Below are 135,446 nucleotides of genomic sequence, written 5' to 3' on the forward strand. Positions count from 1 at the left end.
ACTCCAGGCAAACAATCACAAACTGGGGGCACCAATCCTGCCACTGGTAGCTTACACTCTAGCAGGGGACACGGACAATATCGACAAGCGGGCTGAGGACCAGGGAAACAGCTCAGCAGGTAAAGTCACCTGTCGCCAGGCCTGATGATCAGGAACCCACATAGTAGACGAAGAGAGCTGACTCCCACAAGTTCTCCTCTGACTTATATGCGTGCACCATGTCATTCTCCCCCCTAAAAAATTTTTTTAAAATTGGCTGATAAAGAATCCAGTCTGTATGAAGATCCTAAGTGGAGAGAAGAGAGAGGGCAAACGGGACAGGAAATGTTTGGGACTGGGGTCTCATAGGTCAGGAGACTGGGCTAATGGCAATATTGAGCAGAATAGTCCTCCTGGCTCCCTGGGAGAGGTAACATTGAGCAGACATGGGAAGGAAGTGTAGGAACTGCCCAAACTCAAGTAACAGAAGGCACAAGGGAGGCGCTGGTTCAGAGGCTGTAATTGAAGCTGTCCATGTGCCCTAGAAACAGGAGGAGGTGGCGGCAAGGCCGGTGAGAACAGGCCTGGCTCCGGCTCACTTCAGATGCACTTTTAAAGAATTGAAATCTCAACAGAGCAGAGCGCAGGCACTTAGAGGATCAGAGTCATCATCAGCCGAGAGGATGGAGACCAAAGGCACATCCAACGTCAGGGCAAGAGGAGTTAGGTTCTGAAATTAAAGGGTTAGCCCTGTGGCTTTTAAGTGAAGATGTTGTGTAAGCAGCTGGCACACAGACCTGCAGATTGAGGAGAGAAGCCTAGGGCCTGAGTTGAAAACGCATGTTCAGGAGTTCCCAGTGTACAGACTGTAATAGATGTTTGCTGGCTGAGCGAGTGTGGGGGACACACAGAGACTGAGCCCTGTTGTGGTCTGACATGAATAGAGGTTGCGGAAAAGGAAAGATCAGAGAAGAGGGGAGAACAAAACAGTGAGCCGTGTAGAAGGAAGACTAAAAGAGACCAGCGTCTTGGAAAGCCACTGAGGTGAGCACATGGAAGACAGGCATGATGGGACTAACATGCAACTGTTTAATTTCTTGCAGGAGGTTGTCTCATTTGTCAATGTATCTGTGTTGAGAGGTAGAAAGCATGGAGTCACTTAAACATGTATTTTTCTCATGCAAAGAACCTGCGGGTGTGTGGATCGGGCCCACTGTACCTGTACAAGAATGACTTCAAGGATCCGCCTCGGTCTCTGGAACCACCGCTGTCAACATAAGGGCTTTAACTTTAGAGTCAAGAGATGAGCGCTTGGGCTGTAGGCATTGTGTTTTAGCTTTCAGGCAAGAAGACACGAGAAGGGCAAAGTGAAGAAGGAGAAGGTTTGCTCTGTAATGCATGCACTCGGGAACTCGAGCCCAGAAATTACACGGACGCTTTACTGAACAGAATTCAATTGTTTCTGCTTGGGAATTTTAATTTCTGCTCAAAACATTTTAGGGGGAGGTGGGGAGCCATGAAAATGATATTTAGAAAATATAAGTGAGGCTGGAGAGGTGGCTCAGTGGTTAAGAGCGATTTTATCAGAGTTGGGATCCCAGTACCCACACACATCAGGTAGCTCATAAACATGCCTGTAACTTCAGTTCCAAGGGCTCCAATGCACTCTTTCTGATCTTCATGGATGCTTGCATGCTCTCGCACACACACACACACACACACACACACACACACTACACACACAAAATAAAATAGGTTTTTTTTTTTGAAACAGTGAGCCACTCTGCTCACATATCACGGTGTGTGTGAGTGAGAGACTCAGAGAGAAAGAGAAAGGGGGGGAGCGCTTTGTTACTCAGGGTGAAAAATTTCGTAGCAATAAGGCTCTCAGGGATGATGTGGACTGGAGAATCCTAGGTAAGAGCTCTCTGATAAAGTACCCTGTACCCGTAGAAGACCGATAACCGGTTCACTATCCTACGTCAACCCCATTCTGCCTGTGCTCTGATCAATACCGTAGGGTTCCACAGAGGAGCGTGCCTCCTGAGGCTCCATGCCAAAACAGCACGACTCTCTTTGGAGTGGGAAAAGCAATAAGATGATGTCAGAAGTCCAACAGCGTCTCATCCTCACTTGGGTGAGGCAATAGCCTTTGGTTCCCAGCAGTGACAGGTGCCACCCCTGTCTTTACAGGAAATGCTGACCTGTGAGCTCTCCCAGTTAAACCCACTCATACGCGTCATAGGGGAAGGACAACCAATGAATGCTGGCGTAGCTGTTCTTTCTGTTTCTTCTCTGCCTTCAACACCCAGTTCTAAAGCTTTTCTTCCATTTCTCCCAGCCTATTGGAAAGCCACTGTTTTTCTTTATACTGTGATAATACTGTGAATTATTTATCGCACTATATTTAACCAAGATCTTTAAGATGTTGCTAAAATAATGCTTTAGAGGGAAATCTGTACATCTTAGTCCCTATATTAGAAGGAATTATCGTCTCAAATAAATGAAGCTCTACCTTAAGAAGCTGGAAGACAAAAAAAAGCCAACTAGGCTGAAGTGGGCAGAAGAAATGATAAAGAATAAAAGTCAGTTAGATAGAAATGGGGCAGATAACCCGGGTAGGGAAACAGTGAAACCCAAAGCTGAAATTATCCATAAAATTGATCAACCTCAAGTCACAGCCACCAATTAAAAACTGAGACAGCAAGTCAGGGATAGTGTGTGCCTTCACACTTGCAATTAGTGAGGGGCTGAGGCAGGAGGATTGCCATAAGTTTAAGGCTATGCTGGGCTACTATCAAGTAGTAATCAAGTAATCAAGTCTGTTGGGATTAAAGATTAAAGAAAGAGAATGCGGTGTGTGCAAGCAACGGAACTGTTATCAGCCGTGAAAACAAGAGCATGGCTTTTGGGTTGAAGTGGGTGCAACCGGACATCGCTATGTTATGTGAAATGAACCAGGTCCAGGAAAGCAAATGCCAGGTTTTTTTTTTTTTCTTTTTTCTTTTTTTCGGAGCTGGGGACTGAACCCAGGGCCTTGCGCTTGCTAGGCAAGCGCTCTACCACTGAGCTAAATCCCCAACCCCCAAAATGCCAGGTTTTAATCTATATGCAGAATGGAGATTTTACAGGACTTGCACGTGGAGTTCAAGGTATCCGAATGTAAGGTCAATTACATTTCTATACAGTAATAACAAATAGAAATTAAAAACACATTCAGATGCCATTAGCCCAATGTGACTGTACAGCTGTGATCACGGCACTTGGGAGTCTGAGACACTTAGTGGGTTCCAGGTCAACTCTGGCAACGTAGTGAGACCCTGGCTCAAACGCACACGCACACACGCACACGCACACGCACCACCACCACCACCTCACCCCCCACCACCAGTCTCTTCAGCACTGGTTGAGCATGGCTCCTCTTGCTCTGGCTAAGTTGTGTTGCACTAAACATGCACAGACTTCTGTGTTGTTATCATTCTCTAAAGATAATGTCCAACCACTATTTACGTAGGGCTTACATTGCAATGGGTACGGAACATACACTAGCTATGACCTAAAGTGTACAGGAAATCATGCCTCGCTTATGTGCAGATATTGCACTACCTTACATGAGGCACTGGACAGCCTTACATTTGTATGGGAGAGCTGATCTCCAAGTCTACTGAGGGATAACCGCATTAAGAAATCCAAGCCCAGCATGGTGGTACACACCTTTAATCTCAGCACTGGGGAGACAGAAGCAGACAGGTGTCTGTGAGTTTGAGACCAGCCTGGTCTACAGATCAATGTTCAGGATAGCCAAAGCTACACAGAGTAAACTCTTAGAAAAAAACAAAAAAAACAAAAACAAACAAAAAAGAAATCAAGGTGTGATGACTTCCTGGTTGTCAATTTGAATGAACTACAATCCAGAAACGGAGGATATATCTCAAGGCTGGAAGACAGGGACTATTGACCCAGATCTGGACATGGAGATCTTGAAGTATAGTAGCCATGAAAAGGTTAGACCCAGGTAACTACATGCCTTTAGTCCCAGGAGACTGAGGCAAGCAGATCTCTGAGTTCAAAGCCAGCCTGGGACAAAGCAAGTTTCAAATCCAGGTGTGGTGAAACACACCTTTAATCTGGGCCACACCTTCTGCCAGAAGCCTATATTCGGACTCACTCTTCTTCGCCTTGCACTTACTTGCTAACACATCTGTTGGAACCTACTTCTTCAGGATTCCAGCTTCTACAGAAAACCAGCTAAAACACCCAGCCTCTAGGGACTGAGGCTACTAGATTCTTGGACTTCCCATTCATAGCTGTCCATTGTTGGGTTAGTTGGACTACAGACTGTAGGAGGTCATTGCAATAAATTCCCTTAATATATAGACATTCTGAAAGTTCTGTAACTCCAGAGAACCCTGACTAATACAACAGGTCTTAGGCTAAAGAGATTGCTCATTAGTTAAGACTGTATTCTGCTCTTGCAGAGGACCCAAGTTCAATTCCCCACATACTTGAGTGGTTCAAGATGACCTCTAACTTCAGCTCCAGGCACACTGGGCAGCTCAAAATAGCTTCTAACCTTAGCTTTAGTGGATCCAAGACTTCTGACCTCTGCAGGTACCTATACTCACATACACATACCTACACATACACACACACATCATACACACACACACCTATACTCCACACACCATATACCCCACACATATACCATACACACACACATACACACCACACACACATACATCATAGACACACACACCTACACTCCACACACCACACACACTCCAATACACCATACCACACACACCACATCAGACACAGACACAGACACAGACACAGACACACACACAGACACACACACACACACACACACACACACACACACCTATACTCCACACACCATATACCCCACACATATACCATACACACACACATACACACCACACACACATACATCATAGACACACACACCTACACTCCACACACCACACACACTCCAATACACCATACCACACACACCACATCAGACACAGACACAGACACAGACACAGACACACACACACACACACACACACACACACACACACACACACACTAAAGTAAAAGTCACTCTTTTTTTAATTCCAGACTTACAATGAGCTGCAAGCAAACCTGTCAGCCTCTGCCCCAGAGGGAGACACTGTCTTTGTACCTCAAACAGTGCCGTCCTGTGCTGTGGGGAAGCACTATCAACACCAAGCAGCAGTTTTACCATCTGTAATAAATGCTGAATCCCAGGGCCCAAACCAATGCCCAGCTCAGTACAGTTGAAACCTGGAAGGTTGAGTTTGGAAAGAGACCTGCAGGTGCCATGGAAGTGCCCAGAACTCCAGCCAAGACAGGATCTGAAATAGACAAAACTGCCCTTGGCATATGGCCTGTCTGCATCCCCTCGTGCAGAAAAGCTCCAGCCTCATCAGGAGCATTCAGTGAGCAGCGCTCTGGGTTCTACCTCACGATGTCATTACTCTGAGCAAGGCCCGTGGTCTCTAGCCACAATGTTCTGTCCTGCTCTTCTCTGTGACATAGTGGTCCCCTCGGATCCTGAGCTGGTTGGAATAAAGTCTGCCAGCTTCCTCATTTAGGCTTGCACATTTTAGAGATGAACCACACAGAGAGGAGTCTGCTCTTTAATAAATAGTCTTGGAGGGAATTAATTTTAAAAATGGCTTCCTGTGGCTGGCCGATTGCATCATGCTCTCATGCAAGTTCTCCACTTGGGAAAACCAAGCCCAGCCTTCTGAGGGAGGAAGAAAAGATGTGTAATCATCCCAGACTCATGAAGGATGCATTCACTCTGGAAATGGCTTTGTATACACCTGATTCAACCGGGAGTCCTTTGGGAGAGCCAGCTAAACAAAACTCAAGCACAGACCCACAAAGGCCTCCCTTTGTTTCAGTTTCCTCCTGATCAGGCCTCTAACTTCCGTAGACCAACCAATCTTCAGCCCAAGCTCCGCAGAGAAAAGCCTGGTTCTGATTCTGTTTGGAGCCGTCGGCGTGAAATGTGATGAAATTCAAAATAGGCAGGATACACGGGCTCCAGAGGGAAGTCATTAATACCCATGAACAATGATAAAGCAAAATGCCATCTGCCGGGCTAATGTGGCAAAGCTTTTAAAAATTCCAATTAGCCTGGAAACCAGAATTGGGGCAGGGGGAGCAACTGTGTCCCTGCCGTGTGAGACTATCCATCCTCCACATCTCCCCTCCTCTTTGAATGTAAACTAAAGTATGAACGATGGACCATTGCTGGCATATGCGTTTATTTGGGAGGTTACATCCATCATGCTTTAGGACATGGGTGCTATTTATGTCTCCAGGTGGGGCAGAATGATACAGACTGCTAATTAAGAGCACACATATAGTTTTACACACACTGAGTATGGACTGAAACAATTGTCTCTGTTATAAAAACGGCTACCATTATACACCGTTGGACTTAGCCTTTCTTCGTATTTGGAGTTGAAGATAATGAAACATCTCCGTGGCTGTTATGCCTTTAGCTCATGATGGACTCTGATGTAGTAGGCCACTTTCCTGAGTTGCTTTTCATGAAGCACACCACCATTAAAAATCACAATGGCCATTATTAGAACTGGTGGATTTCAGCCTGAAAAGAAAGGCCCTGATTACAAACACGTAGACTAGCTCTCCAGGCTGAACTTATCCATCACTTGTCTTTGAAAATATCAAAGGATCCAGGCAAGCTACTTCTACATGCCGATATTCTCAGTCAGTGTCTCTTGCTTTCTTCTCAGCTCATCATGCAAACAATAGCGGGATTTATATATTTGAAATTGCTAATCCCAGTGCTATCGTCACATTAGTCTTGAGGTCCTTGGTTTCTGCACCTATGAGATGTCTTCCCTACCTCTGTAGGAATTTTTTAAAGCTTACTGCAAGACTCAGAAGAAGTGTAAAAGATACATTTAGAAGTTTTTAACCCCCTAATTAAAAAAAAAAAAGAAAAAGAAAACACTAGGCCAGGTAAATGAGGCAGGATTGTCTGTTAAGGATGGCTACTCTTTAGACAGAAGGGTTATTATTCCCAGGAATCTGTGTCCTTCCTGGGCTGAACCAAGGTGGAGCCAATACTCAATGAACAGCCTTGTGCTGACGGACACAGGCCTGTCTGACTCTGAGTCTGAAACTGGGAGTTATTCTGAAATGGGGGGACCTGGTTTCCAATTATTAATTGTACTAATTTATATGATGAGATACCAGGAAGCTGACAAATGTGGGGCACACGAATGTGCACAGAACAGAAGATGCTCAAGCACAGTACAGGTAGTGGCGCACGGAGGCAGCTCACCACTGCGGCAAACACTGAACGTTCTGATAGGTTTCCATAGCGACGGAAAGGCCACTCGCGTGTGATGCCAATATATGGGAGACCTCCAGCTTCCACTCAACTGCCCTTACTAACTAGTGAGTTTATTCAGAAAAGGGGGAGGGGAAGGGGAGAAGGGGGAGGGGAGGGGGAGGGGAAGGAGGAAGAGGAAGAGGGAGAGGAGGAGGAGGAGGAAGAGGAGGAGGAGGCAGGTCATTGTGCTAGATGGCTATGATACCAGCACTCTGGAGGCTGAGGCAGGAGGATCACAAAGCTCAATGCCAACCCAAGCTATACAACAAGATCTTGCCTCAAACAACAGGCTGAGTTGTAGGAAGGGGGTTGAATGGGATTCTGACCAAACTAAAACCAAAAAGAAAAGAAGTGGCAGACCTTCATAACTTTAAAATCATATATCATAAATCATTTATTGAAATATAAAGATCTCCATTTACACTTCTTTTTTTTTTAAACAAAACATGAACACGGGTATCTGGAAGCCATCTTGGATTGGAAGACCCTCTCTATGGAGTTGCTCTCACACATTTACCACACCACCATGTTGGGAACATGTAAGTATTTTTCTCTTTATTCCTTCTAAAATATAAATTTTGGACATTCAAAAGTGCAACAGTTAACGTGCCTGTGGGGAATATCACAGTTAAAAAAATATAAACAAAGGCAGTGATACAGCTTGTCATACACGTTTTGGCAGTATTCTCCAAGTCTACATAGCAACAGATATATACATATCGATGTATAACATCATTTTATCTCACGTCCCTCTTCAAAAATATAGGACCATTTTGTACAGGTTGGCAGACCACATTTTAAGGACATCACTGATTATTTAAAAAAAAAAAGTCACAAATTGTGTTCTTCGGGCCAGCTTTGATTGTCATCATAAAAATAAGAATAGAAAGCAGAGAAAATTGGTAAATTTCCTTCCAGGGACTCTGCAGGAGGCCAAAAAGAAACCAGGATACAGTCAAAACACTGTTTGAAAATAAAAATGTATCCCTGCTGAGTGTGGTGGTACACACCAGCAATCCCAGCCCTGGGGGGACAGAGACAATGGATCTCTGGGAGTTCAAGGCCAGCCTGGTTTACACAGTGAGTTCCAGGGCAGCCAGGGCTACATAGAGAGGCCCTGTCTCAGAAAACAAAACGAATGCAATCCCATTTAATCTCAGAGGCAAGTACTGGTAGGGATGGGAAAACTGTCGGTCTGAGAAGCTTCCTCCAACCTCAAATTGTCATGCAAGGTCCCAAGTGACAGACATTAGAGTAAAAGGAAGCAACAAAACCAAGGCTGTGCAAACGCGTGGTAAACAGACCACTTGAGCTGCGAGTCTAGAAACATGGGCGTATTTCAAGTCTAATTGGCTCAAAAGAATCTAGTCAGGTTTTTGCTTCTCAATTGGCCAATCTGGCTCAGTCCTCACACTGACTGTGAGAGGGGGAAAGTTGGGGTTTGCATTGAGATTATGCCAGTAGGTAGTCAAGTACCTTGTTATTGCTTCTGCGCCTTCCAAAGCATCACCTGCTGGAAGTGCATACAGTGATTGCAGTTAATCATACCCCATGTTTCATTCATACAGAGTCAGCAATTAGACACATTGCAGAGAATGCCAATGAACCCACACTAACCAGTTTGGCAGTTTGGATGCTTGTGATAGCCTCCCACCTAAAGCCCCCAAATCCAGAAACCTTTTTATCTTCCCCACCGGTTCCGGAGCTGGTTAGACACAGACCTGGCACACGGGCTTGCACCATTTGTGGGCCCTCTTTGAGGTGAGCGAGCTCAGGTCCTCCATCCGGTGGGAAGTGGTACCCACGCTGACTAGAACTGGAAGATGTGCCCAAGCCAAGATCTTGTTTTCTCAGCCTCGGCTAAGCCTGGAAGGTTAAATCAAGGGCAGGAATTGCTGGATACGTGGCATTGACATGAAGCCAAGGACTTAAAAATAGTAGCCTTCCTGCGTGGTCGACTTCTAGCTCAGTTCCAATTTTCAAGGCTGCCCTGCCCCACCCGCAGCAAACCCCTGTAACCCAAGCCAGCGTTTCTGAACACTGACTCCTCAAGAGCGCCAAGGAGTTAATTAAAACATAATATAGCTTCTTGCTCCCGTCAGACCTCGTAATTCCAGATCTCTGGGGCGGAGGTCTGAAACCACTGAGGCTTGTGACCCTAGTTGCAAACGGTGGGAATGAAGGAGCCAGTTCACGCCCACATAGCCTTGCAATCAACAGCACCATTGTGGTTTCAGGGTTCCCAGCTCTTTCTCTTTGAGACAAGAGAGGAAAAGTGAGGCGCTGATGTTGACGCATCCTTAAGAGGTCATAGATTTAAAAGGTAAGTATGGGTGGGATCCATCCAAGTCATCACTGGCCACAAAAGATACTTCTGCCCACCGGAGTCCTTTTTGTGGACGGTTCTTTTCCACAAGGTCACACACAGCATGAGAAGTCACACTGGGCTCAGACTTAAGCCTTTCTACTAAGAACATTTAGGACACCCGGGGGTTCTGTTTTGCTTATTTCTAATCCCAGTAACTCAGAGGCGATTAACTGTTCTTAGGGCCTTGGATTAGGGAAACAGCTTAGAACACTACAACAAAAGGTTGGCCTTTCTGGACAACACTACTTACACTCTGCTCTCTAGGGCTTGCTAACTTTAAACCACTAAACCTATTATATTTTATTGAGAAACATGTTACTTAATATAAATGTTAAAAAAAAAACTGCCAAACTCGTCATCTACTTAGTAAGGGTTTTGTTCTAATTAATTGTGCTTTCTCTGTAAAGAAATCAGGTTAGGGATTACATCTTTAGCATTCTTGTTAACAGTAGTGGTGTTATATGTATAGATTACAAGATACAGAGGCGTTCGTTCTTGGGCTCCTAAGAGACCCAAATCTACTACTCAAGGTTGGTTAGTCTTTTATCTTTTGCCTCTTTAACACTAATAAGACAGTAAAACACAACAGTTCCAGTACCTTCCAAAGTTCAAAGTGGTTTTGCATGTACTTCAGGAGAAAATTCAACAGCAGCTGGTACCGGATTCCAAGAGGGAAGGAAGCACACGGATGTACTGAGTGGTCTCTTCAGAGGTCCAGAGAGGAGGGTTAACACAGATCTAACACGTCCTCGGCTAGGGTTATTTACATAATTACAATGCTGGAGTTGTCTGCAGTACAAGTTGCGCGTGTGGGAATCTCACCAATGCCCCGGAAACACAAAGCCCGTCTTCTGTGGCCAGTCACTCCCTTGTCCGTCCATTTCCAAACCTCACACGCCGCTGAGATGCTACTGACGGATTGCAAGGGGCAGCATGGACAACGTTCGATCCGAGTATCCCAGTCATTCACAGAGGCTTCCCAAGACCCTTGGCCGGGAACTTCTGTCTCCACATCACCCAAGTCTCAACCTTTGCATTGCAATGAAGTGGTTTTCTTAAGGGGATCCCGAGGAGGCTCCCAGAGAAGATGATAGACACTCCGAGCCTGCCAGTTACAGGAAGCTGTCCTCCACCAGGTCTGAGGAATCTATGCCAATATCATCCATCATGTCGATGTCCTCAATGGTCTCGTCCTCTCTCTTGATGAAAGTGGAACTACTGGAACCCGTCTCGATGGCGCTCTCTTCCGAAGTCTGCGAGCTGATGGGATTGAAAGACAAACGTCATGAACAGACTCACTTCCAGGGCTGCATTTCAAGGGTGGCTGCCTGAAGCAACAGGCGGGACTCTTTGTCCAAGGTCCTTTCCTGTTGAAGTATGTGCGGCCAAGCATGGCCAGTCTGCCACGGACCCAGCCAGTCAGTCACTCCATGGCCATTGCTGCACAGAGCCAACACAAAACCAAGACACAGCCATCGGCGCAACTCTGCTCGCTGTCCTTCCTACCACACGTTTTTTTGGGGGCGTTATTAACAAGACACAACAGATTCTATTTTTCCTGCTCATCCTATCAGGGGAGAGGATAAGCAACAGCCAATCAAAAGATACTGAGAAAGTTAAACAAGGGAAGCAGGAGGATGGGGTCCCACACTTTCACTCACTTCCTGCCACGCCCCTCCTCCTTGTTCTCCCCGCCCCTCTGGGTCTAAAGGCTCGGGTAAAGGCGGAAGGAAAAAGCTCTTGTTTTCCCACCTATGCAAGGACATACCCGAAGCCTCGCCAACAAGACCTGCACCAGAATGCCACCAATAGTCACGTTAATGTGTAAGCAAGGAGCTCAGGCAGCCTCTCCTCTAGACCAAGAGCTACAGATAATGAGAGAAGTTGAGAACCAGAGAAAGGGTCTTCCCCAGGGAAGAACACATCAAATTGGCTATCCAGTACCAAATGGTCAGCCCTGAAAATGGACACATACATGTAGGTAGCATCACACAGACCGAGCAGGTTACATTCACACACTTAGGTGCACATATCTGTACACACACACACACACACACACACACACACACACAAATATAATCTCAAAATTAAAGTGTATATAATAAAAAATCAAAAATAAAATATAAATAAAAATATAATAAAAAGTAAAGTTAAAGAAGACCTCCGTGGAATATAAAACTAAACGATGCTAAAAATGGCATGACAGCAATATCTAACAATATACCTGCAGAGATAATTAACTATGATAATAATCTGATAACTATAAACATATAAAGAGCTCAATAAATTAGCAGTTATGATTCAAACTGGTATGTGGATTTGGACAAAGTCTGGGTATGAAAAGAGATCTGAGAGCAGCTGTTGGTTCCCTTCTCTTCTTTTCTTTCTTATTTCAGTACCGGGAATTGAACTTACGGCATCAGATATGGCCAACACGAATTCTGTATCTCCAACTCTAACTTTCTTCCATGGTGTCATGACAGACATCACATGAATGTTCTTGTTCTTAGGAAGTGTATGGCAGAATGCTAGGGGTGAATTACCTTGGCGTTTCCTACTTAACTCTGAGCCATTGAGTGAGAAGTGTGTGTGTGTGTGTGTGTGTGTGTGTGTGTGTGTGTGTGTGTGCTATGATGATGATGGTGGTGGTAATGGTGATGATGATGATATATGTGACACCAAGCTGGATAAGGAGAATGAGGTAAATGTCAACTCCTATACCCTCTGATTGACAGGTGTACTCTCACACTATTCCTGTGTACTAAACATTTTTTTTCTTTTTTTCGGAGCTGGGGACCGAACCCAGGGCCTTGAGATTGGTAGGCAAGCGCTCTACCACTGAGCTAAATCCCCAACCCCTGTACTAAACATTTTTAAAACAAAAGTTTTAGGTGTACTATCCCTGAAGTCACTAGCCTGCCAGAACTCTCCCCTGTCCCCCTCCCTTCTCTAGATTCTTGCTGTCTTTTTCATATTCTGCCTTGCGTTACCATCTGCCTTGTCCGTGTGTGTCTTTTTTACTCGAAATTCACAATCATCTGCGGGTGGGTAGAACCCCGACCTCTTCCCTTTGGTGAGGTGGCTTCCTTCTGCCTCACACAAACAGGAGAAAATAGCCCACCAGAGGAAGGAGGGACAAACAGACAGACAGACAGACAGGATGAGGCCTGTGAATCAGAAGTTTGAAAGTCCTTCCCAGGGGCTGTAGAGATGGCTCAGTGGTTAAGGGTACTGACTGCTCTTCCAGAGGTCCTGAGTTCAATTCCCAGCACCCACATGGTGACTCACAACCATCTATAATGGGATCAGATGCCCTCTTCTGGTGTGTCTGAAGACAGCTACAGAACTCGTATACATAAAGTAAATAATTAAATCTTTAAAAAAAGAAAGAAAAGAAAGGAAGGAAGGAAAAGAAAAGAAAAGAAAAGAAAAGAAAAGAAAAGAAAAAGTCCTCCCCAGATCATTATGAATTGCATGCGGGGCTAAGGGCTGTTGGTGGAGCATCTCACATCCCAACCCCACCTCGCTCAATGTTTTCCTCAGCTCCATGAACGTTTAAGAGCTCAGAGTGGGGGGTTGGGGATTTAGCTCAGTGGTAGAGCACTTGCCTAGGAAGCGCAAGGCCCTGGGTTCGGTCCCCAGCTCCGAAAAAAAAGAACCAAAAAAAAAAAAAAAAGAGCTCAGAGTGGAGCTTTTTATCACCAGGCACCACAGCTTTGGCCCCCAAATGACCTAAGGACAAGGATCAGAGATCGTTCACCAGAGAAGCGCTCACTCAAGAGTGAGAGGACACCTCTGAGTCACATGGGAGGACGTCATGGGAAGGCAGGTGAAACCTTGACCTACCCTGGAACTATGCCCCTGTTGTCCACACAGTTTACATCCCTGGTGGCCCTAGTCTCCCTTGCAGGCTAGCACCAGGAAGGTGGCCATAGTTACCTGTGTCTGTTCCTCTTGCCCAGGTCTTCCTCCTCTGGAACAGGGTCAATGTCTGGCAGGGGAATGATGTAGCCACTATCTGCGCTCAATCTCTGTTCATCCAGGCCACCTTCCCATTCCTTCAGCTTGTCCTCTTCATTTTTGTAAGTGACACCGATGTACGCGTTGTCAGAGTCCACACGCATGCGTGCCACAGCCGGATGGTCACTCTTTAGGAAGTCCAGGTGAATCTTTTCATAACTCTGAAAGTATACGTTTAACACATTTAATCCAGTGTTACTGACAAACTATAACGTGAATGTAGACATTGAAGTGTGTGGTTTACATGTGTGTTTCCCTGAGGAGAGCTAAGGGAGAGTCCTGCGCTAACCATCACCAGGAAGAGAAACAGGTCAAGAAACAGGGACAACATAGGACTCCTGGTGAGACGTCAGACACAGCAAGCCTTTCCCTAGGTTTGTAACTGCAATGAGGTGCCTACTACTCTCACACAGGACCAACATGGGGACTGAGGGACCCTCATTGAGTCATTGAGTCCCTCAAGGGCCCATACAGGACCTGTAGAATGAGCAGAGGGTTTATACTGGAGGCACCATTCCAAGCATCCTCCTGAGCCCTCAGTGTTGGGGAAATCTGACTTCTGATGTGAAAAATCCTACTTTCCTCTGTGCGTGTGTGTGTGTGTGTGTGTGTGTGTGTGTGTGTGTGTGTGTTGTATGTGTGTGTGTTCTGTGTGTGTGTGTTGTGTGTGTTGTGTGTGTGTTATATGTGTGTGTCTTGTGTCTTGTGTGTGTTGTGTGTGTGTGTTGTATGTGTGTGTGTGTGTTGATTTGTTCAGTTTACACATCTGTCATTGTGCTTTGATCTCATCATTCTCCCCTCCCCCATTACCCTTGCTTACGCTCCCTGTTTCCCTCTGGCTGATTCCCCTCCTCCCCCGAGATAGGTCTGTCTGCTTTTTTACCACATACATCTCATGACTCTCTCCACCCCAACCTTTAAGATCTCTTCCTTCCTTCTCATGGTCCCCTCTCTTGTTCGTGTGTTCGCATGTGCAGGTATACGTGTACATATACGGCTCGGTATTTAGGAGCATTTGTTGCTCTTGCAAAGGACACAAGTTCAGTTCCCAGCACCCACACTAGGTGGCTCACAGCCTCCTATAATTCCAGTTCTAAAAATTTCCACACCCACTTCTGACCTCCACAGACACCCACACACGTGGTATGTATATAGACAAACAGGCATATGTACATACACACATAAGTAAAAATTAAAAAATAAAATCAATATTTAGATAAATAAGTACACACATGTGTGTATATGTATACACACATAATTTTAAATTAGTTTCTGCATGTAGAAGAAACATGGTACTTGCCTTTCTGAGCCTGGCTTCAACACAATCCCCGACAAATTTCAACATTTTTTTTTCAGAACTAGAAAAGCAATTCTAAAACTCATACAGAAAAACCCAAAAGATCTCAAATAGCTAGAGCAATGCTGGAAATATCATAATTCTGAGACTCATAATACCTGACCTCAAACTGTATGACAGAGCCATAGTTTTATGTGTATATTAAATATGTGTATTACACATATATAACTATAAGTAAATAAATCAACAGAGCAGGATAGAGGGTCCAGAAATAAGCACACAGACATAGCCACCTATGTGACGTAGGGAGGCCAAGTTGACACTAGAGAAAAGACGGCCTATCTAACAACTTGGAGAACTAGAAGAAGATGGAGATAGATCTGTCTCGCTCCCCACAGAGCTCAGTTCCAAATGAATCAAGACCTAAATGTAAGACGTAACACTCTGAGACAGCTGGAAGAAAGCATTCCAAGATGTAGACATAGACTAGAACTGTCTGAGTCAGACTCCAGGAGCAAGGGAAATGATCAAGAATTAACAAGTGGGTCTGGGCAAGTGGTGTCTGCCATTAATCCCAACGCTCAAAGACAGGAGGATCTTTGTGAGTTCAAGGCCAGCCTGATCTACCTAGCAAGTTCCAGGTCAGCCAGAGATACAAAGTGAGACACTGTCTCTCACACACATAAAAAATGAAATGTGAAAACTTCTGGGTAAGGCTGGGTGTGGTGATCCTCGCCTTTAATCCAGGAAGCAGAGGCATGCGGATCCTTGCTGAGGACAGCTAGGTCTACTTAGAGAGTTCCAGGCCAGCCATAGCTACATGGTGAGACCCTGTCTAAAACAATAAATAAACATCCAGATGTGGTGGATCCCAATACTAGGAAGAGGAAGGAGGATCTCTGCGAGGTCTACCTAGCAAGTTCCAGGTCAGCCAGAGATACAAAGTGAGGCCCCGTCTCAAAAAAGAAACTAAAAAACAAAACAAAACAGTAATAAAGGAGGAAGAAATAATAAAGCTTTTGTGCTTTGTTTTTTGAGTTTTATGTTGTAGTTTTGTTTGCAAAGGAAACAGTCACAAAAGTAAAAAGAAAATGTAAAGAATTGGGGTGGGGGGAAGCTCTGCCAAATATATAAATATACATCAGACAATGGATGAGTAGGCAGGCTATATAAAGACCAGCAAACATAGGCGTGTGAGCGTGCGTGCGTGCGTGCGTGCGCGTGCGTGCGTGCGTGCGTGCGCGTGCGTGCGTGCGTGTGTGTGTGTGTGTGTGTGTGTGTGTGTCACACACACAAAAATATTCAATGAATTGGCTAATAAACTGAATATTTAGCTTTCAAAAGATTAAAAATAAGTATCTGATAAATCCTTGGAAAAAGATTCAACATCCTTAGCCAGTGGAGAAAAAGAAAGGCCACTCAATCCAAAATGGCTATCAGCAAGAAAGCAACAAAGGAAGGAAGGAAGGAAGGAAGGAAGGAAGGAAGGAAGGAAGGAAGGAAGGAAGGAAGGAAGGATAAGGTTGTGTTGAGGTGGGGGCTGTACATCCAAACTGGAAGTCTGTATGGAGGCTAGATTCCTTTAAAAAAAAAAAAGCCTGAAAGTAAATTGGGCATCATAAACATCTTTCCTCACAGCACTCTGGAAGCAGAGGCAGGCAGATCTCTATGAGTTAGAGCCCAGCCTGGTCTTCAAAGCGAGTTAATCCTGTCTCTAAAAACCAAAACAAAACAAAAAACTAAAAGTAAATTACCATACGACCTGGCTATGTCCCTCTGACGCACACACCTTTAGTCAACACACCACACAGACTCTCGCTATCTGTGTATAGCACGGCACCAGCCACAACAGACAGAAATGGAAGACCCCTAGTTCCAGCAGTAGCCTCTTCCTCTTCCCGCCAACAGAGAATCTTCCACAGACCTAGGTAAATGATTCCTACGCACTCCCAGCACCACGTATGAGAAGTGAAATCAGTGCTATCAAAACTGACATACTGAACTTTCAGCTCAAACTGATGAGGCTCTGGGACAAACTACTGATGTCGCCTCTCTCGAAGGAAGAGAAATGGGTCGGTCTGCCGTGCCTAGTCTGGGATGAGATTCATCACGCACGAGTGTGTGGCTTCCCTTCTCAAGGCCTCAGCAGAAAATTGCCCCATTCATTTACGGCTCCCGCGCAGGTCCGTGGAATTACATTTGTTCCTTTGAACAATGCTTTCTGTGCCACAGAAAACCAGCTGGAGTCACAGATAACAGCTGGGATCGTCCCCTGCAGTCAGCTGGTAAAAGCCAGTTTCAAATGGATTTAAGTGCATTCAAATGGGCGATTTAATGGCTTCAGATGTCCTGAGAGTTCTAACTGCACTGTACCCTCAGACACTCAAATGACTGGACTAGGAAGTGCCTACAGGTGTCTCACAGGTAAGATAAAAAACAGCCCTGTGGGAAGGGGAGGGCTCTCATTCATCAGTGCTACTGGGGTCCTATAGAACACTCCCCGAAGCCATGGTCACAAGATCACACAGTCTGTGTCCTCCTTTGAAAGTGCTCTGCTTGTTGGCATAACTGCTAGCTAGTCTCCCCTCCTTGTCCTCATCCTCCCGCCCACAGTCGCAGGCTCAAACCAACCTTTTTGTACTGTCCAGGCAGCAGATTCTCCACTATCTCGCTGAGGTGGTAGAAGGAGGGTCTCTTTTCGGGTTCACTGTTCCAGCACTGCACCATAATCTCATAGCTGCAGAAGCAGAGCTCAGAGTGAGTGTGGGCGTGCCTGTGGCTGTCAGCCACCCCGCAGACCCCCGGAGCATTGACGGGAGCCCACGGGTGGGGAGGAAGCTTACACTTCACTGGTGGCATGGTCGGGTTTGGCCATCCTGTATCCGCTCTTGATCTTATTGTAGAAAGTAGAATCAACCATCATGCCAGGGTAGGGTGTGCCACCTACGAGATAACCGGATGACAGAGGGTTTTTACTTGTACCATATACCTTTGACCTCAAAGTCCTGATGGCCTGATTCTTTCAAAGAATCTGCAGGATTGCCATAGCAGTCTCGGCTGATCAAATCCAGACATCTTGGGCAACGTTAGAACAAAATTCACTAACGCACTTAATAGTGTTTCTAACAAGCACATCTAAACTCAAACACACGAACAAGGCGGAAAGGTGTTCTAGGCCACTAAAGAATATCATCTTCCTCAGAAGTGTTCACGTAATTACAGCCCGAGTCAAAGCTAGGATCTGGAATGTCCACAGTCTGCTGTTTTAAGGGCATAGAAGACCTCAGAAGAAGCAGAGCTGGAGGGATAGCAGCGGGTGGAGCAGCCAAGGCAAGGCCAAGTCAAGTTCAATTCCCTCTCTGAAGCTTCCAAAACCACTCCAAGGTTGTTCTGTCCTTCCTCTGGATCCACATTACAGCTTACAGGGTTTACCTATAAGTGTGTAATCTGTGTATCCCCAGAGTTTGGTCAAACCTCACCACTCCCTTATACGACCCTCCCTTGGCAGCCGGCACCTTAGGCCCTAATGACAAGTGACCAAATGTTACGTATTTTTCTTGTTGAGATGTGGAGTTACCCGCCCTGTGGGTTCCCTGCCACATCACCTTTCACCTGGGCATCATTCATCATCAAGTAAGAGAGAGGACACTGTTGGTGAACTCTCTAATCAAGTCCAAAATGAAAAAGCAGATATCGTCGGAAACACTTCCCATGGGAGCAAACGACTCTGGCACAACCAGAGTGATGGTGGCCAGGGGCAAGGAAGCAGCCCCCGGAGACCCCTTATGGATCTACTCAGCCTCCATCAGACACGGTAGGGGTAAGCCTGTGGGGTGGGACTGCACGAGTCACCTGGATCTGGGGCAGACCCATGTCCCTTCTAGTGCTATGCAGAATAAGCCACACTAGCTAGCCGCCGAGCTCTTACCAAGGGAGAATATTTCCCAGAGCAGAACGCCATAAGACCAGACGTCACTCAGCGTGGTGTAGAGGTTGTCAAAAATGCTCTCAGGTGCCATCCACTTCACAGGCAGGAAAGTCTGTGGAGAAGGAGAGAGGAGATGAACCCACAGGGTATAGAAACAGAAAGGGTCTCTCCCTGGGCTGAGAATAATGCATTAAAGATCTTGCCTGCATTCTGTCTCTTATGTATTTACTGTTCACCAGCAACTACATAGATTGTGTATCCATGTATATTTGTGTGTGTGTGTGTGTGTGTGTGTGTGTGTGTGTGTGTGTGTGTTCAGGTGTATGCAAGTGCTTGTTGCAGGTATGCGTGCATGTGGAGACCAAAGGCCTCCGCTGTTTTCCTCAGGATACTGTCCACCTATAGGTTGTTTTTTTTCTCTGAGAAAGCTCTCTCCTGGCCTGGGATTCACCAATTCAGCTAAGTGGCGAGGAGCTGCAGGAGTCTGTCTCTGCCTCCCCATCTCAGGGGTTACAAGCACTGGCCACTGTGTCAGGCTTTGCACATGAGTTCTGGAGATCAAACACAGGTACCCGTGCTTACACAGCAAATACTTCACTCACGGAGCTCTCCTTCTAGCCCCACTGTGTAGATTTTTTTTTTAAAGATTTATTTATTTATTTCATGTAGGTGAGTACACTGTCACTGTCTTCAGACACACCAGAAGAGGTCATCAGATCCCCATTACAGATGGTTGTGGGTCACCATGAGGCTGCTGGGAATTGAACTCAGGACCTCTGGAAGAGCAGTCAGTGCTCTTAACCACTGAGCTATCTCTCCAGCCCACGTAGATTCTTAATAATAATGGACAAAGAATGGTCAATGTCACTTCTCATATCTTCTAAAGGAATCATATACTAAAAACATTTAACCTTCAATTTACCAATAAAGCGTGACCTTTGACCAGACCAGTCCCCCAACCGTTTTTAGGTGACCCTAGGAACAAAACTAAGAATAGATACAGCATCCTGGAAACCAGTATTAGTTTCCAAGCTGTAAGAAATAAGTGGTGATTTTCCACCACCAAAAGACAAGACATTCGAATGCGTCTCTTTTGCAGAGCTGGTCCAAACTTCAGGTGAAATACTAAGTCTGGGCAGCTGTACAGTACAGCACCCTCCCCACACACACCCCTCTGTCCAGACTACGAAGAAACAGTAGATCTTCATAACCTTAGGTAAGAAATCACTTCCGAGACCCCATATGTACAACAATGCCAAGCAACCAGAGCTTCCAGGGACTAAGCCACTACCTAAAGACTATACATGGACTGACCCTGGACTCTGCCCTCATAGGTAGCAATGAATATCCTAGTAAGAGCACCAGTGGAAGGGGAAGCCCTGGGTCCTCCTAAGACTGAACCCCCAGTGAACGTGATTGTTGGGGGGAGGGCGGCAAGGGGGGAGGATGGGGAGGGGAACACCCATAGAGAAGGGGAGAGGGAGGGGGGTGCTTGCCCGGAAACCTGGAAAGGGAATAACACTCGAAATGTATATAAGAAATACTCAAGTTAATAAAAAAAAAAGAAAAGAAAAGATGCCAAAAAAAAAAAAAAAAAAAAGAAATCACTTCCACCAAAGTTTAGCAGCTCGTTCAAGGTGTCTGGGAAGAGCTGTGGCTACAGTCATTGAGCACGAGACTGGGGCACAGAGCACGGACAGAGATCACTGTCCCTCTCAAAGCAGAGGCTGCAGCCCTGTAAGCTGCCTTACACCAGTGAAGCAGAGTGACATATAACTGTACCAATAGGTGATAGATGTGCCCTGAACTATTCATGTGCTTACAGGCTGAAGGGAAGAAGAGGGCGGGTCAAGTAGACAAACTATCACCAGAGAAGGGGTGCCATTCTATTTATTCAAGCAGTCTCCCTGTTCTCGAGGTTAAACTTGCCTGTTGGAAATCTGGTAAGAGCTTAAAACTTAGAGATCTCCCTGGAAGCGAATGCTTGTATATTCATGTACATACTTGATTGATTGGGAATTAACACTTACTGGGTGTGTCTAATTGCTTTTTCCTAATGTTGCATGTATGGGTGTTTTGCCCCCAATGTCTGTACGCCAAATGGATTGGAAGCCAAAAGATGGCATCAGATCCCTAGACCTGTGGTTAGAGGCAGCTGTGAGCTATCATGTTCGGGCTGGAAATTGTATCCAGAGCCTCTGGAAGAGAGGCCAGTGCTCTTCTTAACCAACCAGCCATCTCTCCAGCCCCTGACAGGTGCTTCTATATACCACACACTGTCTACAGCACTTTATGAGAATTACCTAAATCATCCCCTGTGTAGCAATTTATAAATGGGTGAAGCTACAGAGAAACCAAGACATGAAATAGACGAGGAACTTGAGTAAACACAGGCTGTCTGACTGTTAAACCTAAGCTTTCTACTGAGACCCTGGAGCCAGCTGATGACTGGCTCCTGAACTGAGACCTAGCAGCACTTCAGAGGGTGGGGGAAGGATAGAGGACGGAGGGAACGTACGCTGCCCTTTGACACGTAGTTAGAATCGTGCATGATGTCTCTGGCCAGCCCGAAGTCACAGATCTTCACGATTTTCCCCTGCGCCAGAAGGACGTTGCGGGCAGCCAGGTCCCGGTGGACACACTACATGGGAAGGAAAGAAACCACTTCAGAATGGCTCCAGCTGAGGCCAGGTGGCAGCACTCCTGCAAGACCGGCCAGTCTGTGGGGTCACTTAAAAGGTGTCCCAGAGAAAGGCAGACACCCAGTGACGTCACTCTCAGCCTATCTGGGGAAGCAACAGAGGTAGGGTTGAACTGAGAAGCCACTGTTACTCTGGCTCGAAGATCTTCCTCCCAGCCCTTCTTTCCGTGCCCCTCCCTCTGAAGCTACGGCTGGGTCTGAAGAGGTCTCTGTGCCTCGAACTTACATTTTTCGAAGCCAAAAATTCCATCCCTCGGGCCACTTGGTAGGTGAAGCTTAGTAGGTCCAGCAAAGTCAGACCCTCGGAGTCATCATCCGAAAGGAGGTTTTTAGCTTCTGAGTCTGTGGAAAGGAGTCAAGTGTGTTGGTGTTGGGTGAAAGCGGGGGGCCTCCCAGTATGCAGACATTCCCTCATCTAGCAAGTTGCAGAAGCTTGTCCAAAGATCTCTCCCGAAAGCATTCTGTCAGAACTTTTAGACTTTACCGGGTACAGAAACTATACAAAGGAGGCTGTGCGTGTGGCTCATGACAGAGCACTTGCCCAGGAGGCACGAGGCACACATTTTAGTCCTTAGTACTATAAGAATAGAAAGAAGAAAAGAATAGTTCTTTCTTCCAAAGGAAATATACACAGGTTGAGCATCCCCAACCCCAAACCCTGAATCTAAAATGCTTCAAACATCCCAAACTCATTTTGCATCAGCACGACCGTAAAATATCCCCATGCCAGACTTCATGTGACAGATCACAGTCAAAACACAAGCACGCTAAAAAAATATTGTATAAAATTACTGTCAGCTATGTGTCTGAGGTGTGCATGAAACAGACATGAATTTGTACTTAGATTTTTGGCTCCCAAACTCAAGATATCTCATAATGTATATGCAAATATTCCAAAATCTAAAAAAAAAATTCAAAACACATTTAGTTCCAAGCATTTAAGATAAGAGACATTCATCCTGCGTGCACAAACGCATACCTGGGCGGGCAGGGGGATAGTTATACACATAATGATTGGTCAAACCAACCTCCTCCATGGAGTCTCACAGACATTGTCTTTTGCCCTTGGATTTCACTTTCCACCTAGTCACATCACCTCAGCTATCTTGGACTCTTGGACTCTCTCTCTCTCTCTCTCTCTCTCTCTCTCTCTCTCTCTCTCTCTCTCCCCCTCTCCCTCTCCCTTGGCCCCCCTCCCTACACACACACACACACACACACACACACACACACACACACACGAACACACACACTGAAATCATCCATGATGAATTTGAGGGTTTTTTTTCTTTCCTTTTTGGCTTTGTGTATAATTTACCAGTTAAATCACCTACTGAGCAGACCAGGCAGCCATCTCCAAGGACAGTGCCCATGACCAGGCATCGACCTCCCTTTGTAACCTGTCCTCTGTCCCCCACTCATCCCATCTAGAAGGACCCTATGGGTTTTGAGGCGGGCAATCTAGGTCAGCAGTTCTCAATACTTTTCGATGATTCACAGGCCAGTGATGAGCAGTTTCAGCCATTCATTTTTTCAACCAGCTATGGGAAGGCCAGAAAACTGTGGTCTGCTTGCCAGCAGGACCCAGGCCGAGCATGACTCAGGTCCCTTCTCTCTGGTGCCAAGTCCACCAGCTCTGCCCGGGAAGCAATGTAAACTATTTTTAACCATTTGGGAGTGGAAAGGAAGCACTGTTCCAAGAACTCTCATTGGATAAACTTTAAGAAGTGTTTGGAAGTTTACCCATTTGGCAAAGTGAAGTGAATGGAGCTGCAGATATGGAAAATATTATTACACACTAAGTTTTGCAAAACAAGCACATATTTTTTAATGGATTGTACCTTTCGCTTAAGAACCCTGAAAGTATTCAGAGCATGTTAGAGATTTTTTTTTTTTCAAAACAATCTCCATGGCAGCTGAACACTTTTGCAGCAGCTGATGAGAGGCTCAAACACCCCCAAAAAAATCACAGGAAAAGCTCAGGCCTGTCTAGACACTGCTCACTTTGAGGGTATGGTTAAGCGAGAGCCCTGGAGTGGCCACCCCAGAGCAGGCCCATCTGGTGTGGCATCACCCATTGCATCCCGGAGTTTACAAATGAACCCAGGCCCGGCACAGTTTTCAAAACAGAAGGGGCTGCTTTCAAACAAAAGTCAATAGAAACACTTGTCAGAAAATGGCAACCTCAAACTGTCTACTGTTCTCCAGTTCCTGTCACAACTCGGATGTGAGGAAAGCGAAAAGCCAGAATTATGGAGCTCAACCATGATAAAATAATGTAAGAGTGCCAACTTTCAGTTTGGCCACCGAGAAAACACCAGTTATCACCACTTCCGTTTTTTTTTTTTAAAACAAAAGACATGTTAACAAGCGAAGAGCATCGTGGCAGAATGAATTATTTATTTAAAGCAGCTACATTTAAAGTCTGAGAATCGGATTACATTATATCTGTCTTCATTCTTCATTATTATTTATTTTCACAATAGGATAGATAGACTTTTCCCTCAGAAGGACGGTGTATGCACCGGGTAAGCGATATACCGTTGGGCTTACATCAGCAGCCTCGTGTCCTTTATTCTTCCCACTCACAGAGCACAAATCTACAGAAAGATAGCTTGGCCCAGCTGGGCAGTCCTGCGCTTAGGGATGGCACGACTTGGCAGAGCTACCTGTCATCCCTGTTTCCCTCCCTCGGAGCAGCAAGTTAAACCACAGAGAAACCGTATTGGCCAGAATGAGCAAAGACACGTTTACCTAGCATGGATTTCTTCTTATAGGAGGCCGGCCGATCGTACAGCGATCTCTGGATGTCGGAGTATTTGGAAACCTCCTTCCTTTCCAGCATTGGCACGTACTGTGTGGTGTCAGCCTGCTTCATGTCCACGTAGTCACCATTGTTTTCAAAAGATAAAATCACGTAACTGGGAAAAACAAACAAACAAATAAATTTCACCCCGGGCAGCCCCTTAAATGCAGTCACTCGGTAGGTAACCAAACTCGTGCTAATCTGGGTGCCTACAGTGTGCTCTTAATGGAGGGAGGTAGCAAGGGCTCAGTGGTGGGCACAAACAATCCCCATGTGCACACTGACCATGGGGTGGTCCAGACAGAAGGTGAGCATTAATCAGTCGTGAATGCGTGCGTCATCTCAAACCCAGGTGTTCTGGGAGGAGAGGTTGATTCTGATGACATGGAAGGAAAATCCATCCGGGAGAAAGCAAGCATGTCCAAAGGGTCCCTAAAATTCATACTATCTAAAGGGAAACACTATAGGGCCAGCTGGGATCCCCAAAAGGTCATCATCATGACTTCATGTTTTACTTCTCTGTCTTCTACACATCCTCACAGGGAGCAGAGACATCCCCAAGAGCTACAGGGAAGTCAGGGTGGGGCTACATTCCCATAAACACACAGAGCATTCTTAGTCTGCTAGACTGAACTATTGAAAAGTTTATGACCAGAAGGCCGTCATTGTCCCCTGAGGGTTCAGTGGCCATGTGGCCATGTGGCTCAGACACATAGTCCCTGTGACTCAATGAACTGAACACCCATTCGGAGCTCACTGGGTAACTTAATAGTATGGGAGGCCCTTGTACTCTCCGGGGTCTTTACAGACACTTGGACGTTTTAACGGTGGAGACAAATGAGTATCACTGGCCCAGGTTCAGCAAGGACCAACAGCTCATCCTGGGGGTGAGCACAAATGACATCCCTTGCCAGAGTAGCATATACGTGTCCTGAGAAATCCCATACAAAGAAGAGAATGGCGCTCAGAAGGATCCCTGCCCCCTGTCATTCAAACCTATCAGTACAGCCTTCCCATGTGATGATCCAGTCCAAGACACCTGCAGATAGGCATCCATCCACACTGACACGGATGGCTAAGTAGGCTGCCAGCCTTGTGGCCTCTGGTGCTGGCCTAGAGTCTGCAGGCCTGGAGTCTGTCAAGGACACACATGCTCCCCTCAGATTTACCTCCTGGTACTCTCATCTGCAGGATTCAATCCAAAGATGTCCAGGTCTTTCTTTGGCTTCTCTGGGTGTCGGCTCATGAAGCTATCTCTGTTCTTATGCAGGTAATTGACCAAATCCCCATAGAAGCAGTATTCTGTGATGATGTAAATGGGGCCTGTGAGGACCAAAAAGTCATGTGTAAAAATGGAGAACAAAAAGAAGCCGTGATGCTCTGAACCAACAAACTTCCAAAAGGTCAGGGAACCAGTGAGCTCTGCTTGCGATTAACACTCAGGAGGCAGAGAGGGCAATCGGTACCTGAGACTGGTACAAAAGTTTCCACAGCAAAGAGTATTCCCAGCACCCCCTCAACCCCAGGACAAGGAGCCTACCTGACTTGGTGCAGGCTCCCAGCAAATTCACAATGTTCAGATGCGGTCCCAAGTGAGTCATTATCTTCAGCTCAGACATGAGAGCTTGCTTCTCACTAGACCTGGCTGTGGCTGTTGAAGTAAACCAGATTTCAGTACAACTACACTCCCTACTCCTGGATCTCAGAAAGACACATCTAACCTTGTGGTTCTATATTATTTATTTACCAAGAGTCTAAAGGAAGACAGTCTCTTCAGTAGTCTAGACTACTGATCCTGTGTGTGTGTGTGTGTATGTGTGTTTGTGTGTGTGTGTGTGCGTGCGTGCACACCTGAATACCCTTGCCTACAAGTACACATGGAGGTCAGAGGCTGACATCAGGATATCTTTTTCAACTGTTTCCACATCTTATATTTTGAGTCAGGGTCCCTCACTGCACCTAAGAGCTCACCAAGTTGAGTGAGTAGCCTAGCTAGCCAGTGAGCCTCCAGGATCTACCCCCTGCCTCCCTAAGTGTTGGGGCTGCGGGAGCAAACCACCTCTTCTGGCTTCCTGGATGGATGCTAGGGGAATCAGAACCCAGATCCTCAAGTTTGCACAGAAAGCACTTCACCCATTGAGCCACTTCCCAGCCCCATCGTTTTTAAGATTTAAAATAAATAAATAAATAAAAAGGTTATAAGAAATAAGAGTGTCTGATTTTTTAACAGTGAGGGATAAGAACAAAAGAAACTTAATTTTTGAGGGTGGGGGGATGGGGATGTGGTAGAGGCTAAGCCTAAATCCACATAAAACTTAGAGTCCAAACAATCACAATAAACTCAATTTTCCTAAGAAGTTATTCAGTATCTCCACATTCAAAGTATCCCTGGGAAGAAACACTTACGTTTGAGCATCTTCACAGCCACCTTCATTACAGGCTGGGACCGGCTTAATCCATAAGCTGTGCCTTCAACCACTTTCCCAAATGCACCGGATCCCAAGATCCGACCTGTGGGCAAACAGAGCCATCAACACCAGCTTCAGGCTCCTCCACTCTCCTGGCAGAGGCCGGTGCACAGGGGTGTACAGCTGGGGGTGTGTTTTTCCTGTATTGAGTAAGCCTAATTATTCCTCCAAGTCATCATGTCAGGAAAGAATTGAGCCCACAGGGAAGGAAATTAGTGTAATTGCTTTTGTCAAATAACATTTGCAATGGAAAGGAAAACACAGACAAGAGAGGAGAGCACGGCCCTCCCTGGTGTGAACATGGGCTCCCGCCAGGCCCCGGGACTCCTGTGCACTTACCTCCATGGCTTCTACCCAACCCCCCTGGTTCTCTACTCTTCTGTTTCTCACATGCACACAGAAGCAACCTTTGCATTAACAAATCCTTAACCACTGGAAATCTTCTGTATTCCAAAGGCCACTGATTCTGAGGAATGCACAACTGAAAACTTGAACTAGTCTCCTTTGTCATAAAGGAAGGCCCCTAGACCAGAGGCTGTACGTGCCAGCAAGGTCCCCAGACCAGAGGCTGTACGTGCCAGCAAGGTCCCCAGACCAGAGGCTGTACGTGCCAGCAAGGACCCCAGACCAGAGGCTGTACGTGCCAGCAAGGTCCCTAGACCAGAGGCTGTACGTGCCAGCACAGCCCTTCTTTGTGCAGAGAGACAAAGAAATCAACGCTGTTGTCTCCACTCTTAAAGAGAATGTGGTCTAAGGGGGGTTTTTCCAGGAAGCCGGTCTGATCATGGGCAGCCCAGGCACAGAAAGACGCCAAGAGTGGCCATGTCCACTCTTCCGGTCTGTGCCTCCAGCATCCATGTCTAGAAAGGTGCTGTTCCTCCAGCAATTTGGCCTTGCCAAGAGGACGGGGGCAAAGGGATGGATAGCTCTATTACTCCCGATCCCCACCTCCTCCCCCAGCCCCCACTGCCCATTTTATTTCTTTCTGATTTCTCTAAGCTCTGGATGCCTTTCTGGGAAACAGTGGTAGAAGACAGACTAAAGAAGCACCGGTCTAAGCAGGGAAGCTTTGCTTGTCTTTGGCTCAAGTGACTGTAAGCTCCTAGCTCTGAACTTTGGCATGAGATAGACAGATGGACATACAGACAGACAGAGAGACAGACAGAAGACAGATAACTGGAAACTGCATCTGGTGAGCCCCTTGATTGTAACAAAGCCCCAAAGGGGCTAACTTCTTTTTTATATTTTGCTCTAACGTGTGTGTGTGTGTGTGTGTGTGTGTGTGTGTGTGTGTGTGTGACCTTGAACTCCCAGTCCTTCTGCCTCCCTGGGATTAGAGGCATGCACCACAACACCAGCATACATTTTTACATCCTATATTACACATGCATAAAGAAGTATTTTATGAATCCTCAAAGCGGACTGAAGCCCACTGAGTTCTCTCACTTCTCAGCTGTCCTCTTCAGTTACAGAAATGTATTTCATTTTTCCATTGTGACATCTTTGCCAAGCCAAAATCATCCCAAGGATACGATTAAGAGTTTCTTTCCTGGGTTGGGGATTTGGCTCAGTGGTAGAGCACTTGCCTAGCAAGCGCAAGGCCCTGGGTTCGGTCCCCAGCTCCAAAAAAAAAAAGAATAGAAACAAAAAAAAATACAAAAAAGAATTTCTTTCCTTTTGGCATTTTGCTACAGGGTCTCACGTAGCCCAGGGTGGCCTGATAGCCAGGATGACACTGAACTCAGGATCCTTCTGCCCTCCTAGTCCAAACTTATAGGTATACACTACCATGCCCAGTGCACCAACTCCTTTTTTAGTTTGGGGGATAGAATCTGAGGCCTTACCAAGGCTAGACCCTTGACTTCCCCTTCTCAGCCCCAAGGAGCTCATGCTCCAGATGTCCATGTAGCCCAGGCTAGTCTTGAACTCACAGTCCTCCATCTTCAGTCTCCCCAGTGCTGGGATGAAGAGTGTGAACCACCATATCCAACTTTGTGAGTGGAGTCCAAGTCTCCAATTCTGTCCCAAGCTATGTAGGTGACACTGGGGTCCTGGGAGGTCACCCTCACGGAAACTTACCAAGCACTAGTCCATCTCTCGGGAACTCCCATCTGGAGTCGTAAGGCAGCTGCATGGGGTCCACATAAATATACTCATGTCCATCAGGGCTGATTGACTCAATGACCCTCCATCGAATTTCATACCGTGGTTTCTGTAACGACCAGAGCGGGTAACTGGTGAATTACCAGGGTCTCAAGGCAACTGAGCTTCACTACAGAACCAAAGTGACTGGACCCAGGAAAGTCTACCGTGGTCCACCATAAAGTATCTAACATGGTTCACCACACATGGAATTACCAAACCCCTTCTCTGAACCAAACACTGAAAGATGCAGCCGTTCTCATTCTGGAGGTTCTAGAGACTCACCTGCTTCCAAATGACAACCAGGACAATGAGAGAGACAATGACAATCACCAACAGCACCAGCACCGCGGCCGCCACCGTGAGCTCAGATCGCAGGGCTGGGGGCAAGACAGAGACACAGTAGAGAACTTCGTCAGTTATTCCTGGATGGCAGGCCAGAGAGAAACCAACTGAGACTGTCTCCCTGCTGGTGGGGAAATGTCCAGGATCCCCAGGTCACTTTGGGGGTTCCCTATACTGTCTCTCAAACACCTGTACCCTTGCAATTAAATGTGTGTGATTCTTCCCTGGGACAAAACATTTCCAAAGATCTCCTTTTGGACAATTTGAATAGAGACGATGAAGACTTTATCTGCAGAAATATCCACCTCATAAGTTTCACAGTAGAGGTGAATTTTGCCTTTTGTTTGTCTTTCTTTTGGCTTCATTCCTATGTTCCTGACTCAAACCTGACTCTCCTGAGGATCGAGAGACAAAAGCTCCTTCCTCACTTTCTATCCCTACGCCGCAGTGCTCAGACTACATGACAAGCAAGAATGTCCACAGCCCTGAAAATGCAGCTGGGTCCCTGAGTGCAAACAAGAGGACCTGGCATTCGGACCAGTGCTTCAAGTGCCTGCTTGAACTTCTCTCTCGGGACCTTGGTTACTACGTGACCCCTGTCTGGGATTCCACATCCCACCTGAGGAAGACAGGGCTTGGCTGGTGACCTGGAGTTGTCCTGCCTACTGAGAAACTCACTGGGAGCCACCAGCTTCAGCTCTCTGTTCCCAATGCCAAGGTCGTTCTTTGCCAAGCACCGAACTGCGATGGTCTCTTCCACCTTGGCGAAGGACACTCGTCCCTCCACTGTACTCCTGCCTCGCTGGTGGAACTCCGTGATAATATTCGAGACGTTGCTGGCCAAAACTGTCCATGAAGTGTCATTATTACATCTAGAGGGAATGTGACACAAATAAGATCTGATTACCAAGAGTCCCAATGACCGGTGACCGGTGACCCTTCCACATTGCTGACCTTGCACATATTTGGGGGTTACAACAGGTTAGCTTTCTCATTTTGTTATGCATGTTCACATGAAAATTAGTTTGCACCTGCTCAAGAGGAATAATCCCGCATGGACAACCAAAGCTAATGGTTTGTGGAGGCCGATAAAGTCCACAAAATATACCTACCGATCTCAAATCTTGGACCTGTGAGCAAACTAAGATAGCATCCAATATGTTTAACAATACAAATCTCCTGCTCCTTTGAAAATACCCTCCTCCTCTTCCTCCTCTTCCTCCCCCTCCTCCTCTTCCTCCCCCTCCTCCTCTTCCTCCTCCTCTTCCTCCCTCTCCTCTTCCTCCTCCTCTTCCTCCCTCTCCTCTTCCTCCTCCTCCTCTTCTTCCTCCTCTTCCTCCTCCTCTTCCTCCTCCTCCCCCTCCTCCTCTTCCTCCCCCTCCTCCTCTTCCTCCCCCTCCTCCTCTTCCTCCTCCTCTTCCTCCCTCTCCTCTTCCTCCTCCTCTTCCTCCCTCTCCTCTTCCTCCTCCTCCTCTTCTTCCTCCTCTTCCTCCCCCTCTTCCTCTTTCTCCCCCTCTTCCTCTTCCTCCCCCTCTTCCTCTTCCTCCCCCTCCTCTTCCTCCCCCTCCTCTTCCTCCCCCTCCTCTTCCTCCTCCTCTTCCTCCCCCTCTTCCTCTTCCTCCCCCTCTTCTTCCTCCCCCTCCTCCTCTTCCTCCTCTTCCTCTTCCTCCCCCTCCTCTTCCTCCCCCTCTTCCTCTTCCTCCTCCTCTTCTTCCTCCTCCTCCCCTTCTTCCTCCTCCTCTTCCTCCTCCTCCCCTTCTTCCTCCTCTTCCTCTTCCTCCCCTCTTCTTCCTCCCCCTCTTCCTCTTCCTCCTCCTCCTCTTCTTCCTCCCCCTCCTCCCCTTCCTCCCCCTCCTCCTCCTCCCCCTCCTCCCCCCCTCCTCCTCCTCCTCATCTTCCACCCCAGGAAGAGCTGCTAAGGGGTCCCTAGGGCTGCACTAGTCTTCTGGGGTAAATCATCACACCTAAAGATCCCAGCACCCAAGTCACTCTGCAGCTCTCAGTGAGAACAGCAGCAGAAAGCAGAGACACTCGAAGCCTTCTGGAAGGAGCAAGTCGCCATGGGGAGTGGTGTGAGCACACAGTTCGTGGGCCTACCTAAGAAGGTGGAGGAGGAGCTAGAGAGATGGCCCATCAATGAAGCGCTCACACTGTTCTTGTGGAGGACCCACGTTTGGTTCCCAACACTCCTAATAGGATGCTCGCAACCACCTGTTACCAGGGCGCCCAGTGCCCTCTCCTGGCTTCCAAAGAACAAGTGGGTGTGAATACTCATGTGGGCACGGCTCTCCGTTCTGTCTGCATTGTCAGTCTAGCCACTGCAACGACGTTTATGGTAAGAAGTAAGAAATGTGAGCTGGGCGGGGTGGTGGTGCACACCTGTAACCCCAACCCCTGGGAGAGCAAAGCAAGAGGAGGTTGCGTTTGAGGTCAACATGGGCTGCAGAGGGAGTGAGACCTTGGTTTGCAACAGATCCATATATATGAGGATCTGATTACACATGTATTGGCTAGTGCGGTTAAAATCTGTGAACAAGAAAGGTTTTTACAATTCTTCTTGTCTTCACATTAGAGACCATTTTAGAAGAGAAATTGAAAAACAATGGAGAATAAAATAAAAAAAAATAACACTAAAGGCCCTTTGAGGACATGCATGCATGTGCGTGCGCACACACATCAAAAGATGGAATCTACTTTAGAAACCTATTGTATGATTTGTAAGTAATCCGAGCTGTGGGCAGAGGAAGAATCACAAATCCAAAAAGAGGTCAACCAGACACATAAAATACACGCGAGGCCCTTTACGTCACGGAGAAAACATTCTGACCACACAAGAACAGGAACATCTGGTTTCCATACTTCTTAATATCCTTGCAGATCATCCACTCGATGTTCGGAAGAGGGGTGCCTTCAGCCGTGCACCTCACAGTCTGTCCCCCGCCAGAGCCATGGTGGTCATCCACAAGCTCCAGAATGGAGGCAGGAACTGGGAGAGGAAAGGAGAAGTCAGGGCTGAGCAGATTTTGTCCCTCCAAAGAATGTCGCTATGAGTTCAGGAAAGGTCCTCAGGGACCAGTTGTATGAGTTAGACGGAAGTGACTCCAGCCTGAACAGATCCACTCAGTTAATTAATAGCTACGTCAGTGTGAGTGTTGGGGGCTTTGTGCCTGGGCGATTCATATCTGGACGGAGGAAGGTGAGAAGGGCCCGTGGTCCTTCTGTTTGGAAGAAAGAGATCCACCATTCTCTTTGCATTTGACCAATGGATTTGGCCAAAGCAGCCTTCACTCAAATGTGTATGGGGACATCATTAGATTTAAAGACCTTTTCACCAATTTGTAGTCAAATAAGTTAGGCAAGTGTTTTGCTGGCATGAGTGTATATGCACCACATTTGTGTCTGTCACATGTGGAGGCCAGAAGAGACTATCAGATGCCCTGGAACTGGAGTTAGGGATGGTTGTAAGCCACCGTGTGGGTGCCGGAACCTGACCCCAGTCTTCTGCAAGAGCAGCAAGCAGCAAGCTAGCTCTCTAGCCCCTTGACTTGTTTTTAAAACACAGGATTCCATTACCAAATGATAATAATTTTTACTAATTATTATTAATTATAATTATTTAATGATCACCAATAATAATAAATAATGGTAATAATAATGACGAGGTTGGAAAATATACAGTTTTTAGTTTACCTTTTTATTACTTTAATTTAAAGTAAATAATAATTTAAATTACGTGAAACTAAACAAATGTTAAAAATAAATATTAAATATTTTAAAAAACTAAACTAAATAAAAATTCCAACTATATGATACATACTTTAAAATTTTTCCTCAGAACATATTTTTCTCCAGAAGTGTTTTAGATTTCAGAGGTTTTCCGAAGTTGGGTCCTAATGAGATGTCTTGGGGAAGGACTCAGCCTAAGTACGTAATTCATTTATATCTCCCACACACCTTGTACACATAGCCAGGTGGTAATTTTACACAGTATTTTTATATGCCTGAATATTTTCTGACCTGTCACAAGATGTCAGGTCGGGATGTTCCACTTGTGACATTGTGTGAACACTCAAAATTTTTCAGATTTTGAGCTAGAGGTGGTGGAATCTCAGCACTTGGGAGGCCAAGGCAGGAAAATTGTTACCTCAAGGCTAGCCTGGGCTACATATGTAGACTCTATCTCAACTCCTCCCCTGATAAGAAACAATGTTTCAGATTTTGGAGCATTTCAGAGTTTGGGGTGAGGAATGCCCCAAATGGACCTGAATTTTCAGGCACAATGACATAGCCCCTGACATCTGTCAGGGCCAGTCCCAACTTCTACCTCAAGGTCTTGCTTTTTCTCCAAGGCTTTGAAGAGAAGAGCTGAGGTGTCTTTGTGGGACAGTCATCCATGAGAGCAGAACCTTTACACGACCTTTACATACCTAGAGTTGACAGCTCAAACGTGTAGCTCTTCATGTCGTCGTCATTCTGAACTATAATGGTATAATGGCCGCTGTCTTCTTCCTTAGCCCGGATCAGCTTTAATTTGCTTTGATACCTTAAGAGACAAGAAGTTTCCTTTAATAAGCAGGAACTAAATAAACACCAACTGTTTAAGGAGCTTCACTTTGTGGTTGAAATTTTATTTCTAAAAAAAAAAAAAAATCTTGTCACTATCAATATCTTTTCTAAAATTTGATCTAGTTTCCACACACTGAAGGTCTCACTCATAGACAATAAAAAAGCCAAGTATTTTGACATAAGTCATCTCCAGTAGCACCAATAAGGCAAGACCTCATTTCTGGATTATTTTTGTGGTGGTTTGTTTGTTTGTTTTGTTTGTTTTTAAAGACAGGATTTCATTGTATCTCTGGCTATTTTGGAACTTCTTCTGTAGACCAGGCTGGCCTCAAACTGACAGAGATCCTCCTGCCTCTCTGCTTCCCCAAGCGCTGGGATTAAACATGTGTGTCACCACCTCCCTGCAAGACCTCATTCCTGAATGAAAAAGAAAAGACCTTTAAAATGAGAACACTTAGGATGGTAAAAGTGCTTGCTGCTCTAGCTTGGTGGGCTGAATTCAATCCACAGAACCCATATAAAAAGTCAGATGCAGTGGTGCCCATCTCCAAACCCAGCACTCCTGTGGTGAGATGGGAGAAAAGGACAAGAGAATTGCCTCTAAGCTCTCGGGACAGCTAGCCTGGAATGTTCAGCACAGTGGCAGGGCCAAGAGAAACCCTGCTTCAACAAGATACAATGTAACAATTCACTCCCCAAAATTGTCCTCAGACATACAGTTGTGTGTGCCTGCCTATACTGTGTACCTCTGTGTGTGTGTGTATGTGTGTGTGTAAAAGTGTGTATGTATGTGTATGTCTGTATGTGTGTATGTGTGTAAGAGTGTAAGTGTGTATATGTATGTATGTGTGTAAGAGTGTGTGTGTAAGTGTGTGTGTAAGAGTGTATGTGTGTAAGAGTGCGTGTTTGTGTATGTATGTGAGTGTAAGAGTGCATGTGTATGTGTATGTATGTGTGTATAAGTGTGTGTGTATGTGTATATGAGCATGTGTATGTGTATGTATGAGCGTGTGTGTATGCATGTATGTGTATATGTGTGTATGAGTGTATATGTGTGTGCATGTGTGTATATGTGTATGTATAAGCATGTGTGTATGCATGTATGTGTGTATATGTATATGAGTGTGTGTATTTGTGTATGTGTGTATGTGTATATTAGTGAATGTATGCACATGTGTATGCATGTGTATGAGCATGTGTTTATGCATGTATATGTACATATGTGTGTATGAGTGTGTGTATGTATGTGTGCACATGTGTATATGTATATATATATAAGCATGTGTGTGTGCATGTATGTGTGTATGAGTATGTGTGTGTGTGTTATTGGGTGTGTGCACGTGTGTATGTATGTGTATGAGCATGTGTATATGCATGTGTATGTGTGTATGTGTGTATTATTGGGTGTGTGCACATGTGTGTATGTGTATTTATGTGTTTATGAGCATGTGTATATGCATGTATGTGTGTTTATGTGTTTATGAGCATGTGTATATGCATGTATGTGTATATTTGTGTGTATGTGTGCATATGTGTATATATGAGTGTGTGTGTGTGTGCGTGTATGTGTGTGTATTGTGTAAATACATTATTTTCACATTTGGCTTTTCATTTCATTGTAAAACATCCCAATACACAAAAGCATCTGGGATGGAACAAAATTCTAGGAATTATTAGACTACCCACAGGAATTATTAGCCACTTCCATACATATAAAATATGATAATTGCACCCACAGAGCACTCATTCTGAGATTCATTAAATTATATTAAAAGCATTCCAGAGGAGGTTGGAGACATGGCTCAGAGGTTAAGAGCACTGACTGTTCTTCCAGAGGACCTGAGTTTAATTCTCAGCAACCACATGGTGGCTCACAACCATCTGTAATGGGATTCGATGACCTCTTCTGATGTATCTGAAGACATCTAGTGTGTACTCAAATAAATAAAAATAATAACAATAAAAAATCATTTTAAAAAAAGCATTTCAGAGGCTTCAATATACCCTTCAGGTGCAGGACTAATAGAAAAGCAGGCTACACTAGCTTTCCTCTCTCTGCCCATTACTGGATTAGATTTCTGGCTGCTGATGGCCAAATGATCCAGGCCATTCTTAGCCCGCATTTGTTCAGCCACGAAAGTCAGCAGGTTCACTGGTTTTAAGCTCCAGGAAGGTGGCCACTCTGCTCACCTGGTGCTGCCTGACCATGAATGAAAGGACAAAGTTCTGAAGGGTTCTCAAATCTCAGTAATGAGCATTTTTCTAGCGCCACTCCCCTGACAGACACGCCTTGCCAATGCTGTTTATTACAGCCTGGAATTCCTGCTCAGACACCCGTGAAATGTCAGCTGTGCCAGGAAGACCCTGTGTCTCCCAGCACTTGCAAGCTGAGGCATGAGAATCAGTATGAGCTTGACGCCAGGCATGACTACATAGCAAGACCCTGTCCCAGAAAACAAAATATTAATAACAACAATACTACTACTACTACTACTAATAATAATAACAACAACAACAACAAGCATGGAAATAACTACTTTAAATGGTACAGTGGTTCATACCCATAATCCTATAGGCTATGAGGCAGGAGGATTGTTGAGAGTTTAAGGTCAGCCTAGGCTACAGAAGGAGACTCTGTCTCAAAAAAGAAGAAAAAAAAAAAGTGCACCTCTGACTCCTGAGTTCTACTCATGGCTCAAAAACTTCAAGAGAAATTGCAGTGCCCAGTGGTAGAGTGCTTGCCGAGCATGCAAGGGACACAAGAGACCCAGGGGTGACCAACGGCAGGAGGGCAGTCAGAGGTAAGAACAACCTGCACCATCACTGCAGTCAGATCTAAGGAGACCCCAGTTTCATCTCAGTGGAATCTTGGATTTGGGGCAGACGCACTCTGAACAATGGCATTTGGTGACTTGTAGGCTTACGCGCGAATCACCTCACGGGTGAAATCAGTTCATAAGTCTGCTGAAATATGATGGCTATCAAGGACTCTATTGAATCCAAGCATATCCAATTCCCCATCTTTCCTTCACCTTTAGCTAGAAACAGTGTGCCGTCCTTGACTGGGGGACAGAACATGTTAGTCCTTTCTTCTCGTTTGATGTTAAATACTTATGGATGTGTTATTGCCAGGCTGCCATGTTATCATGAAAGCGTGACGAAGCCGTGATTAAAACGTGGTGGTAAGCACGGCTCGGCTCAGGGGCTACGTCCGGTGGGCCGATGCTCTCAGGAGTGGCTTTTGAAGGGCTCCCTTTACCTCGTCTCCTGGCTCCTCTGCACATCGGTGGTGATCTCAGTGAGATTCTCAATCAGGGTCAAGTTGTCCTTCAGCCAGGATATCCTGGGGGTCGGGTAGGCCTGCACCTCCACCACGAACTCTCTGACCTGATGCAGGTTCACAGTTTCCAGATGGCCAAAGGTGGGCCTGATCTGGACGAAGCCTTTCTCTGTGAAAGCAGGGGTTCCCGTTAAATAGTGACCACAGCAGACGCATCCCAACCAAGTACTGCCACTGACGAGAGTAGTGGGTACCGTGAACAGAAATGGTGACTGTCTTCATTTCCTTGACCTCTTTCGTGGCCTGGCGGGCAGCACATTCATAATCTCCACTGTCCTTCACCGTGGCCTTGGGGACGGTCAGCGTGTACACCAGTTTGATGGACGGGAGTTTGATCTCCTCCAGCATGGTGATGCCTTTGTTTCTCTACAGTGGCACACAAGAAAAATGGTCATGCAAAACGGTCCTTCTAGAGTGAGCCCTAATGCAGGGCTTGTGAACGTAGGTGGGCTCATCCGGCCTAAGCCCTGTGCACCTGGAAGACTTGGCAATCGGCAATCGTTGCTAGAGGCTACATTCTCTTCAGTAATGTAGACCCTGCTAAGTGACCCATGCTACTGCCATAACCCTTTGCCCATCCTCCTAGAAGTCACTTTAATTAAGCTAACTGGGCCACGTACAAATCGTAAAAGGGCATGAAAGAAAGAAGGGGACTAGCTTAAAAGAAGAAGGGAACCTGCTAACAGGGGTGGGACAGGGGCAGGGGGGTGTGGGCGGGGGCAGGGGTGCAGCGTTAATGGTGGATGAGCATGGTCATGTGTGTGTGTGTGTGTGTGTGTGTGTGTGTGTATGTGTGTGTGTGTGAAAATGCCATAATGCATCTGCTATTGTGTTCATTTCATATGCAGTAACAAGAGATGAAAGTAATACTAAATCCAGGACCTGTAAAAAGCCGTGCTTTAAAGTGTGGTGGCTCACTGCTCTAACCCCAGCATGTGGGAAACTGAAGCAGGACTAATCCCCTGAGGATGAAGCTAGCTTGAGCTATGTAGCAAGTTCTAGGCCAGCCTGGGCTACAAGAGTGAGCTCCACAAAACCAAAGACGAGTAGAAATTAAAGCACTGGGATAAGGCAGTAATGTAGCAGCGAATCATGTGCTCAATTCTCAGCAACCACATGGTGGCTCACAACCTTCTGTAATGGGATCCAATGCCCTCTTCTGTCATGCAGGCGCACATGCAAGTAAAGCACTCAAATAAATAAATAAATAGATAAATAATATATGTGTGTGCGTGTATTGTTTTTTAAAAGAGTAAGGAGGAAAAAATACATTCATGGTATATATAATTGACACATGGATTTGTTCCCCATACATAATTGTATATGTGTGTTTTTGTTGCCTATAAGGAGCCCATCCACAGTATTTTTTTAAACTCTTTTCTTTAAAAGATTTATTGTATTTGTTTTATGTAAGTACACTGTACTTAGATATGTCCTTGTCTTCAGACACACTAGAAGAGGGCATCAGATCCCATTACAGATGGTTGTGAGCCACCATGTGGTTGCTGGGATTTGAACTCAGGACGTCTGGAAGAGCAGTCAGTGCTCTTAACCACTGAGCCATCTCTCCATCCCCCATCCACAGTATTAAACACCAGTTCTGCATTTGATTTTCATATTCTTCATACATAGCTCTCATATACTCCCTACAGCCAGGAGAACGGATGCGGCTTTAGTTATTCCCCAGTTAGCTGGAAGGAGTAGGTGCTCTCGCGCAGCTTGGTAACCACAGACCCCAATGACATAGATGCTTAGCCACACTGTCAGATGCCTCACAGCCCCACTGAGTGTGAGCCAAGACAATGAGGATGCATGACTCTCTGCCATCAGCTAATATCTAAAACCCAGGCCTCTCTCGCCTTCTGGATGTTTTAACGTTTGTGTTGTAGCCACACAACATTCTTGTTTGTTTCTGCCTCCTCAAGGGAAGCATGTCCCTTTGTGGTCATGTCAAACTCTCCCTGACTGAGAAAATTTAAAAGTTCTGGAGTCGAATGAGCCCATTGTCCAGATGGGGAAACCGAGGCCTGGCGAAGCTCAGGGATGTGCCCATCCTCAAGAAACACCTCTGGCATGTATACATTAGGAGTCCTGCTGCGTCAGCTCCATGCACTCCCTATCCGGGGTACCTACCACCTCTCCAGGGTAAGTCCACTGCAGGTCAACCACCTCATTGTTAAAGACGGCGCAGGTCACCACGATCGTTTCTCCTGCCTTATACACAGTCTGGCGTGTGTCCATCTCCAGATTCAGTTCTGACGTGGCTGTGAGGACGTGACAAACAAAATATACAGTATAGTTAGGATCTCAGAGTAAAACCTGCAGCTGAATCGGGCTCATTAAAAACTATGAGAAATCGTGTCCTAACTAGTGTAACCAAGGCAAACACTGGAATGTCTGAGAAACCTGGACTCGGAGTCTTACACCACTTGGGATAGGGCAGAAATACCAAATAATAACAACAGTAAAACTCAGTCTCTTTTAACCAGAACACCACATGCCTGGGCCGTATGGCTGCACCCTTACAAGCCACCTTGAGGCTCTGTGCCCCTGGCTGTCACTTCTATTCTGTGTCACTTCTATTCTTCGCGCCTCCCCAGAGCCCAGCACAAAGTAAGTTTGTAACAAGAGGCAAGTGACATTTTCTCACGTCTGCTCCGTGTAAAGTCCTCCCTAAAATCCGCCAGTGCGGACTTCGCCAGTCAAGCCAACCCCTCACATCAAAGGGAAGCAGTTTAGCCTCTTTAACTATAGACTTCCTTCAAAACCGAAATCGCTTAATTCTTAAGTTACTGAAATTAATCTAGGACTCCAACCCCCCTGGGGTGTATGTTTGTTTCTCAGGGCTGTGTAGTCAAGAATGTTAACCAAATAGTAAGAGGCTAATGCAAGAAAGAATTCCTTGCGATACTTTTCGGGGAGCGTGCAGTCTTACACGTAGAAGCAAGTTCGGCCTGTGGTGTTTTTTAAGCCTGTGTTATTACAGCCACGTTGTACAGTGAAGGAAGAGGCAATGATCAAACTGAAAGTCCTTGTGTTCCCATTGCTCTGACTTAAAAGAGGTGAGAGTACCTTTCAAGGCATAAACGTTAAACTCGCTGGTCTTGAACGTCCTCCCTCTGACGGTGGCCTCACAGATGTAAGGCCCCACACTGAAGGTTCCGTTGAAGCCCTGCCTGCTGTCGTAGGAGGCAGGCACCAGCCTCCCGTTATTGTGCAAGGTTACTTCAGTGTCTGGATCCGTGGTGCGGCAGGGTATGATGGCAGAATCGTCCTCTTCCACAATGACTAAAGAATCCGTCATGCCGAGAGGCACGAAGGCCATGTCTGGGTCTGTGATTTCAAAGAGAGAAAGAAAGAAGAATCTATTAAGGTTTCATTTCATTTTTACACACATTTAGAGAGGAAAAAAAGTGTTCTGTCATCATCGTCGTCGTCATCATCATCATCAATGTCAACGTGTTGGTGGTACTAAGGATACATCTCATAGGGCCACACATGCTAGACAACTTCTCTATGACTGAACTATAACCCCAGCCTGGCATTACTCTTGCTAGGTCTGAATGTTACCTTTGCACCTATACACAAGAGTCGCGCTACCACCAACATTCGTTATTTTGGCAAGCAGAAAGGAACTTTAAAAATCAAACAGAAACAACAGCTAAGTGCTGGCAATTATTAGAAACACCAGTCTGGATGCCCCATCGAAATTTTGAAAATCAAGAGAACAGTTGTAGTCCTTGTCTCTTTTGTATGTCTGTTTGTTTATTACTTTTCACATTAGTTATGTTTGGCTTTGTTTAAGATAAGGTCTTGCTGTGTTACCCAGTCTGGACTAGTATATGTCTTACTGTCCTTGAACTCATGATCAATCCCCTTGGGTATCCACTACCTTGTCCAGACATACTTCTTATCACATGAACTGCTCTTAGAAACCCACGATGCCTATAGCTGGTATCATTGACGAGTAGCACAAATGTCTCTCAGGAAATAAGAGGCTCGGGCTGAGAGGAGCGGTGGGATACCAAGAGCAGAGGCAGAGCATGCTCTCAGCTACCCAAAGACCCACTTGACACCCAGCAGGGATGATTCCACAGTTGGAAGCCTTTCTTGGCAAAGTGTCCCTAGCAGAACTGCTGTGGTGAGCAGTACTAAGATTCTGTCAGCAGCATTAGCTGCAGCAGGGCCTGGCTTTATAACTGCCCCAGAGAAGGTCCCACAGAACAACACTGGATAGTGTTGGGTCGTGTTCATACTGGAGGTGGGAACTGGGAAGAAAAAAAAATCCAGACTAGTTTAGGCAGACTGAAACCTCGAGAGCCACTTTTTTTTTTTTTTGGTTCTTTTTTTTTTTTTTTTTTCGGAGCTGGGGACCGAACCCAGGGCCTTGCGCTTCCTAGGTAAGCGCTCTACCACTGAGCTAAATCCCCAGCCCCTCGAGAGCCACTTTTAACGAGGCCATAGTCCATCTGTTCACAGCACGGAGAAAACCCTCCAGGGTTAGAAACTCTCACTGAAGGGAATCTATGTGTTCATCATCATAATTATCACCATCATCACCACCACCACCACCACCACCACCACCACCACCACCATCAACAACATCCATGTATAGCATTAAAGCAATGTGCTAAATATCTGTCCTTTTCACAACAAAGTGTTCTATTATCAGAAAAGACATTTCAGAGCTGGACAGAAGTAAAATGTTGGCCATGCAAACGTGAGGACCAGAGTTCAGATCCCCAGCACCCATGTATGTGCAGTAAAAGCAGGGTGCAAATGGCAGCCCGCCTGTATTCCAAAGCTCTTTCCATTCTCCAACAATATACCCATTGTCCTAATCTGTGACCAGAGTTCCAAACGCCTAAACCCTGTCCACAAAGACTTCAAAGAGGTAATCATCCATTACAGGTCCAGGTAGATAGACTGATATCTCATGCTTCAGTGGGGCTTTCCTTTCCAAGACTAATCTTCCCGACTACCAACTACTACCTATATGACGTACAGGTAACACCCAGGTCCTTCTTGGTACAGCTGTTCATATCAGGAGACAACGCTGTGCACAGATACCGACAGCTACAGACCGGCAAAGGGTGAGAGCAGGGGAGAGGGGGGAAGGAGGGCATCTCACCCAAATGCATCTGAAGCTTTTAGGTAAGCCTGGGTTCCAGAAAAAGCACATCACTCCAACCACAGGGGGCTTGACTATCTGAAGCCTAGCCCTATAGCCCTCAGAACCTAAAGTCACACTCCCCGGCAATGCTTCCGGTCAATGACTGAGGGCACCCGAGGGCTGTGGGCAAGAAGGCCATGCAGTACTGATCCACTTAATGGAGTCCAGCAGGGCCGTGCTGGATATTCTCACCCCTTTCCTAGGGCTTGCCCCTTCTAAACCCAATGCACGTAACTTCCGTCTTGGCATCCGCTTGTCAGCAAACACAGGATTCTATCATTAACACGGAAATGCCCCTAAATGTTAGGGACAAAGGCCAGAAGAAGTCCTTCCCACTTGTCAAAAGGAAATGCACATTTGTATGAAAGCTGACACGGGGTGGCTATTTGGAATCTATCCTAGCGAACTGTAAATATCCAAAGCAAGGCTTGCCTGTTCACCCTGCATCCTACACAAGGCACGGTGCCTGATACACTTGTAAGCGCTCGCTCACATTGACTGAACCAAATAGAATTTGATTCCTTTTGCACTATCCCAGTGAAAGACATGCCACAGTAAAGACTTTTCAAAATGAGTAGAGCCCTGACCTTGACCATGAGCACTTCTCTGTAGAATCTACAGCCTTGCACATGCTGAGAAAGTGTTCTGCTACTGAGTTATATCCCCAGCCACACGGCCGTCTTTATTAAATACCATGTATTTGTCTGTTTGTTTGTTTTGTGTGTGCGCCAGTGTTCTAGCTGGATGCATACATTACGTGTATGCAGTACAGGTAGAGGCCAGGAGAGGGCTCTATTCCCATGGTAATAACAGCCAGATACATCTCTGTTGAGTCCTAGGAACAAACTTGGGCCTTCTGCAAGAGCTGAGAATGCTCCCAAACCGGAACCACCTCTCCAAGCCTTCCATGAATTTTTCTTGGTTTGAACGTGCAAATGATCTGTATTTCATTTGTGCATTTTGCTGCTCATAATGTGGGTAGTCTCCGCTACCTGAGAGGCTGAGACAGGAGGACTCGCTGAATCTAGCAGTTTGAGGATAGCCTGGGCAACATACCAGGCTCTCATCTCAAAATCAACAACAACAACAACAAATATCGGAATCTCGTACCAAATGCAAATAATTCTTTCTGTGCCTCGGGAGGTGAGGTTGGTAAGTTCAGAGCCAGTCTGGTCTGCATAAGGAGACTTTATCTTATAAACGAAACCAAAACCAAAACAAGCAAGCTAAGCACCCCATGCCTTTAACCCTAGCACTCAGAAGGCGGAACCTGGGATTACTATGAGCTGGAACAGCAAGAGGCTCAGGAACCAAAGACAGACAGACAGACAGGCAGGCAGGCAGGCAGGCGGACATAGAGCTGAGGAGAAGGCCCAGTGAGTAAGAGCGTGTGCTGCAAAAGCATGCGTACCAGAGTTCAAATCCCAAAGACCCATGTAAAATAAATCTATATCCTTCGCTCTGTGGAAGGCGGAAGCAGGAGGATAGCTTGAGTTTGCCGGTTCCCGACTTAGCTCCAGCCTCAGTGAGAGTTCCAGTGAGAGAATCAAGTACAGGGAGAGAGCAGGACATAGTGTCCTCCTCTGGCTTATAAGCAGGAGAGGGAGAGAGACAGAGATAGAGAGACAGACACACTGAGACAGAGACAGACAGAGAGAGACAGAGAGACAGAGACAGAGACAGAGAGAGACAGAGACATGCTGAGACAGAGACAGACACACTGAGTCAGAGACTGACACAGAGACACAGAGACAGAGACAGAGAGACAGAGAGACAGAGAGAGACAGAGACATGCTGAGACAGAGAGAGACACACTGAGACAGAGACTGACACAGAGACAGAGAGACAGAGACAGAGAGACAGAGACAGAGACATGCTGAGACAGAGACACACTGAGACAGGCTGATACAGAGACAGAGAGACAGAGACAGAGAGAGACATGCTGAGACAGAGACAGACACACTGAGACAGAGACTGACACAGAGACAGAGAGACAGAGAGAGACACAGAGACAGAGACAGACACAGACAGACACAGAGACAGATGAGAGAGACATGCTGAGACAGAGAGAGACACACTGAGACAGAAACTGACACAGAGACAGAGAGACAGAGAGAAACATGCTGAGACAGAGACAGACACAGACAGACACAGAAACAGATAGAGAGAGACAAAGGAAGGGAAAAAACTGTGTTTTCTACCTTGCAGTCTCTCTGCGATAAACATTTATGAATTGTGTTTTATGAACCTTAACACGGTGGCTCAGAGGCAGGCAGGACAGGCTGCAGCGCGGTGTGAAAGCCCCGCCACTCACCTGGTACATAGATATAAATGTGCCTGCCTTCGATCTCACTCTCTTCTGTCTGAGTGTGGTTGTAATAGCAAGTGTACCATCCGGTGTGGGCCGCTGAGGCGTTGACCACTTCCAGCACCGTGACAAAGAGGCTACTGTTGTTCTCCTCGGTTCTGATTTCCACGTTGGGGTCCTCTTCTTCAGACATGGGGTGCTGCCAGCTCACTTCGCTCTCCCCGAAGCATCTCAGAGAGAAGGACGAACTCAGCGGCACAATCTTCTCATTCTCATTTGGAAGGATGGAGGGTAATAAGAGCTGGCAGACGATGAGGCTCGGCCCTGTAGAGAGGAACGGCCATTGAATAGGACCAGCCAGAGAGGACGGCTCCTCCAGAGCGCTGAGAGGAGCCACAGTAGCGGCTTACAGGAACAACGGCCATTTCTACGTGAAACTCCGCTGCTCTGGATGCACATGAAAGGCCCCCCATTATAGCAGCCACTGCATCTGCTGAGGGCAGCAAGTGTTCCAACGGCCTCAACAGCCCCAGCAAACGCCCCGTATTCACCCCTCCAAACACTCCAATGGATAAAGGATGTCTGATTCTAATTCCATATTTCACACTCTTATGTGTGACCATAAAATATCCCAGTGCGGTCTGCACTCAGGCACATATGGCTTCTTTATCTTGCATATGCCCTGCAGAAGTTTCCCTCAGTTTAAAAAAGAAAGAAAGAAAGAAAGAAAGTGGGCAGGAGATGTGAGAAGAGGGGCAGGGAGAGACGCGGAACAAAGCACAGAGCAGATCTGGGCTCACTCAAGAGTCGCGTCTTCCCTCAGTGCCGCCCTCTGGCACGCCATCTCTCCTTAATGATTTCCAAACGCCTAAGCCGGAAGGCATGGGTTTCAATCCACAAGTAATAAATAAGACGCAGGCAGGGAGGGGCTCGGGACTAATCTCCAAGCGTCACGTTTCACTCTAGCTCCCCTGGACTGGTGAGAAAAAGGAGACGAGTTCTGACCTAATTATTAATTCATGGTCTCTAGAGTAATGTCTGCAACACATAAACACGTGGATAGAATCTCCCAAGTGCCAGGTAGGCGCTCGACCACCGAGCATCTCCCCAACCCTCTTTTCATTTTGGTTTAAAGACAGGGTCTCACCATGTAGCCCTGGCACACTGTGAATTTATGATCTTCCTGCCTCCCGAGTGACTGGGATCACAGGTTGGAGTCACTAAGCCTGAAGAAGGGTGCCGGAGTATTTATTCTATTTGAATATGCTCAAATCGATCTGCCCCTCCTTTGCTGTAAGCCCATCCATCCCCAGAGAGGGGAAGAAGGTGGCGGGCACGTTTAGACAGCATGGAGATTATTCATACCCTCAGACCATTGATAGAAAGTGTTTGATTTGAAATGGAGTTGGCGCCATTTAGCCAAGGGTATCAAGAGTTCCTGGAGAACTGTTGGTTTCTTCTCACCCCCTATGGACCTGTGTGCAGGTGAGAGGCCCAAGGAGTGTAGACATAGGAGAACAAAGGATGCAAATGAAGGTACTTACCTGTGAGGAGACAGCTGAGGACCAGAAAGGCCTGGGAGGTCCCCATCGCTCCTGAGAACTGCAAAGGACAAGAGACAAACATAAATAAACAGCATTAGCCAAATGGAAAACCACTCAGAGCCAGGTCCTCCCACAATGGGGATCCAGGTCCCCCCCAGTGGAGATCCTCAATGGTACATCAGCAGAAGCATGTCCCGGCTTCAGGTTGACAGCTAATACAGTCAGACCACTGAGAGGGAAGTATCAATGAGAATGGTGGAGCCTGAAAGTCGTGCCAAGGTCTGCAGACCCTGTATCCACGGGGGTGGAGGGAATGGGGGGGAAGGGGAGCAATAAATGTTATAACTTTCTTGGCATCTAAGCTGGAGAAATCTCTGCTTCACAAGGGCTGTCCCTTGTTTCGTGTCATAGTTCATCAGCAGTTTCAACCTTCTCACTTTCAGAAAAGTTCCTTGGGCTGGAACAAACAATTTGACGATAAACAGTGGTTTCGAGGCAGCCCTAGTTTGGAGGCAGCCTCTGTGAAACAGAGGCCTGTGAGAGCATTGGCTTCCAGCCTGTGTTCTTGGGGGACCTGTACGTACAGCCAGGCCACTAGAAGCTTGCAAAGCCCAGGACAGGCACATAGACAAAGGGACAATAGAGAGAAGAGAGGAGAGGCCCAGCATGGTGGATGTACATGAAATTCCATCAATTGTGAGGCATGGAAAACACCACTCATTGTCAAGGTCTCTGCAGACCAAATTCTGGGGAGTAGAAAGGCTCCTTCTTAGAACTCGCTATTCAGGGGGGGCCCGTCATCCGTCACAGTTTCTTACTGTGAGGCACAGAGGTTTAGCAAATGATCCAAAAACATAACCAGGGGCAGATCCAGTAGTGAGTGAGTGAGTGCGTGCGTGTGTGTATGTGTGTGTTTGTGTGTCTGAATCTGTGTCTCTGTGTGCATTTGATTGTGTGTGTGTATACACGCGTGTGTGTGTGTGTGTGTGTGTGTGTGTGTGTGTGTGTACAGGTGTATGTGGAAGCAAGGAGTTGACATCAGGTGTCTTCCTCAATCATCCTACACTATTATTTCTTTTTAAGGCAAGGTCTCTGTCTAACCTGGAACTCACCAATTTTGGTAGACTGGCAGGCAAGCAATTCCTACAGATCTGGGAAAGGTTAGCCTTTCTGTGCCCACTCTTTCCTAATACAACCTGCTCCTGACCCCTCTCCTCTATACACCATAATTAGAAAACCTAATTGCAGGGTTGTGAACCAAATGCACTTAGAAAGATGCTGTCTGGCTTAATGGTCTCTGAGGATGTTGGCAGGTGCCGGAGGATGTAGTTTCCAAACTGCTGTGGTGACGGCCACAGCAGGCCCCAGAGCCAGGCTGGTTGCCTGATTTACCACAATTAGCAGTCAGGGCCTGTGTGTTTGTACACACAAATATCAACCTCCCACCGACAAGCCACTTGGCCAGCTACAAAGCAGCTCCCAGCGCCAGCTTGCAGGCTGGGGTTTTATCACGTTCCCATCCTGTATCTCCCCAGCCTGTACCTCCCAGCCAGGACCAGCAGGATCTTTCGAGCCCCACTAAGCTCAAGAGAAAGGACCCAGTACACGGACAGAGCAGCCTCTGAAGAACATTCTATCCCAGCAAGGCTCCAGCAAATTTCCTTCTGTGTGTCCAGATATGGTGGACTTACTGCCAGGGATGATGATTTACTGGCCTTCAAAGTGGGCAACGAAAACAGGGCCTCTGAGAGAGTGATAACGATGCAAATGTCCACATGTGTTTGCTTAAGATTTCTAACTCCAGACTCTGAGAGCAGCAGTTGCCTGACTGGCAAAACTGGGTGTATTTATGAAGGTGCATGGCGTTACTCATCTGTGACACAGACAATCCGGCCACGAATTATTGTAGCCCGTCCGTCCCACAGTGAGAAAGAGAAAGAGACTCCCCGTGCTTGCTTTATGGAAGATCTCCAGAAGGGAGTCTTGGTTTTACTGGTGCTTTCCCATTCTGCAAGTACCACTCTTCAGTCAGCATCCGGGAACATCCGCGGGTCAGACAGACAGATGGGAGAGCCGAGGTTACACAATCCGAGGCTCGTAGCACTGAAAGTCGGTGCAATGGGGGCTAAACACTTTGCAAGGAGGAATAACAGGTTTTGGTTTTTGTTTTTTTTTTTTTTTAATTATGAATGGGGCTGATGAGACGGTCTGGTGGGTAAAGATGCTTGCTTGCTCCCAAGCCTGACGACCTGAGTCAGAGCTGCAAGACCCAAATGGTGAGGAAACAGAGCTGACTCCCACACAGGTCCTCCGGCCTCCACGTGTGTACTGTGGCACACACAGGGATAATAAATACATGGATGTACTTTTAAATCAAATCACTTATTAGTCAGGCATAGTGAAGTAGAGACAAAAGGCTAGCCTGGGCTCTAAAAGACTTAAAAAGAAAAGATTTATTTATTTTCTGTGTGGGAGTACTGTGGCTTTCTTCAGACACACCAGAAGAGGGCATCAGATCTCATTACAGATGGTTGTGAGCCACCATGTGGCTTCTGGGAATTGAACTCGGGTGCTTAGGAAGAGCAGTCAGTGCTCTAACCGCTGAGCCGTCGCTCCAGCCCCAGAGACTTTATCACAGATACATAAACAGATAAATACTGTGTCTCGCTCCCACGCTGAATCCACGTTGGGTGTCAGTCTCCAGCCTCGGTGTTCACAGCTCAAAAGCCGTGTCACCGTTGGAGGAACAAACCAGAGTGTGAGATTGGCTGCCTCGCTCCCCCTCAGGGGCCTGGGACCTCTGTAACCTGCTGTTCTCATTCCTTCATGGAAGACGCGCTGCGCATCGCATCAGACCAGATTCTGATTCCAACTCTGACACCCCGTCCATCCCTCTGAGCTTCCGTCTTATCTCTAACTTGAGACCAACCATCATGGGCTTGCCTGATGGCCTCCCTGCGTCCTGAAGGACAAGTGTGCAGTTTCAAAGTGTCTGATGCTCACTTTGGCTCTTCCTGCAGAGGCCTAAGATGTTAGATGGTGCCAGGTCCCTTAATCCCTCCTTACTAAGCAAGTGAAGCCCTAGACACCCCACAGCTCTTCCTTCTGCCTAGTGAGGAGGAAGAGGAGGAAGAGGAGGAGGAGGAGGAGGAGGAGGAGGTGGAGGAGGAGGAGGAGGAAGAGGAGGAGGAGGAGGAGGATGAGGATTAGGAGGAGGAGGAGGAGGAGGATGAGGAGGAGGAGGAGGAGGAGGAAGAGGAGGAGGAGGAGGAGGATGAGGATTAGGAGGAGGAGGAGGAGGATGAGGATGAGGAGGAGGAGGAGGAGGAGGAGGAGGAAGAGGAGGAGGATGAGGATGAGGAGGAGGAGGAAGAGGAGGAGGAGGAGGAGGAGGAGGAGGAGGAGGTAAACCTCTAGCTAGCATCACCGTGACAATTCTGCAACATTAACTAACACGAACAGCCCTAAACCACAGAAGTCAAACTGATTGCAGCCGCTGTCTCCGCCCACCCCCTTTCCATCCCTCTCCTCTTCCTTCCCTCCCTTTCTAGTTCGTTCTTCCATATACACGATGCAGCCCAGATTGGCCTTGAACTCCAGATCCTCCTGCTACAGAGCTCTGCACCATCCCAGTCACCCCACTGCAAAGGTGAAATCCCCCCCTGAAGGTGAGTCTCTCACCCGAGACCACAGGGCAAGTTGGAAAGTAACAGGATGCAAGCTTTCTTTCAGAAGAGCTACCATTCCCCTGAGGCTGGGGCCAGCTTCCCCGACAGTAAGGGAGAAACTCATGGATTCAGCTGTTCAGCCACTGGACAACGAAATCCACCCCGCCCTGTCCCAATTAAAGACCACAGGAGACTCTCAGCCCCAGAGCCACCGAGGCTCTTCAAGACTCAGATTTCCGAGGTCTGGTTAATTTCGGCTCTCCTAAGTTAATTCTAACTATGAAAATAACACATCTCAGTTTTTGTTTTGGTTTTCCTCTCTCTACTCAGTCTCAGAACTTCAGCCTAGGCAGGCTTAAATACTAGTCTGCAGTGGCGGCCACTTCTGCGTTTTCTAGCCCAAATTATGTTTCCCAGACCTGTACCCCACCAGGGTCTGTTGTGTTTTGACCTGCCAGCACCCACTATTAGATATTCCAATAAGGGGCAGGGTGCTGGGACACTTTTACACACACGAATTTTAAGGGACAGCCTGGGTTCATAGGCCTTTCTGGTTTCTTTGTATCAGATATGTAACAATGAAAGAATAAAGTAACACTGTCACTAAATGAATAGGAAAATGGACCGTGGCTTGAAGCCACCAAGCCCACACACTGGGTTTACAGAAGGAACAAACCCTGTTTCCTTTCTTACAGGTCCCCTCACGTAAACACTGTTTGTTATGTAAGTGTCAAAGAGTAGCTATTAAGACTTGATGTAGCTCAGCCATACTTATAGAGCATTTGGAGGGACTGACTTTGACCTGTAGACCACACACACACACACACACACACACACACACACACACACACACACACACACACACACAGACAGAGTTGGAAACTACACAAATGTCTGAAAATGTGACTGTTGCAGACTCGCAGGAAAGAAAAATTAGTAAAATCATCTTTGTGATCCTCAAGAGCAAAAGGGGCTGAAGGAATAGCACAGTGGTTAAGGTCACTGAGTGTTCTCTGGGTTCAAGTCCCAGCACCCGCAGGGCAGGTCAGACTCAGGAACCTGGAACCCACTTTTGGCCTTAGAAGACACCAGGCGTGCACAAGAATCATATATACATATAAGCAAAAAACACCCATACGCCTGAAATACAATTTAAAGTTTTAGGGAGGGAGGGAGGGAGGGAGGGAGGGAGGGAGGGAGGGAGGGAGGGAGGGAGGGAGGGAGGGAGGGAGGGAGGGAACGAACTTCCTACCAACTTCCCTCCTACCAATACTTGTTTGGAATACGCCAAGCCCACGCAGAGGCATATGCAGTTCTTTAGAACAGACAGCAGATGGCAGTGTTGGTTCAAGAACCAGTGTCACGGCAGTCTGGGCTGCAGGCGCCATTGAAACCAATTCTGGCTTAAAATGTCCCAACTTTTACCATATCTTAGCTTGATTTTTACTTTTAAGTTTCATGATGACTTGCAGTTGAACTCCGAGTCGTGGAAGCAGAAATACCAAAACTCCTGTTTAAAATGCTAAATTTCCTTGGGGACCTCAAGAGAATTCGGTGAGGAACAAACATAACCGCCATCATTACCATCAGCATAACTATCATCACCACTGCCCAGAGAGGGACCAAGACGCAGTCGCGCCTTGAGAGCCAGGAAGATAGAGCTGTTGACCAGGCCTCAAAGTCGTTGCAAGACTGGTCACTTGGCTTTAGGGGAAACAACAAACACCCTTTGACTTTCCACCCCTCCAGGCATGAAGGCTACCTGAACCCTGCAGAGAACCCAAGACGCCTTTCCCTGGCAATCCGTTCTCGCTGCTGGTAACCTCCCCCCCCCCCCGGGGGTCCCCACAGCCTGACTGGCTGGAACCGTCTCTTCCCATTATTCCCATTGCTCCGTAACCCCGGGTCGTAAAACAAACCGCAACAAGCCGAAGGAGCTTGCGCCGGCCTGGAGGCCTGGAGCGCACAAGCGGGCGACTGTCCCACCCTACAAGATCTCTCTGGATCCGGAATCCCGCCCCCTCCACCCACCTTCTGCTAAATTAAGATGCCCCAACTCTCCACTTCAGACCCGGACCCTCAGCCCACCCTCGTCTACCCAACGCCTCTGCGCCACCGCAGTGCCTGCAGGGAAACTCAAGAGAGACCCAGGTGAGCTCCGGGCTGAGGGACCGCTCGACCGCCCAGGGCTACTGGGACAAGGGTCGCGCCGCGGGTGCCACTAGAGGGCGCGGCAACCCCGCTGGTCTTACCCGCTGGCTCCGGCGTCGCTCAGGCTCCAGGTCCCCTATAACGCTGCGCGCCCTGGGACCGATTCTCCTGGAGGTTCCGCACTAGCACACTGAGGATCCCGACCACCCCCTTCTCTCTGGGTGTCTCTCTGTGTCTGTGTCTGTGACTGTGTCTGTCTATCTGTCTGCCTGTCTATCTGCGTCTGCGCTCTCTCTCTCTCTCTCTCTCTCTCTCTCTCTCTCTCTCTCTCTCTCTCACACACACACACACACACACACACACACACACACACACACACACACACACACACACACCCTCTCTACCTCTGTCTCCCTCAACACCCCCCGCGCCAAGAAGATCGCCACTGCTGCGAGGAGACACGGATCTACTCGGTGATCAAGCCCAAGCCCAAGCCCCTATCCTCCCTGCTCAGGGCTGCCGCAGCCGCCGCGCCCCAGGCTCTAGGCTCAGCGTTTGCATTGTTTTCAACTGCGACCTGAGAGGAGACTGGGCAGGGTGGAGGGAGGGGGCCAGGTTTAGGGTTACAGGCGAACAACAGCGCCTCCTGCAGGCCAGGCCCCGTCGCTCGCAGCCGCCAGCGCCGAAGGCTGGACCAAGTTCTGTGGATTTGGGTCCGGAGTGCCCACCTTGCCCCTTTGTTGCCCCGTCCCTGGGCACCCCTGCTCCCCGTCCTGCCTTTAGTTTCTCTTCCTCCCGGGAGGGAGGGAGCTGAAGTAGAAGGAGGAGACTCCCCAAGCCCGTAACTTTCTTCTATCCCCTCCTACCGTCTAATTTCCCAGCTCGCATTCGTGGTTCGCCCTTCAGTTTAAAACAAAAGAAAAAGACACTAAACTACTTCAGGAAAAAAACACCGCACCGATGAGGCCGGGGATCCGAATGCAGTCAGGAAAAGCTGCTTGCCTGGACTCTGCATCCCACGCTGAGTACTATCCAACAAGACCTCTGCTCCTCCTCAAGGCCGATGCCTCGGGTCAACCCAGCAATCAGGGGCCAGACGGTCGCTGAGCCTCTCTCACCTTTGAGTCACCTATCCAGCTTTCATCCGTTCGTCTAGAATCGCCAGTCAACTACCTTTAACCTGAATGCTACTCACTGAAGGCCAGAGGGGTTCCCACCCTTCGAGGTCAGCAGGCAGAAGGCTGGTCACCACGTCCCCAGGTCGCGCGCAGCCTAGGTCCTGTCCCCAGGAGGCAGAAATCCCGCCCGCCCGCCTCGGCGCCTGACGCGTTTGCAGCTGGAAGCTCGGCCTGAAGCCCCTCCCCCTGCTTCTCTCCCAAGCCCGCGCCCAGGAAGACCGTAGAAGCCCCTGGGCCCAGAACTGGGAGGCCAGGTTGTGAGTGTAATCCCTGCGGGTCAGCAGACTAAAGTAACAGAGGGAAGCCCTGACAATAACTAGTGGAGTTGAGCTGTGTTCGCCCCCTTCTCCGGTGAGCTTTATAAATTCGGCTGTACTAGGGTCAATCCAAAAACAGTACCATTGCAAGAGTTCCGAAGCGGGAACTGACCATGGGGACAAATCAATGGTGTGTCACAGGCACACACACACACACACACACACACACAGAGAGAGAGAGAGAGAGAGAGAGAGAGAGAGAGAGAGAGAGAGAGAGAGAGAGAGCCCTGTCGAGGAATCATCGAAGGAGTCCTCATCAAGAGGAGTCTGGAAAGAAAGAAGTTGAGAGGAAGGAGGAAGACGGAAAACCTTGGTCCGGGAAAGTCCGAGCACAAGAAAGGTTATGTAAACGCCAGTGCATCCGCAGAAGAGGTGCGCACCCCGAGAAGTGCCCTCAGCCCCATGCCTCTTCGGCGACTTTGGGTGTTAAATCTGGGGCTGTGCAGCTGCGAACCACAGTGCGGGTTTACACTAGAGGCCTCCTCCGGCTCCTCCAGGCTGCCTAAGACTGATCCGAAACCATTCAGGAGAAGCAACTCAGTCCAAAACATTGAGCAATTCCGCCACGAAGCCAAAAAAACCGTTTCCCACACCGCCCAGCCTGGGACTTTTCTGGGCAGCTCTGTCCGACGCTGGGCATCCCAGACTTTAAAAGTGCCACCCACGCCCCCTCCCCAGCTTGGGTTCCCCCACGCACACCCTCCGGGGGTGGACTGAGTGACCAAGGTCTTCCAGGCATTTTCCTTACATCTAGAGGTCTTAGCAAAGCTGGGAGCTTCTAAGCGCGGGTCCTGCAAGAGCGCCCCAAAGCACACAAACAGGCCAGCCCTTCCTTTCTCGCCAAGGCCGGTCGCTAAGTCACTGGCAACTCCTGCACACCTGGCTGCGAGGCTCTGGCTTGGTCCTGCTGTAGACTGGGGCCGAGCCATACTGCCTTACTCTGCAGACTGTCCCGCACCCCCTTCCAAACAGAAAGAAGCTTCAAAGCCAAGGGAGAGCCGCCTGCTTTCTCGGTCCCGCTTGAGTTGGGGGTGTCGGGGGAGGGAGTCATGTATAAACTGATTTCCAATGGGGATAACGGTGAAAGGAGAGAAGGCTGCGCGGAGATCACTCCTGAGCCTTGCAGGACACTGAGCATTGCATTCAGGCGACCAGTGCCACGCACCCATCATCCCAGGGCAGAGACACCCAGAATTCTGTAGGCAGGAGGCGAGGGTGTTTGGCCTATTATATTTCTGCTTACCTGTACCCACGTCTGTCCTTTCAGAGTTGTCCTGACTTCTTCCCAAGAGGTCAGTTCCTAGCCAGGGATCTTGCCTCTTTGCTGCCTGCGGCCAGGACTAGCAACAGCCAGGCCCCCGGCCCTGCAGAAAAGAGTCCACTGGAGACTCAGGCGAGCAGAATGGGGGTGGGGACTACGGAGCACAATGAGGGCCCCTCGGAGTGCAGTTCGAAATTCCTCAAATCCCAGTTGCTGGAATGCGAGGCCAGGACGACTTCTTCACTCTGGGCCAAATGTGTTTGTCATTATTCCAGATCGCTCGTCCGCGCCGCCGCCTGCGTCGCCTGGGTGAGAGGCGCACGAACCCAGCGCACTGAGGATTCCGCCAGCGGCTTCTAGCACCCAAATAATTCGCTCCCAACTCTCCGGAACCCTCGGAGCAGGCACCCCCTCGCCCGCTCACTACTCTCTTGGTGCCGCAGCTGCCACTGCCGCGCTCAAGTCTGGCCCCAGATGTTTCCAGTAGCCTCGCCGTCCAGTAATTACGAGGGCTCGACTGGCGCCGAGCGTGCCCGGCCGGCATCCGAGGTCCGACCTCCTCCAGCCGAGCCCTTCACACCTCCCTTTTTCCTAGCCCTTTCCGGCGCCCCACCCGGCGCCCCTTTCCTCCCACACTTCTCCTGGTGTACCCCCTCCCCAAGCTTCGCGCCACACCACCCGCTACCGCGTAGTCCTGCCAAACCGCGGGCGACGAATGGAAATACCCATTAAAAACCTGTCCTCTTCCACGACCCATTGCCAAGAGGCCAAACACCGTTACTTCCACCCCCAATGTGACTTGGTGTTCGTCCCAGTAAGCACGAATGCCACCCCCACCCTGGAGAAAAACCTCAAAAATGTAAGCCTAACTATTTCTTTGGGAGGCTATAGGATTGTGTAGAAAAACATGGCTTTTAAAAATAGGTCTGGACTTTTTTTTTTTTTTTTAATCTTTGACTCTCTAATGGTTACCCCCATCCCAGTGAAGTTTATTCAGAATAAGTTACTTTCTGGACACACAAGTGAATTCAGCCGTTTTGTTTTTGTTTTTGTTTTCCTCGTTGCCCAAAATTTGAAGTTACTTAGCTTCTTCCAGCCCCAATTTACGATCAGGGATCTTTAGAAACAAAAGTCACTTTTCCCTCTCCCTTACCTTCTCCTCCTACGTCAGTTTGCTAAGAAAATCCGATAGCCCGGAGGAAAAAGTGAGCCCCAAGCCTCCAGTCCTCGCCCACAGTTCCTCTGTTTGTTTCACTCCCTCAAGCTCCAACAGTAATGGGCTCAAAACCCGCATTTTGTAATTGATTCAATGTTATAGTCCATCCTCCGAAAACTAATCATTTGCTCAAAGTAAATAGCTGTCAGGAAATGAAGTCCCCCCCCCCCCTGGTCTCTTCAAAATAAAAGTTTCCCTCGGACTCCTCCTTGCTCTCTGAACCTCTCAGGCTCAGACCTCTCCATGGCTTTTTGCTCTTATGCAATCAGGGGGGCCAATCCCAACCCCCAGACTTCAACAACAACGGGGGGGGGCAAACCAGATGGGGTGGGGGTGGCTGAAGGGGGAGGTGTTGACGTTCTGCCGGGAAAGAGGGTTCATGAAACTACAAACAGCCATCATTTCCAAAATGAGTTGACTTCTCAATGGGGGAGGGGGGTGTCGCTATAGTTTTGTACTCCCTTCGAAAGGAAAACACACGTAAAATTACTGCTTATTTCTAAAACGAATATAAATCTAGAATTCAAATTCTCCCTTCTATAGGCAGTCCGGGCCTCGCTAGAAATATGGCCCTGGGGAGAAATCGTAATGCGGCTGCGTCGTTTTGAACTGGGGGTCTTAGGGGAAAGTGCCGCGTAGTTGGTAATCCTTTAATGGGATTAGGAAACTGTGGAGCCTAATAGGAAGATGATGGGTTTTTGAAAGGCTGGATTGTGAGATGGTGTGCAAATAACGGTTGCTCAGCGTACCTTTGGGATGGATGTTCTCCGGAAGAACGACCTTTATCCCTTTGGAGCCACTTATCTGGTACTGCCTTTGTTTTCTGAGTTATCTGGTCCTCGTTTCTTCAATCTTCATATGAAAAGGCCCAGGCTAGGTGTGACTACGGGACGCCTGCCCTCTGCATCTGGATGGCAGAAGTATTTTGACCTTCCTAAATTCCACCCTTCCGAGTGGGTCCCACACGAGGTACCCTAGGAAAGCTTTCGGGATGTTTGAGCCACGAAACCGAGACACCCAGCGAAGAGTCAGTAGGGACGCCGCGATCCTGCGGGCGAGGGAAAGGGGGCGCTGACACTCCAGGAACCAAACCTGGGCGAAGCGGCACTTCCCAGAGCGAGTGGGGGAAGGGAGGGCCTTCGACTTGCGCTCTATTTTTTGAATGCTCTTGGGGGGGGGGGGGGACGACGACGAGAGTAGTCCTTTATCCTCACCACCACCCCCAAACACACACTACCTCCATCTCACTCATATCCGAATTAAAATGGACAAGGCGGTCAGGTAGATAACAAAACGTCGAATAACCACTGGTTATTTCACCACGACAGTGGCCCTGAGGCTGGGGTAAATCACAGAGGTTTCCCCGAAATGCTGGGTGCTGTGCCTAAATGGGACCGGACCGTTGGGGTGTCAGGTTCGGGAAGAGGATGCCTGGAGCTGGGCCGAGAGTCCCAATTCTCCTACGCCCTTCTGCACGCCCGCCTCTGGTGTATCTTCAGCTCGGGTGACTGCCCTGCTCCCTATTACTTCCACATGTTCCTTCAGGAAATCATTGAAGGCGAAATGTATGAACAGCCCCTTGTTCGGAATGCTAGCAGGATACCGTAATGTTTGTAGATAATGAACAGGATGCTAACGACTCCTGCGAGCGCGTTTACACACACACACACACACACACACACACACACACACACACACACACACACACACGGAGCAGGGGTGGAGGGCTTTCAGCTGTTGTTAAAAGCAAGTCAAGATTTAGGTTTTTGTAGCGGGTACCCAAGGAGGGTGAGGCTGAGGCTGAGATCCTGCCCGGGAGGGCCCGCTTTGCAACAAACACCCGACCAGCTCTAACCCACCAGCAAGGTCTCTCTCAAGCAGGGCCCCTGCGTTCTCCTCCCACAAATGGTAACTTCACAGTTCATTTCAGAGCAGTTTTAAAGGAGTCCGAAAAGCGGGCCCGGCCTGGGTATCCTGGGGCAGTAACTCCTCGGGGAGTTTAAAGTGGAGAAATGGTAGAGTATGGAGCACCCAGTTGCTCTTCTGGTAGTAATTACCTGCCTAATTTAAATGATGCCTTTGTTATGATCATTAACAAACATTTGCTAAAGGTTTCCATGTGTGACATTCCCTAAGGTTTAAAGGCCTGGAGAGCGGACTCCCGGGATAGTACCCCAGTGGGGGGTAGAGCAGGCAAGCAAATGGTTGGGCGAAGATCGAAGATCTCGCTGAGTCGGGACCCAGCGAAGCATCTGCCTTCCCGGCAAAAACAAAATAAACGCAGTGGTCTGGAGCAAACCCCGGGCAGGAGGCCTGTGAGTTGGTTTCTGAAACCAGGTCCTGCTCCCGCCCTCCCACCGCTCATAGGCGGGTTTGAATCGCATTTTCCGCCCTCCACTCTCTGGGGCTGTAGAAAAGGTCCGGTCTGTGGCCGTCATTCAACCCAAGGGGAGGGGGCCAGCCGAGCTCTTGCCAAGCTGTTCTAAAATCCTTCCAGATTGCTCCCTCGACGCCCCGGGTCCTGGGTGGTCTCGGAGCCGAAGAAGGCAAATGCCAGTGACTGGCCAAAGTCTTTTCTCTCCTTCCTAAACTTCTTTCTGACCCTGATGTCATGGGGGACCAGCTGACTCGGTGAGCCTAAGGGAATGGCTTTTTGCTTGGGTTACTGTGTCAAGAACCCAACTTGCACTCAGATTGTGGTTGTCAACCCTTTGTGTCTTTTTCCCTGGAGCTAAGAATGAAGTTTTCTCAACAGCTGAGACCTGAGGGGGCCCAACTCATGCGAGGCCAGGAACTGTGGGCTGGAAAGGGTAGCAGTTGGTCCCCTGGCCTTAGTTAGGCCCCATGGCCTGCCGGCGACCAGAAATATGGTACAAGGGTATAAAAAGGCGCTGACTGCTATAGATAATTTAACCTTCAAAAGAGGGTCCCCTTGAGCTTTTTTTTTTTTTTTTTCTTTTTTTCGGACCTGGGGACCGGACCCAGGGCCTTGCGCTTGCTAGGCAAGTGCTCTACCACTGAGCTAAATCCCCAACTCCCCCCCCCCCTTGAACTTTTGACAACGACATCGAAATGGTCACTAACAGAAAATAAATTCTGCCTTGCATCTCAGAATCAGAATGTCCGGCTCCAATGCCTGGCTTTTCCCACTGCTCACTTGCACTGCCCACTAATAATGCTTGGAGAATTCAAGTCCTTCTGTTGAAGACCAGTTATAACCATCAAAGAAATCACCTGTGAAAAATCACATTCAAACAAACTTGTTAACTTCTTTCAAATAAAGTTGACTCGCAGAACGAGATGCAGGGGGCGGGGGTCTGGTTTCTTGTTTGAAAATAAAGGAGCATTTGGTCTATAGCAAAAGAAAAGGCCTTTGACTGCCGCTTTAACTCCTGATTGCGTCGGGAGGAGGTTCCTCCCAGGGCTGGGGAGCCTGGAGCAGGCTGGAGAAGCGGCAACCAGATGTTGGAGTCCCTGCGGGGAGACGGAGCAGGGCTCCACCCCAGCCCTGAAGCAGCCCGAGCCCAGGGGTATCCCACTCTTGAAAGAAGAGGAAAAGGCGCTCTCAGAATCCAGAGGGCTGGTATAACTAGTTACCCTCTCTCCTCTCCAAGACTAGTCGCCTATCTCCTCAGTGGGCGGTGGCTAGCTTACTCGAAGTGTGTAGGGGCTCTCGAGATTTCCAGGCGGCAGTGGAGAGCGGTTCCCTGCGCCCCAGGCATTCTCTCTAGAGTTCCTAATACAACGGCTGGTGATGGTCCTAATTGAAGACGAGAGCTTGTCTCTGTGGTACATCCCAGACGACGACGAGGGCCATATACTTCTCAGCTCTCGGAATAGCTGTAGATGGACTGGACCACGGGGAATCTGGTCTTCCAATTCCCTCTTCTTCGGGGCAGAGAGACCAGCCTCCTTCTTCTAGGGATCCCGTTGCCCTACTACACTCGCCATCTCCTCAGGCCTTCGGTTTTTAGTTAACTTTTAATTTGAAACGCCATGTGAGCGGTGGGGGAGGGAAGGCGATTGGGAGGTCTGCTCTTTATTAGGGGCCTCCACCGTCCAGCTTTCCAGCACACAGCTGTGGCTTCGGAGGAGGCCTGGCTCTGCTTAGGTCAGCCGCCTCTGAAGAAAGAGCCTTGTCCTCAGCAAGTCCCAGGAGTGTAGCAGGGTCTTGTGAGGTGTTCTGTTGTTTGTTTGTTTGTTTGGCTTTGGACAGACAAAGCCTGTGAAATGAAGAACCAGTCGAACTGACTCTTTGGATCGATGGAAAAAAAAATCCAAAATAAATACATGCAAATCTATGTCCTATAATTCCTACGACGCTTTACAATGGAGTCTTACTAAGCCAGATGATGCCTCCAGCTCTGGGCCAAGTGGGGAAGGTTTCAACTCTGCCGTCCCAGGATTAATGGAACAGAGGAGGCCTGCTGGAGCTAGTCTATCCCACACCCAGCAGCTGAGTACCAAAACAATGGTGAGGCCCCGGCTTTCCTGTGGAAAGGAACACACTCTCTGAGCTCCTAAAAGGAATGGCAATCCACACACTAAGGAATCTCAAGGGGGCTCAGCAGAGGAGACACGGAATGGCTGGAAATCAACAGTCCATCTGGGAATGAACAAGGACCCCAGATCTTAGAAGGCTTCTAGGCTGGACACTGTGATTCACATCTGCAAAATAGCCTCCCCCCACCCCCCCAGACTAAGGAGGATCATGGGTTTGAGGCAAGCCTGGGCTACAGGAGACTCTTGTCTTCTATCTTGATAGAGATAGATGATAGGATAGATAGATAATAAATGTGTTGATGATTGATTGCTAGGTAGATAGATAATAGATGTGTCGATGATAGATAAATAGATATGATATGATGAATGGATGGATAGACAGACAGACAGACAGACAGACAGACAGACAGATTGGTGGGGGAGGGACTCCTGAAGCAGAGCTGAGGGTGAGGGAGGCTACAAAGAGGAAATACCTCTGGCAGAGAAAGCCCACCCTCACTGACTGGGTGTGAGCTGCAAAGGAGGGGCAACGCCTGCTTAGGTCACCTGGTGCCTTTTACTCAGTCGGGGAGGGGTCAACCAGGATCAGATTTGAGAAGGAACACGATGAAGTCAGTTTTTTTTTTTTTAAGATTTTATTTATTTCTATGTGTATGGAAGTTTTGCCTGCTGCATGCATGTATATGCACTGTGTACATGTACATGTATATGTATATGCACTGCGTCCATGCCTGGTGCAGACAGAGGCCTGAAGAAGGCATCAGTCTCCAGGAACTGGAATTACAGATGGTGTGGGAGCTGGGACTTGAACCTGGGCCCTCAGGAAAAGCAGCCACTACTCCTAACCTGTAAGCCACCTCTCCAGCCCCCAGCCCTGATGAAGTCACTTTTACACAGGATATATTTAAGAATGTTTAGGAAAAGAAATAACATTACAGGAAAATCTAAGGTAGAATTTTGGACAATGCTAGGGAGGGGGATTTCTTCTTCTAAGAAGACATTGAGGAAGAACCAAGAATCTTTATCTCCCGAACATTCAAGAGCCGGACAATGGCATCATTTGAATATGACCAGAGTCTGTACTTCCTACCCAGACTCAGCAAGATAAGTCCCAGCCGGACTTAGCTGTGAGTAACTGAAGATTTTATGAAATAGGAACACTTTAGCTATTACATGACTGGAAAATGAAATTGCTTCTCCTTCACACCTACTCTTAAATGGTCATTTGTGTCCACATTTTTATTTTCACTGGCCCACAGCAGGGTTTTACAAGATCTATGTCCTAATGTTACTGAGTTCTAGCTTTCTGACTGCCACACCCACCCCCTGGAGAGACAGTCAAGGCTCACGCTCTGGGATAGAGAGCTAGAGGCCAGGTTCCCGATTGTTTATTTTTCTCTAGTAACCTTCTCCTTTTTCTCTTCCCCGTAATAGTTTCTGGAGGTTCAGGTGTTTGTGTTTCCTCCTATCTCCCTCTCAAGGTCTCTCTCTTCCAGCTAGATCTGACCCCGGAAGAAGAGTTCCAGCCAATAGGATGTGTGGAGAGTGAAATCCGGTGTCCTTCAAAGTAGACACGCTTTTCTCAGATCTTTCTCCTGTCCGTGAAGAGCAAACAAGCAAAACAAAACAAAGCAAAAATGTAACTTAAGGTTTCCAAGTCGCTAGGGACTGAGGCCACCTTGAGAGTGAACAATCCTCAGTGCTACAATAGATAGGAAGGACCCTTGACTGTCAAAGCCCCCAGCCCACCCAGACCTAAAATGTGGCAGACACGAATAACATCTTAACCTTTATTCTGGAGGCTTCTGTTACAGCCTCACTTGATCCTACGCGATAAAAATCAGAAGACATTTACTCATTGTAACTCCAGATACAACCTCACTCATTCACTCAGAAAACAAACAAAAATAACTGGAGATGAGAGAGCTGAAACCACAGAAAGGCCTGGCCCGGAGGCTGCTCTGGTCCTGTGCTCAGTTAAGCTTTTCTGCAGAATTTTATAGCGTTGAGCTCACCATTGAGTTCATGAATGCTGGCTCTCTGCTCGGTCAAGACATCTTTCTTTTCTCTGTTCTGGTTTCCTTGTTTAAGTGAGGGGAGGTGCTTGCTTGTTTGATTTTTTTTCTTTTCTTTCCTTCCTTCCTTCCTTTCTTTCTTTCTTTTTTAAAGATTTATTTATTCTATATAAGTACATTGTAGCTGCCTTCAGACACACCAGAAGAGGGCATCAGATCTAATTCCAGATGGTTGTGAGCCACCATGTGGTTGCTGGGATTTGAACTCAGGACCTCTGGAAGAGCAGTCAGTGCTCTTAACCGCTGAGCCATCTCTCCAGCCCTTCTTTCTTTCTTTCTTTCCTTCTTTCTTTCTTTCTTTCTTTCTTTTTTCCTTTTTTTGGTAGACAGGGGCTCAATATGTATGCCAGGCCGACCTCCAACTTGTAATTTCAGTGACCTCCTAAGGCCAGAGATTGCCGGCATACACCCTTGTGCCAGTATCTTTATCTTTGGAAAGTAAGTGTGACACAAAAGAAAAGCAGAAGAGACAACAAAATGTTTGCATTGCTTCTCTCTCCCTTTTGTAGGCTGGGGGAGGGTGCTGCTTGTCTGCTTGGCTGTTTGGTTCCTTGGCTCAAGCCACCTTCTTCAGCCTCCTAAGTAGAGACTGGAGACCACAGGCGTGTAACAAGATCAAAAAGCATTTCCAGTTTGTTTGTGGTTTGTGAGGTGCTGGGTTCTAACCCAGATCTCCTGCGTACTTAATAAAGGTTCTGCCAGTTGCTGAGTCACACCCTCAGCCTGGCTTCACAGGCACAACCCTTAGTCTACACAGTCGAGGTCTTCTCTAACAGCTGCTCTAGAACCTCAAGGCATTTACTTTCTTTGAGAGGGAGGCGGGTAGCTGGAGAGATGACTCAGCAGTCAAGAGCTCTGGCTGTTTGTTGGAAGGATCTGGATTTAATTCCCAGGACCCACAGGGCAGCTCACTACTGCTTGTAATTCCAGTCCCAGGGGATCTGACACTTTCACGTAGACATCTATGCAGGTAGAACACCAACGGACACTAACATTTTGAAAGATGTATATGGGTTTTGGTTTTGCCCTTTGATTGGTTGATTGGTTGGCTTTTCGGGGGAAACACTCTGGCTATGCCCCTCAGACTGGCCTAGAACTCTGCTTCCAGACACCTCACCCACTGCTATTTGCCTTTCAAATGATTTAAATGTGAATTTGCTCCACATTGGGAGTTAAGAAAGCACTCCTCCCCCAGACAACCCTACCACAAACTATCCATGGAGTTTAGGGCATCTCCCCTCAGGCCTAGAAAGGCCAAGTAAATGCAGAGAAATGTGGAGCCCAAGAGCCAGAGAGATGCTCACTCACAATTGCACGAGGAAAGGAACATGCCTTTTATCATGGGTGCATAGCTCAGCCTTCTGAGTGGCTGCCTCTGAGTGTTCAAGCACCTGCCTTTCTGAGTAATGGTGTCACTTCGTATAAGAATGGAAATCACCCTTGCCTTTGGCCCGTCTCCCTCAGCATCTACCCCAAAGGGGCTGTAGAAATTGACAAATGTTTATTTAACACCTCCAGTGTGAGAACTGTGCTAGACTCCCTGATGCTGTCATGGGCAAACAGCTGCTATAGCGGGGCTTAGCTCTGGGCTGGGGAGACAGACAGAAAACAAACTAGGCCCTGACTAAACAGCAGGTGTGAACAGTGCTCTGAGGCCACCAGGTGCTTGAAGCCACCATGAGCAACCAGAGTCAGTGAGTTACAAAATCTTCCTGGAAAGTGATATTTAGAGCGATCCCAGGTGGGGCTAAGATGATGAGTTTGGGGTGGTAAGGTGTTTACTAAGCATGCTCAAAGCTCCAACATCATGAGCTCCACACACACAAAGCTCTCTTTTTAAAGTCATTCATAGCATGTAGGTTACACAAATGTGAGTGTTTAGGGCCGTGGGGAGACAGCACTGTAAACTCCGTCCTGAAAAAGATTTGCAGCACCCCCAAAGGACTGCGACGCTATGACATTGAACACACTCCTCTGAGGAGCTGTCATTGTTCAGGAGATAATCCCCCATGCTCCTCCAGGATTGGCCTGCCATTGTGGAATCTGAGCAAAACTGAGACTTTAAACGGGTGGTTCCCCTAAATCTGATGGTTTCCCGTCATCACAGGAGTGGGGCTATCTCGCAAGATAACAGGCCTGCATGGTGTTGTTCAGTTTCCCAAGCTAATGTTTCACAGACTGACAATGAGAGAGGGACTGCCTTGGATTAGAGCGTCCTTACAGCCTATTGGGTTTGTACACCACGGAATAAGATAGCGAGGACCTTTCAAAGATCCCATGAGATGTGTCAGGACTCTCATTGTGTGTGTGTTTAGTTAATTGCTTTATTGCTTGTAAGCGTAGTTATGAACTGGATTCACTACCCGGCAGATGCAGATAGCTTAAAGGTTACACAGATTCAACCATGGAGAGGAAAAAAAAGAAAAAGAAAAAGAAAAAACCGACCTCGGTTCAGTGACTAGTACTGAGAGGCTAAGTTTTCAGACCACTAGAGGGCACAAGAGGCCAGGTCAGAATTTAAATCCGCCCTAACGCGTTCACAATGGCTGCTTGGAACCAAGCGTTCCCAAATCTTCTGGAGAGAAATTAGGTCACATCCTCGCCGCCCACACTTAAACGTCCCCTGCCACTCCAGTTCGAGTCTAGCCCTCGGTAAGCCTGAGGTCACACCTGAAGGCGAAACTGTTTGGATTCTTCCTCTGGACACTAAGAAAAGTTGGGGAAATCTAAGTGCTGGGAGAGAGGCAGAGTGGTGGAAAATTTCCAGCCTTCTCTCCGCTAGGTTCTCCAGCAGCCTTGGCTGGGAACCATAGGAAGCCACGGAGTTGCCAAATCAGGGAGTTTCACTCAGCCTGTGACGCTAAGAAAAACTACCTGTCTTGTCATTTTTCCTGAGCGGGGCTCCTCTAGGAGGGAACAGTTGAGAAAATTCCAGATTCTTTACTCTGGGTGCAGTGACCGCAGGCTCCCTGCAGTGGCTTCCTTGAGATAGCCCAGCCAGTAAAGGTGCTTGCTATCAAGTCTGCCGGCTTGGACAGAGCCAGCTCCTACGAGTTGCCCTCGAACTTCCAGAAGCTATTTGTTGTAGTAGCTTGCATGCGCCATCCCACTCAGAAGAAAGCAAACAAACAAACAAACAAACAAATATTTAATTTTTTTTTTAAAGCCACCGTTCAGGGCTGAGCGTGGTGGCACATGTCTTAAATCCTAGCCCCAAGGATGCAAAGACAGATTCTCCGTAAGTTTGAGGCCAGATTGGTCTACATAGAAAGTTCCAGGCCAGTCAAAAAGATAAAGACCTGACTAAGATAAACAAATACTTTAAGTCCAAAACAATATTTCTAGCATCATTAGCAAAAATATCCTTTCAAATCTTCCCCATGATGGCTCTATGGAAAAGTGATATTAATATTATCATGAGTTTGCTGTTTTGCTCACTTGAAAGATATGAAGGTCAATTGACCCAAACAAATTACCTAACTTGATTGGGCTTCACGGTACCACACAAGCACTCTACCAAGTAAACTACAGCCCAGGCCAAGATTTGTATCTTAGTAGGTGATCATAACACAAGACACTGGCCACACTCAAAACATTCATACCCGCAAAAGTGACAATTCAGGGCTAACGCGGTTTTATTTATTTTACTTGTATTTGTTTGGGATAGGGTCTCACACTGTAGCCTAGGTTGGCCAGGATGAGCCACCACTTCTGCCTCCTAATGCCTAGTTTTTATTCAGGTCAGCTTTAACCATAACTGTGATGGCTGCAGGCCTTACCCCTCACACTAATCCATCTCCCCTTAAATGGCTGTGCAAGGGCAAGTTTTCACTGGCAAGAACGCATAAAAATATATTGAAGATTTATTCCCATTCTCCGTGAAATAGAGACAACAGATTATTACATGCACGAACTGTAATGAGTGACTAAAATAAGTCTGTCAAAGACTCCTGCAGCCTGTGTGAGGGGAGAGGGGGTGGGGGTGGGGGGTGGAAGGTAAAATGGCTCAGAGGCCAAAGGTGCCTGTCCAGCGAGTCTCGAAACCCTGGCTCACTCAGTCCCTGAAATCCGAGAAAGGGAGAGAAGGGAAGAACTAACACTATCAAATTATCCTCTTAATACATGTACCCAGGCACAGGCCCGCTCATGTGTGTGTACACACATGTGCACACGCATGCACACACACACACACACACACACACACACACACTAAACAAACATTTTCAAGGGATTCATGTGGATCTCCTGAATCCTCTAGGACAGATTTAGATTCCACAATTCTATCATGCATAACTGCTATTAGAGTAGGTTAAAAACAAAACTCCGTAATTCATGCTTTAACCCGACATCTAGCCTGTTGCCAGGAGAAATCCGCACTGTGCCTTTGATCTGCCCTCTGAGTCCGTGTGCTTTCTAACTGTGTGTTCAAGTCTTGCCCTCAGCATCCAGATGAGGTTCTGCATGGCTCCAAATCAAAGCCATTCCTAACTTGAGGCTCAATGGAAGGTTATCTTATCTGAGTACTGTTTGCTTCTCCTAATGCTACCAATAAAGCCAGAGAAAGTAGAGGTTTTAGAATGCCCTGCCCTGCCTCAACTGGAGGACAGAGGAAGACACTGTCGGATGACTTCTCAGTTCTGGAGCAAAGCGGCATCCAGGGCCAGAAGAGTGACTTGTATAAAGAGTCACTTCAGCGAGCCCAGGGGTGGACCCCCAGAATCTCAAAATACATAAATAAATAAATAAATAAATAAATAAATAAATAAATAAATATAATAAAGGACATGGGGCCTCCTTCCCCAAGCATTACAAACTTCACTCCAGAGCTACTGGGCAAACAGCTCATCTTTAGGTCCCATGTACGACCGTACACAGTTGGCAGAGGAAGAATGCTCTACTAATGGGTAATGGGCCTACGCATTAGTCAAAGGTTGGGTAAAAAAACAAATGTCTCAGCTACTGGTGCTTTCTAAATCCAGACAGATCGATGACTGTGGGGTCAGTCACTCCCTTCAGCTCCGTTCTCCTCCTGCCTTCCAGTTTCCCCACACCCCACGGCCAGGTCTGCTGTTGCCACAGCTCCGACCGCCCTGTTCAGTCATCCGAGGTACCTCACATCCTCACAGAAAACCAATGCACAGACACAGATGGTTACTGAAGTGGCCATCCCGATCCAGTGACGGGGAATAGGTCCTTCCTCCTCCAACATGGTCTTTCTCCCCTCAGCAGACACACTTTCCATCATTGGAACTGACTCCTGTGGTACAAGAGGAACTTCGTCAAGGAACTCAGAAGTGAAATCTGTCCTTCCTCCCCTCCCCTGGGCCTCTAGCATCCAGAACCTGCTCTCCAGCGTTATGTCACGTTGAGTAAACACCACTCGGAGGTTATGTCTGTAGTCCAGTGCGGAACTGACCAGAAACATCCGGAAATGCAAAGCTGTTTCCTAAAAGTTTAAAATCTAGGTGTTAAGAAAGTAACCATTAGGACTGGAGAGATGGCTCAGCACTTAAGAGCACTGACTGCTCTTCCAAGGTCCTGAGTTCAATTCCCAGCAACCGCATGTGTGTAATGGGATCCAACTTTTAAAAAAATTTTTAAAAAAGAAAAAGGAACCATGATCTAGCTGTGATGACAATCAAGAAGCTGAGACAGGAGAACCTCTGAGAGTTTGGGGCCAGGCTGAGCTACGCGAAACCAAGGAAGGAAGGAAGGAAGGAAGGAAGGAAGGAAGGAAGGAAGGGAGGGAGGGAGGGAGGGAGGGAGGGAGGGAGGGAGGGAGGGAGGGAAGGGGAAGGAGGAAGGAAGGAAGGAAGGAAAGAAGGGACGGAGGGAGGGGGGAAGGAGGAAGGAAGGAAGGAAAGAAGGAAGGGAGGGAGGGAGGGAGGGAGGGAGGGACGGAGGGAGGGAGGGAGGGAAGGAGGGAAGGAAGGAAAGAAGGGACGGAGGGAGGGGGGAAGGAGGAAGGAAGGAAGGAAAGAAGGAAGGGAGGGAGGGAGGGAGGGAGGGAGGGACGGAGGGAGGGAGGGAAGGGGAAGGAGGAAGGAAGGAAAGAAGGGACGGAGGGAGGGGGGAAGGAGGAAGGAAGGAAGGAAAGAAGGAAGGAAAGAAGGAAGGGAGGGAGGGAGGGAGGGAGGGAGGGAAGGAGGAAGGAAGGAGGGCAGAAATCTGTGGAAGCATCTGCCTATAATCCCAGCACTCCTCAGAAGTGCAAGCCTGGGCTACATAGTAAGACCTCAGAGGTTTGGGGTTGGGTGGGATGTTGGCCATTATCCTACAGATAAATGGGACAGACGATTGCTCACTGGCTTGAACAACAGGACTCTTTCTGGAAGGAGAATTTAGGCTCTTACCAGGTTAATGAAACCAGCTAATCCCATTCTCTGTTCTCACCCTGCTTCTTGTTCTGTATTTGTTAATTATTGCTCTCCTATATCAAGGCCCCTTGCGTGGTCCACCTCCCTCCCGCAGGACCTGTGCCACAGGTGCCCTCCATATGCTTTCTGACTCGATTCCTGAATCCTGACACCACCTATTCTTTTCCTCCCTTCCCGTGAATCTCCAGGGCCTCAATTCAGGCCCTCTGCATTCCTTGTCCAGACTGTGGTCACAGCCTCCCGGCTGCCTTGCTTAAACCTAGTTTTCTGTGTGCCAGTCACTCCGCCACACTGTGGACAACCCTGCCAACTTCCAGTCCTACTGCCCTGTGCCCTCCTGTGCAGTGGCCCACCCTGTGATCATCAAATCAAGTTAGTTCTTGTCAGAGGCCACCAAGACCACCACGGACAGTGGCTGGCCCACTCTAACCCCCTTAGAGACCTGTGCCTGCACAATGGAGTTTTGCTGTCAGTCTCTGAGGGTCTACTGTTTGGATCAGAAGAACCCAGGCAACTCAGAAAACACTTGTCAAATGGGGCATCACACAACTCATTCCATGATCTCGGTCAGCCTTACTCTCTCTGCCTAGTAGAATCAAATCCAGTAAGTTCTCTAATAGCTATGGCAAGTGACTTGATTTTATAGACAGTCAGACTTGGAGAAAGCAAAAGGTAACAACAACAAATAAAAAAAAAAAACAGCAAAAACCAGATCGGTCATTTCAAAGTCACTTTCCTGCTAAGATAGGGACAAGCAGAGAACAATGGGAAATACCCGATTAGCCACCACCACCGTGTTATTTCAGGTCACTTCTTTTGTGTGCAGATCAAAGCAGGGGCTTCATTCAGATCCCCTGTCTGGGAACTGCTGCCTTATCTCGAATCTCAGAGAGCGAGTAGACTGTTCAGTTTCTCCTTGACGACTGGGAACTTTAACTAGAGCGAATCCGGGGAGATTTCTTTTTCCTACTCTAAGTATTTAATCCCAAACCGTGGCATTCTGTTCCCCACCCCACTTCGTAGTCCTCCAGGTGCTGGATTGGCCTCCCAAGCGATTGGTTTAAAGTCAGGAGTCACCACACCTGTATTTTTGTTTGTTTGTTTGTTTGTTTGTTTGTTTAAGATAGGACCTCAGGTAGCCCAGGCTGTCCTGGAACTCACTAGTTTTTGAACTTCTGGTTGTCCTGTCTCCCTCCCTGGAGTGCTGTGGTTACAGTTGTACACCACTCGTGTAGTGCTGGGGACAGGGCACAAGCCCCCCTGTGTGTTAGGCAGGTACTGTGCCAAACTTTGCCTCCTGCCAGACCCCTTTCTATCATTTTAGTGAATTCTTATCTTTTGTGTTTCCTGGACGTTGTTTGTTATCAGCCCCCTCCACCACACACAACACACAACCTTGAAAATGGTCTCCATTATAACACAATGTGACCAAAGGGGAGGAGGCGGGAACTTTCCGTTTCCTGGCCAAGAGACCAAAGGCATTGGGCTGCTGTTAGTGTCGAAATTAAGCTCCTTGTTAATTCCAGAGCTCAGAGGGTAGGACAGATAGGGAGTCTTGGATACTTCTTGTTTGTCAAGAGAGGGTTTCTCTGTGTAGCCCTGGCTGTCCTGAAACTTAATCTGTAGACCAGGCTGGCCTCGAACTCAGATCCATCTGCCTTCACTGGGATTAAAAGCGCTAGCCAAATACCACCAAAAGAAAACACCTCATCTGGCTGGATACTTTCTGCTTTCCAGGGCGCTTGTTTTAGGATGGCAGAGCTGAAAGCACTCTGTCTTGAGGTTTTTTCATTTTTTCCAGCCTGAAATTTATTTCTTGTGGCTAGGGGGAAAAGGAAGACCATTTGCTACAACTCACAAGCTTTCCTTCTCTCTCTCTCTCTCTCTCTCTCTCTCTCTCTCTCTCTCTCTCCTCTCTCTCTCTCTCTCTCTCGTGTGTGTGTGTGTGTGTGTGTATAATTCATATATATATATACACTATATAATATATAATAAATAAATAAAACATGGAGCCTTTATTTGCTTGTCTTTTTTAAACATGTTCAGTGAGTTAGGATTATATTTTTATTCTTGTTGATTGAGATACTTATGTAATTACACAGTGAATAGCAGAGAACAAGCATAAACTAAATATCTTTCATTCTTAGTAGTTCATAAACAGAAAGTATCCAGGACTCTGCGGCCTCTCCTATCTCTCATACTCCCTTAGCTCTGGAACTAACAAGGAGCCCCAGTACCACTGACAATCAGTTTAAATTAACTGACAGCCTCTTAGTTAAATTAAATATGTTTGTACTTTTTCATCTCCACGCTTACTGATGAATTTATTTCCATATGCTTATATTAATTGATTGAAAAGGATTGTTTTGTATGCTGACTGAACTGGTCCCACATTCTCATTGAAAAACAAAACACTGTCTTCTTACTGCTTTTACCTCACTGAATGTGGTACTGGAGTGTGCATCTTCACAACATATTCCTTGAATACATCAGGAATACCACCGTCAAGAATAACTACGACTTTAATGCCAGCACTCAGGAGGCAGAGACAGGCAGACCTCTGAGTTCAAGGCCACCTGGTCTACACAACCTTCCAGGACAGCCAGGGCTACACAGAGAAACACAAAACAAACATACAAAAACTCAACCAAACAAACAATGACAACAAACAAAAACAGGCTATGACCAGGTAGCTCTGGCTGTCCCAGAACTCCCAATGTAGACCACACTGGCCTCAAACTCAGAGATCCTCCTGCCTCTGCCTCTGGAGTGCTGGGATTAAAGCTGTGCTGTAGGACACTGAGCCTGAGATTTTGAGAGCACAGTCACAATCAGGCACGGGCCATTTGTGTTTTTCTTAGGTATCTGATCCCTCTCCAACACAGCCTCATCCCTTTTGTTGTCTGCCCAGTCAAACTGCAGCTGCCTGGAAGCCCGGCTGATAGCTTCCTGTCAGGCAAACGGACCAGGTGTCCCCTGTGTAAAGCCGGGCCTGGAGGAATAAGGAAGGAGCAGAGAGCCCATCACCTCATCATCGGCTTCACTTCAAACAGGAGGTCAGTCTCACACAGCTGTGAGCGCTCAGCCTCCGCAGTGCACGCCTTTAAGAGATTTCTTCAGGCTCCGGGAATCTTCCCGAGTTAGCCACAAAATTGTGTTTCAAATCAGGAGCCCCAAGCTCAGCATACCTTAGAAGTATATAAACGTGCACTCTGGCAGGGACGCTGGTATTTTAAACCCAATGTAATAATTTTCTTATATATATATAAAGTATCTGATTCCAGAAAAATGATTCATTCTTGCAGTCATATAAGAGAACTCCAGGGTCTCCTGGGCGCTCTGGGTGTGGCGATGGTGGGCTGGTCTCTGTTCTCAAAGAAGGAAAATAAGCAGATGTGGTAACTCAGGCATTTAGCTCCAGATCAGGAAGCAGAGGTAAGAGGATTTTCTTACTGCACAGAAAGATCCCCATCAGAAAGAAAGAAAGAAAGAAAGAAAGAAAGAAAGAAAGAAAGAAAGAAAGAAAGAAAGAAAGAAAGAAAGAGAAGAGAAGGAAGGAAGGAAAGAAGGAAGAGAGAGAAAGAAAGAAAGAGAGAGAGAGAGAAGGAAGAAAAAGAAGAAAGGAGGAAGAGAGGGAGGGAGGGGAGGGGAGGGAAGAAAGCAAGCAAGATAATCTAATGCATGTTTGTTTGTTTGTTTGTTTGAATCAAAATCTCATTCTGTCTCCCACACTGACCTTGAATTTACAGCAATCCTCCTGTCTGTTTCCTGAGTGCTGGAGTCTCAAGTGTGACTGCCATGCCTGGCTTAAATATATTTTTATTTTCTTTTGGTTAGGGCTGTTCTGTTTGTGTCGGGGATTGAACCTAAGGCCTCTGCTTTGCCAGTACAGGTCTGGTCTGTTTTTCTTGTTTGTGGCGTTGTTGTCTTTGGTGTTTTGTTTTGTTTTGGGTGGGGGGGTTGTTTTGGTGTTTGTTTTTATCTGTTGTTTTAAAGAGTCTTTCTAAGTGACCAGGTTGGACTCCCTGCTCCAGCCTCCTGAACGTTAGGAATCATAAGGATGCACCATCTTGATTGAAAACAAAACAGAATAAATAAAACAAAACCCATTTATATCTAACAGACAAAGCCACAGATAAGAAGGCAGAGTTGTGGAATTTACTAGGGGTTGCAACTGAAACTGACTGTAGCCTTCGAAGGAGCCCAGAGCAGAGGTTTACTTCAGGCCTGGCAGGAATCTGGGGACAGGGCAAGGCCTCTAGAACACTGATCTTCCTTACATGACATTTCTTTAAACTATGCCTTCAAAATTCAGCTCCATGCCGTTTCTCAGAGTCCATCCTCCTGGCAGGAGCGCCTCCACAGCGGTTCTCCTGCTCCTCTCTGTGGCTTTTATTTGTACAACTGCCATCTCCAAACCACCAGGGAACAAGGTGGCTGTCAGGAGTATTTGTTCTAGGTCAGATGTGGCTGGGACCCATCTCCTGTTTACTGCTGTGAGTCCCCCATTTAACTCCTCTCTCCACAGGTTCATCCTCTACAGAAACCTGGCATCATATGAGTAAACACAACAGTGCCTACGCACACGGCTCTGCACTCTGCTCGGCTCTGCACGCCGCTCGGCTCTGCACACGGCTCGGCTCAGCACACAGCTCAGCCTGTGCTCTGCTGTTGTCCTGAGACCCACCTTATTTCTTTTGCTAAATAAAAATTCCAGTGGGTGATGGTTAAGGACACAAATATCAAAATGGAGAGCCAGGAATGGAGGCATAGAACTGTAACCCTGGCACTGTGAGAACGGAGGCAGGAGGATGTCCAAGTTTAAGGTCAGCCTGGACTACATAGAGAAACTGCACCTTTAAAGGAGGCGGGCAGTTTGGGGTTGGAACTTCCTGGTACGGTGCTTGCCCGACTTATGCAGATCCTGAGTCCAGTGCCCAGCATGATCTTCAACATCTTGGTCCACTGCCATCCATCATTGTCATTCGTGCTAAGGTTCAACATCAAATGGAAGCTAAACTATGGCCTTCCAGGAAATGAGGATTTAAAAGATAGCAACTGAATTTCCCAGGGCGACCGGTTCAATCAGTATAGATAATGGTATTTCTTCTACTTTGCCTGTTATAAAAAGTACCTTTAACTCAGCGGTCCTCGACCTGTGGATTAGGACCACTTTGGGTCCCTTCCACAGGGCTCCCATATTCTGCATATCAGATATTCACATTGTGGTTCATAACAGTACCAAAATTACAGTTATGAAGTAGCAACAAGCATAATATCGTGGTTGGGGGCGGGGGTCACACCATGAGGAACTGTATTAAAGGGTGGCAACATTAGGGGTGCTAAGAACCGTAGCCAACCAGCTCCCGTTCTGTTGCCTCTCTTGCTGTCTCCGTCTTAAGGAGTGTGACTTCTAGGTTACAGATCTGCCCTTGGTGTAGTTTCTCCACCTCCTCTGTCTACAAAGCCAGCTTCCTTTGCGTGGATCCTTGGAGCTTTTATTTTGTGAGGTAATATGTTGTAAGTCAGTAACAGGTGGCAGCAGTCAGCAATAATCCAAAAGGTAGAGGCAGGAGGGTCGGATGTTCAAGGTCATCCCTGGCTACATAGTCAGTTCGAAGCCTGGTTGGATCACATGAAACCTTGACTCTAAAAAGTCAGAAAGCAGAGCCGGTGAGAGGGCTCAGCATCTGAAAGCCCTGATGCCAAGCCTGACCCGAATTCAGTCTGAAGACTAGGAGGCAGTAGGAGAGGATTTACCTCCACAAGCTGCCCTCTGACCTCCACAAGCATATCTGTCTCCCCTGCCTCCCTCTCCCCTCCCCCTCCCCCTCCCCCCTCTCTCATGCACACATGATTTTTTTTTTTTTTTTATCTAAAAGCCAATTAACACCTTAAAAGCCTGGGGATGTGGTACAGGGGATGTGGTAATCCCAACTCTTGGGAGGGGAAAGCAAGGAGGATCAGGAATTGCAGATCATCTCCTGCTACACAGGAGTTTAAGGTCATCTTGGATATGTGAGACAAAACGCTAAAGCAGGACTGGAGAGATAGCTCGGTGGTTAAGAGCACTGCTTGCTCTTCCAAAGGTCCTGAGTTCAAATCCCAGCACCCACATGGTGGCTCACAACCATCTGGAATGAGATCTGATGCCCTCTTCAGGTGTGTCTGAGGATGGAGACTGTGTCCTCACATAATAAATAAATATTAAAAAAAGAAGAAGAAAGAAAGCAAGAACATCTTTAGACTAAAGTACTGGAATTCTGTTCTTTGGCAACCTGCCAGCCCCCTGCCCCGAGTTCATCAGCCTTCACACACTATGGATGGGTTCTAACCATTCTCTGCCCACATCCAGTGTCTAATGTCGCTCTCCCATACGCTTCAGGTAAAAATAATAATGCTCGCTGAGTTCATAAAGGTCTACACGGCGTTGTATGACTCTCGTGGGGTTATTTAAAAAGTGTGCATGTCTGTAATCCTAAAGCTTCAGATGTGGGGGCAAGAGGCTCAGGAGTTCAAGGCATTTGTCAGTGTGTTCCGAACTTTGCTATATATCAAGGTGGAGGCTAGCTTGGTCTACATGAGACCCCTGCCTCAAAAAGGAAATTAAAATTTAAGTTGAAAACAGCTTGGAGAGCGCCATACCCATCAAATGTTTATTTGGCTGTGAGCGGCAGTCAGTGGTGACCTCTAATACTGCTACATGCAGGAACTTAGCTAGGCACCTCGCCTCAGTGCACCACACCCCACTCTCACTTAAAGTTGCTACAAAATACTTTCGTACATTTACAAGAAACCTGAAGGGGGGGGGGCATACACCTAATTTTCATAGAACTAAAAAGAAAGCAATTCAATGACACTAAATGCTTACGTGTTGTCTAAATACAGCAGACCTCGAACACAGACCACTTCGAAGTCACTGCTTTCTGCAAACCTGTAAGGAGTGCTGTGGCTTCGTGCCTGTGGTGTTATAATTCTAAAATTACCGTGAGCACAGAGGGAGAGCCTTTTGAACCTTCACAACGGGACATGTCTCCACCACCCTGGAGAGTGCACGTACACAATTGCCATCAGCCACGTCGTTAGCTTATATCATACAGGTTAAACTATAATTAAAATAATTATTATTTATATAGCGCCTGAGACATCCACTACTTGAGTCATAATCACAGCAGTTAGAGACAGAAAACAGCAATTAAATAATCCAGTCAACCCCAGCAAACTCGCATCAGCCAAGATCCCAGCGGAGCAGAGCCGAGAATGAATTTCTAGCAAAAATAAGTCGCAATCTGAGCCATAGTTTCTTTATTATTTTTTCTAGACTGAATCTCACTATGCTTTTCTGACTGGCTTCAAACTTACTGTGCAGACCAGGGTGGCTTTGAACTCACAGAGATCTGCCTGCCTCTGTCTCCTGAGTGGTGGGATCAAAGGCATGATGATCTACCATGACCAACCTAATTATGTTTTTAGGTGTGTGTGTGTGTGTGTGTGTGTGTGTGTGTGTGTGTGTGATATGTATTTGTAAGTGTGTGGATATGTGTGTGTGTTTATGGTGTGTGTGTGTAATATGTGTGTGTTTGTGAGTGTGTGTGTTTGTATGTGTGTGTGTTTATGGTGTGTATGTGTGTGTATTTGTGAGTGTGTGTGTATGTATGAGTGTGTGTGTGTTTGTGGGGTGTGTGTATGTATATGAATGGGTGTGTGTGTGTATTTGTGAGTGTGTGTTTGTGTGTGTATATGTGTGTATGTTTATGATGTGTGTGTGTATTTGTGAGTGTGTGTGTATGTGTATGTGTTTGTGGTGTGTGTGTATGTGTATGAATGTGTGTGTATTTGTGGTGTGTGCACGTATTTGTGTGTGTGTATATATGTGTGTTTGTGGTGTGTGTGTGTGTGGTGTGAGTGTGTGTCTGTCTCTGTGTGTGTGTGTGTGTACTGCACAGTACATGTGGAGAGGTCAAAGGTCAACTTACAGGTAACTCATTTTCTCCTTCCACCTTTCTCCAGGATGGAACTTGGTGTCCCCGAGCCACCTCACCAGCCCTCATATCTTCTGGTCTTCAGATTTCCATTCCTTTCATTTCTGGGAGACTCTTCTCTCCTCCCTCACTCCCCCACCCCCATTCTTGTTATTGTTTTGTTTTGAGAAGGGGTCTCAAGTAACCAAAAATCCATCCTAAACTCCATCCCCTGCCACCAGGCCAGCTCTTGTTTCAGAATCTATGTCTTCTACAGCTTAGTGCCCTGGTCTGCTTGCTGTCGCTGTGCTAAGCACATGACCAAAAGCAACCAATGAAAACGAGCTTTATCCTGTTCACACACTCCAGTCATACAGCCCACCACTGAGGGACGTTGGGGAATTAGCTCAAACAGGCAGAGTCAGGGACCGTGAAGGGGTGATGCTCGCTGACTTGTTACTCAGGGCTTGGCTTCTCAGCTTGCCTTCTTACTAAATTCAGGCCCACCCCCAAGAGTGGTGCTGCCCACAATGGGCTGGACTCTCCCATATTGATCACTCATCAAAGAAATGTCTCCACAGACATACCCACAGACCAATCTGATGGATATGTCTTAGTAACTTTTCTATTGCTGTAACAAAACACCAGGCCTAAGGCAATTGCAGTGGCTTAAATAAAAATGCCCCTCCCCGCCATGGGCTCTTATATTAGGATATTTAGTCACCAGACAGTGACACTATTTGAAAGGATTAGAAGGATCGAGAGGTGTGGCCTTGTTGGAGGAAGTCTGTTAGAGGAAGTCCAAAATCCAATGTCAACCCCAGTGTCTCTCTTTCTTGGCTTGTGGAGGAGGATGTTGCTCTCGACTCCAGCAAGTGTGCCACGATGCTCCCCACCATGATGGTAACGGACTAAACAAACCTCTGAAAGTGTAAGCCAGGCCCAATTAACTGTTTTCTTCTATAAGAGCTGCCTTGATCATCATGGTTAGTCAAGCAACAAAACAGTGCTAGGACAGCAAGTTATAAAAGAAAGCATTTGGGGTTGGGGATTTAGCTCAGTGGTAGAGTGCTTGCCTAGGAAGCGCAAGGCCCTGGGTTCAGTCCTCAGCTCCGGAAAAAAGAACCAAAAAAAAAAAAAAAAGAAAGCATTTAATTTGAGGCCCACGGTGACAGAAGATTAGAATTCATGACCATCATGTCAGGAAGCACTGCGGCAGGCATGGCACTGGAGCAGCAGCTGAACATTTTACATTCGTTTGTTCCTTTGTTTGTTGAGACAGGGTCTTTCTACACAGCTCTGGTTATCCTGGAACTCACTATGTAGACCAGGGTATCCTCCAAGTCACAGAGACCTGCCTGCCTCTGCCTCCCGAGTGCTAGAATTAAAGGTTTGTGCCACGACACCCCTGCTTGAGAGTTTACATTGTTTGTTTGTAAGTTGCTTGCTTGCCTTTGAAACAGGGTTTTTCTATATTGCCCTGGCTGTCCTGAAACTCACTTTGTAGACCAGGCTAGCCTCCAACTCACAAAGATCTGCCTGCCTCTGTCTCTCTGAGTACTTGGATTAGTCTATACAACACACCCTGAGAGAGTTTACATATTAACGGAAAGTAAGAGGCAGAGTGATCTCACTGGGATGACTCGATGTCGTGGGCCTTTTGAAACCTCAAAACCTGCCCCCACTGACATACCTCCCCAGAAAGAATGTTCTCATTCAAACCACCACAGGAGGCTCGATTGAGGTTTCTTCTTTCTATTTGACTCTGGTTTGTGTCAATTTTACAAAAAACGAACCATCATGTCCAGACCCACAGAGTAAGTGTAAGATTCTCCTTTAATTACAGTTTGTGACTCCAGAGCACGCCGTGTGGTTCCCGTTCCTGCATTGCTTTGGTCATTTGGTCTCCGTGGTTCCTGCCACTTGGAGGAAGTAAGGACCTGGATGAGCAATCCTTCCCTCAAGGGGCTCCCAGTTCCTTAAAGAGAGTCCCAGAACCTCCCTCAGCGGACTTCCGACAAGAGTGACCTGTGTGTATAAAGCCCTGACTTAAGTATGTTCCGACAAGATTGACCTGTGTATATAAAAGCCCCGACTTCAGTATGTAAAACGATAATGACCAGCGTTCATGAAACTCTTACCTCATACAAGACGTGGGCTGGGTGCTCTGCACATGCCGGTGGTTAATCTCCCCGTCACTACCCCTGACGCCAGCTGTCAGGTAATTATGGTCCTTCCACATTCAGAGGAGGAAATTAAGGCCTAGAGAGGTGAAGCAACCTCAGCTCAAACACCCTCTGCCCTTCTTAGACCCGCCCCTTCCTGCCGAACGCAGGCTAGCACTCTTAGGCTGAGACCCCAGGCCTCACAGATAAGGGGGCCCAATCTGCAGTGCTTGGGAGAGAGGCCTCAGCCCAGACCTGGATGCCCTCTGTTACCACCTCTGCTCTGTTCTCTGCTTTTGCTAAAGTCTTTTTTTTTTTAAACCGATAATCTTGTCTGTAGAATGTTCTAGAATCTGCTGCTGTCTGCAGAATGTATCTGTGTGGACTGTGATGCTGCAACCTCACAGAAATTGCACCTTTCCCTCAAACACAGCCCCTCCGACTCCCTCTCCTCCCACAGGTCAGACAGTGAAATTGCTTCAGGAAGATGAGACGGGAGGGGGGGGGGGATCACAAGTTCAAAGCCAAGCAGACTACATGGCTAGACCTTGATCTATTCCCCACCACCCCAAACCACAGTAATGTCAGTGAGCCCTGCACTGTCCCCTCTCCTCTGTTCCTGTCTGTCTTTCCTTCCATTTTCTTACTATGGCTTCTTGTTTCACTTTTGCTTTTGGAGGCAGACTTTTGCTATGTAGCCTACTCTGGCTTTGAACTCACAGTAATCTTCCTGCCTCCACCGAGAATACAGGTGTGTGGTACCATACCTAGGCGGGATGTTTGTTTACTTGTTTTAAGACAGGGTTTCTCTTCACAGCCCTGGCTGTCCTGAAACTCCATCTGTAGACCAGGCTAGCCTTGAACCCAGAGATCCACTTGCCTCTGCCTCCCAAGTGCTGGGATTAAAGGCGTGCGCCATCACTGTCCAGCTCAGAAGAGTCTTCTGTGTGGGATGATGTCATAGGTGAGGCAGGCACAAGATAGAAGGAGGCCTGTCATTGGACGAGAAGGAAGGATGGGCGGGAGAGAAGTTTGAAGGAAGAGGAGGAGTCAGGAAAGAGAAGAGAGGAGGGGACTGCAGAGAAGGTGCCACCAAGAGAGAACAGGGAAGCTGACGTTAAGATTCCACGCTGTACTTTTACAGGTTGTTATGACTGTTCTTAAGGGATGGATGTGTATAGGACTTTGCATGTTTAGGTGGGCAATTATATCTTATGAACTGGACCAAAGGTTATTGTGTTGTGTGTTCTTTTATGTAGCGATTTAAGTGTAAGAAAGTGTGTGGCGACTAGAGACACTGGGCCACCGCAGAATTGGGATGTGTGCTTCTGGCAAGATATCTAGCAGATATCTTGGAGGACTGCAGTGCCGGACCTAGTGGGGGATAAAAGACAGCATTTTATTTTTTTAATTTTACAACAACACTTCTGACCCTACAACTTTATTGCCTCTTCTTGCTTAGGGGACTAAAAGGAAAATGAATGACCCAGCTGCTTTGTGCCTGATGGCTCTGGGTAGTAAGCTTGTTGGGAATGTTGCTTTGGTCAACGACATTGCCTTGCAAACCTTCAGTAAAGGTCCAAGGAAGGCATCTTCAGGGAGTCACTGGAAGAAGATCACAAAGACCAGGCCTCCTCTAGCACATGCTGCCTTCAGTCACTTGTTGTCCTGTTTTGAGTTCTCCAAGCCTGGACAGGTCAGATAAAATAATCTTCATGAGAGGGTCACTCATATGGCTCAGAAGTAAAGGAGCTTGCCACCAAGCCTGACTACCTGAGTTCGATCCCCATGACCCATGAAATATAGAGGATGAACTCTCACAAGTTGTCTATTATCTACTGTTCTCTACACACACACACACACACACACACACACACACACACACACACATACACCTCCTACTACATGCACATACCACATACATATAACCAATCAATAAATATGAAATGTATTTTCAAGTACCAGAAAAGTTACATGTGAACCATGTTTCTTTAGGGAGGAAAAAAAAATCCCATCCTAAATAAATATTTGAAGAGAAAAGCGAAGATCCTTTATTTTAAACAGCCTGTGTTTTTAGTAAGATCCTCTCAGAGCCTGTCTGTAAAGGAATATTTATTACATTCTTCAAGGTCTTCATAAGTCCTGTTTCTTGGCCACATTACTATAGCTTTGGCCCCAGAAGCCTTTTACCCCATCTGCAAGGAACCTAACAATGTCAGCCAGACAGGCAGGCCAGCTCCTCGCCCTGTTAACCCTGCCCCGCCCATCAACCAACACGTCTGGAAGAAGGGACAGGGAGGCTTGGAAGGCAGAACCCAGGCCGGACATGTGCCAACTGAACGTCTTCCAGGAGTATTTGAAACACTCTTTTTGTACTCAAAGTGCCTTGGGTTTCCTAATGAGCCCACACAGCCAAATCCCAGTTCCACATCGGAAGGAAAGAGTGATTGTCTGTGCCACAGGCCCGCTCTGAGGAAGAGGCAGAAATGATTCCAGCCAGGCGGGGAATGTGAAGAAAAGCTGGTTTTGGCAGCCTATGCTCAGACCACCGGGAGAGGTGACCTGCATCTTCCCAGCCTCTCAAACGTTGTCAGGGCCGACTCAGGTAGCTTTCATGCATAAACACCATTAGGGTGAAGGAAAATGTAACCAAACATCTCCTAGCACAGACAATAGATGATAGGTAGATAGATAGATAGATAGATAGATAGATAGATAGATAGATGATAGATAGATAGACAGACAGACAGATAGATAGATAGATAGACAGACGATAGGTAGATGATAGGTAGATAGAGATAGATAGTTGATAGATAGATAGATATGAATGAATAAATGAATGGATAGTTAAACAAATAGATTAATGAATGAATGAAGAAAGAAAGAAAGAAGGAAGGAAGGAAAGAAAGAAAGAAAACAAATATTAAAAAAATGGATCTTCAAGCTGTGTGTAATAGAATATACCTTTAATGCCAGAACGTGGGAGGCAGAGGCAGGCAGATCTTGAGTTTGAAACCAGCCTGATCTTCAGGCTACCAAGCCTCCATACTGAGACAGCTTAAAGCAGGTACCCCTCTTTTTTATTTATTATTTATTTTTACATTGAGACCACAGTTTCCCCTTCCCTCTCTCCTTAAACCATTTGTTTATCTATCTATTTATTTATTATTGGTTATTTTATTTATTTACATTTCAAATGTCATCCCCCTTCCCAGTTTCCCCTCCAAAAGCCCCCTCCCATCCCCCTCCCCCTGCCTCTATGAGGGTGCTCCCCAACCTGCCCACCCACTCCTGCCTCAGTGGACTAGCATTCCCCTATCCTGGGTCATCAAGCCTCCACAGGACCAAGGGGCTCCCCTCCCAGTGATGCCAGATAAGGCCATCCTCTGCTACATATCCAGCTGGAGCCATGGGTACTCTTTGTGTACTCTTTGGTTGGTGGTTTAGTCCCTGGGAGCAGTGGGGGGGCCTGGTTGGTTGATATCGTTGTTCTTCCTATGGGTTGCAAACCCCTTCAGCTCCTAGCCACTAGAAAGTCCCAGATGCCAGGGATTCAAGAGGCCCCCAGGACCCAGCAGGGAGGACATTAGCTGAAATACCCAGCAAAGAGGAGAGAGAACCTGCAGAGACCATATCCAGTGGATAGGTCCAGCCCCCAGTTGAGGAATGGGGCCACCCAGCCACCTCAAAATATTAATTCAGAATTCCTCCTAGCAAAAGAAATGCAGGGACAAAGAATGGAACAGAGACTGAAGGAAAGGTCATCCAGACAGAGACTGCCCCACCTGGCAATCCATCCCATCTGCTGACACCAAACCCAGACACTATTGCTGATGCCAAGAAATGCATGCTGACAGGAGCCTGGGATAGCTGTCCTCTGAGAGGTTTGCCAGAGCCAGACCAATACTAATACATATTCAGGGGGTGGGGTGGGGTGATATTGTTGATGTTCTCTGTGTGGTGATGCGATGTACACAGCCAAACATTGGACTGAGCGTGGGGACCCCAGTGGGGAAGTTAGGGCAAGGACTGTAGGAGGAGGTACCACTCTTTCAGAGACCTTGAGTTCTCTGGGCAGCTCTAATTCCTATAACTTCAGCTCCAAGGTATCTGAAGCCTCTGGCGTTACAATACCCACATAGAGACACACAGTGCACATCCCCCAATAGACACACAGTGCACATACCCACTCAGACACACTCATACACATAGTTTATACATATATACATATATATTTACATACACACACACACACACACACACACACACACACACGCATGCATGCACGCACACACACAGTGGAATTTGAAACACCTGGGAGAGGAAATTGGCCCATCAGGTTCTCTCATCAAAAGGGTTGATGTAGAAACACCTACTTACCACCAAGGTAACCACAGAGCACCTGACATCCCTTCCTATTCAGTGCCCCACAACCTTTGGAGAAACCTGGCTTTATCACAATCTCCATTGGCCTGGGGAGCAAACTGCTACATACTTGGCGGGGGTAGGGGGGTAAGGGGTGGGGGGTAGGAGTGTTATTGTTGATGTTCTGTGTGGTGGTCAGACTTGACTGACAACTTCATACACCAGAATCATGTGGGGAAACAGTCTCAGGAGGGACTGTCTAGATCACATTGTTCTGAAACCTGGGATTGAGAATAAACCAAGCCCTTTCTTCCATAAGCTGCTGTTTCTCGTGGACTCTGTTACAGGGACAGGAAGAAAGCTGGGTGGCCCAGTTCTCAGTCTTTGTTGTCGTTTTGTTTTATTTTGCTTTTGTGGGTGTTTGTTTGTTTGAGAGATAGGGTCTCAGCTGGCCTAGGCTGACCTCAAATTTGCACATACCCACACAGACACATCCTCAAGGATGACCTTGAACTCCTGATCATCCTGTGTCTACCTCCCAAGTGCTGGGATCAAGGTATGCTCCGTCCTGTAGGAAGAGCAAACCCAGGACTTCATGCAAGCTGGAGAAGCATTCTACAATCAACCGAGACTGGGCCTTACTCTTGTATTCCAAAAATGCCCGAAACTTACTATGTATTCCCGGGGCTTCAAATTTATGACCATCCCCCTGCATCAGTTTCCCAAGTGCTGGGATTAAAGGCATGAGCTTCTACTCCAGCCACCCTTGGGTTTTTTGTTTTGTTGTTTTGTCTCTTAGATGATGGCTGGTCATCTGAGCTTCCTCTCTCCTTTTCCAAGGTGACTTTGTGTCTAGATGCCCCCAAAACACAAGGACTGAAGAATCTCTGCCCGGGTGACAGAAGCCAAGCCTCACTGGTGTAGTTGCAGTGCCTTCAAAATGTAGCAATGGCAGTCTGGTACTCAGAACTCATCAGAGTCCCTGACAACTAGGGGTCAGGAGACATTATCTGCAGACCGAATCTCACTCTGGAGCCCTGGCTGTCCTGGAACTTGCTCTGTAGACCAGGCTGGCTTCGAACTCAGAGATCCACCTGCCTCAGCCTCCCAAGCACTGGGATTTACAAGTATAAGCCAGCAGGACCAGTATTTTGTTTCTTTGAGACATGAGCTCACCGTGTGGCTCTGGCTGGCCTCAAACTCACATAGATCTACCTGCCTCTGCATCCCGAGTGCAGGGACTGAAGACGTGAGCCACCCTGCCTGACCTTAACGTTATTTTTAAATGTCATGTGTTCAGGCTGCAGACATGTAGGCTACAGTACAAGACAACTCTAGCTCCCAAACAGCTGCTGGTCCCCTCGGGGCTTATTTTATTTGTTAACAGTGAAATAAATTCAGAAATTAAGGTGTGTTAGAACAGTAGAGGAAAACTCAGGAATAGTCAGGACCGCGGGTACACAAGGACCAACATGACCAACCGCCACAGTGAGAGCGATTGATAGAGTGAGCTGAATGCTAGACACTGATTCTCTCTCTGCCTTAGCAGAGCCATGGCTGCTGCAAGGAAACGTGTGCTCCTTGGGAAGAGTTTGGGACCAGTTCATCTTACCCAGAGTAAATCCTTGCCCCACTCTTCCGTCCCGATTGCTGTCAGCCTTCCATGCCGTCACCCACAATGGCTGCTGGGAGATAAATGCTGCCTATCTACACAAATAGAATTTAGATTATTTTGAAACTGGGTATCAAACAGTGTCAAGCCGAGACTGCTAAACCAGGGTTCTAGACTCCCTCGTGCCATCCGAGCACAGGGTGTAGGGGTAGGAGCCCTGGGGACTGAAGGGGTAGGAGCATAAGACCCAAGTCAACCTGGGCCACAAAGATCATGTCTCAAAAAGCAAACAAGGGTTAAGGAGTCGGCTCTGCATTAGACACTTACTAAGCATGTGTGAGGATTTTTGTTTTCATTCCCAATATGGGGTGGAAAGAGAGATATAGATAATCACCAACTTACAAAAGAAAAGAGAACCAGCTCTTCCAACTCCAGAAGGAAGATAAGATACCACTTGGAAATGGTAGTGGTGGTTGTTTTGTTTTAGACAGTATTTCCTTGTCACCGGAGAGTGTGTGTGTGTGTGTGTGTGTGTGTGTGTGTGTGTGTGTGTGTGTGTGTGTGTAGGGAGTGGGAGGAGACTACAGTATCTCTCGACGTAGTGCTGGCTGTCTTGAGACTTGTTATGTAGATGAGGCTGACCTTGAACTCACAGAGGTCTGCCTGCCTCTGCCTCCTGAGTGCTGGGATGAAAGGCCACGGGATTCCATGGCCATGGGATTCCACTTCTAGCTCAGGCTGGTCTTAAACTCAAACCGGATATGCAACTGAGGACAACCTTGAACTCCTGGTCCTCTAGGTTCTTATCTCCCAGGTGATGGGATTACAGGTGTATACCAGTATGTCAGACTTTTTGTTTTGTGTGTATAGCTAATTCTTTTTCACTTTGAAAATTACCTTTTTTTCCTTTTATTAGATATTTTCCCTATTTACATTTCAAATGTTATCCTCTTTCCTGGCTTCCCCTCCTGGAACCCCCCCCTTTATCCCATACCCCATCCCTCTGCTTTTAGGAGGGTAACCCCCACCCCCACCCCATCCACTCACTCCTGCCTCCCTGCCCTGGCATTCCCCTACACTGGGGCATCGAGCTTTCACAGGACAGAGGGCCTCTCCTTCCACAGATACCTGACAAGGCCATTCTCTGCTACATATGAGGCTGGGACAATGCAAATTCTTCCTTTTTTTTTTTCCGGAGCTGGGGACTGAACCCAGGGCCTTGTGCTTGCTAGGCAAGCGCTCTACCACTGAGGTAAATCCCCAACCCCACAATGCAAATTCTTGATCCCAACACTGAAAGAGCAGAGGCAGGCAGATTCCAAAGAAAAATTATGACTCCCATCTCAAACAAATAAACAAGTAAACAAACATCTAGACTTTATAAGATAAAGATTTTCTCTGGAACATTAAAAAAAAAAGGTTAAATATGGTGTCCATTTTAGCTTTTCATTGTCAAATAGTCATTGATGTTATTAAGTAATTGGTATTACTAACCAAGTTGGTACTATTAGTTAGACATGTTTGTACAAACCCTCGAGGGACTGTGCCAGGGAGATTATGAATTCAGGAAGCCTGGGACACATGGGAAGACCCTGACTCATAAAAAGAGGTGGCATCAATTACATGTCTTACCTTGACAGAAACATGCAAATTCTTAACTTAGCATCAGAAAACATGACCTATAATTCCAGCTCTCCCAAGCTATATGATTATAAGTAGATTACTTAACCTTTCTGAACTTCAGTTATCTCCATTGTTGAGGGGCTAGAGAGTGACAGGGGTTAGGGTTGGTGTGAGGATGTTGTAACAAGACAGCCCAGGCAGGATACTGGAACATCTGGTTCCAGTTACTGGTGCTGCCAACAGTCTGCTATGAGCAAAGCCACAAAGTACCTAGAATTTCTAGTAGTGTGCTTCTGGCCTACCATGCAGGTCCCATGCGCTGAAGTCTGAATGCAAATGAGGACACGGCAGGTCCGAGGAATGGTTGGGGGAAAGAATTTTATCGTAGCTACAAGGGAGAATTCAGCCAGAGGCATCTGGAAGAGTCCAGACTGACCAGGCCATGAGAAGAGAGATTGGGGTCAGGGAGGAGCAAGAGAGGAAGAGAAGAGAGAAGAGAGAACAGAGAACAGAGACAACTGGACCTAGAGAGGAGCTGTGAACAAGAGACGAGAGCAAGCCCAGAGGCCAAGAAAATGCATAGCCAAAGTGCTTGGAGAGAGAAGCTTGGGGGAAGAGAAGCCAAGGCCCTGGGCTGCAGAGGCTTGGGGCGGGGGAGGGTGCTAGGAGGAACCACAGGTCCTGAATGAGCATTGTCCCAGGTCTCTTTGGAACCTGACCCTGTCCTAAAGTATGCATGCCGGCCACCATAACTGCTCACTAACTTCACAGGGGAATGAGAGCTACTGCTGTGAGCCAAGGCCTCTCCAGCCTCTCTCTTAGGACAACCTTCAAGCTCTAGCTTCTAAAAATTGCATTTCCTTTCATTTATTCATTTGGGAAAGGACATGGATGTGCCACAGCTCATGTGTAGAGAAGGTAACTTTACAGAGTCTCTTCTCTCCTTCCTTCTCATAGGTTCTGGGGATCACATTCAGGTCCTCTGATTTGGTAAAGGCATTTATTCAGTGAGCCACCTTCTTAGCCCAGGGATTTTAGCTCTTTGAACCATCTTCATGTGACTAGAAAGGGTTAACAAAGGCTTCCAAGAATCTTCCTTTACCGCCTAAGAAAAGCTTAGGTGCTCAAAGGCTCTGACTCATTTATCCTGATACAAAAGCTGAACTAACAATCAGCCCACATTCTCGTTTTGATAAATGGCATAAATTTTATTTTAAGTGCATTAAACTCAAATTTAGACTACATTTGCCAGAATCTTATCAAAAGAAGTCACCCGTAATGAGAACAGCTCAACATTTATAATTCAAATTTCTAACCCGTAACGTTAGAATTAACAACCGTCTCTCTACCTCTCTCACTTGACTCTGTTTGTTTAAATATTCACTTATTTAGTGGGGTGTGTGTGTGTGTGTGTGTGTGTGTGTGTGTGTGTGTACATGCTCAAGTGCCGTGGTACACATCACACGTGAAGGATCACTTTTGTCAATCAGCTGTCTCCTTCTGCCTTGGGTTCTAGAGATGAGCTCATAAGGGGTAGGTGACAATCACCTTCACTTTTACCCCATGGGCCATCTTGTTGGCCCCACTCCACTTCTACTGAACTGAAGCTGGACCAAATGCATGCATTCTCCACTGAATGATACCCTCAGTCCCCCACCCCACTCCCCTGTCAGCAGTTCTCTCCTCTGTAACAGACAGGCACAGCAACAGATATGAGAAATAAGGCTTTAGAGTATAACCCGTCTGCGTTCATCCCCAAATTTTGATGCTTTTTCCGATGCATGTTTAAATCACGGTTTTAAAATATTGTTTAGAAGGCATATTTGCATATACTCTTTTACTTTTCAAGATACAACCATGTTTTAAGGAAGTGATGGCTTTCTACCCGGACGTGATGGCTCCTCCCTGTAATACCAGCTTAGGGAAGGTAAGAGCAGCAGTTTCTACAGCACGTGGGCCAGCCTGGTCTACATAGTGAGGTTCAGGCCAGCTGGTTCAATAGAAGCTAGGCGCGTTGGCACCCTCTCAAATCTAAGTACTTGGGAGGTGGGAACAGGATGGTCAGAGTTCAAGTTCATCCCAAGTTCAAGGTTAGCTATAGACATTTTGAGTCAAACAACAAGACTATGTGCTCCCCTCACCAATTAAAAGATCTAGGTTTGGATGATTGTTTTTGTTTGGGAGGGACTTGGCAGTGATGCTCGTTTACTGGCTTCTTGTTTGTTTTCTGAGGCAGGGACTTGCTGTATTGTCAGGGCGAGGCTTGCATTTGCTAATACAAATGATCATGTACATGTGCTTCAGTGTCACAGGGAGCTGGGACTCTAAGCAGAACCACCATGCCATGCTACACAGCTATTCTCTCACATGCCTGGCCCAAGTCCCAAGTTCATCCCAGAGGCAAAGGGCACTCAACAGAATCCAGCTCTTACTGGGAGCCCCGCAAGGCTTAGATAAAGTAGGACGTTACTCGTAGCCACAGTGCAGTCTACCCAGGCCATACAGGCTGCTCTGATTCCCTTGCAATGTCTTGTGGGAGATCTAAAATGGCAAGGTGCTAGCAATCGTAGCGTTGTTTAGGTTTGTGCAAGCTTTTAAAAATGTAGCTCGGGGGCTGGAGAAATGGCTCAGTGGTTAAGAGCACCCGACTACTCTTCCAGAGGTCCTGAGTTCAATTCCCAGCAACCACGTGGTGGCTCACAACCATCTGTAAAGAGATCCGATGCCCTCTTCTGGTGTGTCTGAAGACAGCTACAGTGTACTTATATATAATAAATGAATAAATCTTTTTTTAAAAACATGTAGCTCAGGGGCTGGGGAAGACGCTCAGCAGTGAAGGGTACCAGCTGCTCTTCCAGAGGACCTGGGCTCAATTCTGAGCACCCACATGACAGCTCACACCTGTTTGTAACTCCAGGATCCGACATCCTCACACAGACATACATGCAGGCAGAACACCAATGCACATATCAACCAGCAAACCTTTTTAGAAACTATTCAATACTTTTTTTAAAATATAGATGCTGGGTGGAACAGATGGCTTAGTCACAAAGAACACTCACGGTTGTGCCAGAGGGACCAAGTTCTGTCCTCTGCATCCAGGTCGAACTGGACAGTTTCACGTCAACCTGACACAAGCTAAAGTCATCTGAGAGGAAGGAACCTTAATTAAGAAAATGTCTTCATAAAATCGGGCTGTATGTAAGCCTGTTGGATATTTTCTTAATTAGTGATTGATGGGGAGGGCTCAGCCCACTGTGGGTGGGGCCATCCCTGGGCTGAGCAAGCCATAGGGAGCAAGCCAGTAAGCAGCACCCCTCTATGGGCTGTACCTCCAGATTACTGCCCTGCTTGAGTTCCTGTCTTGACTTCCTTCAGTGATGAACAGCGATGTGGAAGTGAAGTCAAATAAGCCCTTTCCTCCCAACTTGCTTGTTGGTCATGGGCCACTATCACAGCAATAGAAACCCTAACTAAGACACATGTCTTGTGACTCACAGCTGCCTGTAACTTAGCTCCAGGATGTCTGTTGCCTCTGGCCCCCAGGTATCTGCCTTCACCTGCACACATCCACACATAGACATGCACACACATCCACACATAGACATGCACACACATCCACACATAGACATGCACACAGACACGTAATTAAGAATAAAATGCTTTTTAAAATAATAAATGTAGACCATGGATTCTGCTTTGAAGAGTTTTATTTTACTTTAGACAGGGTCTCACCATGTACGTAACCTTGGTCAGCCTGGATCTCATAGGATCCTTCTGCCTCTTCTTCCCCTGTGCTAAAAAGCACAAACCACCACTCTCAGCAAGACTCATTCCCTTAAAAGATAAAATTCAGAGAAGTAATGAGATCTGAATCAGACGGAGCCTTCCACGAGTGTGCTTTTCAGGACTGGAGAAACGGTTCAGCTGTTGAGAGGAATTACTTCTCTTCCAGGGGACCACGGTTCGGTTCCCAGTGTCTACATCACAGCTCACAAATTCTGTAACTCCATCTCCAGACTATCACACCCTCTCCTGGCCTCCACAGGGACTGCACTGACAAGGAAAGCCCCATCCCATCCCCCAAACACACAGAATCATAAATAAATAAATAATAAATAAATAAATTACACAATCGTAAAAATTTCTTGTTCAAAACTTACATTTTTCTAAACCATCTAATTTCTCATCAGTATTTTTCTAAGCTACTTGGCAAATTGGATATTCCATTTTTATGGAAACCGCCGTCCTTGTTTATAATTTGGGACAAAGATTACATCGTTTTCAAGAAAGGAACAGGTGCGCACTTACCTTGTTCTCTCCCTGAATGACTCCAGATGGTGGTTATTCACTGCTGCAGCTTCTTAGGAAACAGCTGTTCACAATATTTATATTTAACTTCATTATATTTCCCCAAAATTGTGTTTTAAATACAGTTTCCTTTAAATTAAAAAAAACCCCACTCATTTCTCCTATTCATGAGAGAGTCTCCCTGCTCGTCTTGTCTCGCTGTACACGAGGCCTTCCTTATTATCTCCCAAACAAAGCAGGCTCAGAATCACAACTTTGTGAAAAGGAGAGAGGGAGAGCTAACGGGTCCAGTCTTTTGTAAGGACGACTCCAACATTGTTGTGCACAAATTAATTATTTCTTGATTAAGAGGATTCTATCTGCTTCAGTTTTTCCTTCTAATTGCTGTACATAGGGGTTTCTGCAGCTTGTTTTAAATATTCTCAGAGCAGGGGAGAAAGCCCCATAGGTTGTGCTAGGGTATTGGTGGCAAACTGATCATTTCTCTGGTTGTGTGCAGGGTTTGGTGTTTTTTTTTTTTAAGACAAAATGCATCCTTTTGAGACAAAGTACATAATGATCATAAATGCAGCAAAATTGCACACTGCGAAAAGCCAAACTTCAATGAAGGGGGAAAAGAAACACTTTTCAATATGTAGACAACAAAATACTAAAACCTTGTGCATATTTTGTGGAAGCAGCTTTCCTAAGAACGTGTGAAATTTCTAATTTGTTGGATGGAAGATTTGCAGAGAGCAAATATGAGACTTGGTTTAGTCAAGTCTTAGGCTGGGATCATCCCAAACTCTTAGACCTTAGTTAGGGCTCAGGCTTTCAGCAAAGTTATAGCACACAGAAGTAACATGGGAAATCATACAGTGCACCAGTGACCAACCGTACAATATGTCAACAACGAACTTGCTGAGAAAGAAGTTAGCGAGAAGCAGCACTTGCATAGCTTTCAAAAGAATGAAATGGGTCCAATCCAGAAGTTAAAAGTCCTCTGCCTTGAGTCCTTTATGACGCCAGTGTTACAAAGTGGACAAAGTGTTACTGTAGTCCTGGGACTCATGAGGTAGAAGGAAGTAACAATGTCACAAGGTGGGCTGAGGATGGCTCAGCTATGGAAGCGCTTGCTATTTAAGCCTGATGACCTGAATTTGATCCCCAGAACCCATGTGTGGTGGTTTGAGTGGGAGAGGTCCCACAGGGTCATATATTTGAATGTTTGACTCCCAGTTGGTGGGTTGTTTAGGAAGGATTAGGAGGCGTGGCCTTGTTGGAAGAAGTGTGCCACCAGGGAAGGGCTTTGAAGTTTCAAAAGCCTTTGCCACGCTCAGTCTTGCCTTCTCTCTGCCTGCAAGAGAGAAGATCAGACCTAAGTTCTCAGTTACTGCTCCAGAGTTGTGCCTACCTGCCATGCTAACTGCCACAAGGACTGTGGGCTACTCCTCTGATAGCCAATTCTACACTTCTTCCATGTAAGTTGCCTTGGCCACGGTACTTTGACACAGCTATAGAAAAGTAACTAAGATAGCATGTAAAGAGTCAGGTGCAGCTCTTATGTTGAGATGCAAAGTGGAGACTGAACAATCATCCAGACGCTTGTGGGCCAATTCAGCTCGACTACAATGTGCAGAGTAGTAGAGACAGGAGAGACACTGCCTCAACAAAGCTGACAGATAAAACCAATCCCTGAAATCTTATGTGCGTGCTTGTGTGCGCACATGCATGTGCACATACACATACACGTATACAAACACACATGTATACACACACATATACACACACGCACACACACACACATAATGAGCAAAACATATTTTTAAAAACGATTGTCACAAGTTTAAGACCATTTTAATCTATATAGGGAATTCCAACTAGTCAAAGCTCCCTACAAAGGGAGACCCTGTCAAAAAAACAGGCCAGGTGTGATAGGATGCATCTGGAATCTTAGACTTGGGAGGCAAGAAGATCAGGAGTTCAAAATCGTCTGCTACATAGCCAATAACAACAACAACAACGGCAATAATAATAACCCAGAGCAAAACACTGAAAGAAGAAATTGAAGATGGATGAAAAGCCTGCCTGTGCTCAGAAGTGGACAGAGTTGGTATTATAAAAGTCGCCACGCCCATGAAACCAGTGTACAGCTTCAACACAGTTCCTGTCAAAGTTTCAATGGCATTTCACTGAGTAGAAAACACAATCCTAAACTTCACATGCAAGCACAAAAGATTCTGACTGTTTGGAGCAGTCTTCAGCCGCAAGCGTACCCGTGGAGGTGCCACAATACCTGATCTCAAACTACAGCACAGAGCCAGAGTGACAAAAAATAAATACAACCAGAAGTATACAGAGTGGGGGAAAGGGGACGTCTCGGCCAATTAAGCACCAGACAAGAGGTTACTAGCTAGAACAAGGAGCCAGACATAGTGTGGCACACATGTCATTCCAGCACCTGGGAAGCTGAGGCAGGAGGATCAAGAGATGAAAGCTGGGTATGGTAGTGCCTGTGACCCCAGCCCTTGAGGTAAGCCTAGTCCATATGTACCCCAGGGCTATATAGTAAGACTTTGTCTAAAATAAAATTAAATTTAAAAAGAGCACGGGGAGGATCTGCAGGATGTTATCCACCACAGATGGTGATGTGTCTTTTTCCCATTGGTGGGCTCAGGCCTCAGTCTTTAAAACTGGCTAGCTTTAAAGAAGAAATCAGTGTGGAGGAAAGTGGGAAGGGATTGGCTGTTTCAGGCCATTGGGTTCTGGAAATGTAGGTGGGGAACAGGGCTTTTAACAAATGAAAGTTTTACCTGGTTGGGCAGACAAAAAGATTTGCATAAAAGTTTTATAAAGTGGGGGAAATTAAAAAAGATTTGAATTCCTCTGCATGAAAGTTTTATAAAGTGAGAGAAATGTATAAACTGTTGGCCCTTGGTGGGCTGGCTGCCTTAATAGGACAAAAAAGAAAATTGTTTTCACAGAAATCAGCATGGGTTTCATGAGACCACATCTAACAGAAGGAAATATATTTTTTTCAAAGGATATATATTTAAATTATATAATATAATTCTACACATAAACTTATATAGAGTATATATGTTTATTCATAGTACGTATATGATTACAAAATTTAAACATATTGTATGTTTATATAATAAGAGAATATATTAATATATATGTATATATATATATTCAGAGTATGTATGTATGTATAGATAGATAGAGATAGATTAGATGATATAGAAATAGATATAGATTATAGATGTGGATATGGATAGATATAGATGTAGCTATAGATGTAGATAATAGATTATAGATTATGGATATGGATACGGATATGAATATGGATATGGATACAGATATAGATGTTAATGACTGCAAAGTTTAAACATTAGGAAAAAACCTTATAATCCATAAACGAACCAAAGGGATCATTCTCAGCTCAATTCCTCAGAACTAATGATCCCAGAAGGGAAGTCTGGGAGGTCCTTGGAGTTCCTCAGAGCTCTGTTTGTTTATTTAAGAAATGAGATTAGGGCACTTGACCTCAGAGTAGTCATGTCTTCCCTTGCCAAATAGAAGGGCTCTCAGCCAAAGTGTACATTTCCTCCCTGCCTCATGGGACTGGGAAGCTTGGCTGGATCCAGAAGAAACTGAGTCTGCAGTGTACAGTGTTATGAAAGGCATCTGCCCATGTGGAGAGAAGGCCATTTGCATGGGCTGTCAATCGGTCCGATCACAAGCACTTTAGGGACCACAAATCTGACTAGTAAGAGATGGCTCTGTCTTGAAGAGACCCACATTAACTGGGCATTGCTGTGCTCAGTTCTGACCAGGGTTTACCAGTTTAGTTTTTGTTGCAGCAAGTTCCATGAATGTAGCAGGAAAAATAGATTTGTAGTGTGATCTATCTCATGAAGAAGTTTCCAACAGAAAGCATTTTTATTAGCTATGGAGAGACTTCAATGTTTGGAAAACATTTCCCATAAAGATTAAGACAATTTCCAGAACAGAGTTGACCTCTCCTCTCCCATCCTGTTGTGCTTAGTGCTTTTGTGATTCTATTGCTAAAAGTGAGATATGTATTTTTTGCTTCTTTATATCTTTAGACCAGTGTGGAATTCACAGTGTACCCGAGGATGAACTTGAACTTTGACCGTTCTACCTGCACTCTCTGAGTGCTGGTTCAAGTGTACAACACTACACTTGAGACTCAAAGCAAAGGCTACCCGCCCACCAGGTAAACACTCTGCCAATGGAACTACCCCACCAGCTATCAATATATATTATATATATGACACCCAATGGAAAATGGGGATAAAATTGGGTAGAGGGTGATAGACAGAAGCCAGTTTCTTCAAAATGCACTTATAAGGTTACAAGGAATGGGGAACTGGCATTTATCAGACGCTAAGAGCTAAGGAAGAGGAGGCAGAAGGTAATGGAGAAGAAAAGAAATAGTAGGAGAGTAGGAGCTGCGTAGAAACTGCAGCTCACTGCTGTCCATCTTCCCAAGCAAGGTCTGCTAACTGCTTTCCAGGAGGCCCATCTGTGCCAGTTCTAGAGACAGCACACTACGGAGTGAACTTTAGGGCCTACCCTAGAAGAACTTAAGAATACCAAGGAAAGACAGACTTTAATTTCAAGGGGGCTAGAGGTGGAAGTCAGTGTAAAGGAATCCAGGCACAATCAGTGGAGCCTAGAGAGCAGGCAGGGACCAGAAGAGGATACATATATTGGGGGCCTGAGGACAGGGGAGTGCATGGCCAGCTTATCTCTCAGTCTACTGGAGTCAGGAACTAGGTTCTTCAGGGGTTTACCAATCCACAGAAATAGTCTCAGGCCTGAAAAAAAAAGACACCCCAAAAATGCACTTAAAAAGTGTCATTAAAATCTAAATTAATGAGTAGTTAATTAAATGTCTGCAAAACACCGCATTGTGCTACTGTCGCTCACTGTCAATTTAGAATTCCCAAACAATGCACCACGTTTGAAAATGAGTTGTGGGTTACATTTTTCTCTTTTGTAAAGTTTCCCTAATAAGCACGGTAACTGTTAAGAACCCAGAGCCTATCATAAATGTAGTGAGACTTTGAGGTAAGATTTTCTGGGAAGAAGGGCGACATGGTGTCTCATATCGCCAGAGAGGCTTCAACTTACTGGGTAGCTGAGAGGCAAAGATAACATTGAATCTCAACCTTCTGCCTTTACCTCCTACATCAGGTTTTTTTTTTTCTTTTAACGTTTGTTTGTTTGTTTGTTTCTTTATGAGGACACTGTAGCTATCTTCAGACACACCAGAAGAGGGCATCAGATCTCATTACAGATGAGCCACCATGTGGTTGCTGGGAATTGAACTCAGGACCTCTGGAAGAGCAGTCAGTGCTCTTAACCCCTGAGCCATCTCTCCAGCCCTGCCTTTATCTCCTAAGTGGTGGAATTATAGGAGTGTACCATGGTTGGCCTAAAAGCTTTGGGAATTTGTCTTGGTTGGTTGGTTGGTTGGTTGGTTGGTTGGTTGGTTGGCTGGTTTTGAGACAGGCTCTCCCTGGGTCCTAGCTGTCCTAGAATTAGTTGTATAGATTTGGCTGGCTTCACACAGGACCCCATTCTTTTGCCTATGCCTTCCAAGTGCTAGAGTTAAAGTTATGTATCTCTACACTTGGCCAGCGTGTGAATATTTAAAATCTGAGTTTACAGCCTGCTTTGGAACCCTATACATTATAATTAACCCAAAACACACATGTGCAGGCATGTATGTGTGTATGTGGGAGGGGGAAGGGAGGGAGGACTCATGACTTAGCAGAAGGTCACAAGGTCATAGTGTTAGTAAGAGATAGAACTGAGACTTGAACTCAAAGCTCTGGAGAGCGGACTGCACCCTAACCCCCACCCAACAGTGCTCCTTTCTCCTATGCTGTCCCACTCACCTGGCTCATTCCCCATCCTAGCATGCAGTGTTCTCCCTCTCCTGGGGCTGTTCCTCTGTTGTAAGGATACCTGGCTCTTTTTCATCCATCCACCAATGGCAATGTTATCTCCATGGAAAACCCCTTTCTGAATAAGCTCAGGCCCTCTCTTCTCATGTCTGTGCTTCCTCCACAGAGCCTGTCAGCTTTCGCAAGCTTTTTGTTCATAACCTCCACTAGATTATCAAACTACCGCTATGGGTTACCCTGAGCCCCTAGCAGGCAATAGCCTCTCACAAAGATGTTGGTTCTGTTGCTTTGTTTTTGAGCCATGCTCTTAGGTAGCCCAGACTAGCTTTGAGCTCACCATGTAGCCAAAGATGACCTTAGACTCCTGATTCATGTGTGTCTACCTTTTGAACGCATGTGACACCAAGCGACTGGTTTTGTTGTTGTTGTTTTTGAGACAGGCTCTCTCTGTGAAACCCTGGCTGTCCCTGGAACTCTTGGTGTAGACCAGGTTGGCTTAGGACTCACAAAGATAGATCCAGCTCCCTCTGCCTCTCAAGTGATGGGATCGAAGGCGTGAGCCACCACACCCAACTCCGGATTCCCTAGAGCTGGAGTGTCAGGGGCTTATAAACTGCCTGATTTGAGGGCTGGGAATTAAACTGGGGTCTTCTGTAAGAGCAGTACGTGGTTTTCACTTTTGAGTCATCTCACCAGCCTCGAGTGGTTAGACTTTTTGTTTTTGTTGTTGATTTTGCCCTGTTGTTTTGAGACAGGCTGACCTGAAGCTCACAGAGACTTGTGTGGGATAATGTCACAGGTGAGACAGGTACAAGATAGAAGGAGGCCTGTCATTGGAGGAGAAGGCCTGTCATGGGCGGGAGAGAAGTTTGAAGGAAGAGGAGGGAAAGGAAGGAGGAGATAGGAGGGAGGAGGAGAGAAGCCATGGCAGGACAATGGAGGCTGATGTAAAGATCTCGCTCTGTGTATTTACAGGCTGTTATTAATGTTCTTAAGGGATGGATGGCACCAGGTTTTGTATGATTAAGTGGGCAATTATGTCTTACCAATTGGGTCAAAGATTATTGTGTTGTGTGTTCTTTTATGTGACGGTTTGAGTGTAGCAAAGTGGGCAGCGGCAGGAGACACTGGGCCGCTGAGGGGTTGGGATGTGTTTCCGCAAAGATATCTAGCAGACATCTTGGGGTACCACGGTGCCAGACCTAGCGAGGTAAAAAGCAATCTGATTCCTCTTTTCAGTTTTGAACTTGAAAGTCTTCTCTCTGGTCTTTCTAGAAGTTTTCCTTTTATGGGTAAGATACTTATTACATTAAGTTATGGGTATGTACTTACTACGCACCCACTTGGTATAGTTGTATTGTCAAATGGAACCTTCTAACAGTGGCCTCCTTTAAAAATGTTCCATATGATTATTTTTGTAATAAAGGAAATGTCTATTATTGAGATGCAAATGCAGTAGCTGCTGTCCTCCTTCATTTTTACTTTTTTTAAATTTTTTATATTTTATAACAACAGACTTGTCTCCTGAGTTGTGGAACTAAAGGTGTATACTGCCACTCCTGGCTCACTGGGGAATTGTTGGAGGAAGAAAAGAACCTCTTCCTGTGTAACTGAGCTACAGGTAAGGCACATTGGAGATGTTAGAACGGTATCCAGTGAGGGCAGAGTGCAAACCAGTCTCTTACTAATTAAACTCAAGACCCAGGTCCCCTGAGAAAGGAGCATTCCTTTTCTAACCCAAGAAACCAGGAGGCTCTTTAGTGTGCACATCACAGGAAGAGAGTTATTTCTGTTTCTCTCAGTGCTATGTGGTATGGATATGTGAGTCCCACTAAAGCAGCAATTCTCAGCCCCATGGGTCGTGACCCCTTTGGGGTTACATAGCAGATATCCTGCCCATCAGATATTTACATTATGTTTCATAATAGTAGCAAAAATATGGTTACGAAGTAGCAACAAAATCATATTATGGTTAGGGGTCATCACAGCATGAGGAACTGTATTAAAGGGTTATAGCATTAGGAAGCACTGTTCTAAAAGTCGCATGTTGAAACCCAGTGGCCAAGAGGCAGGCCTCTGGAAGTGATTAATGACTTTTTGTTTTCTTTTGTTTCGTTTTCAAGACATTGTCTCATGTATCCTAGGCTGGCCTTGAACTTGATATGTAGCAGAGAACCTTTACCTCTGTTCCTCCTGCCTCCACCTCCCTAGGGCTGGGATTAGGAGCCACCGTGGATTCATGCAGCCAAGCAACCATCCCAGCCATAGTGCTGTCCTTATAGAAGATGTGGAAGGGATCCCCTTAGTCCCTTTTGCCTTCCATCTCTTCCGCCATACGAGGCCAGCATCTCCCACTTTCCCACTTTGAGGATGGGAAAGCAAGGTGCTCCTTTGGAGGCAGAGGGAACACACACACACACACACACACACACACACACACACACACACACACACATACCCCAGACACTGAATCTCCAGCACCTTGACTTTTGGACGTCCAGGCTTCCAGAATCTGGAGAAATGTGTTTCTACTGTTTATTAAAAGCCCAGTATTTTGTTACAGAAGCTAGAATACACCAAATTACACGTCCATCAAAACTACCTATTCTTTCAGTGACTGGAGAGACGGCTCAGCAGTTAAGAGCACCTACTGCTTCTGTAGCGGACCTGAGTTCAGTTCCTAGCACCATAAGCAACTCTCGACTACTCAAAACTTCAAGGGATCCAACCCAATCTTCTGTCCAAGAACATCTGCATTCACTTGCACATACCTACATAGAGACACACATACGTGTAACTGTTACATTTATTTTTTAAGGCAAAGAGAGAATAACTTTAATATAATTCTATCTGATCATATGAAAAGCTGTTAACTACTTCCAGTTTTGTTTTTCTTTTTCTTTTTGATATTTTATTTATTTACATTTCAAACATTATCCCCTTTCCTGTGTTCACCTCAACAAACCCCCATTCCATTCCCCCTCCCTGTTACATTTATTTTTAAACGATGCAATATTTCCAATTTTTTTTCTCTCTTCTTCTCTGATATTGACACTTGAGTTGTCCCTTGCATTATTCTTCAAATCACCTCTTTCTTCAATCAGTCAGGCTTCTGGGATGTTTCAAGTCAGGGCCACCTAACCTTGACATCACCCTTACTGTTTCCAGGTGAGGAACTATATGTACCGTGGTGAGTTTCAATCTTTTTAGTTTTTTTTTTGTTTTTTTTTTCAGTTACTACTTTACTTTATTGTGTTCAACCAAATCACCATGTTACAAAAATAGCAAGCTGCCATAATAAAAAATAAGGCTCCTCTATCCAGCATCAGATAGCATCATTTTACTTTCAAGCCTAGAAATTGCACACTTGTATATAAACCAACCGAAGATGAGGATTGAGAGTTCATCTTGGTGGATTTTTCCTTTGATGAATATGAAGTGTCCTTCCTTATCTTTTTTGATGACTTTTAATTGAAAATTGATTTTATTTGATATTAGAATGGCTACTCCAGCTTGCTTCTTCTGACCATTTGCTTGGAAAGTTGTTTTCCAGCCTTTCACTCTGAGGTAGTGTCTGTCTTTGTCTCTGAGGTGTGTTTCCTGTAGGCAGCAGAATGCAGGGTCCTCATTGCGTATCCAGTTTGTTAATCTATGTCTTTTTATTGGGGAGTTGAGGCCATTGATGTTGAGAGATATTAAGGAATAGTGATTATTGCTTCCCGTTATATTCATATTTGGATGTGAGGTTATGTTTGTGTGCTTTTCTTCTCTTTGTTTTGTTGCCAAGACGATTAGTTTCTTGCTTCTTCTAGGGTATAGCTTGCCTCCTTATGTTGGGCTTTACCCTTTATTATCCTTTGTAGTGCTGGATTTGTAGAAAGATATTGTGTAAATTTGGTTTTGTCATGGAATATGTTGGTTTCTCCATCTATGTTAATTGAGAGTTTTGCAGGATACAGTAACCTGGGCTGGCATTTGTGTTCTCTTAGGGTCTGTATGACATCTGTCCAGGATCTTCTGGCCTTCATAGTTTCTGGCGAAAAGTCTGGTGTGATTCTGATAGGTCTGCCTTTATATGTTACTTGACCTTTTTCCCTTACTGCTTCTAATATTCTTTCTTTATTTTGTGCGTTTGGTGTTTTGACAATTATGTGACGGGAGGTGTTTCTTTTCTGGTCCAATCTATTTGGAGTTCTGTAGGCTTCTTGTATGCCTATGGGTATCTCTTTTTTTAGGTTAGGGAAGTTTTCTTCTATGATTTTGTTGAAGATATTTACTGGTCCTTTGAGCTGGGAGTCTTCACTCTCTTCTATACCTATTATCCTTAGGTTTGATCTTCTCATTGAGTCCTGGATTTCCTGTATGTTTTGGACCAGTAGCTTTTTCTGCTTTACATTATCTTTGACAGTTGAGTCAATGATTTCTATGGAATCTTCTGCTCCCGAGATTCTCTCTTCCATCTCTTGTATTCTGTTGGTGAAGCTTGTATCTACAGCTCCTTGTCTTTTCTTTTGATTTTCTATGTCCAGGGTTGTTTCCATGTGTTCTTTCTTGATTGCTTCTATTTCCATTTTTAATTCCTTCAACTGTTTGATTGTGTTTTCCTGGAATTCTTTCAGGGATTTTTGCGATTCTTCTCTGTAGGCTTCTACTTGCTCTCTAAGGGAGTTCTTTATGTCTTTCTTGAAGTCCTCCAGCATCATGATCAAATATGATTTTGAAACTAGATCTTGCTTTTCTGGTGTGTTTGGATATTCCATGTTTGCTTTGGTGGGAGAATTGGGCTCCGATGATGCCATGTAGTCTTGGTTTCTGTTGCTTGGGTTCCTGCGCTTGCCTCTCGCCATCAGATTATCTCTAGTGTTACTTTGTTCTGCTATTTCTGACCGTGGCTACACTGTCCTATAAGCCTGTGTGTCAGGAGTGCTGTAGACCTGTTTTCCTGTTTTCTTTCAGCCAGTTATGGGGACAGAGTGTTCTGCTTTCGGGCGTGTAGTTTTTCCTCTCTACAGGTCTTCAGCTGTTCCTGTGGGCCTGTGTCTTGAGTTCACCAGGCAGGTTTCTTGCAGGGGAAAAGTTGGTCCTACCTGTGGTTCCAAGGCTCAAGTTTGCTCGTGGGGTACTGCCTAAGTCCTCTCCGCGGCGGCAGCAACCGGGAAGATCTGCGCCGCTCTTTCCGGGAGCCTCCGTGCACCAGGGTTCCAGATGACGTTTGGTGTTTTCCTCTGGCGTCTGGATGTGCACAGAGTGCAGTCTCTTCTGGTTTCCCAGGCGTGTCTGCCTCTCTGAAGGTTTAGCTCTCCCTCCCACGGGATTTGGGTGCAGAGAACTCATCTTTTTAGTTTTTGAGAGAAAGTATCACTCTGTAGCTCAGGCTGGTGTAGAACCCATTGAATAGCTTTGTCTGGCCTTGAACCCAAAGCAATCCTCCTGCTTCATCCTTTAGAGTATGAGTCCCCACACCTAGGGAGGCTCATTACTATAATGAATCTGTGCCTAGTTCTTTTTCCTAATAGTCAGGAGTTTAACAATGTGGGGTTCTGTTTTTGAGACAGGGTTTGTATAATTTAATTGACCTCAAATTTGCCATGGAAATGAGTCTAGCCTAGAACTTCTGATCCCATGCCTTTCTTTCAGGGTTCCAGAAATACAAGCATGTGTTACCATGCAGAGTTTATGCAGAGCTGAGGACGGAACCCAAGGGCCTCGTGCATAGCAGGCAAGCACTCCATCGACAGAGCTACATTCCTAGGCCTTTTAAAGATGTTCATTAATGTGGGCTCCTCATAGAGTTTCTACTGCTAATAAATTAAAGCACCATCACCACGGCTTGGGGAGGAAAGGGTTTATCTCATCATACACTTCCAGGCAACAGGTCCATCACTGAGGGAAGTCAAAGGCAGGGACTTAAGCACAGCAGGAACCTGGAGGCAGGAAGTAAGCAAAGGTCACAGATGATCATTGCTTACTGGTTTGTTCCACATGGCTTGCTCAACTTGTTTTCCTAGAGCACCCAGGACCACCATCCCAGGGCAAAATGGCTCTCCTATATAAATTGTCAATCAAGAACAAGCACCACAGGCTTACCTAGAGGCCAATTTGGTTGGGGCGTTTTTTTTAGCTGAGGTTTCCTCCTCTAGCCTGTGTCAAGTTGCCATAAAACAACTTGGGACTCTCCAGCACAGGGCTCTCCAGAATAATCCTTGGGAAACTGGCAGCTTCTCTAAAGAGTCAGAAACGTCAGCTGTGAATCCCCTGTAAGGAGCCTGGTGACTTCGGGGGAGGGGGGCAATACATCAGATTTGTGAGCAGGAGTGAGTTCCTTCAGTTCCTTCAGCCAGTTCTTCTAAGGTTCCAGGGAGGCTGTTATCCTGCTGAACTGCAATGATTTGCCTGCGCACTGACCACGCCACGGAACTGCAGACGTCTTAAAAGCAAAGAGTCTTGCTGGCAACATAGCTGGTCTCTGAGCACCAAAGGAAGCGCCATGCTGCAAAGCACTAAATGACTTCATAGCCCCGCCCAGCACTGTAGATACCTCCCCACTGTGAGTCCAAAAGCATGCAATAAACACAGCGAGCTAAAGACACAGAAAGTAGGAGAAAAAAATGTATCCCAAGACAGGTATTTGTTGAAGGCTAAAATATTTTTTAAATATTTGTCTATTTTGTGTGTGTGTGTGCATGTGTGTTCATGTGTGTGTGCATGTGTGTGTGGATGTGTGTATGCATGTGTGTGCATGTATATATGTGTGTGTATGTATGTGTCTGCACATGTGTGTGTGTGTGTGTGTGTGTTATCTGAGTGTGTGTATGTCGTGTATATGTTGTATGAAGATCAGAAGAGAATATCAGGTTCTTTCGGAAACTGGGCTTGCAGAGTGCTGTGTGCCACTGTATGGGTGTGAGAACTGAATTCTGGTCCTCTGGAAGAGCAACTAGCATTCTTACCACTGAGCTGTTCTCTAGCCCCTAAAAGAGACTATAAAAAAAGATGTATTTATTGTGTATGAGTGGTTTGCTCACTTTTATATCTGTGTACCACATGTCTTCCTGGTGCCCAATGAGGCCAGAAGATGGCATTGGATCCTTCAGAACTGGAGTTATGGATAGTTGTGAGCTGCAATGTGGGTGCTGGGGATTGAACCAATGATTGAAGGAAGAAGGCTCAGACCATTGTGGGTGGTGCCATCCCTGAGCTTGGTGTTCTTAACTTCTCCAGTCCCTAAAAGATTTTTTAATTTAATTTAATTTAATTTGTTGAGACAAGTTCTCTATACTAGGTAGCTCTGACTGTCCTAGAATTTATATAAACCATGCTGGCTTCAGACTCATTTTTCATACTTGATAGAGAGTCCCAGAAGAGAGGTAGCAAGAGGATGCTGAATGACACAAATCTGTCTAGAAGAGATGGTCAGAGATATGGTCTACTTAGTTATTATCCTAGTCTGTGAAGAGACACCATGACTGAGACAACTTAAAAAGAACAAAACATTTAACTGAAGGCTTGCTTACAGTTTCAGAGTGTTAGTCCACGTTCATCACAGTAGGAAACATGGCAGGCAGGCATGAAGCCATGCTGCTGGAGCAGTGGCTGAGAGCTCACGCCTGATCTACATTACAAGTTATAGAGAGAAAGGGAGAGAGAGAGACAGAAACACTGAGACAGAGAGAGACACAGAGAGAATCAGAGACACAGAAAGAGACAGAGACAGAGAAAGTCAGAGACACAGAGACATAAAGACACAGAGAAAGACAGAGACAGAGATACAGAGGCATAAAGACACAGAGACACAGACTCACACAGAGAGAGACAGAGAGAGAGCTCCTGACCTCCATATTTGAAATCTCAGAGTCCACACCCTTGCTTGATATAAAATTAGTCAGCACAGGGTTATCATTGCTGTGATGAGACACCATGACCACAAACAAGATGGGGAGGAAAGGGCTTCTTTGGATTACATTTCTACATCATAGTTCATCATTGAAGGAAATCGGGACAGAGACCTGGAGGCAGGAACTGATGCAGAAGCCATGGAAGGGTGCTGCTTACTGGATTACTCCCCATGATTTGCTTGGCCAACTTTCTTATAGAACCCAGGACCACAAGCTCAGGGATGGCACCACCCACAATGGTCTGAGCCTTCTTCTTAAAATCACTAATTACGAAAATGCCTTACAGCCAGATTTATGTATTTGGTTATCTATTTATTTATTACATATAAGTACACTGTAGCTGTCTCCAGACACAACAAGAAAGGGCATCAGATTCCATTACAGATGGTTGTGAGCCACCATGTGGTTGCTGGAAATTGAACTCAGAACCTCTGGAAGAACAGTCAGTGTTCTTAACCATTCTTAACCACTGAGCCATTTCTCTAGCCCAAGAAAGGAATTCTTAATGGCCTTAGGTTACTAACTAGCTTTTCTTTCAGAGCTAGGAAAGAAATGGGCATGTCCTAAATTAAGACTCAGTCACTTGGAAAACTTCATGTAGGGACAGGAAGGGACAGGTATGTATCAGGGATGAAGAAGGGCCTAGAACAAGGAAGCTCAGGATGCTGGAGGAGGGAGATGGCTGTCTTAGGTTTTCTTGGGCTACATAGAGGGCTCTAGGGCAGCCAGGGTTGTAAAACAAAACTTTATCTGAAAAGAAGAAAAACAACATTTGGTTACACCATTCAGTGCCTGTCTTAATTAGGGTTTCATTGCTGTGAAGAGACACCATGACCGTGACAACTCTTATAAAGGAAGACATTTAACTGGGGCTGGATTACAGTTTCAGAGGAGGTTTAGTCCGTTACCATAATGGTGGGAAGCATGGCAGTGTGCAGGCAGACATGGTGCTAGAGAAGGAGCTGGGAGTTCTACATCTGCATCTGCCGGCAGCAGGAGACTGGGAGTCACACTGGTCATAGCTTGAGTATAAGAGACTTCAAAGCCCACCCACACAGTTACAGACTTCCTCCAACACGGCCACACCTACTAATAATGCCACTCCCCGTGGGCCCTATGGGGCCATTTTCTTATCACCACAGTACCCATAGTTAATGGTTATTTGGGGGGAAACAGTTTAGTCGTCAGAAATAAATGCTGGTTGTGTAGTATCTGAGACTGGGTGACTTTGTTTATTCTTTGTTTTTCTTTTCTTAATGAGCAATTATTTTTCTTACAGTTCCATAGTGTGGGAAGTCCAAGAGTGTGTGGCAATGCATCTAGAAAGGGCCTTCTTGCTGTATCTTCCCCTGTCAGTTCAGTTAATCTGATTTAGACAATCCTACACAGTTGTGCCTTGAGGCCTGTCTCCTTGGTGATTCTAAACTGTCAAACAAGATTAAAAGTCACACTGTCCTCGGGTTGAGAAGGACGCACCACAGTACCATGGAGAGCTATTTTCTCACTTTCACGCTTCTCATAACATTGCTGTAATCTCTCTCTGGCTCTGGGAAGACGGACCAACTTCTCAAGCCTGATTTATGACAGTCAAAACTGAGCTTGGAGCTGAAGGTGGACTCTGTACGACACAAGTTACTTTACTGCAAAGTCCAAAGAGTGATTTAAAATCCAGATGAGGTCAGGACGAGCCTTCCTGGAGATTGAACTCACTACTGTGATTTTCTTCATCATCTATTTGCCTCTGTCCTTCATCAGTGTCTTAGCAGAGTTCACCACTGGAAACAGCCAATGGGAAGGAAGCTCTAGAGACACAACCCCAGGCACCATTTGCTGTGAGGAGCGACTCACAGGCTTATGGAGACTGAAGAGTCCACACCCAAGACACTGGTACAGCTCCACTCTGAGCCAGCATCCAAAGTAAGAGGGAACCAACATCTCATTCCTTTCAGGCAGAGAGAAAGTCTTTCCTACGCAGTCTTACCATGTAGGCCTTCACTATATTGAAAGAAGCCTGCCTGTGCAGCGCAAAGGAATCTGGCCTACTAAATCCATCAGCAAATCTTAGTCTCATCCACAGACATCCTCATACCTACACTTGGAATAATTTTTTTTACTACATATCTAAGTTCCCAGGACACAGTCAAAGTGACATACGAAGTTGACGATTACAGTCAAGAAACATGCTAGCAGACTCTGTGTTCAAAGACTTAATGTCAAGGCCTAAAGGCAAGACTGACCAGGTATAACCTCCCTGGCTCAGGCACTGCCCATTTCCCTAACTCTGGTGATTCCATTCAGCATTGAGATATTTCTCATTGTCCAGATAGATGACCACTGTAGGACCAGTTATAAATTGTAATCACCTAAAACGTAACGAGTTCCAAATAACGAATGTTCACCCTTTTCCATCAAACTGGCACCTTCTCAGGTTGGTATTTCCATGCATTGCTTAAGGCACAGGTTGAAAATGAGGCATTGGCAGAATCTAGATCAACTGTCCAAAAAGCAGGGGTTAGGCACTGAAGAGAAGAACCAGCTGTCTGTGCTGGTTTGCTTGAGGTACTGAAACAAAGTATCTTCGACTTAAACACCAGAAATGTAATTTCCCAGTTTTAGAGGCTGGAAAATCTGATGTCAAGATGCCAGGCCAGAGATGAAGACATGGTTCAGCAGTCAAGAGCACTGGCTCCCCTTCTCTTCTGGAGGTCATGAGTTCAATTCCCAGCAACTACATGGTGGGTTACAACCATCTATAATGGGATCCAATGCCCCTTTCTGGTATGCAGGTGTACATACACATAAAGTACTCATATAAATAAAATACATACTCAAATAAACCTTAGGAGGAAAAAGATGTCAACCCAGTTAGCAACTGGTAAGAGCTCATCTTCTACCTTATAGATGGTGGCCATCTCACAGTGCTTCATGAGAGAAAAGAGAGGGATTGAAATCGCCTTTCTTTTTATATTTCTATTGAATCAGGGCCCATTCTTATGACCATATTGTGGTGTGTGTGTGTGTTTGTGTGTGTGTGTGTGTGTGTGTGTGTGTGTGTGTGTGTGTGTGTTTGGCAGGGGATTGAACCCAGGGCTTTGTGCATGTAAGCATGCGTTCTAGCACTGAGGTACATCTCCTCCTTTATCGTTGTTGTTGTTGCTGTTGGGTACCCGTGAGTAGACCAGACTTTGCTCTCAGCTCTGGGCTGCCTCCATTGAGAGCACATAGGGATTGGCAAGCATAGAGATTTGCAGAGATCTGCCATCTACAAACTATAGACGAGAATCCCCGAGCTATCTTTGAGCTCCGTTCCCTTCATGTCCTTTTTTGGGGGGAATAGAGGATGCAAAGATATAGACTTATACAGAAGGAAGGGAGGAGACGTAGAGCCTAGTAACTTGAGGAAAATAATTGTTTCCTGAGACTAAACAGAGGGAAAGGGGTGTACTTCCCCACTCAATTTCTTCTTCTTCTTTTTTTTTTTTTTTTCTGGAGCTGGGGACTGAACCCAGGGCCTTGTGCTTGCTAGGCAAGCGCTCTACCACTAAGCTAAATCCCCAACCCCAATTTCTTCTTTTCTTGTCTGCCTTTCTTTGTTTCTTTTTTCATTTCTTTTTTTTAAAAGATTTGTTTTATTTATATGAATACACTGTAGCTGTCTGCAGGCACACCAGAAGAGGTCATCAGATCCCATAACAGATGGTTGTGAGCCACCATGTGGTTTCTGGGAATTGAACTCAGGACCTCTGGAAGAGCAACCAGTGCTCTTAGCCACTGAGCCACCTCTCCAGCCCTCTTCATTCCTTTAAAATATTTATTTTAATACAGAACCTTGCTATGTAGCCCAGGCTGGCCTCAAATTCATGGCAACCTTCTTTCCTCTGCCTCCAAATGCTAGGATTCTTTCCAGGAACCACCATATCTGGTTTAGTTTTCTTCATTCTTTTTCTCTCTTTTTAAATTGTATTTCATGTGAGTGTTTTGCCTAGATGTATGTCTGTATATGATGTGCATATCCAGGGTGGACATTAAATCCCCTGAAATTGGGGTTATACATGGTTGTGAGCTGCCTTGAGGGTGCTAGGAATTCAACTCGGGACCTCTGAAAGACCACCCAGTGCTCTTAACCTCTGAGCCATCTCTCCTGCCCCTTCTCATTCTTCCTTGAAGGACTGGGGATCCTGCTGAAGTTTGGTCTTTTGCCATGAACTGCAATGCTAAGTGAAGGGCCCCAAGATCTGGTTGCCCCAGAGTGACATGTGACATGTGACCTGGCCCCTGAGTTATTTCTGATTGGTAAGTAAAATAAAGATGCCTGTACCCTATAGCTGAGCAGAATTGAGATGGGTGGAGCTTGATGTTCCCAGTCTGGAAGTTGGAAGAGACCACAAAGGGGAGAAGGTGAAGGAAGAGGAGGATGACGCCATGGGCTAGGAGTCATGAAAGCATGGCTCAGAGGACTGGCCAATGGGAGTTAAGAGCAGCCCAGATGAAACATAGTAAGCAATAATTCAGGATATTGATAGGAAATAGATTTTAATAGCATAGAAGGTAGATATCTGCCCAGCTCTAGTGCTGATTAAGGCTTATTGTATATAAAGGCTGTGTGTGTCTTTTGTCCAGGAACTAAATGGTCAAAGGTGGGGTAGAAATCCCAGATTGGGATTAAATACTTTCTACAACAGGATCCAACCAGGGTTTTGCTCATAGAGAGCAAAACTCTTCCCCTATACTGTAACTCCAGTGAATGAAGGCATTTGGCGAGTTCTGAGATGGTAGCCATTCCTGGTTTGCTTGTGAATAGCACCTACTAAGAGGGTTGTAGCAAGTGAGTGAGGTTGGTCAGCAAGCAGGCAGGTCAGGAGTCCCAGAGGGGACTTCCAGAGCGATGGCAGTTTGGAGATGGCAGGGACCTCATCTGAATCTGCCTGACAGACATGGAGGACCAGCCTGATCAGCAGAGTTTTAGAGAAGAAAATATTGAAGTAATGAACCTGGTGCTTCCCACTAAAGACTGGGTCCACCCATAGGACAAAGACTCCACCCAACCGGGATGGTGGACAACCCTGGTCAGAGAAGGAAATGCTTCCTCGGAGCTTAAATTAACTTTCTCATTGCCTCCTCGAGGGAAGGCTAAGAATAGGGGTAATTTTATTAAAACCACTTGATAAGGTAATAATTCACACACACCCATCCCACTGCATATGCAGGTCAAGTCTCTTCCCAGGATGTGTGTAAATACAAACAAACAAATGAAGGAACAGCCTCAGTGAAGTTCTGGTTGCAGAAAATGAATGCTGTGTTTAATGAAGCTACGTCTGTACAGACAGGGATGCTATTGCAATCGTGTGTATACCTGTCAATCCAATGAGGTCACTGGAGTCTCTCAAGACCCGTGCTGTTTCTTTATAATGCCAACCACTGCAGCTCAAATTAAACCTTCATGTTTTGAATGAAACCTCAACTATGTTGTAAGTTTTCCTTTTTAAAGGATGCTGTTTTAGGCACAGGAATGTTTTTCTTTTCAATCCTTGCATTCACAAGTAACTTTGATACCAGCAACCAATTGTTTATATTGAGAATAAGTGACAAGCTCATTTCTGACAGCTTAATTGCGGGCTGACAGCTGTGACAGGAGCCAACGGGCTACCTTGGCAGAACCCACAGATACCGGAGCTGCTAGACCTGTGGGTAATCACAAAAGACAGATCCACAGAAAAGAATTCAGAGAGACAACAAAGCTCTGTGAGGAAAAATAAAAATAAAAGAACCTGTCTTGAGATCCTTAGAAGCAACTGATTGTTAATTGTCTGTCTGTCTGTCTGGTCTGGTCTGTCTGAGACAGGGCCTCACCATGTGTAGCCTTGACTGGTCCACAGCTCACTATGTAGACCAGGCTGGTCCCCAACTCATAGAGATCTGCCTGCCTCTGCCTCCCAAGTACTGGGTTTTAAAATGTGTGCCACCATTGCCCAGCTGAAAATTTTTAGTAGGACCCTTTTAATGGCTCCTTTCTTACCTGCCTGTGAAATATCAACAGATTTTTCTTCAAACTGAGAAGTTGAAAGATAAATCCGCTGTGTTTTACTTGAGTAAGAAGCAGCTGAGGGACTGACTCTCTCAGGAGAAGAAGAGAAGAGGGGGTAAGTCTGAGATCAGATGACCCAGGCTTCCACCTTAATTTGATGGAACAATGAAGATATATTCCGAGGCAGAGTGTGGAAAAGGATGATCCAAACATCAGTCTGCGTCTGGGAACGATCTTGTTCACCGGGCTTCAGTCAATTCCTTCTGAGACTTTCTAGCCCCACCCAATTCTGCCCTTCAGAATCTTCCCACCCCACACAGGCCTCAAGGCCCACACTTAGGTCTCTACCTTCTCCCATTTCATATCCACTCCATCAGAGACCTCTGAAGGGATGCAGGCTGACCTTCCTCCAGGATATCGCAAATCCTTGTCACCTCACTGTGAAAAGACTACAGAGGCCAGGCATGGTGATTCACATCTGTAAGAAAGAATGAGATAGAAGGGAGAGGAGGAGAAAAGGAGGGAGAGGGGAGCTTTCTACCTCTCGGGGAGACCTAGGACATCTGAAGACATGACATTCACTCATTCTGGCTTCTAAATGGAGACAACTTTAAGATGAAAACTAGGGAGAAAAGGTGGTTATTCGTGTCTGAGTTAAGCAGTACTTTTTAGAGGTCTCATCTGAGCATGAGGGCATTTATCTATAGTCCCAGGACTTAGGAGGCTGAAGCAGGAGGATTACCGTGAGTTCAAGGTTGATCTAAGTTAATTAATGAAACCCTATCTTGAAATAAAATTTAAAAAGTGGCTCTGGCTGCTGCGGTCGGCGTCTGACTAGAAAACCCTGAGAGGGTCGGGTCGGCTTGAAGGAGAAAATGTTTGCTCTGGCTCATGATTCCAGGGATTTCTGGTCACTGCTTCGGGCCATGAAGCAAAACAGGACCTTATGATAGTAGAAGCAAGTGACCAACAGAAGTTACTTGCCATATGGTGGCCAGGACAGGATACATTCCCAAGGGATCACCCAGTGCCACTCTATGTAGATAGGTACCACCTCCTAGATTTCCTTTATGTCCGAAAGCCATCAAATAAGTAGGTGACTCCATTGCTGGGCTCAGAGCCCTGATGGTTCAATCATTTCCAAGATAGTTGCCTAGGAAGTCAAGCCTCAGCCCTCGATCCTGGTATAGCCTTCAGGACCAGCTATCGTACTGGTGAAGGCCAAACAACGTGGCAGGGTTTCAGTGGTGCCAGGTTGGAAATACCAGCTGTCCTTGTAACCCCACTGTGATGCTTCCAGGCCAACATCAGTTGACCTTTAGTTTCCTCAGACACACCTGTGATGGCACCTGTTCCACATCCTTCTCCATGTTGGCCATCTTCTCTTTCATTGCGTAGAGGTGACATTACACATCTTTTATCTTTTACTTTCCTTCTTCTTGACCTTGTTGGGATCTGGGCAGCCCCAGTGTTTTCACAGCAAAGCACACAGTCCACATGACATCTCATCTCATCTTTGTAACCCTCTCGGCCTTGAGGACAAGGGAAAGTGCAGATCGAAGTAGAACAACTACCCAGTGACCTTCAGCTTGCGTGAAAGGAGGCCAGGGCTGCAGCCTCCTGGGTTCTTATCATAGATTTCAGTGTTCTTTTCTTGTCTTCAACTCCACTTCAAAGTCAAACATTGTCAGAGTTCTTGATAAGACTAAAAATCAGGCAGATTTTCAAAGGTAACCTTGAGTTTGTACAGCCTGAAGGAGCTCTGAGGAAGATATTATTTCACTTACATTGCTTCAGAAGAAAGGCAGAGAAAGGGCATTGCCCATTTCTTCATCTTCCATAGTGCAGGCTTACTGGGTGTCTTAGGGTTTTGTTGCTGTGAACAGACATCATGGCCAAGGCAACTTTTTTTTTAAAGTATAGATAGAGAGTTTATTTAGGGTATGGGAAAGGGAGTCTGGAAAGGAGTAGAGACAGAGAGACAGAAACAGGAGGAGGAGGAGGAAGAAGAAGAGGAAGAGGAGGAGGAGGAGGAACAGGAGGAAGAAGAAGAAGAAGAAGAAGAAGAAGAAGAAGAAGAAGAAGAAGAAGAAGAAGAAGAAGAAGAAGAAGAAGAAGCCAGCCAGCCAGAACACATGGAGAGAGAGGGGAAGAGGGAGGGAAAGGGGGCAAGGAGAGAAGGGACAGAGAGCAAGAGAGTAAGAGCCAAGGCAGCTCTTACAAAGACAACATTTATGTGGGGCTGGCTTACAGGCTCAGAGATTCAGTCCATTATCATCAAGGCAGGAACATGGCGGTATCCAGGCAGACATGATGCAGGAGAAGCTGAGAGTTCTACATCTTCATCTGAAGGCTGCTAGCAGAATACTAGGTCCCAGGCACCTAGAACAAGGGTATTAAAACCCATGCCCACAGTGACACACCTACTCCAACAAGGCCACACCTCCAAATAGTGCTACTCCCTAGGCCAAGCATATACCAACCATCATATTTAGCCACATCTACTCATTTAATTTTTATTATATATTTTTGTTTTGAGACACTGCCTCACTATATAGTACAAGCTGGCCTCAAACTCACAAAGAGCCTCTTTGTCTCTGCCCCCCAATGGCCGGAATGTTAGTCCTGTGCCGTCACTTCCAGCTTATTTCACACCTATAAACGCAACCTCTCTAGATAACTCTGACTAAAGGGTTCTCAGAGTTATGAAATATAACTACAAAACCATGCTGTCATCTCTCCCGCCCTTAGAATGTGACAGATTAAAACAAGTCCTTGTATACTATGGAGAGTAAGCTATTGCCCAGAATACAGTTAAAATATACTCTATGTTCTTTTGACGTACACGTTTTACACTGATGTTCTTCGTATGGTGTGTATTTTCGCCGCACAGTTTCTCACACATTTTGGAAAATTCCCAATATAGAAGAGGAGAGAGGGAGCCGTACCTCTCTTCCCTTTGTTGCTGGTCTGATGATGAGCTGTAGGAATTCAAAAGCCTCTCTTTCTCTCTCTCTCTCTCTCTCTCTCTCTCTCTCTCTCTCTCTCTCTCTCTCTCTCAATAGTCCTCCCTCTGTATGTGCAGGAGATTGGTTTCAAGATGCTGTTACTCCATTACTCACAGATATAAAAGCTAGATATAGCTCAGTGGTAAAGCATTTGTCTAGCATGCGAGAGGGTCTAGCTTTAATTTGCCATTCATGTACACACCCAAGAAAAGAGGTAAATATTGAAGTCTTTTCCATAAAATGGTACATCGTTTACCTGTAACCTCTGTATCTCTTATACATGTATCATTCCCAGATTGCTTGAAACACCTAGTACAGTGTGACTGCTGTGCAAATACTTATTAGACTTAGCTCAAGGAATAATGAAAAGAGAAAGCAGTCTGTATATGTTCGGTGAACATTCAATTTGTTTTCTGAACATTTTAGAATCAAGATTGATCAAATCTCCAAAGTTGGGTCCAAAAAAGATGGCTCAGTGGTTAAGAGCTCTTCTTGCTCTTCTAGAAACCCTGAGTTCAGTCCCGGTCACTCTTAGGAGGCTCACAACCAGGCTGGCCTAGAACGCAGAGGTCTGCCTGCCTCCATCTCCTGAGTGCTGAGACTAAAGGCGTTCCCCAGGCCCAGCTTGCTGTATTTATACCTTTGAGGCTGTGTTTGAACTTTGAGAGGCAAGCAGCTAATTTTGCCTCCATGTTGAGGGGATGCCCCACGAATATCCCATCTGAGTGGAAGAAAGACACTGTAGGAAATCTCTCATTCTGGTCCATGGGAGGACAACTCTCTCCAGCGTTGAGTCCTAATGGATGTCGGGGTTGAGTATCTGGGAGGGTCAGACAGCAGCCTCTTGTGGGAAGAGAACACTAGGTAGAACCAATGGATATACAGCAGGGAACAGGCGGGGCATGGTAGCACATGCCTCCTGTTCTAGAGAGTAGGAGGCCAGCCTGGTTTATGTGAGTCCTCGGCCTTCCAGGGCAACATAGTGAGACCTTGTCTCAAAAAAAAAAAAAAAAAAAAGAAGAAAGTGGATGCCAATTGACATGGCTTTTATAGAAGGAACTGAGTCAGCCATGGCAACCGTGAGGAGTAACCAGGTAACCACTAACCCTGATTATCTATTTATCATCCATCTTGCTACCATTTCTCTGCTTGTCTATCTATGCATTGGTCCAGATATCCATCAATACATCCTTCCATGTATCAATCATCTATCCATCTACATATCTCTCTATTTTTATCTTTAATCTACCTATTGCCCATCTATCAACCATTGGTCCACCTACCTATCCATCTATCTATAACCCATCCATCCATCTGTTATCTATCTGTCTGTCTATCTATCTATCTATCTATCTATCTATCTATCTATCTATCTATCTTTAAATTCTGGAAATTGAACCCAGAGCTTCCAGATCTGTTACTAAGTATAACCCATCCATCCATCTATTGTCTATCTGTCTTTCTATCTATCCATCCATCCATCCATCCATCTATCTTTAAGTGCTGGAAATTGAACCCAGAACTTCCAGATCTGTTACTGAGTTATATGTCACCAGTCTTTGACCTGAGGTTACTGAAGAAACTGGCTTTTGTCTTCTATTTTCTTGTAGTGTATACTGATGATAAATGATATTTTTGTTATTCATACCTGTGTGCAAAATGTATTTAAATAGTATCCAATCCTATTATTCCCATCTGCACCCTCCATTGTGTCGATCCCTTTCTTTTTCCAATCAGCTCCCCTTCTGTTTTCAGGTCCTTTTTTTCCTTTTCCTATTTTAAAAAATGCTGATGACCCGAAGGACTTCGTCAGGTTGCTTGAAGGAAGATGGAACCTGTGGCAGTGGCTGCACCACTGAGGAAACCGTCTCTCCCCTCACCCAACAAACTTTAACTGAGAATAAATCATTAGGGAAGGGAAGGGCCTGGTGAGCACGTCCCCGTTCCATGACAAGGTGTCTCCCAGTCCAGTCTTGTGCAGATGTTGTGCAGGTAACTGTGGCTGCTGTGAGTTCTGGAATGCAATCACCCTGTCATGTCATCAGGGTGACCGGTCATTTCATTTCCTGCCTTCCTCTGACTCTCACATTGCCTTTGTCCCTTCTTTCGTGTGTGTGTGTGTGTGTGTGTGTGTGTGTGTGTGTGTGTGTGTGTGTATATATATATATATATATATATATATATATATATATATATATATATATATACGCTCCACATTGGTAAGTCATGAGTTTTGAAAACCTTCTTTTTTAAGTGATTTTTTTCCCCCAGGTCTAGACCTGTAATCCCAGCTACTTTGGAGACTGAAACGAGAGGATAACACATTCAAGTTCTCGGTGAACTACAACTGACCACCACAGTGACCACAATAACTGACCACATCCATGACCACCACAGTGACCGCACAGTGGACACTACAATAAACCACCAGAGTGACCACTAAGACTGACTTCACAGTGAACAACATGAGGTCTACGAGCTAGCTACTGAGGCAGTCCAAGGCCAGTTAAGGTAACTTAGTGAGAGCTGTCTTAAAGTTTAAAGAAAAATGAGGGGCTGGTGAGATGCCTCAGGGGAATGAAGACTGCTATACGGGAGTTGGATCCCCAGGACTTATCTAATAGAGAACAGACTCTCTCCTCTACACGTGTGCCACAGCACACACATATCTGTCTCCCTTAACTAATTAAGTGCCAGGTGGTGGGGGTTTGCACTTTTAATCCCAGCACTCGATAGGCAGAGGCAGATGGATCTCTGAGTTCAAGGCCAGCCTGGTCTACAAAGTTAGATCCGGGATAGCCATGGCTATACAGAGAAATACTGTCACAAAATGAGCTGCTCATGCTTGCCTACCATGCACAAGGGTCAGCACTTGTTGGTCTCCAGCACCATATAAATGGATGGTTGAGGCCATGAACTGTAGGCTGGAGAATCCGAAGTTCAAGGTCATCTGGCTATAGTTCTAGAGGCTTTGTCTCAAAGTAATTAATTAAGGTTTAAAGTGGGGGTGGGGGTGGGAATGCAGCCTAGTGGCTGAGCATTTACCTTCCCGGTGTGGAGCCTCTGAGTTCTGTCCCTAGTGCAGTCAAATTTAGAAGAAAAGGGGACTATTTGCTGAGATTCACAAATTAGCAGAAGCTGGAGGAATTTCCCCTCATGTCTGAAGGCTACAGGAGAGTTTGGTTAGTAGCTGGAGTCTTGGGGAAAGTCTCTGAAAGAAAGAGAAATTCTAGAGAGAAACAGCAACTGAGACTTAACAGTAATTCCAAGAAGCACTCCCCGCCCCGCCCCGCCCCGCCCCGCCCCGCCCGCCTCGCCCCGCCCCGCCCCCTCAGGTTGTTAGGTCACTGGGAGGGCTACTCGTTCTTTCTCCCAGGATGGAAGCTGTTGGCAAAGGCCTGAAAGATGTTGCAGGTTACCGCGTAAAATCAATGTAATCCACCAGGGTAGGGTTTTAGGATTCCAACGAGTGAAGAGAGGGGTGGAAGGGAGGAGATGGGTAAACGGCCAATGCTAAAGTAGGTTAAGAACCTTACTTATTTAGAAGCAAATATTTCTCTCTGGGGGTTGGCAAAATGAACCAACAGGACGTGTGGTGTGAACCGTCCCTCCTCAGCATCTTCGTGGGAGCTGGTGTGCAACACCAGCCAACTCCGTCCCGGTGCTCCGGTGACACCTGGTTCCTGCTCAGGCAGGGGACCGTGACGTCTCGGTGGAGTGGCTGCGGACTTGGAGGCTGGGCACCGACAGGCGTCCTGCCCATCCCGGACTTGGGATTTGCCGAGCCCCGCTCAGCTCTCCGGGAGTTGTCGACGTCATTCAGAAGACTGGTCTCCAGGCAAAGGGGCTTTCCACGTGGGCCGAGGCGCTGTCGCTCAGGTGGCAAGGATCCAAGGCGGAGCCTTCTTCCCCTCGGGGTCCACCCATCGCCCCTCCCCAGTCCCCAACCCCGAAAAGGACACAGACACAAAAAAACTTTTGCCACACTATTAATATATTCTGGTTTCCTCCCACTTTCCCAATGGGCTACCAGCTGCAGAACTCCTGAATAGAAAGCTTAATTGTGCTTTGTCATGCAGAGTACCTCGATTTTCTATAGAAGGTTACAAAGGGCCATTTGAAGTGTTTCTTTCTGGTCTAATAGTGAGTCATTTGCATAGGGCACCTCTGCGTCTGCCAGACCCAGGTAGCTGCGCTGACGCTCCGGGGGCCCGAGATAACAAAACTGCCCGCCGTTTCCAAGGGGCGCCCCGCGGGCCTCGCGCCCCGCATTCCCCCCTCAGGCTTTTCTCTCAATTCCCAGGGGTCACTGCCAGCCCCAGCAGCTGATCTGAAGGACGCGAAGCTGGAGGCCAGCAGGGCGCGGCTGACCTCCGAGCGGCCTCAGGCCACCCTAGGCCCTAGGAGCCTCCCCTGCGTCTATTCTAGACTCAGCTTTTCAAACATAAGAGCTCTTCCTATGGGTCCCAAGATTTCCCTGGAGGCGGAGTCCTCCAGCACTTGCCTCCTACCTGCCTACCTACCCAGAGGAGATGCCAAGGAAGTGGAAGCCGATCAAGAGTTTGAGACCAGGCTGTTCGTTCCTTTTGGTTGATTGGCAGGGCTGCCTACAGACTATCTTTTCTCGTTGCTTGTTTTGACACTTCAAATCCAGGTCTACGTGACATATAAAGCTAATAAAATTCTAATTTCATTGTTAATCTCATTTCATTGCAGTATAGGTTTTTACCCTCACACCTGCATGGCAGGGTGTAATTCCATTAATAAAAAAAATCAACATATTCATTGCATGTCTTTTCCCTGATGATATATTGTGAGCAGTGTGAGTTGAAAAAGCCATTTATTCCCACCGTGAATGAGCCTGCATGGGGCGGGAGCTTCACCTGCCCCTCAGTCAATTAGGAATGTATCGAAAAGTCTAGCAGAAAACGAGTTAAATTAACCGTTCTCTAATTTCCTTGTGTCCCTCCTACATAATCCCCCCTTTTCAGCTTGCCCAGAAAGTACCACATGTTGCAAGGTTCAAATAGTGCCTAATGAAACAGTGACTAAACGCTTCTCCCTCCAGCGCCACGGACCGAGGAGCCCTTTCGCCGGCCTTCAAAGCCCACCCGGTCTCCTGTCCCGGTTTCTAAGTCTTAACAATAAAATAAAATAGAAAGAAAAAAAGTTTCCTTGGCAGAAACAAAACAACGACGAAAACATTTAAACTCCGGGTAACTGTCGAACCAAGGATCCAGACGGTGGAAACTGCCCCACCCATTGCCAGGCGAGGGACCTAGCGGGATTCCGAAAGCCTCCGCCTCAAATGCGGTCGCAGCACCTGTATCTTTGCTTTCAGACCGTCGTGGAAGACTGGGTACCAGTTAGGAAACTAGAGCTAAAGCCAGGGTGGATTCAATGGGAAGAAAGGAGAGGAAGGGGGGAAGTGGGGAGAGAGATGTAGCGGGGAGAGAAAAAGAGAAAAGGAAGAGAGGAGAGAGAAGAGAGAGGGAGAGACACACAAAGACCCAGGGACAGAAACGCAGTCAGACAGAGAGACAGTCAGGCAGAGACACACAGACCGAGGAGGAAGAAAGGAGGGAAGAAGAGGGAAGAAATGAAATCAGTGAAAAGCAAGCTAAAGAGAAGCTGACCGACAGACAGACACAAACACACAGTCCTGTCTAAACTCCCTCCTTCCAGCCCTCAGGACGATGCTCACTTAGGAGGATTACTCTGGCCTGGGCCACACTGATAATTTCAGGTGGGTCCTGGGCCTCAGAATGAGACCCTTTCTTAAAACAACAAATCTAACTCCAGCTCCTTTCTCCCAAGTTAAAACCAGCTCCTAGTTTAAACTACTCAAAGCAAGCCTGTTGAAGCCTCGAGATGCCTAGTAACTAATCGTGGTCATTAATTAGGAAGGAAAAGGGGAGGTGGCTTGCTGCTGCTTGACCCCAAATAATTTAAATTAGGCTTTGTGAAGGTGGTCTCTTAAAGCAGCCCTCCCCCTCCTTCCTATTCTTTTTCCTGCACGCTCTCAAAAATTTCCATTATAATCCCCAACGGTGCGGGGGGCGGGCCGGTGCTGCGCGCTCTCCCTCGCACTTTCCAGCAAACTGAGGCCAAGCTGGCCGCAGCTCTCAGAGTCGCCGGCTGCACTGGGGCCTGGAGCTCTTTCCCGTCGCCGCAACTCCCACCTGTCTTCCCCCACCCCTGTCCCTGCACCTGCTGTCGGTCGTTTCTCCCAGAACTTCAGAAATCAAGTAGCTGCCCTGGAATTATTCGCGCTACAGTGCGCAAGAGTTCTCTCTCTCTCTCTCTCTCTCTCTCTCTCTCTCTCTCTCTCTCTCTCTCTCTCTCTCTCTCTCTCTCTCTCTCAGCCTGTTTCTCTCTTTGTCCTCTCTGTCTCGTCTCCCTGTGTCTCTCTCTGTCTGTCCTCTTCCTCTTCTCTTTTCCTCCTCCTCTCTTCTTCCCTCCTCTCCTTCCTTTCCTCCTCTCCCTCTCTCCCCTCTCTGTTTCTCCCTCTCTTTCTAGACTGAAGTCCCTTATTTGAAATGGTGCTGCTAATACAAAGTCATCAAAGCACCATGGTCCTTGTCTTAAAGTGACAGCTTGCTTTATGGAGCTGTTTTAAATACTCTCCCTCCTTTTCAATGTCTCTCTATCCATCTTTGTCTGCTCTTCAGAAATGAGGACAATATAAAGCCGGGCCTGGCGAGCTCCCCACGCTGGGCCTGGGCAGTGCCAACCTCCGCCTTCAAGCAGATTGAAATTGTCACTGCTTCATTAATCTGAAACTAGTTACTTTCCTAAGCACACAGCACACACTTCCGATCTGTCCAGATTCTCCGAGGGGAGCCCTAGCCCCCTTTCTGTGTTTGACTCTGGGAAAACGCAACTAAGATTCAATTGGGTTCAAGAAAACAGCTCTCAGGTGGGAGATGTAAAAACAAAACAACAAAAAAAAAAAAAAAAAAAAAAAACATGGTGGAGAAGAGGGCTTCCTGACATCCAGTATATCAGAGAAGAACAAAACCCTATTTTGAGAGATGAATGGGGCCCCCAGAATTTTGGAGGATGCACTTGAACCTCAGGAGCCAGGGTTACATATCTACCATAGAGTGCCATTAGGGACTGTGAGGGTTCACCCCCTTCGGGTTTCCTCTCTCTAGGTAGAAGAAACTTATTTTCAAGTTTCTTCGGAAGTTGGATCATTGCTGTTTCTTTTTGTCCGTGATGTTTGTCTCTCATCTGAGCGCTCATTCAACTCTAAGTTCCCACCCTTCTGCCTGACCCAAACGCAGCTTGTCCTACAAGTATCAGACTCTGGGATACGGAGCTCTGGCTGGGCTAGAATTTCTCCTGTGATGTGAGCTCCCGCTTTCTCCAAACCTCCCCCATTAACAAAGACAATACAAAAGACTCCTTTGCCTTTCTTATTTCCAGCTGTCTTAGAATAGCAAGTTTTCAGATTTCATTCTATCTAATTTAAGAAAGAGGCATCTGTGGGCATTTTTTTTTTCTAAAAAGAGCTCAATTTCAGTAATGTGAGCCTAAAGATTTATAAAATAGATTTATATTAAATTATGTTAATAGAAGCCTAGTAAATGCACCAATTAATTGCACGGAAAAAAAAATGTTCCCTTTTAAAAGGTCTGTCACCTTAACAGGTACATTCAAAGATTCTCTGTGAATAATAAAAACTGTAACAATTGCTCGGATGCACAGAGCTGCATTCATCCTCGGGACAGCTTTCTGTTTGGGGAAGAGGGGAGGAGCTCCTTTTAAAGAAGTGATTGCTCCTTTAAACCCAATTTCCTCTAGCAAATGGGTTCAATTGCAAGTGTCATTCTCTCTCTCCGATTAAAGGGTGGGCTGACTGGCGCTCCTGTCCCAGAATTCTCCTCCCTCTCACCTTAGTCTTCACCAGCTTCCTCCCAAGTCCTAGCCTTCCTCAAGGGCATCTCTCAAGGAGCAGGGCCTGCAAAAAAGGATGAAAAACAATGTTTCTAAGAACTGGATTTGGAGCTCAGTTAGGGTGCCCCACTGTATAACTCAGGTGATATCAGCACTGGGGAAAGCTGAGGGAAGAGATTGTGTCCTTAGCTATAAAGGTATTTTGTGGTCAGCATAAACTAGAGATGCTGTATTTAAAGAAAGGAAGAAAAAGAAAGCTTTAAAAAACCTAGTATTCTTCTATTCATTAGTCTTGATTTTTCATTTACAACACCACTCACCCCACCCCCACTGCTGCTGCATGTGAGTGTGTGTGTGTGTGTGTGTGTGTGTGTGTGTGTGTGTGTGTGTGTGTGATGTGCATGCCTCTCTGGCACATAAACATACATGTATGATGTCTGCATTATTGCATACATGTGGACCCAGAACTCCCTTTGCCACTCCTGCTTTCACTTTGCCCTACCACCTTTCTGGCAATTGTCTGACTGGTCAGTGGGACCTAAGCAAATGGACAGAATCCTAATTAGATATCATTGGACAGAAGTGCCTGCAAGTAATGAGGGAGGAGAGAGGCAGAGAAGACCAGGAGTGGGAGAATGCCCGTCCCTGAATTCCATTTCGATTTGGGAAATGAAATAGCAAGAAACAAGGCTTTGAAGTATAATTCAAACCAAACCAGTTCAGAATTAGAACTCCAGTGGAGACAGGTCTACTGGATCCAGTGTCTCCATTACCCGTGACTCTGACACTCCAAGAATGAGCTGTAGGGTTCCTTGTGCCAGGGATTGCAATTGAGAAGTCTTGCCTGGGGACACAATCCACTTTGGCTTAGAGCAAGTGTGGGTCACTGGGTGGGAGAGTAGAAGGGGGAAGGTTGGTGCGCCTCCTTGCCTCTCCTGGTTGAGCCAGGGCACAGAGTGAAAGGTCACCTTCCCTTTATTCTGAGGTTCCCAGCTGCCTTGGGTTCTACAGGTTGGACACACCACCTTCAAGGGTTCTCACTGACACCCTTTTTAGTCAAAAAAGTTTCCGGTTTCTACTTCAAGTTTCCATCTCTCTTTTCCTGGCTGTGTCTAAGGATCATGGCTAGTGTGCTCTGGATAGAGTGTTTGGTAGGTTTCAAGGGGGGCATATGGGAATTCCAAGACTGCCCAGAACACACTGAACACATGGGCTCCCAATGTCTTAAACCTTCCCCAGTGTACGCAAGGGGACATGACTTACAGCATTTGATCTCGATCTGAAGATTATTGGTAGACTATTTTTTGTGCTTGAGCCTAGCATCTGAGAGTTGACTTAAAGGCTCTTAACCTAATATGAACAGTCAGAGTCTAGGTTCTGGAAGTGTTATTCTGAAATATGAATGGTGGGTTTGGGGGGTATGTAGGGGCTGAAGAGGATAACAAATCTATCCTAGTTGGACAGAACTGCTGTTCCATTGCTAAAGGGACAGAAACTGCAGACTTCTTTGAGAATTTTAGAGAACCTTTATTTTAATCAGAGAACATCCAAGGGCTACTTAAGTATCTTTGGCCGAATCTTTTTGTCTCTGGAAGAGCGACCTCAGGATTTTCCTTGAACATGGAAGCTAGAGAGATTGACAGCATTTTAGCAGTCCCCAGTCAGTAACAGTACCACTAGTTTGCTTTCCTCTCACCAGCACCGGAGCCAGGCTCTGCACAGCTCCAGGAGTGGCAAGCACATGACTCAAGGTCTGCGACCTGGAGGCCTTGCAAGGCAAGGGGCTGAGATCCCATGCTGGCGACAGACTTGGGAGTGAACCAGACTCAATCACAGGGCAGTGGGAGCTGGCAAGGGTGTGCATAGTAAGGCGATGACCTGCCCATGCCTCAGAAGAGGCTTTGCTTTGGACTGGAGAGGACAGCGAAGCAACCTGCTTTCTTGTAAAGGAATTGCCCTCTTTAAAAGTACATTCCTAGTCCCTGCAAACATCTTTCCTCCCACTGGCCTCTGGCCATTGCTGATTGCTGCTGTTTCTTTAGGGAAGACGGGAGATTGTTTTTAATTGTTTTTTTTTCTTTTTTTTTTAAAGATTTTATTTATTTCATGTATGTGCATACACTGTCACTGTCTTCAGACACATCAGAAAGGGACATCGGATCCCATTACAGATGGTTGTGAGTCACCATGTGGTTGCTGGGATTTGAACTCAGGACCTCTAGAGGAGCAGGCAGTGCTCTTAACCACTGAGCCATCTCTCCAGCCCTTTAATTGGTTTTTTGTTGTTGTTGTTTGTTTTTGGGTTTTTTTTTTTTTTTGAAATAGGAAATGTAGCAAGCCCGATCCTCTCCCAGCCAATAGGAACCCCTCCCCCAAACCCCTGCCTCCTTCCCCTGTTGTGAGAGATCCAGGCAGGAGCCTGAGTTGACTTGGGGCAACAAAAACAGGATCAGCCCTCCATACAAAGCCACTCACAGGTCCCCATTGGCCAAGATACTGTGGTCCTTCCTCCTGCCTGCCTAGACCTGGTCCCCTAAAGGGGTTTGAAAATGATCTTGTTCCTGAAGTTCTGAGCAGGGTGGGGTGGGACGGGGGGGGTGGGGTACGTGACTGACCCAGAAGTGTGCCAATCATAAACATAAAGATCATGTTCCTTCCTTTTGGACTAAAATGTCAGACCTAAAAGAGAAGAGGGGAAGGGAGGGAGGAAGGGTTAAACAGTGCTTGTGGCTTGAACCTATTGAGTGACATCTTTATATAACCAGGAATCCCACTGGTGGGTGTTGTCGGTACTCAGAAACCACTCTTCCTCTTCACTTCTCTCCCACAGACACAGATCCAGACTGAGGCCCCTAGCCTAGGTGGTTTTGCTGAGAGAAGGGCTATCTCTGAGCACAGTGAGGTTAGGTAGACGAACGACAGCAGAAATAATAAACAAAGTCTGCTCCCGGAGGAGAGTATTACTCTAAGCTATCTCTTGGGTTGTTTTGGAAATATGAGGTTGTAAATATTTAGAAAAGTCACCTCTCTGTTCCTGGCTTTTTTGTAACCTGGGCACTGAGGACATCCAGCTAACTCTGTGTGATAGAAGCCACCGAACACATTGAAGTTTCCAGTCCTGCCATTCGTAAGTTTCCTCACCCTGGCCGTTAGGTGAACTAAGAAACTATTGTATGTGAATTGCTTCACAGCCTTCAGGTTTTAGTACTGAGCACCGTGAGAGACCAGAAAGGAGGAAGAAGTGGCAGAGAAAGAAATAGTAGGTTTGGGGCTAAGATTGAGTGCAAGTAAAAACTGGCTGTAGGCCTGATATGGGCAGCAGAGGCAGGTGAATGTCTGTGAGTGGAAGGCAACCTTGGGCTACATAGTGTGATTCAAACAAATAAAACACAGTGGGGGTGGGGGTGGGGGTGGGATTTTCCCTCTGTTACAAAGGAGACTCCCTCCAAGTTCTTCTGTGTTCCTCCAACAGTTCCTGTTCTGCCAATGGGACTGTTACCTGTTTTTTTGAAAGGAGCACTAGCTGGTGGGCCACCTCAAATGAGGACAGAAAGTCTTTTTGGTTAGAAGGCTCTGTTGCCCACAAAACTTTTAGTTCCTAGTTCCATTCACTGAGTGACCCACATTAAATTGCAGTCATTATTTAACCTCTAAGTCCCTACTCCATGACTGTCTCTAGATACGGTGGGGTGGCGGTGGCGGGTGTGCATGTGTGTGTGTGTGTGTGTGTGTGTGTGTGTGTCAGGGGGAGATAAGGACAAGTACCACGAATTAAAAATATTTATTTCGTTTCATTTATTTAAATAAATATAAATATGTATTTTATATAAAACTATTCACATACGAAGGGACTTCCAGAGGCTTGTGTTTAAAACTCTCCCCCATGAAAAATGTCAGAAAACAAGACCTACGGAGTTTAACTCTATATTAATGGCAACTTCAATGACTTCATTTTAAAACAACAACAAAAACAAGTTCTCATCAAATTCTGAAAAGATAGGGGTGGCCAATGACATGCGGCTTCAACCAACGCCCCCCCATATAGTGTTATATTTAAATCAACCCTGTTTTTTCCTGTTATGTGAGACAGATTAAGATTCTAGAGTATTTACATTTAAAAAAATTTTTTAAAAAGCCAACAGATAAAAAGCCGATCTGTAACTGAGTGGAGTCCCAGATATAGAGGAACTAGCTTCAAAGCCGGGCCCAACACTGGACTCCCCGGGCTTTTCAGAGTTTCTCTTCCAGGTGGGATGAGGGCAATGAGCTAGAACTTTGGTCCCTGTGCTGACAGGGAGGAGGGAAGCGGGGTACCGAGAGTAGGTACCCGGAGAAGGAGCCTCCGCCCTTACAAGGGGGAAATCTCCTTGTCTTCGTTAGCCGAGGCTGGGGACAAGGAGTCCTCGTCCTCTGAGCGCGCATAGTGAGCCTGGCTACCCACGCACTTGCAGCTTGCGTGATTGTTCCTCGAAGCGCCTTTCCCCTCCTTCTTGTGCTTCACGCGACGGTTCTGAAACCAGATTTTCACCTGCTTCTCTGACAGGTTCAGGTACGTCGCGATCTCGATTCTCCGGAGTCGGGACAGGTACATATTGGAAGAGAATTCTCGCTCCAGCTCCAGGAGCTGCGTGCTGGTAAATGCCGTCCTCATCCTTTTGCCATTGGGTACCTGGCTGGTATCTGAGCCTCCTGAGGACCCAAAAGAGAGCAGAGAAGTAAACCTTAGAAAAAGTGACTTCACCCTATTTGACAACCCCTGGAAAGAACGGGTCTCCAGAACCCAGTCTAACCCAGCACACCCATGCTCGTCCCAAGTTCTGTCTGGGAGTGAGAGAGACGTTCATGAGAATTAAGGCCTTTAATGACTTGGATTTTAAGTTAAAAGACTCCAGTGGAACTTGCATCAGCTGCCTCCCCTTCCCTTTCCTTTCCCCCTTCCCTTTCCTTTCCCCCTTCCCCTTCCCCTTCTCCTTCCCCTTGTCGGCGGTCTTCGTCAGCCTAGCAAAGCGAACCAACTAACAGCCTCAGCCAAAGGCAGACACCCTTTAACCAACCGGGAAGCTGAGGTTCAAACACATCCACCCCAGGCCTCAGTCAGTTTAACCTGCCATTTCTCTGAAGTCCTGATCCAGATCCCCAAAGCCCAGATAACGCAGGACACTTGAGCACCTGTAGAGCTAAGTGCACAAGGCCTGGCCAAGAGGTTGACTCCTTAACCGCCACCTCCGTGGAATTTCTGAGGGAAGCTCCTAACAGTTCCATAAAAAGATCCCACCTCCCTCCACACCCCGCCCCTGGGCTCCCACCTCCTTCCCTGACAGAGCAAAGTTAGTTTCCCCGGAGGCGCGCAGGTGCCCCGCCCTACCCATGGTGAGGCAGTGGAATCTCCGCGGGTCGGACACGTTGTAGGTTGTGGCGGCGCAGACAGGTGCGTGGTGCTGCGGGTGTCCCAGGGCCGCCGCTGCGGCCGCTGCCGCAGCCGCCGCAGCCGCCGCCGCTGCAGCCGAGCCGGGCTGCTGGGGCTGATGGTGGTGATGGTGATGTTGGGGAGCGTGGTGGTGATGGTGTGCGTGGCTCACCCGTGGGCAAAACTGCGCGTCCCCAGGACCGGGAGAGAACTGGCTCTTAAGCAAAGGTAGGGCGCCCGTGCCTCCAGCCACCCCGCCGCCCGCCACCGCAGCCCCTGCGGTCCCCGTAGCTCCGCCACCCGCTCCAGCGGGCGGGCGAGAGGAGTGCAGGTGCGAGGTGACGCAAAGCGGGCACACGCAAAAAGCGCCGCTTTTGCGGGACGGACAGCCAGGCCCGGACACTGACATCACCAACGGGGACGGCATGCCCAGCGGGATGAAGAAATCCGGACCTGGGTGCGATTCCGGCAGCGAGGGTGCGGGCCGCGAGGAGTCCTTGATGATGAGTGAGTCCACGTAGAAGGAGCGCGACATTTCGACGGGGGATCGATGGCTTGTCCAGCGGGCCGCGGCGTCCCCTCCTCTCTTTCCGTGATCTGAGCTCTGTCCAGAGAGCTGTGCGTACGCGGGCGGTCAAGCCCTTGGGGATGCTGAGGTGTACTGGGATTCGAACAAAGGGGTCCCTGGAGAGGGTTGGTCCTCACGTCCCCCGCCCGGAGCCCCGGCTCCAGGATTTTATAGCCCCCACCCCGGCACGTGATGCAGCGGAGTACGGCTCAGCTCCGGCTCCTCCGCAGCTCCCCACCCTCGGGATAGGCTGCCCGAGTCACAACAGAAGCGGAGGGGTGGGGGGGGGGAGGCAGGGAGGAACGAGGGGGAGGGGGAGACTTCGCTAAGTGTAGGGTCTGTTAATTTTGCCAGGGGATCGACCTCCTCTGCCTTCTTCACTCTCTCGGCAGAAAATCTCAGCGATCCAGCCTCTGCCTACCTTCCTCCCTTGCTTGGGCCTCTGTCCAACGCTTCACTGTGACACACCGCAGAGAGCACCAGGTGGGGACTTCCAAGCCATTTAAAATGAGATAACCAATGCTTCCAAGCTTCTCAGAGCCAACCCTGGCTGCGCAGTAGAACTTGAGCCTTCTGCCCTGGACCAGGGTATGTGGCCTCGGAGTGCAGGTCGTTCTGGTCTGACGCTCATCACATTCATATCTGCCCTAGCTCCCAGCTTTTAGACTTGGCCAAGGTCATTCCCGTGGTTAGTACGGGACGAATCTGGCGGGTAACTGCCCAGCTTAGAAACCAAGCGCTCCAGCGTACATCAATTCTCAAATGCCTTTGTATTTGGGGTTCTCTGGAGGTCATTCAGACCAATGAGCCTTCCTTGTGCATGGTTCCAATCAGCAGCTCCACCTTCCGCAAAGGACTCGAGAGTGACCCCTTTCTTATTTCCAACAGTTACATAGTTTCCAAGCCCAATATCCACTAAACTCCACCGGGAAAATATTTGGAGAGGACCAAACACCAGCTCTCCTAAAGACTCGGGTAGGAGCTGGAGGAGGCTTTGGTCTAAGTAGTCTCCTCCTAACACCGTGCACGCCACCCTTCTCGGATACTGATGCTTTTTGCATCCTTACATCCTAAAGTGAAAGAAGGGGATACGGCTAGTGGCGGATTCCTGCCTGTGCCTGCAAGGAGTGGTTTGGTAACAGAGCTTCCTTTGGTGACACAGGAAGACTTGTACACCTACATGTAGGCGGCTGCCATCTAGATGGCTTTGGGGGGAAGTCAAGGCAACAGAGGTGACAGCAGACTTCCCATCCTTTTACCAAAATGACTAACTTCAAGTGTGAGCTTACAACAGTGATGGTTAGCTAGAAGATCAAGGGCAGGGAACGCCAGCTGGAGTTCTCTGTCTCTGTCCAGTCTTTCTCCATCCCTTCCCATCTCTGTGACCACCCCTCTCCTGCCTGCTGGAAGTGCATAATTGGGTTGTAGGGATGCCCCGCTCTAGGGAGCCCAGGATTTATGGATGGCAATTAAAGTTTTATGAATTGCAGCTGAGGCTGGTTATTGAGCTATTTGAATGTGATTAGAATTCAATTAGAAAGTGGTTAGTGGACGGTGGGTCTCCAGAGTGTAAACAGACAGCTATTCCAGAAATGTGCTAATCCAACATCTTGTGACAACAATTAAGGAGTCTTGGGGCTGAGCACGGGGCCCTGCTCACTTGTAACTACTTTTGCCTTGCAAGGTTTGCCCAGCCAGCCTTCGAAGACGCTCATTTTCATCCAGCCCACATAGGCCAGCCCAACTGGCCTCTCCTTTGACTGGAGAAGATCGGGCAGGTCCTGCACAGCATTCCTTACAGCTCTTTTTTAACACCAGGAAAATTATTTGGAGCTCAACAATTGAGGGAGGCTTGTGGCAGGTTACTATTTATTTTTTAAAGATTAAGTAATGAGGGTTTTGCCTGTATGTATGTATGTATGCATGTATGTATGTATGCATGCATGTACACACATTTGTGCCTGGTGTCCTCATAGGCCAGAGGGCATCAGACTCCCAAGAACTTGTTTGTGAGCCATCATATGGGTACTGGGAACCAAACCCAGGTCCTCTTCAAGAGAGCAACAAGTGCCCCTTAGTTGAGCTATTTCTCCAGCCAATATTAAGGCCAATAATGCTCAGTGGGTTCAATAGGTTGATGCCTTGAGAGACTAGTCTTTTACTCCTTTTTTCTCTGGCTGGGTAGGTTAGCTACAGTCCCCTGGGGCTGGTGCTTGTGTGACAGCATTCTCTGTGGCTTCTGGTGTGCTTCCAAGAATTGTTCTGGTGATATTCTGGAAAGGGTGCTCCTATACAAACCCACTCATTTTAGAGATTCTGAGTTAGGCAGCGTACATCTTTTTTTGGTTTATGTAGGACTGAGGATTCGTTCAACTTCCACAGTCAAGGGATTTTGAGCGAGGTGGGGAGGGGAGAGAGGGAGGGGGTGCTGATGGCTGCTTACAGGGGAACAGACACTTCAGGCCAGGCTGAGGCTGAGGCTGAGGCTGAGAGCTGGACTGTGTCTGAGAGATTTGTTCCCCAAAGTCCTTCACTAATCCCTTAGACCCACCAAGAATTTGGGGGCTGTATCCCCCTCTATCACCTCTGTTCTTTCTTTTCCTCAGTCCTCTACCTCTGTCTTCTCCTTGCAGAAGTCAGTTCCACCCATGCTGCTTACCCTCTCCCCAAGCCAGCCCACCCTCCACATCCTGGGCAGAGTTGCACCCCTTGCCCCTGGAGCAGCAATACAGCAAACTGCTCAGAGCAAAGGAGGAACCCCGTGCTGTGCTGGGCTTTCTCCCAAGCAGACCCTTAGACTGGCAGCACTTGTCCACAGTGTTTGCCCCAGCGCACAATTTTATTTCTCAGTGATTCTGTCTGATAAAATTTCATCGTCCATTAAGTAAGCCCTAAAATGAGGGCTCTTATGAGCCTATAATGAGCTCTAATTGCCAGGACTCGGGGAGCCACGTGGAAGGATTTATTCGGTATTAAGCAGTCGGGTACAGAGTACAGGCTGTTACCTTAGCCGTTACTTTCATAATTCAAGGAGAAAATTAGTTCTTTTAAGGGGAGGGGGGAGCCCTTTGCTTCCTTCTGTTTTGCTGAGGATGGTAGGGGCTGGCTTTGTCTCCCTTGAGTGCAAAGCAGTGTCACAAAGGCAAAGGTAACAAAAATTGCTTTTCCCTGTTCCAAGAGAGAGCATCTTCATCCTGCCTTCCAGTTAGAGAAGAAAAGCAGCTGCAAAAAGAACAACAGTGCCTTCCTGTCACTGGGCCCTGAGGCTGGGTCCCTTCCAGCTCAGCCTTAAGACTTGAACACTTGGATTCTAGGTTTCAAATGGTTTTAGAGTAACACCCCACACCCCCTGCCTGCCCCAGAGCCTGTGAGCCTGTGACGGAACCTGACACGAACCTCACGTTCCCCTCTCAATTTTCATTCTTTTCCCACTTCCTTTCATGGGCAAAGTGGCGCGGCTTTTCATCAGGCCCCAGTGTTCTGACCTGTTGATGTGCTTAACTGTTTGGTTTTATTTTCAGGCATAACTCCCACTCTGCGCCCCCCTCTGCATCCCCTTCAAAGTTCTCCCCCTTCAATCCTCAGCCACCCCCCATCCCCGGTTTAGCATTGGCCTCTATAGTTCTCCAGTTACCAACTGAAGCTGCAAACATGGCCGGACAGCCCGGGAGTCGACTGGGCTGCCTCGGATTTATTTGCTCCTGTTACATTGATTTCATATTAGTTTCCAAAGCGATGAATGATCTCAAAGCTGGGTTTTGTTAGCCGAACACAAACAGGAGACAGGACTTACTTGCCCCCAGCTCCCTTTAATGAGGTCATTATCAAAGCGTGAACAAGTCTATGAATGTTTTATTGAAAGCGCATCGTTAACTTGTATCCATCCTTTTCTCCGAGTGGCATTGTGGTATTGCTGTCTGTGGCACATCTTACCCGATATAGCCCGAGATTTCCCCATTCTCTGTAACCAGGCAACCCTTTCTGAATACCCCAAAATTGAAAAGAACCGCTTAGTCTTCGAGAAAGTCCTCAATAATAGTGGGAAAGAACAAAGATTCAGGAGACAACAAAATGCCACAGGGGTGACTTTCCGTGAGCAATTATCTCTCATTAATCAGAAGAACAGCTGCAATATTAATTTTCTCTCTTTCTTCCTCTCTTTTCACAGTCCTCAACATTTGAATAATCATAAATTTTGATTTTATGAAGGAGTCACGTTTTCAGGGACTGGAGGAAGGCAGCTACCTAGGTGAAGACAAGGAGAATTTGCTCTCGGTTTATTTTTTTATTATTATTTTTTTGTTTGGGCTAAGCCGTCAGCACAGCAAAAATAAAATAAAATAAAAACAAGAAAAATGCCAAAGGAACCTACCCCCCCCCCCATCTCCTTCTAGGCTGCTGCTGAGAATCAGGACCCACTCTCCTCCACTCCCCCTCCCTGCCAGCGCACCTCCCCCCCCTTTCTTCCCCCTGCCCAGACCCTTTCCCTACTTTGGCTCTGTGCGGGGGTGGAGGGAAATGTCCCTGGCGTCTGGCGTGGGAGTTTCAGCTGGGTTTTGGCCCGTTTAACTTGCAAACGTGAAACCAAGCGTTGTCGATCTGACCAAAGAGACACTCTTTGGGCGTAACTTGTATTGTGGTCATCAAAAGCCCTCCAGCCTCAGATGAACTGAGACAGCCATTCAGCAGAAATGGGGCGCTCGTTTCCCATTCAGGCTCTGGAGTGGCGATTGTTCCCAGGATGTGTAGCCAGAGTGGAAAACGTGGGTCCTCAGATAAGGCTGTAACCTGCAAACGAGTTAGTAGGGAGTAAAAGAATCTCATTAAAGGCAAGGGTGCAATTAGCAAAAGCCGCCTCTCTCCCCTCCCCACCTTGAAAGCAGTGGGTCCCGGTGCCCACATTCCTGCACTGGCTGAGTGAGAGGCTACTGAAAGGCCCTAGCGATGTTGCTTTTAATGTAAATCAGGACATGGTCCAATCCAGAGAGGTAACAGGTTGCAGACCCTATGCTGAGGCCGTACCCAAAGTGCTTTTGCTTCTGCCTGGTGTTTATTCAGAGTTGATGGGCCTTTGAGAGACCTGAATTCCCTTTTGTGCTCGACACAGTTGCAGGAGTTCAATCGAGCCCTCTGAGAAAGGGAGGGGGTGTCTTCTGAGAAAAGAGTCAGGGGTTTGGCTCAGAATTTCAGGAAAAGCTGCCTGCCTGTCTCCGGGTCTTCGAGCCCGAGAACAGAATTTGAGGGCAGCAAACACCCCCTGTCCCCGCCCTGCCCCGTACCCCACTTCACCTTAGCTACGACGTGCCCACCTCCAAATTCTGACCAGGCATCCCTCTCTCACTCTCAAAGCGCCTGTCTGTCATTGGAATGAAATTTATTGAGTGCCTACTTTGTGCCCAGCGTGTGCGAGGCACCACGGGGAGCCCGAGAAAAAGGCCGAGACAGTATCCAATAGAATATTGTTTCGTTCTAGTAACAATGGCCTGAGGTGGGGGGACAATTATCCGGATAATTGAAGCAAATGCCCCACCTCCCTCCTTCCCGCTCCAGTGCCTCTGGCACTTCCCAGCCTGGCTCCTCTTTTCAGCCGCGATGCCTTCGCAAGGGGGGTGGGTGGCGGCAAGGCAGGGGGGTAGGTTTTCACAGAACACCAATTCCCTACTCCCCTCAGCTTAAACTCGCTGTAAGCTTTGGACTGATACAGCTGCTTAATTATGGGGATCAAAACACTTTTCTTTCTTTCCTTTCTTACCCCCCCCCTTTCATTTTTTTCTGGTCCTTCTAGGATGCCAGATGAGGAGTCTACAGCGACTGGGCCAAGACCCTGGACCTTTCACGTTTATTTTTCAGTCTACCCGAATGAGAGTGAACCTTTGTATTTGAAAATCTCGGGGCTGGGGATTTAGCTCAGTGGTAGAGCGCTTACCTAGGAAGCGCAAGGCCCTGGGTTCGGTCCCCAGCTCCGAAAAAAAGAACCCAAAAAAAAAAAAAAAAAAAAAGAAAATCTCTTCAGCCTTTCTTGTTTTTCAACCTCAGTCACCCACCAAAAACACCCAGTGAGCTTTCTTAGAAAACGTCCAGAGTTACCCAGATTTGCCCAGTGTGGTAGCATATGCCTTTAGGGCAGATGAGTCTCTCTGGGGTCAGCCTGATCTACATAGTGAAATCCTGTCTCAAACAAACAAACAAACAAACAAACAAAAACCCTACCCAGATGCTATAGATTTTCATGACAGGCCATCTGAACAAATACTGAGAAAGGCCTATTCCTTCCTCCTCCCATCCTGGAACCTGAAGAGATTGACTATTCCCACCCCACCCCAACCTCATTCAACCCTTTGATTGATAGAGAGAGACTAGGGGTGTGGTTCAGTGGTGGAGTACTTGTCTGGTGGGCAAAGGGGTGCTATGCTCGATCCCAGCATCACTTCCCCACCCCCAAAGTAAGTGTGTATTAAGCACCTACTAGAGGCCAGGCTCAGAGCTGAGACTTCAGTAGCACAAGGCCAGCCCCTTGGGAATGTCCAATACATAACTAAATGAATCACCAAATCGGCCTAGAGTTGGTAGGTTACAGGAGGCTATGGGAATATGAAAGAAAGCTCTGGGTGTTGACAAAAACTGATGCCTGAAATGACCTTTTAAAACGAGACCTGCCAGGTCTACGAGGAATAAGTGTCAGGCTAGCAAAGAACTTAGGGACAGGACACAAGAGCCCTGAAGAGTTTCTCTTCCTTTTGAGTTGAGAGAGCTGAAAAGAAGCCAGAGACACTGAAAGAAGAAATTCAGTTTCCATACTTGTGAAACAGGAAGAATACCACCATCCTTACAGTTTGTGAGGAAGTAAGGACTGCTCACCGCCCTGCCTACAGTCTGATGATGATGATGATGATGATGATGATGATGATGATGATGATGATGATGATGATTATTATCGTTGTTGTTGTTCAGCACCTGCAGCTTTAGGAGTTCTAGCAGGAGCTCCCAGAGGCTCAAGGCTAAGCTCTCCCAGACTTGTCCTCCTTAGACTTTGAAGCTTTTGCACTCACCCTGGAGAGCCCTGGTCGCTGGCTCCTTCAACCTTCCTGTTTCTGGGCAGCGGCCTCGTAGGTCTGTGGTGCGCCAGGGATACTGCACCACATCCCACTCCCCACCCAGTCCAAAGCCCAATCCTGCCTTCCCTACTTGGGGCTGTATCCGAAACTTCAAAACTTTCCCCCTATGAAAACAGCTGTTTGCTGTGTGTTCACCCACTGACGAAGGAGGGCTCCATTTGAGGGTATGATAGTCGGCACATCTACCGTCTCCAAGAGCTTTCTGTGTCAGGCGAAGTAGACTTGCCCACAAAACGCATTTAATCCCAGCAGCCCTCCTAGAAAAAGTGCTATTATTGCCATTATCTGTGGAGCAGGGCACCTAAGCCTTAGGGAAGATCGAAGGCTTAACCTAGATATGACAGCTAGAGATGTCAGGGCCAGGATTCAGATCTAAGGTGGGGTTCTAGACAGTTCTGCCAACGAACAACACCCCATAGGTATGGAGCACCGCCG

At 46.8% G+C, this 135,446-nt stretch overlaps 2 protein-coding genes across 8 annotated transcripts; both read right to left on the minus strand.

Annotated features, from left to right (window-relative positions):
- Positions 1-7,746: 7,746 nt before the first annotated feature.
- Positions 7,747-56,324, minus strand: Pdgfra (platelet derived growth factor receptor alpha). Of its 7 annotated transcripts, XM_006250880.5 has the most exons (24): positions 56,116-56,324; positions 54,945-55,207; positions 46,388-46,445; positions 44,850-45,167; positions 40,435-40,695; positions 39,496-39,626; positions 37,557-37,728; positions 37,282-37,471; positions 33,884-33,999; positions 32,316-32,442; positions 30,135-30,328; positions 29,397-29,491; positions 29,049-29,181; positions 26,908-27,012; positions 26,042-26,152; positions 25,671-25,824; positions 24,450-24,616; positions 21,922-22,037; positions 21,513-21,635; positions 18,995-19,106; positions 17,910-18,009; positions 17,698-17,803; positions 13,689-13,930; positions 7,747-11,009 (listed from the first exon to the last, which is right to left on the minus strand). In XM_006250880.5, exons 3-24 carry the CDS (start codon positions 46,431-46,433, stop codon positions 10,862-10,864), a joined length of 3,267 nt encoding a protein of 1,088 aa, XP_006250942.1. In that variant the 5' UTR covers positions 46,434-46,445; positions 54,945-55,207; positions 56,116-56,324; the 3' UTR covers positions 7,747-10,861. The 7 variants fall into 7 exon arrangements, with proteins under 7 accessions (XP_006250942.1, NP_036934.1, XP_038947554.1 ...); NM_012802.1 differs by lacking the exon at positions 54,945-55,207 and having other exon boundaries at positions 56,116-56,236; XM_039091626.2 differs by lacking the exon at positions 56,116-56,324 and having other exon boundaries at positions 54,945-55,213.
- Positions 56,325-125,687: 69,363 nt separating this feature from the next.
- On the minus strand, positions 125,688-128,040 carry Gsx2 (GS homeobox 2). The gene is made up of 2 exons (NM_001137563.2): positions 127,287-128,040; positions 125,688-126,610 (listed from the first exon to the last, which is right to left on the minus strand). Exons 1-2 carry the CDS (start codon positions 127,861-127,863, stop codon positions 126,270-126,272), a joined length of 918 nt encoding a protein of 305 aa, NP_001131035.2. The 5' UTR covers positions 127,864-128,040; the 3' UTR covers positions 125,688-126,269.
- Positions 128,041-135,446: the final 7,406 nt, after the last annotated feature.

This window comes from Rattus norvegicus, chromosome 14 (genome assembly GCF_036323735.1).
Source record: "Rattus norvegicus strain BN/NHsdMcwi chromosome 14, GRCr8, whole genome shotgun sequence".
NCBI classification, from domain to species: Eukaryota; Metazoa; Chordata; class Mammalia; order Rodentia; family Muridae; genus Rattus; species Rattus norvegicus.

What these genes read in the sequence shown, in the direction of transcription:
- Pdgfra (XM_039091625.2), bottom strand. Translation starts at nt 53,221, where the DNA reads ATGCAGAGTCCAGGCAAGCAGCTTTTCCTGACTGCATTCGGATCCCCG. An exon ending in GCAGATGAGAGTACCAGGAG is followed by an intron (nt 24,617 to 25,670) that starts GTAAATCTGAGG and finishes TGTTTTTCCCAG; the next exon opens with TTACGTGATTTTATCTTTTG. An exon ending in AATTTTTGGCTTCGAAAAAT is followed by an intron (nt 21,636 to 21,921) that starts GTAAGTTCGAGG and finishes CTTCCCATGTAG; the next exon opens with TGTGTCCACCGGGACCTGGC.
- Gsx2 (NM_001137563.2), bottom strand. Translation starts at nt 127,863, where the DNA reads ATGTCGCGCTCCTTCTACGTGGACTCACTCATCATCAAGGACTCCTCG. An exon ending in ATTCCACTGCCTCACCATGG is followed by an intron (nt 126,611 to 127,286) that starts GTAGGGCGGGGC and finishes TTGGGTCCTCAG; the next exon opens with GAGGCTCAGATACCAGCCAG.